Source organism: Musca domestica, unplaced genomic scaffold (assembly GCF_030504385.1).
Source record: "Musca domestica strain aabys unplaced genomic scaffold, Musca_domestica.polishedcontigs.V.1.1 2, whole genome shotgun sequence".
NCBI classification, from domain to species: domain Eukaryota; kingdom Metazoa; phylum Arthropoda; class Insecta; order Diptera; family Muscidae; genus Musca; species Musca domestica.
In genome coordinates this window covers 47,212,134-47,356,312 of record NW_026712249.1, presented here as the reverse complement: position 1 = coordinate 47,356,312, position 144,179 = coordinate 47,212,134, and the positions used below count along the sequence as shown (strand labels likewise).

Below are 144,179 nucleotides of genomic sequence, written 5' to 3'. Positions count from 1 at the left end.
CAAATCTGAACCGATCTCGATTAGCAAAGGTATTTCTGAGCTGCATTTGTTATATTTCCCCAAATATTGTTGTTACAGAGTGCATATTACGGCTGCGGAGGACAAAAATAAAAAAAATCGGATGAACAATATATATGGGAGCTATAGCTATATCTGAACCGATTTCGATAAAATTTGGCATACTTATTTTCAGGCATAATTTGGTTGTATGTGCAAAATTCCATACTATTCGGGCTGATATTACACGTTTGGTGCACAATAAAAGGCAAATCGGACGAAGATATATATGGGAGCTATATCTAATTTTTTACCGATTATCTCCAATTTCAGTAGGGTTTGTCCTTGGGCCAAACAAATGTTGTTTGCAAAATTTCATCTCAATCGGATAATAAATGCGACCTGCATTTTGTTCACAGGAATACATGGACAGACGGACTGACATGCATAAATCAACTCAGAAAGTGATTATATGCAGATCATCAAAAGGAACTATGGGTCTATCTCGTTTCCTTTTGCCTGTTACAAACAAATGCACAAAGACATAATACCCTGACCACCTTGCGGTGTAGGGTATAAAAAATATGGGTCCGTCGAAGATGGACAACCCTAATATGATATAAAATAATAATTTGAAACTCACTAAACTGTGAGTCTAAATTGCATTTGAAGACACTTGTTTCCAAATATGGCTAAAGACATATCATTATTCATTTGTATGAATTTAACACAACTTTCCTAACAAAAATACTTTCTATGTTTGTCAGTTCACTGTTTACGAAAAACTGTTGCAGCGCATTTACATTTTTCGCCAAACTAAGAATGACACGTGTACCTCAATTGCTTGGCAAAGAAAAACAAAAAAAAAACGACATGCATGTCAAACAAAAACTTTTCCTTCAGTTTTAAAAAGTTATTGACATCTCTCGTCGTCGCCTTCTTCTTCTCCTTTGTGCCGTTGGTCGACCCAGCCTCAAAATTAACTTTGTTAATAAAATTTTATAAAATTCATAAATTTTTATGTGTGCGTGTGGCTGTGTAAATTTTTATATACCCAAATGTCATAAAACAGTTTATACATTTAACTATTAAGGCAATTTTAATTTGCCCAATGGAGTTTTTGCGAAAAGTTCCCTTGAGGAGGAACAAAAAATAATAATAATAAATAAATATCTGTCATTTATCGTTATGACAGATAGTAAATTTGTGAATGCGTAATGTGGCTCATTTGAGAAATCACAAAAAATTGTGCATAGATTCATGAATAAGTTTCATTAAATTTTTGAATTCCAATCAGCCTCTAACAATGCTAATAAAGTTATATGATATTCAATGCAGGGGATTTGTAAACATTGAGCCAGTAATGCCAACAAATGCGAATGATTAATATTGATTTTAGCCTTACAAGACATAAATCAAATTGAAGACGATTAATCAATCCATAAAGGCGGCAATATTATTTTTATTTTATTTTGTTGTTTTTTTTTGTCTTGAAATTTAGCAACAATATAGGAATTAGGTTACAATTGTATTTCTAGGAAGATTACGCCGACTGTCGACAGTTGATCATTCATGTTTGTCTGCATGTGCTTTCGTTTCTTAGAATATATATTTACTAGGAATTGTGCATTGACATTCCGATGAAAGGCCTTCTTTCCATTGTGGGCGGTTGATAATTTTCATAAATTTATTGCTTTAGATAGCTCATAATCGCTTCATAATTTTGTCTTTTTTGTAGTAGTTCTTGCTCTCGAAAAACAGTGGAAATTTGAAAAATGATGGTTAAAATATTTTGTCGTTTGTATTTAATGATTATGACCGTCATCGTAATAATATCAGTAGCATAATTTGTATTAGTAAATAATTTAGAGCATAAAAATAGCTATTAATCTTTGGAAAATTAATCATAATGAAATGGAAGATATTTGCTATTGAAGTCGTCACTTTTTATATCCTACACCACATAGTGGGAAGGGTAGTATGTATTTGTGCCTTTGTTTGTAACAGGAAGAAGGAAGCGAGATATTCTCAGACTCAGAAAGTGATTCTTTCTGAATTCAGTCTAAAAGCAATTTCAAAAAATTTAATGAAAATCAGTTCAGATATAGCTATAGCTCACATATGTAATATGCTCTCCATAGCATTGATATTTGATATCGGGCATCAGATACTACTTGAAAATATCTCAGTCTTTCCAGATTTAGCTTCGATATACATCTTCATCGGATTTCCAATTTATTGTGCGCCAAATGGCTAATATCAGCCCAAATGGAGTGAACTCTGGCACATGCGAAGATACTGCTCGAAAATACCACTGCTAATTTTTTTCATGATAGGTTCAAATTTGTATATAGTTTCGATATACATCTTCATGCGATTTTACGGTTATTGCTTACCAAATATATAATATCAGAACAAATTGAATAGATGTTTTCATAATTAAACAAATTTTGCCATTTAGTGAAACTCAGTCCGGTACATCTATTGCTTCAATAAATATTTTTTAATAAAATCCTTATCGTCCTTGTCATAGTTGGTATGATCTACTTAAATTCCCAACATAAAATTGTTTGTTACGCGAGCTCTAATAAATTCAATTGGGGTGTAGGGTATCATACAGTCGGTACCACCCGACTTTTGACATTTCCCTACTGGTACATATATTTGTACATGGTGAGATAAAAAACTGCAACAAATTCAAACGCAATAATTTTTAATTTTTTTAAAATTTAATTGAATGAAAGCAAAAATGTCGGAAGTAGCATCAAATTTTAGAATATGTTTAGATTTGTTCGAATTGGTCAACTTTGACACGAATTATAGCCTTCAAACTGTCAATGAAACCGTCACACGCAGCCCGAACGTTGCTCTGTGGTATTTTGGCCCATTCCCGGCGAAACGCTTGCTTGAGTTGATCGACACTTTGGTATTTTTTACTGCCAACCTTGCTCTCCAAAATACTCCAGACAACAGATTGGTATCCGGAGATTTTGGTGGCCATTGTGTGCTAAAAATAAAGCGATAAACCTCATTTTGTAACTATACTTGGGTGGCGCGTGCTGAGTGCAATGGTGCTGAGTCCTGTTGGAATGTCCAAGGTCTGCGTCAAAATGTTTGCGAGCCCAAGGCTTTAATGCACCCTCCATGCGAGCCCAAGGCTTTAATGCAACCTCCATATTCGGCATTTATGCTGATGCCGCGTCGATTAATACGAGCGGAGAGCGACCATCAGCTGTTGTGGCGGCCCACGACATCACCAAGGCCGGGGCATGAGTTATGGTGGCCAGACGAAGGTGCACATTTTCAAATGACCTCTTCGGCAAGTAAACACGGTCATTTTGTTTGTTTACAAACTGCTGGACCACAATGTTTTCTCATCGGATAAAATCAAATTCGGCACTTCAGCACTTTCGGCCAAGCGAAGCAAATCTTTAGCTCTTTTTAGTCTATTTTCTTTCTATTGCGGTGTAAGTTCTTGCACTTTTTGGAATTTCAATGGCCTCACACCGAGCTCATTTTTTAATATTTGCCGAATGGAATATTGCGATAAGTTCAGTTAACGAGCCATTTTTCGGCCACTGCGACGCGAGTTTCGATCAAGTCGCTTCTTTACTTTTCGAACCATTTCTGCTGATGTTGCTGTTTTCTTCCGTCCACATCCTGGACGTCGCGCTTCGCTACCAATATCACGGTAACGAGCGATGGTACGATACACAAAAGATTTATTCACATTTAAATGCTGGAGTACTTTAACGGTAGCCACTTGTGATTTTCCAGCCATATATAATGAAATCACACTATCACGCTTGAATTCCATCACGAATAACTTTTTTTCTGGAAAATTCTCACCAAGATGCTTTTGTACGCTTGTAAAGAATATAATGAGCTGTCATTGGAATAATTTTAACATCTGTCGGACGAGTGGCTTAGAAATGACAGCAATCTGAAGTTGGTTGCAGTTTTTCCATCTCTCCATCTTCCACTTCTCTCCCTATAGTATGGAGGGTATATTAAGTGCATCTTTCTGTTTGAAACTCATCGACCTAACAAATTATATATATTCTTGATCAGCGTAAAATTTATCCCTGCCCGTCTGTTGTAAAAGCACTAGAGTGCGATTAAAGTTAGGAATAGAAGGAATAAAGATAGGAACAAATAAATATAGGGAAATTTGGCATATATCAGCCTTTTGTTTGCAGGCAGGTCAATTTCGAATGTGGGCTATAACGGTCCACAACATCTTATATCCCCTACATAACAGTACCCTACAATATTCTGAATTTTGCTTATTGTAGCCAAATATTTCAATGAAATTGTCTCGAAATCCACAAAAGGAGTTCCTTCTGAGTACTTTACCCCCTAGATGAGTATTGTCTATATAGGTCGACGATATCGCATTTACCCCATATTACGTTACCTCCCTATATTCGGTATTTTGATGATTTTAGCGGCATTTTTCACCGGATTTGTTTGAAATTTCGTATTTAGATTTCGTAATGGGTCTATGAGAGGGTCTTCGTATAAGTCTCAAACGAAGATAGACATTCTGAGTCGATTTATGCATGTCCGTCTGTCCGTCTCTCCATGTATTTTTGTAAACAAAATACAGTTCGCATGTATTGCCCTATCCGGATGAAATATTGCACAAAACAATTGTTTATCCCAATGACGAACCCTATTAAAATTGGAGATAATCGGTCAAAGTTTATATATAGCTCTCATATATATCTTCCATTTGCCTTTTATTGTGCACCAAACGTGTAATATCAGCTCGAATAGTATGAAATTTTGCACATACAACCAGATTAGTTTGCCAAATTTGATCGAAATCGGTTCAGATATAGCTATAGCTCCCAAATATATTGTTCATCCGATTTGTTATTTTTGTCCTCAGCAGCCGTAATATGCACTCTGTAACAACATTATTTGGGGAAATATATCAAATACAGCTCAAAAATACATTTGCTAAATTTTATCGAGATCGATTCAGATTTGGATATAGCTCCAATATATATCTTCGTCCGATTTACTTTTTAATGTGCACCAAACGTCTAATATTTGTCCAAAAGGGATGGAATTTTGCACATACGAAGCTAGTATGTTAAATGTGATGAAGATCAGTTCAGATATAGCTAAAGCTCCCATATATACTGATCATTGTTCATGAATCTTAATACATCTTTTATGAAGCTAAAAACTTAAGAGGGTTTTACAAATTATATCCTCAAAAAATATTTTGTCTTCTCAGCCAAAGTAAACAAATTTAAGCAAGCCAAGGTATCCGATTTTCTTGAATAACAAAACTATCATATTTTACATAATCCACTTTGTTAACATTGGATTTTCCCTCTGAATTTCTTTCCCTTCGCAAAATTACTAAGGATGTATAAAGCCATGAGTTCGATATTGAAAAACAAAAAACTAACGAACATATTGCATCAATTTGTTTATCCACAAAAACATACTCACACACACACGCACCTACACCAAAACAACTACAAATACCAAAAGACCAACTAAACTTGATGCTAAAATGAAAAGACAAGGAAAATTTCATAACGATTTAACGACAATTGAGTTTGTAGTTTATCGACTTAAAGATGAGTGGTGTCCCTGCCCGCAACACTGACAACGACCGAGCACACACACACGCCCACGGACACACAAGAACTAGCAGATGTGTATGTATGTGTGTATATGTGACGAACACGCACTTGATGTTTTTCACGTTTAACGTGTTGTTATCGATGCACACGATACAAGGATACATCTTAGATTGATGTAATATCCTTGTACAAGTAACCCCAACGCAAATCGACAAATACGAAGAGAAGAAAAACTGAAGGGGAAAATTTGCAAAGAAAGTGTGAAACTAGCTAAAGAGGAAGACATCTATCCGTACACACACACACACACACACAGACACCTAATGGAATATACAGAAATATATTTATTCCAAGCTGTGAAAGAAATCGTTTGAGGAAAAAAATGGAAATGGAAATTCTGTTGATGATGGTCCTTGCTAGTTGTTTGCTGGAAGAATGGTTGATGACAGTAGTAAAATTAAATGGAAACGGAAAGCGATTTGAGCGATATGGAAAACTTGAAGGAAACTATAATTTAGATCTTGTTGCATTATGTTGTTAAGCAAAAGTTTTTTTAACAGGATTTGTAATGTTGATGATAAAACGTTTAAAAAACGCTCAATGAGATGCTGCGCCACAATGGTAATGTAGACACACACTTATAAAGTTTATGTAACATCATCATAAATGAATTCATTTCATAATTGGTTTGGTGTTTCACGCAAAATATGTGCGAAAATCTCTTAAAGAAAGTCTTAAAGTCGGGCGGGGCCGACTTTATGATACCCTACACCACGTTGCTAATTTAGTAGAGCTCCGCATAACAATTAAAAGTTTTTATGGGAGAATGATTATAATTATTATTTAAAGTTCAAAGAATTAAATATGCTGAAGCATTTGTATCTTTTAAATTCGGACTTGTATTGCACATTTGGTGCACAATTAATTTGAAATCGGATAAAAATATATATGGGAGGTATATCCAAATCGGAACCGATCTTGATAAAATTTGCAACGATATTTCTGAGCTGTATTTGATATATTTCCCTGAATATCGTTGTTACGGAGTGCATATTACGGCTGTGGGTAACAAATATAAAAAATCGGATAAACAGTATATATGGGAGCTATAGCTATACCTGAACCGATCTTCACCAAATTTGACATTCTAGCTTCTAGACTCAATTCGGTCGTGAGTGCCAAATTTCATCCTATTTGGACAAATATTAGACGTTCGGTGCACAATATAAGGTAAATCGGACGAAGTTATATATAGGAGCTATATCCAAATCTGAACCGATCTCGATAAAATTTGGCAAATATATTTCTGGGCTGTATTTGATATATTACCCCAAAAATTTTTGTTAAGGGTGCATATTACGACTGCGGAGGACAAAAATAACAAATCGGATGAACAATATATATGGGAGCTATAGCTATATCTGAACCGATTCCGATCAAATTTACATACTTATTTTCATGCCTAATTTGGTTGTATGTGCAAAATTCTATACTATTCGGGCTGATATCACAATTTTGGTGCACAATAAAAGACAAATCGTACGAAGATATTCCAATTTCAATAGGGTTCGTCCTTGGGCCAAATAAATGATTTGTGCAAACTTTCATCTGGATAGGGCAATAAATGCGAACTGTACTTTGTTTACAAAAATACATGGACGGACGGACGGACATACATAAATCGACTCAGAATGTGATTCTACGCAGATCATCAAAAGGAACTATGGGTCTATCTCGTTTCCTTTTGCCTGTTACAAACAAATGCACAAAGACATAATACCCTGACCACCTTGTGCTGTAGGATATAAAAAGTAAGGAAAGGCTATAGCCGTGCTGGGCTGACCATTGTGATACCCTTCAACACCATAATATATCGAAAAGCTTCCTTAAGTTCAAATCCATTTTGGTCAATTTTTATACCCTCCACCATAGTCTGGAGGGTATATTAGGTTTGAAATTCCGTTTGTAACACCTCGAAATATACATGTTAGATCCCACAAAGTATATAAATTTCTGATCAGCATAAAATTCTATGTCGATTTTTCCGTCCGTCTATCCGTCTGTGGAAATCACTTTAGTTTTCGAACGAATTGAAGCAGATTGATAAAATTTTACTCAAATTATGTCTGCAGGACTTTTGGTATTGAAAATGGGCCATGTAGGCCCACGTCTTCGTATATCCCCCATATAACGGTACCTCCCGATATTCATAATTTTGATGATTTTAGCGACATTATTTACCGGAATTGTTTCAAATTTGGTATTTGAAGTTCATAATAGATACCACATTCTAAGACACAAAATAGTCTGTGCAGGTCCACGTCTTCGTAAGCCCCCATGTAACTGTACCCCCAGATATTCGGTATTTTGATGATTTTAGCGACATTATCTACCGGAACTATTTCAAATTTGGTATTTGAATTTCATAATGAATACTACAGCCTATGACAGAAAATTGTCTGTGCAGTACCACGTCTTCGTATAGCCCCCATATAACGATACCCCCGGATATTCGGTATTTTGATGATTTTTGCGACATTATTTACCGGAATTGTTTCAAATTTCGCATTTGAAGTTCGTAATGGATACTACAGCCTATGCAGACATAATACACATTTGAGTAAAATTTTTATCAACTTACCTCATTTCGTTCGGAAGCTAGAGTGATTTCCACAGACGGATAGACGGACGGACATTAGAATTTTATGCTGATAATATATATAGTTTCTAAAAAGTATATTTCGAGGTGTTACAAACGGAATGACAAACTTAATATACCCTCCATACTATGCTGGAGGGTATAAAAATCGCTCAAAATACCCCACTGAAATGTGAATATTTGTTCGTAAAAATTATTATCGCATGCTATTTTTTCATATTTGACATATAATTTTGATTTGTACGTTTTTTAATATTTTTACACCCTACAAAACTATGTGTAGAGGGTATTATATACATGTCGCAATTATCGTCCGACTCTTAAGGAATTTTGCATGGAGGTAGGTTTATGGTCAGAATAGAAGCCTATTGTTTTGAAGATGTATATTTAGGGGTTCAGATTAAGCAAAAAATTAAAATATTCTGATATTGCAGTCACTCTACGGGTCACAATTAAAATAAATCGACACAGAATTTTGCATGAAAAAGCGAAGAAGAAGTTTAGAAGTTGGGGATTGTTTTTATGTGAAATGGTTTTTTATACCAATCTGCAAGACAAAGAGGGTTAAATATAATGTATATGCTCCGGTCAAAAACCAAAGTAGGACTGTATGGCATTATTTAAAAATAATCAACTAAAAGGGGTTGGATCTAAGGAGGTTTTCCCATATATTGCAGTTTGGTATGGTCGGCTCCGCACGACTATAGAATTTTCTTACTTGTTTCAAGTTGTCTTACAATTTTGAATTGTAAATTTTCTAAAAACACTATGTTCTAAGGTCGCAAGTATACAGGTCGCAATTTTCGTCCGATCCTCAAGATCAGAATTAAAGCCTATCGTTATGGAAACGTAAATTAAGGGGTTCAAATGGACCAAAAAAAAAATTAAATAAAATAATTAAAATAAAAATATTTTCGAGATTTTGCAGTCGCTATACAGGTCACAATTGAAAGCAAATCGACACGGAATTTTGTATGGAAGTTAACTCTTCAGGCAAGAAGTCTAGCGTTTTGGATGACCATAGAATTATATTAAGCTGTAAAATGGACCATAACACAGTGCGTAAAGCTAAGGTTAAAATCTGGGCAGGGTTCTATGATATAATTTCAAAAGCGAAATCTTTCAAATTCGATTTTGACATAAGGAGGCTTTCAACATATTTTAGTGTTATAGGGTATCACATGGTCGCCCCCGAACGGCCATAGCCTTTGCTTATTTTTTAATTATATTATGACTTGCCTTAAGATTATTCAAAATTTTGACTTTTTGTGCGGAAGGTGCCGAAGGAGTGAGCCAATATTGTCCATTTCTTATCGGGCATAGATCACATATTTATATAACAACGTGCGAGATTTGGACTATATCGAATATTTCCTTCATTCAATTGAAAAACGTTGAAATGTGATGGTTCACGATATAGTGGACCGATGTATTCCCCTTCGTCTAACACAGATAACAATATTGTGATGTGTTAAATTTAAAGAGAATCGAATACTTTTTTCCAAATCTATGCGAATAATTATTAATCAAAATGTAAGCCTTTTGTTGGTAGGTACCAGAAGGAATGGCTCAATAAATTTTATATTAACATTAGAACTGTGGTTGAGAGATATATTTAGATATACCAATTTTGAATAGAATCGATCTCCCGTTTCGCAAGTTTTGAGAGATATAATTATTTAATATGTTGACCCGTTGTGAGGAGGTACCAGAAGAAGTGGACCACAAAATCACAACAGATCTGGTATAGAAATACAATATAGAGATGGGCAAAATTTAAAAACAATCGAGCATTTACTGCATTAGTTTAAAATATATATGCACAATTTTGACCCTTTGTGAGTAAGGTACTTGATGTGGTGGGCCTGACCTAGCACTGCTAAAAAATTAGGATTTGCAAAGTTTGCACAAAATAACTTTATTCCTGTCCTGTCTTAAATTTTTTTTCCTGTCTTTAAACTATTTTCTGTAAAAATGTTGGTCTTTGGTGTGGGTACCAGAAGGAGTGGACCGATGTTACCCTTCTACGAACTCGATCTAAGTTTGATTATAATATTACGATACACCAAGTTTGGACCAAATCGGATACTCCCTTTGAGAGTTATCGTGTGTTCCAGCTCCAAAGATCAACTCCAAATATTCTAAAACGGAATTGGTCCAAAGATACCCAGTTTCTTAAATCGTTATTTCGATGAGGCACTTTTTGCCCATCCCAAATGAAGAGATAGGAAGCTCAAATTTCGCACAGGTCTGTCTTTTGTCTGCAGCAGGTCGAGTTCGAAGATGGGCTTAATCGGTCCATGATATCGTATAGCCCCATATAATAGATACCCCCGATATTCGTTATTTTGATGATTTCAGCTACATTTTTCAATGGAATTGTCTGAAATTCGACACAAGGAGTTCTATGTGAGTATTTTACCCCATGAAAGAGAATTGTCTATATAGGTCCTATGACACAAATAACATATGCGTGACAACGTTTTCGTATAGCTCCCATATAACGGTTTTCATTTGAGCGGTATTTTAGACGGATTTTTTTTAATTTTTCAAGTTTCTTCCAAATGGTGGTTTTATCCCTCAATATAGATTTGTATTCAATTTCAAGCTCTAAAGTTAGCTTTTCCCCATCTCTCACCCCATGCAAAAATCCGCTTCAATTTGTTTAAAATTGTAACATGTAGAGAAACTGCAAAATCGGGAAAATTTTTCTGTTTCGGTCAATTTCACCCTCTAAATATATTGCCAATGTCTCCAAAAACAATACACTGTAGCGTGATTACTGATTAATATGGGCAGACGGACACTCATAGCTAGATCGAGATACGAGGACCATATGTAACATGTGGGTCTAGGTTCAACATTTCGCTTTGGACATCTAAAAATGCATTGATAACTATTGCTTATATTCCAGATTTTTCTTGAAAAATAGGAGAAACGATTGCATATTTTCGGAGGTTTCGTCGTCGTATCTGTGTAGCATCTAAATACCACCCCAGTTTTTTTTTAAAGGTTTTTGGTCAAAGTTTTATTCAAATCTAATTTCTTATTCTGAAAAACCTCATATGACATCTCCAGTTGTTAAAATTTTAAGTTTTTCCCATGGTGGTGGCTACTCCGAAAAATTTAGTTTGATCGAACTTAACACAGCAGTGTGCCCATTTATTTTATAATGCGATGCAGCTATCCCATCTATCCCTTGTCAATAAACACAGATTGTTGCTTAAGTTATTCCTCTAAAATCCAATGCTGGTTCCTTTACATCTCTAAAGGTATCCCTTATAATCTCAATACAAATACCAAATGCCATAGTTACTGCAGGTCGATTTAATAGTATACGAGGGCGTTAAAGGGGTCGTCCGAATTGCGTTTGTGGCTTTTTCATTAAATTTGTCTTCTGGCCATGTTTGTATACTTAACCTAGTTAGGATTTCTTTTACTAGCCATTTGTTAGAAATTTGAGGCTTTTGGGTGTAAAAAATGAACCCGTCAGTCCCTCCCTTTCCTGCTGGAGGAATCAAGAACAAAATGACAAGAAAGCAAATAATAAAATTTCTAAGAGCGCCATAGAACAGTATGTGTGTGTGTGAATGCAAGCCCAAATGTCCAGACATACGAACGTTTCAACGGTCATAAAGACAGATGGATGGAGGATTGGATGTTTGGTTGGTAGGCCGTCTAGATGGATACCAGTCAGTTTTGTTATGTTATTGTCACAGTTTAGTATGACAACAAAAAATTCATGAATAAACAATTTACTATGTAAACAAGATTGCTAGTTCGAATAAAAAAGTAGAATGGCGGAAGAACTTAGTAAAAAGAGACCTTGTTTTGTTGTGTGTGTGTGTGTGATGTTCCTTCCATTCGCTTTTCCTTTGCTTTTTATTTATTTTTTATGCACGCACATCAGGGAAAGTCTAACTTTCGAGGGTTAAGGTTACTACTTAAGGACACAAAAAGTCCAGAAGAAAATAAATAAATTTAAACAAAGTGCCTAACAACTGAGACCGGGCGAACTTAAATTGATTGTGATGACATAATGGAAATATTGCAAAAGATATCTTTGGGAAGTATTTCACAAAAATATGTCGTCATTATAAGAAATTAGTTTAAATTAGTATTTCGTCGGAGTTATGAAGAAAAATAATTTTCGCACACCAAATATGCTTTAAAATAAGGTCCATATATTTAAACTACAACACAGGCTGGGGTTATTACATACAGATTGCAATTATCGTCAGATCCACACGAAAATTTTCACAAGGGTAGGGTTAAGCTCAGAAAGGCTAGGTCGATTGTGTGCAAAGATGTCCGCGATATATTTAGGGTTTGAAATGGGCCAACAACTAAAAATGTTCCTGATTTTGCAGCCTTTATAAAGGTCACAAAAGGACACGAAATCTAGCATGAAGTTCGAGTCATAGGTGAAAAATATCAACATTTCCACTCTACCGAAACGCTGAAAATAACTTATAGGCAGTATCCAAAATACACAAAAGGCGAACTTCTGGCTTTTTTTATGCTGATTTCTTTGACGGATACAGTCAAATATTGTAGACAAGCAAATCGCATAGATGAGTCTAAATTTAGAGCTACAAAGGGGTCTCTTGCTTTTGGAGATGATCGCAAAATAATTAGGGGTTCAAATGACCCAAAAACCCAAAAAAATCCTGATCACACAATTGAAGCCGATCGACACACCTTAGAAGAGATTTAAGGACAGGTAAGAGTTCTAGAATTTTGGATGACCATTAGATTAGATTTAGCTGTAAAATAGACCACAACAACTAACAGCCCGAAGGAGTGCGTAAATATTGGGCAAATGTTCGTGGTCAAAATTCTAAGGGTAATATCTGGGCAGTGCTCCGTGACATAATTTCAAAAGCGAAATATTCCAAAATGGATTTTGACATAAGGGGGCTTCTGACATATTGTAGTGTTGTAGGGTATCACATGGTCGGTCACGTACGACTATAGCCGTTTATTATCATATTTCACGAGATTTTCCTAGATTTTATCCTTTTCTGAAAAGAAACCAAACCGAATTGATGAGAATTGTGGAAATCAGTTCAGCGGTTTTTATTTTATAATCGAAGAACTAGCATCAATTTCTTTTAAATATAGATTTTAACTATTTTTCCATATATCCGATATCTGGATATCAGAATCACTGCAATAGTCAGAAGTGACCTTTTAATTTATTTTTAATTTCGCCGGAATTAAAATTATCGCGTTTTGGTGCAAATTTTCGTATTTTTTTCACATACAATTGATGGTTTATTTTACGCGCTGGTAGACGCCTGCCCAGTCCTAAACTCTAACTCCATGCAAAATTCCTCGTCGATTGGTTTATAATTGTGGCCTGTAGAGCAACAGCAAAATCAAGAATTTGTATGTTTTTGGTCCATTTCAACAACCTAAATATTTTGCGATCATCTCCTTCTAGGCTTCTATTCTGACTAACCCCAACTCCATTTTCAATTTCGTGAGTATCGGACCATAATTGCGACCTTGATTTTAATGAACATGGACAGACGAACAGACGGACATACATAGCCAGATCGACTCAGGTCGGTGAGATAGGAAGATCCACATATACTTTCCTATGTGTGAAATCAATATTTCACATAGTGTTTTAGGGTATAAAAACAACTAAAACATATATTTCATCTCATAAAATATATACAAATAGGTTGCATTGTGTTAGTAACTGATGTCCTCTAGAATTCGTGAACCAATTTGATTCCTGTTAATTTCGATTGAAGGGTGACTTCAGTGCCAAAGTTTTTATGTACAAACTGTCTGTATATGCGTATTGGTTTTAGTGAACACTGTCTTCATTTCGAAACACGTATTGTGAAAATAATTAACTGAGGGACTAACTGCTTTAACGCCAACGACGAAACGGTTGAGTTTAAGATTTGGAAATTTTGCATGTGAGTCAATCTTGGTGTGAAGCGATAATGTCAGGCTAAGTTTTTTGAAATTCAGGCCATAATTGTACTGAAAGTACTAAAAAGTAATAAAAACTTAGTCCATTTTATTGGGCTAAATTTGAAATGTCACATGGGAACTAACATTGCGAACTCTAAATTCTAAATTTTGAAATAATACCCCTGAGCAATGTGACAAAAACTGTGAAAATACCGACTATAAGGGGGTAGCATCAAATTTTAGAACAAGTTTAGATTTGTTCGAATTGATCACCTTTGGCACGAATTATGGCCTTCAAACAGCCAAAGAAACCGTCACACGCTGCTTGGATGTTGCTCTGCGGTATTTTGGGCCATTCCCGGCGAAGCGCTTGCTTGAGGTGATCGACACTTTGGTATTTTTTAGTGCCAACCTTGCTTTCCAAATACTCTAAACACAATAGTCCGACGGATTGGTATCCGGAGATTTTAGTGGCCATTGTGCGCTGGATATGAAGCGAGGTTATTTATTTTGTAACCATTTATTCTGATGTCGATTAATACGAGCGGAGAGCGACCATCGGCTTTTATGGCGGCCCACACCATCACCACGGCCGGCGCTTGAGTTCTGGTGGCCAAACGAAGAAGCACAATTTCAGCTGACCTCTCTGGCAAGTAAACACGATCACACACGGAGAAAACCATATTCGGCAGTTCACCACTTTCGGCCAAGCGAAGCACTTTATAGCTCTTTTGAGTCTATTTTCTTTCAATGGTTTTACCCCGAGCTCATTTTTTAATACTTCCCGAATGGAATATTGCGATATGTTCAGCTGAAGAGCCATTTTTCCGCCACAGCGACGCGGGTTTCAATAAAGTCGCTTTTTTACATTTTTGAACCATTTCAGCTTATGTTATTTTCTTCCGTTCATTTACTTGACTTCGGGCTACGCTACCAGTATCACGGTAACGAGCGATGGTACGAGACACAAAAGATTTATTCACATTTAAATGCTGGAGTGCTCCAACGGTAGCCACTTGAGGTTTTCCAGCCAAATACAAAGAAATCACACTATTACGCTTGGATTCCATCACAAATAACTTTTTTTTCTGGAAAATTCTCACCAAAATGTTTTTGTACGCTTGTAAACAATATAATGAGCTGTCACTGGAATAATTTGAAAAGCTGTGGCTTAGAAATGACAGCAGTCTGAAGTTTGTTGCAGTTTTTTTTCAAACGGTGACATATATAACAAATATTTAATAGCAAAAATTCTGCAGACATTTTATGCTTCTGAATAAAATGTTATCAACCTACTTAATTTCATTCGGAATCTAGAGTGATTCCCAGAGATCGCCAAATTTGTGGGGCCTAAAATGTATATTTCGTTAAAAACGGAATGAAAATCTTAATATAGCCCCCCCACATTAGGGTGAAGGATATAGAAATCTAAAATAGAAAGTAGCTTCAAATTATTATTGACCACATTACTGTTTTCCTTCTACAAACATCTATGCAAGATATCGGCATGATCCGGAGTATTATTTTTCTATCATTCCTCCCATAGAAGCACGGGTCACACTAAATTTCAATTTTCGCACTAATAATATCATTATTAGCTCCAATACTCTAACATCTTTTAAGGACCACTTTCATCCCAATACTTATCTACAACAGATGTTTTGGTTACAACAGATGATTAATTAATGTTTGATGTCCTCTCCAAGGACTATTTACCACTTAATTAAGTGAAATAATTCGTTAATCCTCTGTTTCTTACCTCTCACACATAGAAATGCTTCCTTTTAGGATTTCCATCAAAGTAATTATGTACATTCACAACACCCGCATATTCCTACCTACCTTAATTTAAACATAATTATTTTTAATTGTTTCGAACATTTTGTGCATAATCATCTGAGCCACATAATCGAAAAACATCATTATTGACAATTCATCATCATTGGTGGCAGCTGAACACGAAAAATCTGACAACATGGAATGTTATTGGACATTTACATATAAACACACACCCACACATAACGAGACATACCTACACAAATGGATAACATCCACAAAAAATTTGAATGTGTCTGCGTGTGTCAAAATATGAATGACTGTTGTGAGAGAGAGAGGGGAGAGAAAGGCTGAGTTTGATCCAACATGACACTAACTTAATTTCCCAGGAGGGTTACGGATGTGGTAGCCAGCCGTAAATGTAGCAGTGGTAGTCGGATGTGGACACTGTTACACTTAAATGTAAAAACATGACGCACACACATACATCCACAATCGTAAATACAACATCGAAAAATACACGACAGTAATGTCCCCATTTCCTCTTCAAATGAACATAGACTATGATGATGTTTTGTGAATATTCGATTTGTGTCGTGTCACCCTTCTCTTCTCACCGAGTGAGGGTGCCTTTTTTGGTTTATGATTTTTGTTATTGGTGTCTAAGCAAATTTCCCCTCACACAAACACACACACACCCAGGCATTTGGTCAAGTATTACATAATAATGGCGAGGACGATATATTCTCCCATCCTACATAATGGTGTGACAGTTAAACGGTACTTTTGTCAACAACAACAAATACAATGTGTCCTAATAGCAGCAACCCAATGGGCTGTCACAGTATGATAAACAAAAAAAACAACTTCAAGATGCTCAATTTATATTAAGAGGCGGATTTAAGAGAGGCCTCTTAATCTAACGCGTTGTGCCTAGACCACGTACGACCAGACTAATGGATGGCTGGATGGATGATGAGTCAATGATTTTAAACTTTTTTTCATTTTAAGTTTAAAATACAAATCGAAGTTTGAGTTTGAATTAAATAAAAGTTAAAGCCAAATCAATGTTGAAAAGACAATGGAAGTTGTATGGAGCCGATTTTATTACAACATAAAAAAGTCATAGACGCTGAGGAATAATGGAAGTTAGATTTTTTACATAAAATATGAAACACGTTTTTACCATATCCAACATCATTCATCATCAAAGACAAAATGAAATATACAGTATCTTTTCCTGATAGCAGAAGTTATACTGCGTGATTTAGCAAGAAGTATGTCACATTTTTGAAAAAAAAAAAAATAAGATTATGATACAGAAATGTACTGGGTGGCTAGTCGTTTTTATAGTTTTAAAATACTTAAATATATTGTTTATAATCGCAACACCAAATTAACTGCATTATATAAAATAGGCCAACATTTTTTAACTTTAACCATGAGGAAATTAAGACTTTGGAAAATACGACTGACTGGAAAATACGAGTTCAAGAACAAAGACATTTTTTTAAAATCTTAAATGGCAATACATATGTCTACATCAGAGGGCTGCAATGAGTATGATCGAGTAGGCTTGATCACACACACTGGAAATACAATCAAACTCAGTCAGTCGGTCAAATGTAACATGTTCATTCGAGTAGCTCAAGCCAAACGAAAAAGTTGTGATCGAACATGTATTGATCGAAGTTTTGTGTTCGCAATCAAACAGCTCACACGAATGATTTGTTTACGAACTAATGTTGAACAATACATACCGAAACGATCATCTCGGATGAGTATGATCGGTTTGATTTTTTTTTTGAAGGGTGAGTGATTTGATTCGATTAAATACGAAAGATCGAATCTGAGCGTAATCATGTATCGTAGTTTTGGTATGGTTATCAATACTAGAAGCAATACCCATTGAAGAAATCGAAACAAATGGTATTTATTAAATAACGATTTTTTATTTCCTTTGGGCTTATAGCATACCAGACTTCAGTGGCTTTTTTCTAAAAAAGAACACATTATTTCTAAAAAAAATAACAAAAAATCAGACTTCAGTCACTTATTTGTAAAAAAGAAACACGTTTTTTCAAAAAAAAGAAAAAAATAATAATAATAACAAAAAATATATTTCAGTTGCTTATTTCTACAAAAGGAACATATATCTTCAGTATTTAGTTGCAATTTTTGTTAAAAGAATTTAAAAACATTAAACTGTCAACAGCTCTCGGCCCAATACTGTTCCTTTTCTCTGTAATATATTTCGTCAAAAGTACCAGCGCAGGCTTATTTGGATGAATAAACAATGACGTTGAGCGAACTCGATTCAAAGATTCAATTCATGTATTCGATCAACTCATGTTGCTGAACACATCAAACCGTCTCGAACGCTCATGTTTGATTGGAAGTGATGTGATTCAAACTGAGCGTTCGATTCGATCCGATCCGAAAACGGTCAATTCATTCAGATCAAACCAAACGACTGCATCAACAAAAATCATGTAAGAAACCGAGTGTGGTTGAATTTTTGCATACTCGTTGCAGCCCTCTAATATCTCAAATCGCCTATGAAGTAACATGGACTTGTTTGAATAGAATTACCAATATCCAATAAGTTCTGTAGGAAAATGTTATAAAAACATTTTAATTGTTCGGTTGTTATATATTCGGTTATATGGGGGTTAAATGGAAACAGTCTACATTTTTGGAAATTTTATATGTGAAGTTGACGTGATAGTCCATATATAACATCTATGTAAAATATAAGCGACTGACTCTCTCACCCATGCCAATCAAGGATGGCTACGGCAAGAAATTTGAAATTTAAGATACGGTTCTGTGCTGGTGTCAAAATAAGCAATCAGGTGACGTTTTACAAATTAGTACACAAAATACCAATAAGCACTATTAGCTATATTTTTTTGGTTTAAAATATTATACTTTTGGGGCAATCTTCAACTTTAGCATATGGATCCTTATTGTCGCCATGCAGAAATTCTATAATTTTAGATTTAGAACTATGAAAATTCCCAAAAAGGTACTATATAATACTAAAAATTCCTTTTGGCCAGAAATGTGTTTAAATTTTTAAAATTAGCACGAAGGTCACCGTTGGTAGATAAGTTGATGATTTTTGAAAATTTTTACTAAAAAGTACAATGTGTTTTATTGCTCTAGCTAGAATTTGATTTTAAAATCTAAATTTTTTGTACTAAGATAGTACCAAAAAAAGTAAAAAGGCGTGGAGTTGAGGTTCTAAATTAAAGAAACAAGATTGAAACTGTTGCTTACATCATTAAAATACCAAATATTTGGAAGTCCAGTTACTTGTGGATAATTTATAATGCTGGGACCATACATATAATCTCCTACCAGACTTAAACTAATTATATTGAAAATGAGGCTGAAATCATCAAAATGCTGAGACTCGAAGTGTCAGACAAGGTGCTACCAATTAACGACTTAACAGGCTAAAAAGTATCGGCCGATTTTGCCGACAGATGTATACCCTCACCCAATATTCTTGCGTTAATTATATTTTGAGTTATGATTATGCAAAGAGTTGACCCATTATGGGGCCAGTTCCGAAGGAGTGGGCCAATAATGTCCATTTCGTATCCGACCTAAGCGGAATTTCATAAATATAAGATATTTAAAGATATAAGATTTAGCCCATATGGACTACACTCCTTCAATTTAGATATGTTATAATATTCGGAAAATATTGAAATGTTGGAAAGGTACCGAATATAGTGCATCGAAGTATTCGATTTTCAAACTTCACTTAATACTCATAAGAAATATGAATGTGCACAATTTGTAAAAAAATCGAACCCTTTAATGAGAATAATTGTTAATCAGAGATTTAAACTTTTGTGGGGGAGGTAACATAAGGACCGATAAATTCCATATTCACATCAGATCTCTGGATGAGAAAAATATTTATATATACCAAGTTTGGCTTGTTTCGCAAGTTATGAGAGATGTAATTATTGAAAATTGTGACCCTTTGGGTTATAAAGGGGTTGGAATGCGTAAAATTAAATTCACATTTAATGAGCGTTTTGTTATTCAACATTTGGACACCTTTGTGGGAGAGGCATCAGAAGGACTGGGCCTATATAACCGGTCTTCATAGCCAATCTTGTTTTAGTAGAAATATTGGGATTATTGAAATTTAAAGATACTCTGGTGCTTGTATGTAAAATATATTTTTCCAAATTTTGATCCTATGTGGGGGAGGTATCAGAGGGAGCAGGCCGATATATCCATTTTACACAACCAATCTTGCCTTATTAGAATTATTGGGATTTCTGAAATATGAAGAGAAATATATGCTTATTTAGTGTTTTATGAGATATATAAGTATTTAAATGTTTAACGCGTTGTGTTGGTAGTACCAGGGGACAAACTTCTCCCATCCTCATACCAGACCTAAAGTTGTTAAAATATTGGTTTTTACGTGATTTCAATACAATTTGACTCTGATTTCACATTTTATCGGTGTAGAGATTATTCAATATTTTGACCCTAAGAAAGGGAGGTGCTAGAAGGAAGGATATATATTGTTTATTTTCATATTAGGATTTGTAAAGCTTGGAAAGAAACTGATGAAGCTTTCTTTTTCTATGAGGTGACAATTTGGACAATTTTGTGGGGAAAGTATCAAAAGCTGTGTACCGATATTGCTTATCTCCGAACTCAATTTAAATTTGATAATAATATTACGGTATGCCAAATTTGGACCAAATCGAATACTCCCTTCGAGTGTTATTGTGCACACCAGCCAGACAGACAGACAGACCTATGGACGGACTGAAACCTCCAGTTAGACCCCAAATATCCTTAAATGGATTTATTACAAAGAGACCTAGAGTCGATTTACAGCCAATTCGATTGTAAAATATGAGTAGGACTTCAACAGTACCCCAAATCGAGTTATGCCATGTAATTATATATCCCATTTTCAATATTGTCCCATTTTTAATACGGACGAGTATGGCCAAATCGACATAGAATCTTCTACCAATCACTTTTGCATTTTAAACCATACACTTTGTATTGAGGACTTACAAACTTATTATATTCTTCATTGTAGTTTGATGCTATAAAAATATATAAAAGAGTAAGAAGTCTAAAATTTAGTCTGGGGTGAAGGTATGATAATCCCAGAGCGAATCAAATCAAATGTTAAATGTTGTTTCAAAATTGGGCATGATGATTTCTTCTTATTTCTTTTTGAAAGTTCGAATTTTCACTGACAATAAGCGGATAATATAAAGTTTGAGAGAAAACAATTTTTTTATGAATTTGTCAGCTTTTTGCTATTTTGGTTATATAGTTAGCAAAAGACATTTTGTCATGAAAATATTTTGCCTTTTGAGAGGTTTCTTATGTTACCCGTGTAATTTTTGGGATATTGAATCCAACAAATTTGGCTATTTTCGGGTCTGGCTAAACCTAAAACCTTTGTACCAGAGTATTTTGTAAAATGATAAATTACATTTTCCGTTGAATGTGAATATAATATGTTTTGCTATTTTATGAATTTTATTATTTCAATTTCGAAAGTTTTTGTAGATTAGTGTTTGGGTAGAAATATATGATTTTTGCTTTATATTGTCTGAAACATGTCCTATTTTATTGTAAAAAATATAGACTTTTATTAAATAGAAGGTATAAATTTATTTCTCATATATTCCCTATTAACCACCAGTTGAAATTAGTTAAGGCCCTAGTCTAGTGTCTCCCGAAATACATTGAGAAACATAATACAATTTTCGCATTACGCCAGACCTGTAAGTTAAGCTTGGTTAGTATTTAATGTCGTTATTCATAAATAGAAACGTCCTACCACAATCTACTCAACTCCCCCAAAACAGAAGAGATTATGTTTCGCTTTCCATATCTATTCCACACCTATTTTTGGCACATATAAGCTCTTTGGGTCATCTGTTTTTTTTTTTTGTGTGTACATATATTTGTCTATATATGAATATGTGTATATATAGTATTATATTTTTGGAAAACAATACTGTGTATTGTAAGGCAAAAAAAAAAAAAAAACAATTCTGCATATATAATTTACTTTGTTTCGTTAAATGTGTTTTATGTTTTGGTACTTAATTAAGAGATATGTATGTACTATTATTGTTTTCTTCCTTTGGTTAACAAAAGCGCTTAATAACTTAATCTGATTACAAGGCACGACATGCGTGTGGGTGTGCGTGTGTACAAACACCCGTTTCTATATAAATATGGGGCATATTTGTTTAGGTTGTAGGCTGAAAATATTATCTAACAAAAGGCTTCAACACTTTTGATGAAAATTAATATTTAATGGCTCGTTGTGGTATAATTTAGGATTACTATTATCACTATCACCGTGTACACCCTTTGGAAATTTTTGGCTAAATTAGCATTGGTGTTAGACATAATAGTTAGACATAGTTAGAAACTTAGGCTACTGTGGAATTTTCATGGGGAAATTTTCTTAAAATAAAAACTTAATATTGAAGTGAATATTTTGTAATATCTTTTCACCTTACAACTCAGGTTGGGGTTATTATATACAGAGTGCAATTATCGTCGGATACTCAAGAACATTTTCACAAGGGTAGAGTTAGGATCAGAAGGGCTAGGTCTATAGTTTTCAAATATGTCCGCAATATATTAAGAGGTTGAAATGGACCAAAAACTAAAAATGTTCCTAATTTTGCTGACGTTATAAAGGTCACAGATAGAAATCAAAGGACACGAAATGTCGCATGAAGTTAGAATTTAGGACAGCGGGTAGTATGGACCGCTACTTTTGTGTGAAAAAATACCAACATTACTTACAGGCGATATCCGAAATACACAAAAGGCAGACTTCTGGCTTTTTTATGCTGATTTCCTTAACAATACAGCCAAATATCGTAGACAAGCAAATCATATAGATGGGTCTAAATTTGGAGATACAGAGGGGCATCTTGCTTTTGAAGATGATCGCAAAATATTTAGGAGTTCAAATGAACCAAAAACAGAAAAAAATTTCCTGATCACATAATTAAAATCAGTCGAATTCTAGCATTTTGGATGACCATTGGATTATATTTAGCTGTAAAATGGACCACAACAACTAAAAGCACGACAGAGTGCATAAAAGCGAAATCTTCTACAATGGATTTGGACATAAGGACGCTCCTAACATATTGTAGTGTTGTAGGGTATCACATGGTCGGCCCCGCACTTCTATAGCCCTTGCTTACTTGTTTTTTTATATTTTGTGAGGAAGGTACCGATGGAGTGGGACACCAAATTCCATATTTACATTACATATGTGGCTTATGGAAATAAAATTATTTTTGACTCTTTGTGGGGGAGGTACCAGAAGGAGTGGTGCGTCTTGACACCAGCGTTTGAGTTGTAAAAATACTGGACTGTGCTAGGGTTGAAAACAATCGGATGCTCATTTCCCGTTTTATGAGATTCATTGTTATTTAAATGTTGAGGTACCAGAAGGAGTTGACCGATCACCTTCCCCATCACCACCTTCACCTTCTTGAGTTCTGAAAAATGTTGGGATGTGTGAAATTTTAAGATATTATAAGATTTATAATTATTCAAAATTTTGACGCCTTGTGTGGGACGTATATGATGACGTGGCCCGATCTTGCCCTCGATATGAGTTTGACAATATTATTACAATGTATCAAGTTTGGGTCCAATCGGATACTCCCTTTGAAGGTTGCCGTGCGCATCAGCCAGACAGAGGGATTGACATCGCTGGATCTACTTCAAATGTCCTGAAACAGATTTGGTCCAAAGAGATCTAGGGTGTAAAATGACTACTTCGATGAGACACGTTTTGGCCGTATCATGTGATATATGCTCTCTCTAGCCATATGACGGAGGGTATATTTATCTGTTTATACTTTGAAACCAACCAATTTTTATATACCTGCATTTATTATACCCTCCACTATTCAGTTCGTCATTCCGTTTGCAACACCTCAAGTTATACATTTTAGACCCCACAAAGTTTAAATATTCTTGATCAGCATAAAATTCTATGTCGATTTAGCGAAGTTCGTCCGTCTGTAGAAATCCCTCTAGCTTCTGAACGAAGTGAAGTTGGTTGATAAAATTTTACTTAAATTTATATTATGACTGCAGGACTTTTGTAATTGAAAATGGTCCATATGGGTCCACGTTTTTTGTATAGTCCCCATATAATGGTACCTTCCTATTTTTGGTATTTTGATGATTTTAGCGAATATATTCACCGGAACTGTTTCAAATTTGGTATTTGAAGTTCATAATGGATACTACAGCTTAAGACAGAAAATTGTCTGTGCAAGTCCACCACTTCGTAAAGCCCCCATATAACGGTACCTCCCGATATTCCATATTTTTATGATTTTAGTGACATTATTCACCTGAATTATTTCAAATTTGAAATTGTTCCAAATTTGGTATTTCAAGCTCGTAATGGGTACTACAGCCTGTGACAAAAAGCAGGTCCACGGCTTCGTAGCTTCCGAATTTTTTTTTTTTGAAAATGTTCAAGTTACTTGGAAATGGTTTAGGATATTCGGCCCGGACGAACATAGCTGCTCTTTTACTTATTATTGTTTTTCTATAAAAATACAGTTTTAAAAGAAAAAAAATATAAATTGCAAATTGTAATCCTCCTTGTTTTCAACTTTTTCTTGTATTAACTCAAGATCTTATCAAAAGTACATAAGTCACCTCCCAATATTAAAAAAACCTCACGTGTAAACGACAGTATCTAGATGACAAATCAAAACAACGTGTAAAAGGTCATTTACAAGAATGAATATTTATACCCACAAACATACATCGATGCATGTTTGTGTATATGTAACTCTATTCTTTGTACAAATTAATATCGCATCAATCTTAGTTCTATTTGTAGCGGCCTTCTTGAAAACCAATTCCCTTGGGATGAATAAAATAAATTGCAATAATTCAGAGTTTGGGTGTATTTCCTCTTCTGTTGTCTCTTAAATGGCAAAATTCAACATTTGTCGGTTAATTTTTTTGTGTGTTGTTGCTATTGTTGTTGTTCAAATTAATAGCATAAACAATGTCTGACAAGAAAATATGGGATTTGTGGCTCAGCGAATTTTCACTTGAAATCCCTTTATTGGGAATTCTCCAAGTGATGGTGGTTGTGGTGGTGGTAAATTGTCAACAGTTACGTTTAATTATGCACGAATTAGTGTCAAGGGATAGGGGCACAAACATTTTTACATTCAACATGAATTTGTGTTGCTTAAATTGAGTCCGACAACACTGATTGGTATAAAAGTGAAAAAAATAACAAGAATATCTATGCAAAAAATCAAAAAAAAAATTAATACCCATTATACAAATACTTAGATACCAAGAACCAATTACTTACTAATCGAAAATCAGTCCCTTGAGGGCAGAAGTTGAAGGTAAATAGTTTCATAACATAATGAAATGTTTATTAAACCAACACATATCCCCTGCCTGGGGAATCTCAATTTTTTATGAGTACCTTAATCTTAATATCATATTTATGTAATGTTTATGTTCATTACATTATTCAAATAATCCAATCAGCTTGTGTTTCCAATAGCCAATAAAGTAATCAATTGAATAAAAATCAAAAATAATAGAAAATTGTCACATTCCGAGTGGAAACAACATTTCGTATCAAAATAAATACACAAATATGTGTTTAGAACGCCATCGAATACAATGCCACACGTGTCATAATAACGAGAATAGTTATTTATTTTCCATATCAAAATTTCGGTACGTGTTAAGGTGATTGTCAATAGCAGACGAGTTTCGATTATGTTCCTAGAACAATATTTGTACAAATTACATGAATATATTTTCAATATATTATTTGAGTTAGGATGATTTATTGTAAAATCGATTCTTCGAATTTGTGTCAACTGCATTGGTCTAGCTATATTACTTTAAATAATTTACTTAAAAATAATAAAAATACATTGTGTATTGGCGGGCCAAACTTATGATACCCTTCGCCGTAAGAAAATGAAGATATTATACAATATGTCCGATTTTAAGTTTTATTTTGTGGGATTTTTCAAATCACTCAAGATATGAACACTTATGGCACATGGACCTGTTTGTGGTACGATGTTGAATATTTACAGAAGTCGAAATTAGTAAACAATAGGGGTTTAAATGAAGGAATTTAAAATTATTTAAATTTGTGTGAACCCTTTCAAATATCTTAAATCGGAAAAATGCAAAACGTGCACAGAGGTCAAAATTTATTGTGCACTGTTGGCGCACCTTTTGAGAATCCGGATACCAAATTACCCGTTTGGGAAATGGGATCCTTTCAAAATGATAAATATGGGGGGGGGGCGTTCAAAGTGTTCTATTACTAAACAAGAACTAATCTTTATGTACAGATTTGACGAGCTTAATTTTTTAATTAAATACTTTGACAAACAAAATAAAAAAGAAACAATTAAGTTCAGCCAAGCGGATATTTTTAACACCATCAAACATTTTGAAAGTAAAATTTTTAAGAAATGTCGATAACTGAAAGGATCAACTATACTTTTTGAAAATTTTTGATTTTTGTATATATTTTCCTTTAACCCCGATTTCAGACCATATATGTTTACGAAATTACCATCAATGTTAAGGTCAGATGTGGCACTTTTATGTACTAGGAATTCTATCGGAATGGAGACTTACAGCATAGAAATGTTCGCACTTGAATGTATATTTTGGAATTTTTGACAAAAATAAAAGGTTGATTTCGCGCGCTAAATACAATCCGATGGTCATCCAAAACGGCAGGTATCTGTCCGGACTTGAGCTCGAAATCCACGCTAAATTTAGCTTTGAGTTGTCTTTAATTGTGACCTATAGAGCGGCTGCAAATCAGGAATTTTTATGCGATTATCTCCCCCATCATAGGGGTTTAATCTGAAAATTTATCATGGACAAACAGACGGACACAAATAGCTAGATTGACTCAGCTCTGCGAGGTAGGGCGATTGATATAAAACGTCTTGGACTTAGCAGTACTACAGGGTGAAATAAAAAACTGCAACAAAGTCAAACGCCATAATTTTTACATTTTTTTAAATGTTATTGAAGCAAAACATGTCGGAAATTCTATCAAATTTTAGAGTAAGTTTAGATTCGTTCGACTTGGCCATCTTTGGCACGAATTATGGCCTTCAAACGGCCAATGAAACCATCACACGATGGCACATTCCCGGTGAAGCGCCTGCTTGGGGTGATCGACACTTTGGTATTTTTTAGCGCAAAGCTTGCTTTCTAAAATACTCTAGATGCAATAGTCCAACGGATGGGTGTCAGGAGATTTTGGTGGCCATTGTGCGCTGGAAATGAGGTTCCCCTCATTTTGTAACCATTCTTGCTGTGTGCGATGGTGCTGAGTCCTGTTGTGTCAAAATGTATGCGTGCCCAAGGCTTTAATACACCCTTCAGAATAGTTTTGCAATTATATTTGGCATTTATTCTGATACCACAGTCGATTAATACGAGCGGAGAGCGTCCATCGGCTGTTATGGCGGCCCAAACCATCATCTAGCCGGCGCTTGAGTTCTGGTGGCCATCCGAAGGTGCACATTTCCATCACGACACATTTTTTTCTGGAAGTTTCTCACGAAAATGCCTTTGTACGCTTGAAAACAGTATAATGAGCAGTCACTAGAGTAATTTTAACAGCTGTAGGACGAGTGGCTTAGAAATGACAGCAGTCTGAAGTTTGTTGCAGTTTTTTCATCTCACCCTGTATGGAGCTATGCGAAAACGTAAATGTAGAACCCTTCGCGAACTTCAAATACGAAATTTGAAACAATTCTGGTGAATAATGCCGCAAAAAGCATCAAAATATCGAATCGAATATATGGACCTGCATACACAATTTTTATACCCTACAACACTACGTGTTGGGGGTATTATAAGTTTGATTGGGCCAAAAATTATGTAACACCTCGAAATATTGGTTTCCCACATAGGAAAGTATATATGGATCTTTCTATCTCGCCGAGCTGAGTCTATCTAGCTATGTATGTCCGTCCGTCTGTCCGTCTGTCCATGTTAATTTGTAATCACTCTATAGGTCGCAATTATGGCACAATCCTCACATAATTGAAAATGGAGGTGGGGTTTGGGCCAGAATAGAACCCTATTGTTTTTGGAGATGATCGCATAATATAGGGGTTGAAATGAACCAAAAACTGAAAATTTTTCTGATTTTGCAGTTGCTCTACAGGTCGCGATTATAGACCAATCGAAGCGGGAGTTAGCACGGCGCTAAGGCTTGGGGCTGGACAAAAGCCTTCCAATTTTGATGGCAATCGATAGTAAATATATCGGTTGCATATAGCGAAATATATACCATGTATATATAGAAAGGAAGGGAATGTTAGCTAGAATGCTTATATCTCAAGAATGGCTGGACCGATTTTGACAAATGTTGTCAATTCAGTATACCCTCTTCTCATAAAAGAATAAAATCTAAAAATTGATATCGATTTTGTGGTATTTTGTGATATTTTTTTATTTTTTCATATTTTTTATCGCATGCGATTTTTTCAATTTGACTTATAATATTGAAATATATATTTTGTAATATTTTTCAACTTACAAGACAGGTTGGGGATATTATATGCAGATTGCAATTTTCTCCAATCCTCACGAAAAGGGTAGTGTTAGGCTCAGAAGGGCTAGGCCCATTGTTTTCAAAGATGTCCGCAATATATTTAGGGGTTGACATGGACCAACAACTAAAAATGTTCCTGATTTTGCAGCCGTTATAAAGGTCATAAATAGAAACCAAAGGACACGAAATCTCGAATGAAGTTAGAGTTTGGGACTGCGGGTAGAATGGACCACCATTTCTCTCTGAAAATTACCAACATTACTTACAGGCGATATCCGAATTACACAAAAGGCAAACTTCTGGCTTTTTTATGCTGATTTCGTTGGCTTTTTTATGCCGATATAGCCAAATATCGTAGATAAGAAAATCATATAGATGAGTCTACATTTGGAGATAAAGATGGGCCTCTTGCTTTTGGAGATGATCGCAAAATATTTAGCGGTTCAAATGAACCAAAAACAGAACAAAAATCCTTATCACACAATTGAAGCCATTCGACACGCCTGAGAAGAGCGTGAATAACAGGGAAGAATTCTAGCCTTTTGGATGACCATTGTATTAAATTTAACTGTAAAATGGAGCACAACGGCGGAGTGCTAAGGGTAATATCTGGGCTGTGCACCGTTACATAATTTCAAAAGCGAAATCTTCCAAAATAGATTTGGACATAAGGGGGCTTCTAACATATTGCATTGTTGTAGGGTATCATATAGTCGGCCCGCACGACTGTAGCCTTTGCTTACTTGTTTGTCATAGATTGTAGAATCCACTGCGATTTAAATACGCAAAATACCCAAACCCCAATAAAGTGTGTTATCATTAAATATGGGTTATAAGAAGAAGTGGACCTACATAGACAATTTTCTGTCATAGGTTGTAGTATCCATAAGGAACTTCAAATGCGAAATTTTAATCAATTCTTGTGAATAATGTGAGTAAAAACATTGGATGAATAGAAACATTGGATGTTCTATACTATTTACATCATGTGGTATCGTCTTGTTGTAACCACATGTCATGCAAAACCAGTTTGGAAAAAATTTAATTGCTGCTTAAAAGGAGCCAGACGCAATTTATATTTTATATTTTTTGTATAAATCATAATTTTAATGGAATATTTTTATTCCTGCAAAATGTCGAGGATTTTGTAAATTACTGTAATTTGCCAAGTTCGTTCGTCACAATATCATTTCATTATCCAACCATAGGTAGTCAGGTTTAACCATTTAGAAGGCGACGGCCTTGTTTAGTTATTGTTTTTGTTTTGTTTTTTTTTTTTTTTTTTTTAATTGAAAAACTCTTTCTCACCTAATAACTTTAAAAATTAAATCAGTCAAACCAAATCGATTTAATCCCATTATTATTTACTATCCTACACATTTGATAGATTATGAAAAAAAAACAACAAATATTTCAATCGGCAAAATAATTTAATTCAATCCCCAATTTTGCACAAATATTTCACTTTTCATACTCAATCTCTGAAAATGACCTTGGCTAAGCTCTTTCTGTCCCTGTGCCATTACAAAAAAAAAGGAGAAGAAGAAAAATATTTCATACCTCTCTCACAGTTCACAAGTAGATGAATAACATTCATTATGTTGGCTTAACTTAAGAAGGTCAACATTACTTTGGTTTTACATTAATTTCCAATTTTCTCGTCTTCTACGATTTTGCGGTTGGAACGTTTTTTCTTCAGTTTTTTTTTACGATGTGACCAAGAACATTATTGCGGTCAACCATCTTGATGTGATTGCAATATTGACATTGAATGATGTTGTTTTTGGATTTTGGTCATTTATATTTATTTAGACGGTTTCGGTTTAAACTACCGAAACAATGGAAGATGGCCAACTTGGAGAGAAGACCCCATTAACGCTTGCTCGGTCACTTGAGAGAAAATACCATAAAAATAATTTCTAATGTCTTTGGTCTAGATTTAAAGGAAATTTAAATGTAGAGGAGGATAGTTTGTTTTTTTTTTTTCAAGCATAGCAAAAACAAAAAATAGTTTGGAAGGATTTGTTGAAATGCCCGAAATATCGGACTTGGAACATAAAAGTAAATTGGTTGCTTAACATTTAATGTTTAGTTGGCATGTTAATGGTCTTAGTTGGGTTTGGGAGTGATCTTAAAATTTTATTTTTAGAAAAAAAAACAAGTAAGCAAAGGCTACAGTGGAGCAGGGCCGACCGTTGAATACACTACAACACTATAATAAACGATACAGGTTATATTCCGCAAGATATTGTGACAAATTATAAAAGTAAACCATCATGTTTCGTTCTCTAATTTTCGAATAATAGCAACTTAAACTAATTTGCTCATTTCCAATTTATTGGTAGATGTTGCACGTAAATGGTCTTCCTAGAACTGGAACCAATATTTCCCAAACACATATAATCTCTCAGAAGTGGCAAAAGATTAACATTTATTATTGGTTTTTGACTGAAACGCATCTATATGAGATACAGACATTTGACTATATTCTTCAACGAAATCAGCGTTAACGACATAGTCAGAAGTGTGTCTTTCCTGTATTTGTGAATTCTCCAAAAAGTCACTGGAATGGACATTTTGGTATTTTGTCTACAAAAGTTGGCAAACTCCTTCACACATTGAATATTTTTGGATGGCCATCCACAACTATTTGGCTTTTGCAATGTCCGGTAACCTCCATTCAAATGCGCGTGAGGATCGGGCGATAATTACGACTTGCTGACAATTTTGCAGTTTTTTTTTTGTCCATTTAAACCCCTAAATATATGATGATTATCTCCAAAAAGAGTAGGCTTCTATTCTGACCCTCATCTTATCCCCATGCAAAATTTCATAAGGATCGGGCCATAAATGCGATCTGTATATGATATCCTGATATCCTAACTACTTAGTTTTGTTAGCTGTAGAAATATTACTAAATGTTTAATTCAAAATGAAAATATGCCAAAAATGTGACAAAATTGAAAAAAATATGAGAAAATGTTACAAAATCAATATTTTCATCTTTAGAGAGATATTTTTATGCGATTTTTTAGACGTTGTTTCTTTCCTGCCAAGAGGCCATTCTGAATTAATTAGAACTGTCGAAATCAGTTCAGCCGTTCTCGACATATAAGAGATTTTTCAAGCATATCTTCTTTGATAGACATATAAATCGCACATATTTTTCTATATATCCGTTTTTTTGGATGTTAACATCAATGTAAAGATCAGGAGTAACCTTGTCATGGCTTTGTGATTTCGCCGCGATTTAAAATATTCACGGTTTAATGAAAAATTTTGAATTTTTTCAACACAAAAGATATGGTCTATTTTACCCGTTAAATATTATCCGATGACCACCCAAATTGGTAGGCTTCTTCCCCGCCCTAAACTCTAGCTACATGCGAAGTTCCGCGTCGATTGATCTATAATTGCGACCTGTATAGCTACTGCAAAATCCGACAGTTTTTCAGTTTTTGGTCCATTTCGACCCCTAAATATTATGCGATCATCTCCAAAAGAAATAGGGTTCTATTCTGACTCCTCAGAATAATTCTAAATTTCATGAAGATTGGGACATAATTGTGACCTGTAGAGTGATTACAAATTAACATGGACAGGCGGACAGACGGACGGACGGACATACATAGCTAGATCGACTCATCTCGGCGAGCTAGGAAGATCCATATATACTTTCCTATATGGGAAATCAATATTTCGAGGTGTTACATAAATTTTGGTCCAATCAAACTTATAATACCCCCAACACATAGTGTTGTAGGGTTTAAAAGTGTAATAATGGATACCTATTAAATACTAAAGAAAACGGCCAATAGTTGCAATATTAAAATAATGAAAATTATTCAAGTGTTTCACAAAATAAATAAAAAAAAAAAAAATTTCTCAAAATATATTGACAATTGTAATGATGGTTAATTTATTATTTGCATTATTGTTATATGCATTTCTTTTTGTTATATAAACTTTACACTTTTGTTTATGAAACATTCCAGATATAAACAATGCAAATATTATTTGACATTTATTGACACTTTCTGTGTCATTTTTATTTGTATTGAAATTCTTTGTCAAATAATTATTTGACACCAAATTTATTTCAAATGTTCAGACAAAAGCAAGAGCACATTAACCTAGAAAAAAATTATCGTTATTTTTTATTTAAAAGAATCAACGATGGGATTTGATTGAACATTATTAAGTGACAAAAGAATTGGATATCAGTAAATTATTTCCATGACACGTATACATATCTGTCATGGTGAATTTATAAAACTAATTACTTAAGAAAAAAAAAATTAAATTCGCGGGTTCAAATTTTCATATCCTCCACCTTAAATTCAATTAAAACAATGTGGTGGTTTCACCTGTTATAAATTTGTGTGAAGAAAAATTTTTTGTATAGTCCATAATGCCAACTATGATCGTTATTGAAGGCGTACTATGGCGTCGGACCAGCTTACATTCAAAATCGGATGGACATTATATATGGGAGCTGTACATTTATCGGAATCGATATCCAGATAATTTGAAGCTGTATATGACTTCTCGTACCAAATAGCGTAAATAGCGTGGGGTTGCCTACAGAAGGAACAAATCCAAGGTGGAGTTTTTGAAAATTTTTTTTCATGGACCATATTTTTTGGTAGTATTACCAGGACCCTTATCAATGTTGTTTGAATAACATCCTAACTGCGAAACTAAGAAATATGACTTATTTTTTTTTTTAAACTACTAAGGAAACAATCGCCTAGTCTTTAAAAAGATTTTTCAAAGTTGTTCCATAATCGTTGACATTTAAGAAAAATTTTAAGGGCTCTTGAAACCCAAAGTGCAAAAACATTTTTTTTCAAAAAAATTTTTTTTTTGGAAAAAATTTTTCAAGAGTCGTGATTTTTACAAGAAACATATTAACGAACCACGAGGGCCATATTCTTGGATTTTTAGGAAGTGTTCCAATTTTGAAGGTCGTTGGATAATATTTAGTGTGTGAAATAGACCATAACATTTGTGTTAAATAAAAGTCAAATTTTCCATTAAACCGCGAATATTTTTAATCAACAACAACAAGACGAACATGTCAATTCGGACCGTTACGTAGATGCCAATAGTAAATATATCGGATATATATAGCGAAATATATACAATGTGTACATACAAAGGGGATGTTAGATATAATGCTTTTGTCAATTCAGAATGAACTCTTGGCATAAAAGTATAAGATCTAAAAAAATCGCATAAAAAGATGTCGATAATGATGTTAATATAGGTTCTGTAGTATTTTGTGACATTTTTTTATATTATATACCCTACACCACAAGGTGGTCAGGGTATTATGTCTTTGTGCATTTGTTTGCAATAGGCAAAAGGAAACGAGATAGATCTATGTTGTTGTTGTTGTAGCAGTTTTACATGTTCCGTTGTTTTTTTTTCAACTGATCCGGTTCTTCGTCAATTTCCAGGTTTAGGAATTCTGCTACCTTTATGGGCTGTAGCCATAGATCCTCTGGACGAAGTTGGGTAGGTTTGGCTGGACAATTAAACAAGTGCAGCGTGTTGTGCGGGCCTGTATCACACGCTGGGCAGGCGTTCCGCACATCCTTATCAATTCGTGCCCAATACGAATTGAGACGGCTGTACCATCCTGAATGCAGTTGGGTTTGCCTAGGCAGACCCGCTTGATAGGCTTCATGATCTAGGGACACTCTATTATATCGCTGGACCTCTCTCTCTAGATCGTGCAGGTCCTTCCTGACACGCCATATGGTGGTTAGGGTGACTCCCACGATAACACCCAAGCAGGTACTGCAACGAAAACATATGACTATGCTGACGTAAGGTTTCCTTATCCGCACCCCAAGTGCTGCCGGCTAGCGCCTTGAGGATCTTGTTCCTACTTTTCATTTTATCGCAAATAGCTGTGGCTTGCGCGGAAGACTTGAGCATGCAATCGAATGTGACCCCAAGGATTTTGGGGTAGTTGATGGTCGGAATTATGTGCCCCTCGACCTGCACATTCAGCTGGGTTCTCATCTCCGCAGTCCATGTGGTAAATAGTGTGGCCGTCGATTTAGTGGCGGATATTTTCATATTCCTCGCATGGAAGAAGGCGGCAAGCTCCGCTAGATAGTTATTCACCCTGACACATATGTTATCAACTACAAGACCCGATCGTACAATTATCCGCAAAGTTACGATCTCGATGCCGTCTGGAGGGCGCAGAATTCCGGAAAGGTAGAGGTTAAACAGTTCCGGAGAAATCACCCCGCCTTGGGGAACTCCCTGTTCCACTCTACGAGGCTTGGACTTCTTATTCCGGAATTCCACGTACGTCTGGCGTCCACACATATAGTTGACTACCCAACGTTTCAAACTTGCCCGTAGGGTAGTGTTCTCAACGTCCTCGAACAGCGTGGCATGGTTGACCGTATCAAAGGCGTTTGATAGGTCGTGAGCCACCACTACTGATATGTGTGGATATGGCGTGCAATGCTGTTGTAGTGCTATGTAGTGGACGAGATAGTTCCTTTTGATGATCTGCATGCAATCACATTCTGGGTCGATTTATGCATGTCCGTCCGTCCGTCCGTCTGTCCATGTATCTTTGTAAACAAAGTACAGTTCGCATTTATTGCCCTATCCAAATGAAATTTTGTTTGGCCCAAGGACGAACCCTATTGAAATTTGAGATAATCGGTAAAAAAAATCGGTCAATATTTAGATATAGCTCCCATATATATCTTCGTCCGATTTGCATTTTATTGTGCACCAAACGTATAATATCAGCCCGAATAGTAAGGAATTTTGCACATACAACTAAATTAGGCCTGAAAAAAAGTATGCCAAAATTGATCGAAATCGGTTCAAATATAGCTATAGATCCCATATATATTGCTCATCCAAATTGTTATTTTTGTCCTCCGCAGCCGAAATATGCACTCAGTAACAACAATATTTGGGGAAATATATCGAATACAGCTCAGAAATACATTTGCTAAATTTTATCGAGATCGGTTCAGATTTGGATATAGATCCCATATATAACTTCGTCCGATTTACCTTTTATTGTGCACCAAACGTCTAATATTTTTCCAAATGGGATGGGATGAAATTGAGTCTAAAATCTAGTATGTCAAATTTGCTGAAGATCGGTTCAGATATAGCTATAGCTCCCATATATATTGTTCATCTGATTTGTTTTATTTGTTACCCACAGCCGTAATATGCACTCCGTAACAACGATATTCAGGGAAATATTTCAAATACTGTTCAGAAATATCTTTGCCAAATTTTATCGAGATCGGTTCCAATTTGGATATAGCTCCCATATGTATTTTTATCCGATTTCTAGTCCGAATTTAAAAGATACAAATGCTTCGGCATATTTAGTCCTTTGAACTTTAAATTATAATTATAATCATAGCGTTTATGATTGAATTCTCCCATAAAAACTTTTAATTGTTATGCGCAGCTCTACTAAATTAGCAAAGTAGTGTAAGGTATCATAAATTCAGCCCCGCCCGACTTTAAGACTTTCTTCACTGGTTTTTTTTTTCAATATTTGGTTCATTTTTCATGACGAAGAAAATAATACACATTGTTGTTCAATATTTTTCATTGTAGTGCATACTGCAATGACTTATCTTTACATCCATTGCCACTAACACTGTTAGCATTTTTATCCTCTTTCAAGATTTTATTTGAATACAACATAGTTCCAATTAGAAATCTTTTCAACAAAGTTCCCCTACTAAATGCTCCCTAATGAAATGAATAATAACATTTGTGGGATTTGGTCTTGTGACCTTAAAAAAATTCATCCCATTGTTTTGAATATTATTATTTCCGTCAATCTGATTACCTAATTAATGATAATTTATTGTCTGGAAACTTTGCCGTTTTCCTTTGTGGAAAGAATGGAATGCATAACTAAAACCTAATGACTGTAATATTTCAATAATAATATTTCCGAGTTAATCTCCCGTTCACACAGCGAATACCCTCGAATAGTTGGCTGTTGGCCTTGTCTTTCTGGTAGGGACAAGATTTGATGATTTGCATGTCAAAAGGGATTTGAAAAAGTTAACCATTTTCAGTGGCCCAGACATACTCACACCAACACACACGAACACACACACTGATGAAAAATGACGAGCGGCAAATGTAGTTGTGGATTAGAGACGTTGTTTACTTTTCCTTTTGAGTTATTGTTGAAGCAATTCTTTTGTTTTTGCCACACAAAGTCGGTAAGAAAAACGAAGAGCTTTTAGACGCATATTTTTTTCTCCTTTATTGCTATTGTTGTTGTTTCATTATTCGTTCGCTTGCTTGCCACTAAAAGTTTCTGCATCCGATTATTGTCGTTGGCACTGCGAGCGGTCGCCGGGTGGTTGATCACTTAACCTTTGTATGCGTAAGGTAATGAATGCTTATCGCTGTATTTCATCTTTTCGCCCCGCTTTTCCATCGTTGTTTTCATCGTCGACGGCGACGACGTCTCTATTTTCCGGCAGCACAAACACGAATTTGCATTTTAATTACAATGTAATAATTGCTGTGAAATGTTGCAAAGAGCCAAAGATTTCTTGGCGGAGATTAATTTTAATTTTGCTTTATGTTACAAAAACAATAACAACAGCAGAAGCAGCAGCAGCAGTCACGACCGAAACCTTGTAAAACTAACACGTCAGGGTAATAATGAGGATGGCCTTTTTTCCACCCTGACATAGAGTGAAATGAAAACCTTACAATTTATCCGGCAATAAAAATAAAAACAACAATAATAATGATGGCGATGCCAAACGATAACCTCAAAAGCAATGTTTTGATATAAATCAGAGATGAAGGAACAACAACAACAAAAAAACCAACAACACTTGAAAAAATAGGAACACAAAAACAAATATGTTAAAATAGAAACTGAAAAGCCAAACAAACAAAAAAATAATCATTGCTATTTTAAATTATGCATTCAAATATGTCATTGTAAGATTGTAGGCAATTTTGTTCCTTTTTTTCCAAGTCCATTTACATACAGCCTCTGTAGAATCCTCCAAAGGAAACATAAAAAAGCATAACGTATGGGGTTTGACCTTTTTGTTTTCATGTTGTGGTCATGAATGCTCTAAGGTCATGATAAATAAATGTCGTACAGTTTATAATGTCCTTATGTGTCGGTTTCGGGTCATATATTAAGTGTGCATAGTCATTTCTATTCATGGCTCAGAGGGCTTTTGTTTCCTTTCTTTGAGTTTTTTTTTTTTTTTTTTTTTTTTTTTTTTTTTTGTAAAACATACAACTATGCCCTAAATTATAAAGTGATCAATGTGTAGTGATTTACTTCGCAAAGACAAATGATTTGGGTACTTCTACCAAAGCGTAAGTAGGTCAATGAAGGAAAATTTAAAGTTGATCTTCCGAAACGAAAAACTACATTATTTAAAATTTGTATTTATTTTAGAGTATTTTTTATTCATCTATAATAAGAGAATTTGTAACAAATGTACTGTATTAATTCTTGCCCTGTAGTCATCAAATTTGTCATATCTCTCAGAAGGGAAAGGTGTTCAGGGGTGATCGGTATTACGTAAGAAAACAACTCAAAACGACAATAAGTTAGGCTGGACGCAACTTTTTCTACCCTTCGCCATTTGAAAACTTAATTTATAGTCAAAACACCTTTCGTGGAAATACTTAGAAGATGGAAATTCCATTTTTGAGAGAATTAAAAACAATGCACTGATCATCCGAAATATGCAATTAAAGCCGATTAGGTTGGGACCGAAGTCTTCATAATGACTTAAATCTAAAGACACTCTTATGTGGAGACCTTACTAAAAATTGACCTATTTTTATTATTTCTGCGAGGAGTTAAACTATATGATAAGAGCTCGATTTTTCTTATCAGAGCTAATTTAATTATACATTGAGGTAATCCCCTTTGAGATACTGAAAATCGGGAGGTATCCTTATATGGGCCCTATACGCTATTCTAAATGTGGACCGACATCATTCATAGTGAATACCAAACATCTTAGGAATATTTCAAATATTCAAGCCAAATTTTATTTAGTATATATCCTGAAAACTTTAACCTTCAGAATGTTATATTGATTACGAATAAAAGTATTTTATGAGGAACAATGTATTGATTCCGCAAAATATTTTTGAAATGTAAGCAAATTTTAAAGTCAAGCGGGCCGACCATGTGATGATTTACTGTAAAGATTCTGCAGATTTGAAATTCTTTTGACTTGAATGAAGGAGTTGCTCCAGATATATATTTTTTTTTTTAATAATTGATCTATTAAAAAATCATTCGAAATATCAAAGTTTTTTTTCTAATTATTTGATTTTTCTAATTTTCAAGATATGCTTTCTTATCCAACATGAAAGTAGATTATTAGGTCCTCCTTTCAAGAAATCCTCATAGATCTAGAACCAATATTTTCCAAAATCATTTACAAACTGTTTGGCCCAATCAAACTTTTAATATTCTCAACAGATAGCGTTGTAGTGTTAAAAATCCACTATTTGAAATTCTCGAAAAAATATTTTCTAAAAAATTCACACTCTAGATCAAGGATGTATTAAAATAATTTTATTTATGAACCTATGATTTTAACCCCTTAGATCACGAAATAGCCCTTGAGATTTTGGCCGAAAAGTTCTTCTTGAAGTATTCAATATTTGTAAGAATATTCTCAATTTTTTTTCTTGAGTTTTCAACGGGAACTTCCCCCCTCCATCCTTTTTATTGGAGGTATTATGAGTTTGATTAAGTCAAAAATTATGTAACACCTCAAAATATTGTTGTTATTATTATTATTATTATTATTATTATTATTATTATTATTATTATTATTATTATTATTATTATTATTATTATTATTATTATTATTATTATTATTATTATTATTATTATTATTATTATTATTATTATTATTATTATTATTATTATTATTATCATTATTATTATTTTTGTTATTATTAATTTTTTTTAAGTGCAAAATTATGATTTTTTTCTGTTTCACCCCTTAAACATCTCACAATATGCTTCTATTCTGACCCAAGCCTAACACCATGTAAAATTCGTGAGAATCGGACCATATATGCGACTTGTAGATTGATTACAATTTAACATCGACAGTCGGATAGACACACATAGCTAGATCGACTTAAAAAACATTTCGGTCTAATACGCAAAATGTTAGATACCTTCTTCACAAAAAAAAGAGTTAACTATTCTCCGCACATTCAGGTATACTAGGTTCGCAAAATTCTGTAAATATACTTTGCAGCTCAAAAAAAAAGGAAATCATTATATATTATTAATATAGAGCTAAAATAGAAGATATCGAGTAAGGTTTAAAAACTCCCTTTAAACTGGGTCTTAAAAAGTCACAATATTCACGCAAAGAATAAATAAATATTGAAAACACGTTTCAGGGCTTAAGTCGTACTACACATGAGCAAATGTGAAATTCTCGAGGAATACATAATTTTAGACGTAGGACGTCAAAGACCAAACTATTTTCAAAAGTCTTTCATGGAGTTTTTTTCTGACTTATTTCGTGGCTTGAAAGTAAAATAAAACTTTTTTTAGACGGAAAGAGTCATATTTTACATTGAACTAAACTGTAAGTCTGAGCAAAAAATATAAAAGGATGAAATGAGTTTATTATTTATTCCCTAATTATTTTTTTGAGTTACCCAGCGAAAGTGATTTTGATTAGCTATGTGGCGTATGAGGTATTACTTAATTTTCTCGAACACTCATACGCACGGGGTATTCTTATCAATAACTATAAGAATAATATTTATGTTTACAAAAATATTGTTTTGGTTTTACGTGGGTTTATGTTTACATTTAGTAACTAATTGATAAAAACAATCATTAATCATTGCAAATAACAATATTTATATAATAGTACAACATATGCAAATCAATTTTCCCAAAAAAAGGTGATGTGCAACTAACAGAATATAAACATTTTAATCAATTTTTTTCCAAAAAAGTCTGTTGCCGCAACTAAGAGCTTTAATGACACAAGCCAATCGTGCTGCAATGGGAAATTTCTATTCAAAAATGATTTTAAGTATCTTCTTCACACCTTTAGGTATAGCCCCCATATAACGGTACCTCCCTAGATTCGGTATTTTAATGATATTAGCTAAATTATTCACCGGATTTTTTCAAGTTTCGTATTTGACAAAATTACCTATGCATTTTCGTATAGACTACAATATAACAGCAACTCCCTTTTTTCAGTATTTTTATGATTTTAAAAGAATTTTTAGCAGCTTTTATTTATATATCCTCCACCATAGTATGGAGGGTATATTAAGTTTGTCATTCAGTTTGTAGCACCTCGAAATATGAATTTTAGACCCCCAAAGTATTTAAAAATTCAATTTAACAACAACCATCCCTGTGTCCTTCTGAGGAAATCACTCTAGCTTCCGAATGAATTGAAGTAGGTTGATGAAAATTAAATGTGTGTTGGGTCGGCAGGATTTTTGGAATTGAAAATGGGCTATATAGGTCCACGTTTAGGTATATCCCCCACCTGTAACTGTACGTCGCTATATTAGCTATATTCATAATTTTAGGTGTAATGTTCACCGGAATTGTTTCAAATTCCGTATATGAAGTTAGTAATGGGTGCTTCAGCCTGTTACAGAAAATTACCCATGCAGGTCCAGGTCTTCGTGTAGGTATTCGTATAACCTCCATATATCGGTACCTCCCTATATTCGACATTTTAACGATTTTGCCAGAATTATTTCAAATTTCGTTAGTGAAGTTCGTATTGGATACTACAGCCTATGACAAAAAATTACTTATGAAGGAACACGTCTTCGTATAGCCAACTATAATGGTTGTAATTTGAGATTAATTTTCCTATGGATTTTTTTGAATTTTCTTAAGTTCCTTTAAAATGGCGGAGGGTATTAAAAATTTGACCCGGCCGAACTTAGCTGATTTCTTACTCGTTTGTAATAGAATCATATTTTTGAGCTATTTAAATCTGAAAGTATCTACGTTAAAGGAATTTAGCAGAACAAGGATTGACTGATTATATTTAAACACAAATATTAAAGAAATAACATATCCAGGTTAATTATTTAGTTTCGTCCTATTTAATTTAAAATATAAATATTGGTTAGTCACATCTTTCCTAAAATTGTTTTACGAATCTAACAGTTTTCCATCGACCTTGATGCCTTTAACTTGGACTCAAAATAACACAAATGAAGCAAGACAAATTTCAAATAAACCTTCAGTGTTGTAACATAGCATTGCTTTTATAGATTGTATTAATCCAATTTGTATCGAACACTTAAGCGCCATTCAAACTATAAATTGGAAATTAAATTATTCAGGACATTTAACACATCATAATACGTGTATTTCTTTGCTGAACAATGTGAATGTTTGTTTTTTTTTTTTTGCCTAATCCTTTACGTAACGTTTTCCGTTTTATTTTTAATGTTTGGGGTCAATACCAAGAAAAACTAAAAATACTATTCAAACATCCGCTCTATACTCCTATGGCAGGCTAACATATTGTGCACAGTTTTCATAAAAAATGGAAGCCAAGAGCCTAAATAATCACAGGGGATACACACACACACACTCCCACACGAACCCATTAAATCTAGGACAAACAGTTTTGAGATTTACGTAATGCAAAAGGGGTGCCATTAATCAATGTGCTGATTTTTAATGGTATCCCATGTAGTAACCTATAACGGGTATTAACGCAGTGAATATCCACAATAAACCCATTCACACATAATCACACCACAGCCTATCGAAATACTCCAGCTGCTGTGGCTCAAGCCACACTGAAACTGAAACTGACACACATGGTATACCCTTCTACGCATCGCATAAGTAGGCAAATGTTTCAGTGTATTTCTTTGAAATATTAGTTCCTGCAAATAATGTGAGGTAGATGTAGGGGTACAGGAGGTGGATTGCAAGGGATTTTCCCTTCCATATTTTTGTTGTTAGTGTATTATGCTGATTTTATGTTTGTTCAACTAAAAGTCAAATATCATTTCCGCTAAGTGTCACAGTCACCAGCAAACCCACATACACACGCACACCAACACACCCACTCACACATGTTTACCCACAGATGCCACTCTAAGGCCATTCACAATGTAAATGATGCGAGTTATGTTTTCCAGCTTCGGTGTTGTATTCTATGTTGTTGTGTTGAATGTTTTCTTTTTACCCATCCTCTGTAATCTGTAATGTAGGGTATATTCGGCTTTTTATTCCGTTTGTAACTCATTGAAGTATTTATTTGAAAGACTTCAAAGCGTAAATATTTGATTAGCCATGTCCGTCAATCGTAATCACTCTAGAGTCCAATGACTTCTAAAATAGATAGAAAGCTAAGATTTCATGCAAACGATGTGTCTGTTCGAAATTTTAGTCTACAAAACTATCATACAGCTCCATTATGCCTTTATACCTTTACAGCCGGTATTTGCATAATTCTATCCACAACGTTGTTTAAAAATAGATATCTGAAGTTCGAAAGGGGTACCAATCCTTTCGTCAGAAGATTGTATGCAAAGTCCTTCCAGTCTTGATGATTTTAGTAATAAGTTTTAACAGAATTTTTTGAAATTTAGTAACAAAAGTTCGGAATGGGTACAAATCTCGTTATCGAAATAAAATCTAAAAGGTTCACGTGCTCCCGTTTTCTGGTATATTGATGATTTGAGTCACATTTGTCAATAGTATTATCTGAAAAAATAGGTTTTAAGTTACTGAAGTGTACTTAACGATCTAGTCGAATGTGGTCTATATGGGTCCATATTTTCGTGTGGTCACCTTAAGTAGAATGGAGAATGTTTAATTTTGGTAGAATGTTTAAATTTGGTTTCAGAAATTGATAGTACTTCTGTTATTGGAGGATATATTAAATGCAATTTTATTTAAATTTGATTTCAGAAGTTTATCATACCTCCCGTTATTGGAGTTTTTCAAAATTTAAACAAAATTTTTATGAAATTTTCGGAAATTTGTGGGTTTCAAGCGATTTATAAAGGTCAAGTTTACCTATATATCCAATATACCTCTAAATATTTCGGTTTTTATACCCTCACCCCATTGAAAGTACAGGATTATGAGTCCGTTTGTAACTCATCGTAATATTCATTTAAAACAAGAGTAAAATACTAAGACGAAGCATGACCGCATTTTGTATTATCTCCAGCTTTTGAAGGGATCGACCAAGTTGACAAAATTTTGGATCATGATTCATTAAGTCTGCAACTTTCATGGGACTTAAAATGATATACAGGATGAGATAAAAAAAACTGCAACAAAGCCAAACACCTTAATATTAACATTTTTTAATTTTATTGAATGAAAGCAAAAAATGTCGGAAAAAGCATAAAATTTTAGAATTAGTTTAGACTTGTTCGAATTGGTCACCTTTGCCACGAATTATGGCTTCAAACGGTCGATGAAACTAACACACGCTGCCCGAATGTTGCTCTGCGGAATTTTGGTCCATTCCCTGCGAAGCTCTTGCGTGAGGTGATCGACACTTTGGTATTTTTTAGTGCAAACCTTGCTTTCTAAACTACTCCAAACACAGTAGTCCAACGGATTGGTATCTGGAGATTTTAATGGCCATTGTAACCATTCCATTTGTAACCATTCTTGGGTGGCACGTGCTGAGTGCGACGCTACCAGTATCACGGTAACGAGCCATGGTACGAGACACAAGGCATTTAAATGATGGATGGCCACTGCAATGCAACGATGGCCACTTGTGGTTTTCCAGCCAACTATAAAGAAATCATACTATCACGCTTGAATTCCATCACAAATTACTTTTTTTTTTTTGGAAATTTCTAACCAAAATGCTTTTGTACGCTTGTAGACAATATAATGAGCTGTCACTGGTATAATTTTAACAGCCGTGGGACGAGTGGCTTAGAAATGACAGCAGTCTGAAATGGGTTGCAGTTTTTTCATCCCACCCTGTATATGTAAAAAATTTGGAATGTGAAAATGTTGTAGAAATTCAGACATGGATTTCCCGCTTAAGGGAGTTACTAATAAATAAAATATTGAGCACTGGTGGGATTGTACAGGATTGAGTGGAACTGTTGGGCCAATTTAAATTCTGACCTCTCTATGACTTGTGTAAATATTACAATGCGGCAAGTTTGAAATACATCGGTTATTCCCTGTCGGTTAAGATGATGTTTGTATTCATTTCGCAATATTTTAAACTTTTGTGAGAGAGGTACCAGTAGGATTTGCGAGCTCGATCTAATTTGGGGAAAATATTGCTTTGTATGAAGTTTGAATCATAACAAGTGCACATCCCCTGAACAGGATATGACTAGTTCGACTCTAAATCTCCGATAACAGTTTTTGTCAAAAGGCACCTGTGCTCTACAATGAGTCTGTAGGAGAAAGAAAACTCAAAATTTTGTAGATCCTCATAATCGTCATTCATGATTATAGGTATTATAAGATATACTCCCAAATAGTAGTTTCAAGAGCATCGCCTCATTTATCACCAACATTTTTTACAATTTCGTATTTCAACTTCACAATAGTATTTGGTATCTTGAGGATTTTAAGGATATTTTCTATATCCCTTTTATATTTTCATTATAGATTATTTGGTAATAAAACAAGTAGAAAAGCTGTAAGTTCGGCCGGGCTGAACTTTGAAAACCCTCCATTTGGTACAAATTTGGCAATTTTCAAAACAATAAAATCCCTTAAAAATTCTGTTAAAATCTTAAAAATACCGAATGTAGTCGTAAATTAGGGTCTATACGACGACGTGGATCTGCATAGGCAACTTTTGTCACAAGCTATTACAATATTCAAATGCGAAACTTGAAAAATAACTTTGTATAATGTACCTAAAATCATCAGAATACAGAATATAGGGAGGTACCATGGAGGTTATAAAACGTGGACCTGCATAGACAATTTTCCTGCAGAGACTGTAGTATCCATTACGAACTTCAAATATTAAAATCATCGAATATCGGGTCGGTACCGTTATATGGGGACTATACGAAGACGTGGACTTACATGGCCCATTTTCAATACCAAAAGTCCTGCAGACATAATACACATTTGAGCAAATTTTTATCAACTTACTTCATTTCGTTCGGAAGCTAGAATGATTTCCACAGACTGACAGGCAGACGGACATTGCTAAATCGACATAGAATTTTATGCTGATCAAGAATATATATACTTTGTGGGGTCTAAAATGTATATTCCGAGGTGTTACAAACGGAGTGACCATATTATGGTGAAGGGTATACAATTGTTCTATAGCAATTCGGACATATTTATACCCTAATAGTGATAGTGAAGGGCTTAGAAAGTTCGACCCGAGCCAACTTTATTCCTTTTTCATTTGCTTTTGTTTTTGTTGGCATTGTCATTTACAATGTAGCTACCATTATAGGCTTCCATGGCTACAAGTTTTGCGGCATAGCTCAACTCTTGCGGCGTACACAACAATTGAGTGGTGGTCCAGGATGAAGAATGTATTCGGAAAACATTAAAAAAGTATATCATAAATTTTCCCGTTGCGATGACATCATACCAAAAATAAATTAGATTTTTCTTTTGCCTTCAACAAACATGTACAGCGATACATACATCCACACGTACATACATACAACATTGTGTGTTTATGTGTTTCGTGATGTATGATGTTGACTGCAATGCTGTTAGGCATGTGGTTTAATCACGTATTACATTTTTTCTCTAATTTTTGGGGGAAAATATTACATTTTTACGCTTCTTCATGGAATTTAATTTTATGTGGCAATATTTCCTTTTATTATAACATATTTAGATATATATTCTAAGTAACCTTTCTCAAAAGTTGATCCTTTAAATTCTTCGTTGTAAGGATATCAGGAAATTTTTAATTAAAGCAATTTGATTGAACTGCCAAAGCATTTTTCTGATGGAATCTTCTTCTCTTAACTTACGAGGCAAACGCCTTTCCATGAATTTTATCTATGAAACATACTTACGGAAGTAATTTGTTTTTAAAACAAATAGATTTACCTGGTAATCAATGTCACTAAAAATAGGCCCATACCTTGAGCGGCTAATTAAATGACAAACAACACGAAAGCCATATTGGCAAAGCAATTAAAATGTCCTTAGAGAGGGTCTCCATTTAATGACACTTGTTGACCGGAAACAATAATAAACATGGGAAGGGCAAATGAAATTAAATACGCTCAGATGGATGACATGTTAAGCTATTTATATTGAATAGCTTGAAAATGTTGAAAAAGAAAAGTCCAGTTCCTTGAAGCCTAAAGGTTTCTCAAGAAATTTCCGAAAATTAAATGATGGGTTGTTATTTTATTAATTTACGAGGTCAATAAAATTTTTTAATTAACAGAAATAATAATGAATGTACTTAATGAGTGCAATGGTAAAGTAAAAGATGAAGAGATCTTCAACGGATTGAAGGTATTTCTTCATAGTAATTACGACAGCAGAGAACGTGTAAGTGTTCCAGGAAGTTTTCTTACATTACCAAACAGAACAAGTAAAAAAATATTTTAGATGGGCAGACAGATATCAGGTTTAACAACCGATATTATGAGAAAATTAGAAATTTTTAGATATTGAAATTTTTTCCGGATGCAACCATTTCCGCAATTTGGCATTATTTTATAGCTAATAATCCAAAATACTTAAAGAGTTACAATACCTTGTAAAAACCTGAAAACACCGAATAATGGACTTTGTTGATTTAACGATGGCCTTCCGTCTGAGAAAATCACTCTAGCTTCCGAACGAATTGAAGTAGGTTGATAAAATTTTACGCAGGACTTTTTTGATGTTGAAAATGGGCTATATAGGTCCACGTTTAGTGGTAGTCGCTAATATACCTACCAGTATTCGGTGTTTTGAGGATTTTAGCTACATTGTTCACCGAAACCGTTTCAAATTTTGTAATTATAGTTCGTAAGGGGCACTACACTCGGAAAATTGACAATGCAGGTCCACGTCTTTGTCTGTATAGCCCCCGTATAACTCTACCTCCCTATATCCGGTATTTTGATGATTTTAGTGACATTATTCACCCGAATTGTTTCAAATTTCGTATTTGAAGTTGTTAATAAGTATTACAGCCTATGACAGGTTCACGTCTTCGTATAGACCCCAATATAACGATAACTCCTTACATTTGTTATTTTTAAGATTTTTACAGAATTTTTACCGAATTTTATTTTCTATTTTAATTTATTTATTTATTTATTTTTTATTATTTTTTTTCTTTTTTTTGAAAATTTCCGAATTCTTTGCAATTGGTGGAGGATGTTTAAAATTCAGGGGACCGTTTTTATACCCTACAACACTATGTGTTGGGGTATTATAAGTTTGATTGGGCCAAAAATTATGTAACACCACGAAATATTGATTTCCCACATAGGAAAGTATATATGGATCTTCCTAGCTCGCCGAGCTGAGTCGATCTAGCTATGTATGTCCGTCCGTCTGTCCGTCTGTCCGTCTGTCCATGTTAATTTGTAATCACTCTACAGGTCGCAATTATGGTCCGATCCTCACGAAATTTAAAATGTAGGTGGGGTTAAGGTCAGAATATAACCCTATTTCTTTTGGAGATGATAGCATAATATTTCGGGGTTGAAATGGACCAAAAACTGAAAATTTTCCTGATTTTGCAGTTGCTCTATAGGTCGCAATTATAGACCAATCAAAGCGGAAGTTAACATGGGGCTAGAGCTTAGGGCTGAGCCGAAGTCTTCCAATTTTGATGGTCATCGGGTAATATTTAGTGGGTGAAATAGGCCACAACTTTTGTGTTAAATAAAAGTCAAATTTTCCATTGAACCGCGAATATTTTTAATCCAGACGAAATCACAAATAGACGAACGGGTCAATTCTGACCGTTACGTCGATGCCGATAGTAAATATATCGGATATATATAGCGAAATATATACAATGTGTATATACAAAGGAAGGGGATGTTAGCTAGAATGCTTATATCTCACGAATGGCCGGACCGATTTTGGCAAATTTTGCCAATTCAGAATGCCCTCTTGACATAAAAGCATAAAATCTAAAAAAATCGCATAAAAAATACCAGTTGTGATGTTAATATAGATTTTGTAGTATTTTGTGACATTTTTTTATTTTTCATATTTTTTATCGCATGCAATTTTTTCAATTTGACTTATAATATTGGAGTGTATATTTTGTAATATTTTTTCAGCTTACAACACTGGTTGGGGTTATTATATACAGATTGCAATTATCGTCCAATCCTTATGAAAATTTTCATGAGTGCAGGGTTAGGCTCAAAAGGGCTAGGCCTATTGGTTTTAAGGATGACCGCAATATATTTGGGGGTTGAAATGGACCAACAACTAGAAATGTTCCTGATTTTGCAGCCGTTATAAAGGTCACAAATTGAAACCAAAGGGGATGAAATCTCCCATGAAGTTAGAGTTTAGGACAGCGGGTTGAATGGACCATTACTTTTACGTGACATTATTTCAAAAGCGATATCTTCTGTAATTTGGATTTGGACATAAGGGGGCTTCTAGCATATTGAAGTGTTGTAGGGTATCACATAGTCGGCCCCGCACGACTATAGCCTTTGCTTACTTGTTTAACTTAATTTATTATTTATTTTTTGTTTAAACTTCAGCTGCATTCTTCAATCGATCTCACTAGCATATGTATTTGTAAAGTGGGGCTGGTTTGAACTGTTACTATTGATCGATCAAGCTAAATTGGAGCCCATACGAAGACGTTTACTTGCACAGGCCACCTTTGCCACAACATTAAAATACGAAATTTGAAATAATTCCGGTGAATATTGTACTTGAAATCATCAAAATACCAAATCTCTTACAGGGGATAAAGTACTGATAAAGAACTCCTTATGTAGAAGTTCAGATAATTCCATTAAAAAATGTGACTAAAATCATTAAAATACCCAATATTGGGAGCTATCGTAATATGGGGTCTATACGATATCGCGAATCTATATAGACAATACTCTCCCGGGGGGTTAAGTACTTAAAATGAACCCCAGTTGTGGATTTTTAGACAATTTCATTGGGCACAATCATCAAAATACTGAATATTTGGGGGGGGGGGGGCATAACCCATCTTCGAACTAAGTGCCAACCTTGCTTTCGAAAATTCTCCAGACACAATAGTCCTACGGATTGGTAAACGGAGATTTTGTTGTCCATTGTGCTCTGGAAATGAAGCGAGGAACCTCATTTTGTATCCATTCTTGGGTGGCGCGTGCTGAGTGGTATGGTGCTGAGTCCTGTTGCAATTTCCAAGGTCTGTTTGCGTGCCCTCCAGAATATATTGGCGATAATATTCGGCATTTATTCTGATGCCACGGTCGATTAATACGAAGGGGGAGCGACCATCAACTGTTATGGCGGTCCACACCATCACCATAGCCGGCGCTTGAGGTCTAGTGGCCAACCGGAGGTGCACATTTTCAGCTGACCTCTTTGGCATGTAAACACGATAATTTAGTTTGTTTACAAACTGCTGGACAACAAATGTTTTCTCATCGAAGAAAACCAAATTCCATAGTTCACCACTTTCGACCAAGCGAAGCAACTCGTTACCTCTTTTTACTCTTTTTTCTTTCTGTTGCGGTGTAAGTTCTGGCACATTTTTGGAATTTCATGGCTTTACCCCGAGCTCATTTTTCAATATTTGCAGAATGGGATATTGCGATATATTCAACTCACGAGCCGTTTTTTGTGCACTGCGACGCGGCTTTCGATCAAGTAGCTTCTTTACTTTTCGAACCATTTCGGCTGATATTGCTGTTTTCTTCCGTGCACTTCTTTGACGTCGGGCTACGCTACCAGTATCACGGTAACGAGCGATGGTACGTGACACAAAAGATTTATTCACATTCAAATGTTGGAGTGCTCTAACGATAACCACATGTTGTTTTCCAGCCAAATATCAGAAAAAATAATCACACTATCACGCTTGAATTTCATCACGAATAACTTTTTTTCTGGAAAATTCTCACAAAAATGCTTTTGTACGCTTGTAAACAATATAATGAGCTGTCACTGGAATAATTTTTACAGCTGTCGGACGAATGGCTTAGAAATGACAGCAGTTTGAATTTGGTTGAAGGTTCTTCATCTCACCCTCTCTTTTGTCATACATATAACCCATATAATGGCTATCAGCACCACTATTATGGTCAGAAGTGAGCTGTTAATGTATTTATGTTTTGGCCGGCATTACAAACAACCGCGGTTTAGTGAAAATTTTCGTATTTTTTGGAATAAAAGTTATGCTTTATTTTACCCGTTAAATATTGTCTGATGACCTTACAGGGCTACTGCTCTCTAAACTCTAACTTCATGCAAAATTTCGTGTTGATTGGTTTATAATTGTAGCCTGTAGAGATCAAACTTATAATACCCCCAACATATAGCGTTGTGTTGGGTATAAAAAACATAAAATTCAGAATAAAAGTTAAAAAAATGGTTCAGGTCCACCCGTTTAGTCTAATATCGGCATACTCTTTCCAACATCTCGGTCGGTATCTCACGAAAAAATGCTTTACATTGTCTTCCAATGAGTTAAGTGAACTCGTCTATAAAGATATGCGCTTTTACATTGTTCCACAAAAAATCACATGGTCTAGGCGCCCGAACGTAAAATAATATTTCCATTGTTATGCTCGCTGAGTGGATGGCACCGTCTTGTTTAAACCATATTCCATTCAAGCATTTTGGCCAAAAATTATTCACCTTTACGATTTGCGTTACGATTCGTAGCATCTTTGAAGAAGTACGGTGAAATGATACCACCAACTCACACCCACCAACCCCACCAAACTGTGACTTTCTCTGGATGCATTGCTCCTGGCTGACCTTCACTCCAAAATCGACAATTCTCCTTATTTATGTACCCTTTGAGCTAAACAAAATTTTCAAATTTCTTGAGAGATTTTCGATGATTTCGGTATTTTTCGTAACTTGGCATAATGGTATAGGGTATCATATTTTTTGCCCCGTTTGACTTTTGACCTCTTTGATTTTCTTTAAAAAAATATCCAGTAATGGAACTTTCAGAGCTGGATTGTGACATGATAACAACTATATTCAAACCATTGACCGTTATTGAATGTTATTACCGAACTAATAGGAATTTAATTCTATAATTCCTTCAATAAGACTAACAGGTTCTGCACCATAAAACTCACAAATGACACGATCTCACATAACATAATCTTATCTCTGCTTAATTCCAAAAAAAGTTCTACTTAAAATATTCTGTACTACAGCAAAAATTAACTTTTTCACAAAATCCTTTATCAACATTACCCGTTTGTTTCTTTGCAGGTTGTTTAATTATGTGAAAAAAACTCTGCATTAACGTCACGGAAAATATCATCATTTGTGTCCTCGGCATTTAGGCGAGAGAGAAAAACGTTGCGAAAAACGTAGTTAGAGACTGGAACAGGTGATTTATAAAATGTTAACTAAGCAACGGTGCCGCGTTGCTGCCAGCAAACAGAGTGTATTGCAAGCGATTTTTACACTAACAAACTCATCGAGACTTTTGGCTACGATTTATAATCTCAGCAGCAGCGACGTCAGTACCAGCACCAATTGCAGTAACTATTTTTGTTCCTTTAACACCACCTCAGCCACCACCCATCATCAACACGGATGTCACTGCCGGCAAAAAAATTCCCAAGTCTTTACTACTGCCAAAGGCCATCGTTGCGAAACTAGCAAGAACAACAACAATCACTGCCACTACCACCAACAACAACAACAACAGCGATATATAACAACAGAAATCAAATGCAACGAACATAGGAGCATGAAAGAAATTCTATACCATCGTGGCTGTGACTGTGAAAAGCAAATAAAATAGTGACAGAAACACACAGAGACTACGAAGAAGAAGAAGAAAAAAAGCAAGTGAAAAAAAATTGCAAAAACTAAAGTGTAAGCCAGCAGAAAGTTGATGGGAAGAAACTGAACGGAACGGAACCGAACAGAACAACAGATGCAACAAAAGTAAACAACATTTCAAAGTGGTTAATTAAAAGTTAAGTCTTTGGCACTTTTTTTTGTTGCTGCTGTTGTCTTCTTTCAACTAAATTTATTAAGAACTAAAACAAGAAAAAAAAGAAAGACAAAAAGAAAAAACACACAACTCAACAATAAGTGAATGAAAAACTAAGAAACACGACAGACAGACAAGCATCGACAGCACATGAACATGCAACGGGGTTCTTTCGTTTCCGTTGGCGATTTAACTGTTTCCGCTTGATAACGACATTTCGAGACACACATGGGACTTGTTGTTGTTCATTTTTTTCTCTGTTCCTGCTGATGAAGAAGTTTGCGTTTTATTAACACCTTTACCTGATTGTATTTAATTTTTCATGAGTTTTATTGTGTTGCAGTCCGGTAATTTCTTCCATATCCGGACTCAAGTGAAATTGTAAAAAAAAAGAGAGAAAAAAAAAACAAAACAAATTGTAACAAAAGAAAAGGTTAGACCTTAAACTATGTTAACACAACTCTATACAACTGAAGAGGATCCGGCCTTGTGTTCGATAATCTGGGGTGGTAATTTCACCGTAACGCCTGTTGTACACGAGAATGACAGTCAGGCCATCACAGCCGCCTCAACATCTCACAATATCATTTCTTCGGGCGCCTCAGAGACTCTTGTGGACAATCGTGTTTCTGCCGCTGCTGCTGCAACTGCGGCGGGAAGTTTTATAAATGGTGCTACGGCCGTTGGCAATATTGTGACAAATAATGCTGGTTCCATAAGTGTGGGTGATAATTTACGCGATGATCTTTATATAACAAATGAGGTGAGTTTGAAAGAAATAAAAATGAAAATTGTTCCTCATTATAGACGAGCCTCAAGAAATCCTATTTATAGAAGAGCAAAAGGGGAATATAGATAGTTCGGGTAGGTAAAACACGAAGAAAATTAATTTTGACACCCTACACCAGCTTTTGTTGGGGGTAACTCAAGTTTGATTGGGGCAAACATTGTTTTAACACCTCCAAATATTGGTCTTCCTATTTCGCCGAGCTGAGTCGATCTAGCTATGTATGTCGCATATTGCAGTGAGAATATAAGTCTATTCGAGATGTTTGCAAATTTTGTATGGGTTGAAAACAGACAAATTTTCGGGCTTTGTGGTTGCTCTGCAGGTCACAATAATCGATATGGAATTTTTCATAGGGGTAAAGGGCTGGGCAGAAGCCTACCATTTTGAATGGTCATAGAAGGATATTGTTTTTAATGTGTTCGCAAAATATTTAGGATGAAATGGGCCCAAAATGAAAATTCTCCTGATTTTGCAGTCGATTTACAGGTCACACTTAGAGGTGAATTGACATGGAATTTCACATGGGACAGGGTAAAATCCTAGCATTTTGAATCCTAGCATTTGTGTTCAGCGGGTAAAATTGATGTGGTTACCGTTGGAATTGCAATATTCAAAAATCGCAAAATCTGAGAGAATTGCAATTATTGAATTTCGAAAAAAAAAATAAAGTTGTGCTGAATTGTATTCGGTTTGTGCTTATTTGTGCCGTTAAAGTTTTTTCTCTTACCGAATTAAAATGAACAATAATTTCAAAAGAATGCGATTTTCCAATTTCGAGAAAATAACAGTTGTGCTTGTTTTATTTATGTTTTCTCAATATCTTAAACCATTTTCATGATATTGCAATTGCGAAAAAATCAGTATTTTTTAGAAAAACCGCTGCAATTTTTTTTAGATGCAGTGAATTGTTTTGAGTTGGGCTCACTTAGTACGAATTTCTACCTTTACTCGTAACTCGCTAAAAAATTAAAAAAAAACTGTATAACATTTGTAAAATGTGGAATTTTTGTAATCTGCAAGTTGTGCAGAATTGTGCTCACCTGGCACAATTTTTTCACCATACATTGGAAATTTGTACATCTACTCGTTACTCGTTAAAATTAATATCGCATATTTAAAAACAAGATATGAAAAAACTAAAAGTTGTGCTGATTTGTGCTAGCATTTTTCGATATTCAAAAATTGCAATTCTGAAATGCTATCGAAATTATGGTTTTTTTCGAATTTGCTAAGAAATATAAAAAACAAATTAAAGGCACAAATTTATTTTTTTTTCGGAATTCGAAAATTGCAATTGTCTAAATTTTTTTTTTTTTTTTGAAAAAATCTTTTTCCGTTTGTCTCAGAATTTTTTTCGAATATCGGCACAATTGAGCATAAATATGACACAATTCAGCACACCTTTCCCTTTTTTCGAAATTAAAAAATTGCAATTCCAACGGACACCACATGTAAAAGGGAACACAACTTTTGTTTGAAAAAATACCAGCATTACCAAAATCACACATACATGAAAGACGCACCTCTGACCTTTATGTAGATGCTGATTTGTTGACGAATATAGCCAAATATCAGAGATATATAGTATAGGGGAAACTAAGTTTTTAATTAAGATTCTGCAATATTTTGTTGCATTATTTCAAAAACCAAATAAGTTTTGGATCTAATAACCCGACCAATATAGTGTTGTAGGGTATCTCTTGGTCGCTCTAGCATGATCTTATTTCTTATTTGTTTTGATTTATATACGAGTCCAAATTAAGCCTACATTTAGGGGAGCTCAAAGGCAGGGTGCTGCAGCTGAAAGGGAGTCTATATCTATGCACCAGCTTAGAGTGAGTCTTTATCTCTAGACGAGCTGTTAGGAGTATATTCCATATGCTAAGTAAACCCAATATTTTGACTGAGAATATTGGATTACTTCAAGATTCATTGGTCCAAATAATGGGCCATATCAGTCCAGTTCTTGCTATAATCGCCATATTGGGTAAGATAAAACAACTGCAACAAAGTCAAACACCAAAAGTTTTACATTTTCAAATTTTACATCTTCAAACATTCATCCAATTTTAGAATAAATTTAGATTTGTTTGAACTGGAGTGAGGAACCTCATTTGTAACCATTCTTGGGTGGCGCGTCCTGAGTTCGAAGGCGAAGTTCTGTGCGAATGTCCAAGGTCTGTGGCCAAAAATTTGCGTGCCCAAGATTTTAATACACCTTCCAGAATATTTTTGCGATAATATTCGGCATTTGTTTTGATGCCATGGTCGATTAATACGAGCGGAGAGCGACCATCGGCGGTTATGTCGGCCCAAACCATCACCATGGCCGGCGCTTGAGTTCTGGTGGCCAACCGAAGGTGCACATTTTCAGCTGACACGATCATTTTGTTTACAAACTGCTGGACAACGAATGTTTTCTCATCGAAGAAAACCAAATTCGGCAGTTCACCAATTTCGGCCAAGCGAACAATTCTTTAGCTCTTTTGAGTCTATTTCCTTTCTGTTGCGGTATAAGTTCTTGCACTTTTTGGAATTGCAATGGCTTTACCCCGACCTCATTTTTCCAATATTTGCCGAAAGGAATATTGCGATATGTTCAGCTCACAAACCATTTTTCGGCCACTGCGACGGGGGTTTCGACCAAGTCGCTTCTTTAATTTTTGAACCATTTCTGCTGATGTTGCTATTTTCTTGACGTCGGGCTACGCTACCAGTATCACAGTTACGAGCGATGGTACGAGACACAAAAGATTTATTCACATTTAAATGCTGGGGTGCTCTAACGATAGCCACTTGTGGTTTTCCAGCCAAATAAAAAGAAATCGCGCTTGGATTCCATAACGAATAACTGGAACATTCCACCAGAATGCTTTTATACGCCTGTATACGATATAATGAGCTGCCACGGGAATAATTTTAACAACTGTCGGACGAGTGGCTTAGAAATGACAGCAGTCTGAAGTTGGTTGCAGTTTTTTCATCTCATCCTGTGTGTATAGTTTGTAAGTTTTAAAATGTATATTTCGAGATGTTACAAACGGAATGGCAAACATATGGCAGGTAAAATTCTGAATATACATAAAATTGAGCATTTCGTTCTACACCACGGGGTCGCTGGTGTTCACACTTGAAATATTGAAAATAAATAGTTCCAGAGCTCCTCGAAATATGTATGATTCTAGTACTTCTACAAGACACGGGAAAACTTTTTAGGTAGAGCATCTTATAAAACGACTTATTAAAATCAGTAAGGAAAGGGCCGACAAAACATGCGATTTTCAAGCAAAATTGCTTAAAACATAAAATAGAATTTTCAATTTTGGAGGGAGCTCGGGCCCTATTAAAAGGTCGTTAAATTTACCTATATCTCATTTAGTAAAAAACGGGTTATGAAACAATTGAAAATGACACCGCCGATTTGTCGAGTCATTGAGTTCACACAATACCATTCTCTTCAAATATTAAAGGCTTAAAAGCTCATATTACCCCTTTTTTATACAATCTGATATATACAATTATTTTAAACGTTATTAAAAATTGGAATATACTACCATAAAAATATTTTTCATAAAAATTACACATTAAAATTCTCTATAAATTTTTATGCTGTTATAAAAAACAACAATCCCTTCGTTACGAAACTTTCCCTTTCAGCATTCACGTGTCATTTGTTTTACACAATATTGTCTAATCCTTCTGTTTGCTACTTTGAGCTTACTTTTAATCCTTGTTATGTTGTTCTCCTTGTTATGCTAGAGCTCTTTTCATTGTTACACTTTCGTATACATATATGACTTAATATAAGGATTACCTAATATTAACGACTTATTTACTCATTAAAAGTTCAACCTTAAAGAAGAATAGACTTTTCGCCACTTAATTAATATTTATGTCGGCTCTTACGACTAAGGTATTTGAAAATTATCTTCAAATTATTTATGGTATTAATAATTTTTTATGTTTCGGTTATTGGCAAATTTTGTGTTAAGCGTGTAAATCCGTTTTTCTTTATTAACAACGAAAGTTATTACAAGTTTGGAATAAGTTATTCTTAAATTATGGAGGATATAAATTAATGTTGCAGAGAATTTGTGTGTGTGTGTGCAAAGGTTTATAGGACGCGGCTGTTTTTTGTATGGTGACAAATCGTTCTTTTATGAATTTATGGGTATTGTACGAGAAAGACTATGTATAATTCAGAACGTTGACAGGGAAATATCTGTGCTTTATTATTTCACATAGCAAATAAGATTTTATTCCTATTATAATCGAGAAATTTATACCAGAAATAAAGTTTTCCCTTAGGAGATGGTTCTTTATCCCTCACACCTTTGTGTGTAACATGAAGAAGGTTATTTTTGAGAATCCTCATAGAATCACTTTGTGAGTCGATTTATGAATATTCGTCCGTCCGTCCATCTGCCTTTTCATATATTTTGTTGAAAAATATGAAGGTCAAAATTTTAGTGCGATTGAGATAAAATTTTACGGCGTGCGGTTTCATAAGCATTTTGTGCCAAGTTCGTAATATAAGTCCGAATTAGATAAACTTTAAAGTACAGGGCCTAAACATATGCGCCAATTTTGGTGAATATCGATCTAAGTTTAGATATAGCTCCCATATATATCTCCGACTGATTTGAATTTAATTGTACAGCATATGTGTAAAATTCGTCCAAATAGGATACATTTCGGCACATCCAACCGATTTCAGGAAAAAGCATGTACTAGAAATTGATTGAAAATCGGATAATTGGGAACTAAAGCCTCCCATATATATGCTTCATCAGATATAATGTTTAAGTTCCTCGCTTTCGTAATAGGCACTCTATAAAAATTATATTTGGTACAAGATATCAGATATAACTCAGAAATACCTCTGCCAAGCAAGAAGCAAATACACATTTTATACACTCAGCCATATGGCTACAGAGGGTTTATATCATTTGATACGGCCAAAACGTGTCTCATCTCTCAAAGGGATAATCCGATTTGATCCAAACTTGCCATTTAGTAATATTGTTATCAAACCTTGATCAAGCTCGAAAATTGCGAAATATTAGTCCACTCCTTCCACTACCTCCCTGCAAAAGGTCAAAGTTTCCATAGAAAAAAATCAAATCATGGAACCAGAAGGGAGAATTCAATGTTCAAATATTGTAAATCTTAATATTTGTATCAGTGCTAGGTTGGGTGTGAAAATTGACGATATCGGTCTCCACCTACCCCACAAAGGGTCAAAAATTTTCTCAACATTTCTATCAGCACAAGCTCGGATGTGAAGACGAGGTACCTCTTTCACAATGGTCAACAATTTTTGAAGAATTGTATCTGTCATAAAATGCTAAATAAGCAACTGATTTATTCTAAGCTTCACACATTCCAATATTTATAGAAAACGAGATCTGATGTGAAGATGTTAGATATCGGTTCACTTCTGATATCTCCCCCACAACGGGTCGAAATTTCGAATAACCATAAAGCTCATGAAAAACGAAATTATCACTCGATTATTTGATGCATACTTATAGTTATATCAAAACAATATCTAGTGTGAATAAGAAATATATCGGACCACTCCTTGTGGTACCTTCACTACAAAGGTCCAAAATCATCAGAAATGCTATAAATTTTACGATTGGTCCCTAATGTCTCAATTACAGCCAAAAAATTGGAGAATGTCTGTCTACATACAGGGTGAGATGAAAAAACTGCAACCAAATTCAGACTGCTGTCATTTCTAAGCCACTTATCCGACAGCTGTTAAAATTATTCCAGGGACAGCTTCTTACATTGTTTACAAGAGTACAAAAGCATTTTGGTGAGAATTTTCCAGAAAAAAGTTATTCGTGATGGTATTCAAGCGTGATAGATTGCTTTCTTTATATTTGGCTGGAATAAATCTTTTGTTTCTCGTTTCCGTGTTTCTCACTCGTTACCGTGATACTGGTAGCGTAGCCCGAAGTCAAGGAAGTGGACTTAAAAAAACAGCAACATCAGCAGAAAGGTTCGAAAAGTAAAGAAGCGACTTGATCGAAACCCGCGTCGTAAGCTGAACATATCACAACATTTCATTCGGCAAATATTGAAAAATGAGCTCGGGGTAAAGCCATTGATATTCCAAAAAGTGCACGAACTTACACAGAAAGAAAATATACTGAAAATAGCTAAAGAGTTGCTTCGCTTGGCCGAAAGTTGTGAACTGCCGAATTTGGTTTTCTCCTATGAGAAAACATTCGTTGTCCACCAGTTTATAAACAAACAAATTGATCGTGTTTACTTGCCAAAGAGGTCAGCTGAAAATGGTTGGACTCAAGCGCCAGAACTCAAGCGCCGGTCATGGTGATTGTGTGAGCCGCCATAACAGCCGATGGTCGCTCTCCGCTCGTATTAATCGACCGTGGCATCAGCATAAATGTCGAATATTATCGCGAAAATAATATGGAGGGTGTATTAAAACCTTGGGCACGCAAATATTTTGGCCGCAGACCTAGAACATTCCAACAGGTCTCAGCACCATCGCACTCAGCTCGCGCCACCCAAGAATGGTTACAAAATGAGGTTCCTGGCTTATTTTCAGCGCACAATTGTTTCTGGAGTATTTTGGAAAGCCAGCTTGGCACTTAAAAATACCAAGGCGTCGATCACCTCAAGGAAGCGCTTCGCCAGGAGTGGACCAAAATACCGCAGAGCAACATTCGGGCCATAAATCGTGTCAAAGGTGACCAATTCAAACAAATCTAAACTCATTCTAAAATGTGGTGCTATTTCCGACATTTTTTGCTTTCATTCAAAAAAAAAAAATGAAAATAAAATGTAAAAATTATGGCGTTTGACTTCGTTGCAGTTTTTTTATCTCATCCTGTATGCATGTACAAAGTGGTGCAAAAGCCAATATATTAAATGCTGATATCCAATTAATCCCACTGAAAATAAGTAAAGGAGAAGAAGTAGTTGATATAGGCCTGACCATTCACGTCGCTATAGTTATATCAGACTTACATCATATGCGGACTTGAAAATATTGGCCCTTTCTTTTGGTAGCATCCCAATGAGGGGTAGAAATTTTGAATAATCAAGTTCATATGTATTTTATTATCAGACGTAAGCTGGGGGTATATATCTGTCGACACAACCGACTGGTACATTTTAACTTGTCTTTCTCGAAATCACAGCAAGCACTTTACCGCAATTTTTTGGCACGAGAAGTGCAATTGACATTTGGAAATACCTCCTAACTTCTTAGTTCCCTGAATTTTCAAATTATAGCTGATCTAAAGCCATAATACTGATTCAAAAGTGGCCCATAGTTGATCTATTTCACAAAAATTACAAATATAAACATTTATTTGATACAGGTAGCTCTATTAACTTTTCGTAGTGGTGTAGGGTATCTTATAGTAGGCTTTTGCCCGATTTTTTCATCTTTTTTACCCGTTACAACTACCTCTGTAATACAAAATAAATACTGTGTGGAAAGACCCATATCAAGTTTTATGCACACATATGAACACACACATCTATCATAATAAAAATAAAATATTTTTCCTAAGAATTCACACAACCGGACGGTTGGTTGTCTGACATATGTTTTTACGTTTACGGCTCATTTCATGTATAACACATTGTTTTTGTAACATTTACACAAATTTTACATGAAATTCGGTGACAGCAGACAAACAAACGAACAAACCAACACACACACACACAAACAAGTGATAACAATACATGAACATATTTCCTTTAATCACTACATTTTCATTGCAAATTTGTCTTCCTTCCTTTTGTTCTCTCCTTCTCTTTTTCTTTTTTGTTATTTGTTATTTTTCCACTTGTGCTTAATATTTGATTCCATATCAATACGTAATACATATTTAATGTTGACATTTGAATTTTCCTGTTGTTGTCATGTACTTCCTGATATTTTTCTTCTTCTTCTTCTCTTCTTCTTCCAGGATCCGCGCACCGAGGCATTGCGGGAATATTCGTACGGTATAATCTTGCCCATCATCTGTGCGCTGGGTATCATTGGCAATGTCCTCAATCTCATCGTATTGACGAGGCGGAATATGCGTGGAACGGCTTACATTTATATGAGAGGTTAGTATGTTGCGGATACAAATTGGCCGTAAATGAATCTTTATAGTATGTGTATTTATGTATGTATGTATTTGTGTATACACGATCAGATGTAATTGTAATTTTTTTCTTGTGCTTTATTACCTTTCACTATGATATATGAGGGGGTATATTCAGTATGTTATTTCCTTTGTAACTGTATGAAATATTGTATGAAAGAATTTTTATAAAAGAAGTGAGTGGGAATTCCATTCAATGAATTTCTTAATAGCCATGCATCCAAATTGAAATGGTGTGTTGAGAACGAAAAGTAAAAAAGTGCTACATTATATTTCATGATATTATGGAAACGCGTAATTCTATTATTTATACTTGGACCAATGGCTTGTACCTAGGTTTGAGATATAAAATGCAAAGGATACTTAGAGAAAATTATTGAAGTTAATACACCCAGAGAAAAAATGACAACATCCGTGTATGAAATGACCACATCCGTGTATGATAGTGTATCAACCACGTTTGGTGTCAAAATGAGCACGCTGTTGTCATTTTGACACCGAGATTTTGGCAACGATTTCAACAACAGATGTGCATGAAATGAGCACATACGTGGTCATTTCGAGCACGCCCCGTTGTCAGATTGTCAACGCTTCGTTGTCAGATCGTCAACGCTTCGTTGTCAGATTGTCAACGCTCCGTTGTCGGATTGTCAACGCCCGTTGTCAGATTGAAATCAATGGTGGTCATTTTTTGATATCCGTTCCTTTTCCATTTTATACCCTTAGTAGAAGAAACGACATTTTTTGAAAAGTATTTTATTGAACGAAACCAATTACATAAATTCAATATAAATACATATTTGATTTAACAAAACAATTCGAATTACATATATTCAATGTATAGAAACAAATTAAATTAACTTAAATCTGAAATAAACTTTTCCATTATTCATAGGATATAAGTGAAATGGGTAAGTAATAAAATCTAAAATTGGTATTAAAAAAATTGTATCCTCATTCAGAGAACCAACTTCATACGATTGTAAATGGTAATCAAAGTTTTTAACTTTTACTTGGTTACATAAAATGTAAACATTTTCATTTTCAATTATTAAATGTTTAATTTTGAAAAGTTCAATTGCGGCATTATTTGTTGCTAAATAATAGTTTTTTTTATACCTAGTTCCCTTAAAAAAAATGTCATCAGACACTTTGCAATTTTGGTAATTTAAAACTGGCTTACTTTTTTTGTAACAATATTCCTCTTTTGCCAAATCTTCGATGGTATGCGTATTAATGATAACATTTGGTTCTAAGTTATCTTCGTGTTTTAATAAAAAATTGGAAAATTTCAATCCAGACTTAATAGATAATGAACGACAGGGATTTACTCTTGATGTAGTATTTCCTAAATAGGCTTTTGCTTCCTTGTGTTTAGCTTCGAATCTCATGCTCCAGAGATATTTAAGGGGACCACATTTTCGGATAGCTGTGGGATAGTGGACAAGAAAGTGGTGTTTCGGTTTTAACGAACCGTATAATGTTATATAAAGTGAATGGTGATCTCTAATTAATTCTTCCAATTTTATTAAATCGTCTTCTATATAACTTGGTCTTAAAAGTAAATCGATTATTTGTAATAATATTATAAAAACTTTCCAGTGATCGTTGGAGAAAGGAATTAAATCGCCTACCATTAAAGGTAAAAAATTAGTAAAACACATAGTTTCACTAGCTGTCATTTTTAAGTTATAGTTTTTCAATCTACATAAATCTAGTGGTCCAGATTTATTTCCCACTTCAATTTCTCCAAATTGGAATAAAGATTTTCTGCTGTTAATACAATCTAACGTAACAATATTTTCTTGAATCAGCCCGAGAATTACATTAGACATATCGTAGACACATATGCCCTCGAAAATGTCATGCATAATATCAAAACAAAAATTTTCAGTGACGTTAAAATTTGGTAAAGATTCGAAGATACACTTGTTTTTAATACCTGTTTCTTGAAAATTATTTTCCAATACATTTGAGTTGTAATTCTCTTGGTTTCTTAAACTATCTAAATGCTGAATTGCGTCGAATTGCATTTGGGACTTTTTTCTTCTACATACCCGGCAAAATCTTTTAGAGTTAAATGATTGCACGTAGCCTAAAATACTATTAACTGCTAAATTATCTCCAATAATTACACCTAAAATAAAATGCACCTTCTGAACACTTTGTTGAACACAAATTTCAACCCCTTCTTCTAGAATTTTTAACTCTTCTACAAGATTGTGAAATGAAACTTCATTTCCACGTTCTTTTAAATCCTTTGATGGTATAAACGCAGCAGTTAATATATAATCAAGTTTTGACAACAAGTGCTGTGGCATTGAAGGAAAGCTAATATAACAACCACATATGGAAAATGTATGGGTTCCAAGAGGATTATTAATTTGAAAATCATCCATGTAAAGGACATAGGGAATAACTAAATTGTACTGATATTTTAATAATTTAGTTTTATATAACTCACCGTTTGTAAAATTTTGTAAAACAGGTGAATTTAGGAATTTTTTGGAGTTTTCTAATGTCAAATCTAAGAGATTTGGAATTTTAAAAAGGGCACTTATCATGAATTTCAGTGGCATTATATAAATATTGGATAACTTTGGACCTAAACTGGGATTTCCGCTGATAACAATTTCCGAGACTTGATTGCTAATTACATAAACCTTTGGATCATCATAAAAGTTTAGTTCTTTTAAAATTTTTAAAAGTCTATATTCCGTTCTAGTTTCTTCGAAAGGATTTTTACAAAAGTTTAGTAAGTACCTTAAGTCTTCATAATTTGGATGATCAGTTATATATTTTTCAATTGTACATGAAATGGATGAAAGCAGAATTGAAACAGAATGTTGTATTTCTATAACATGATTTCTAGGCATATAGCTTTGACCATGTAATTGTAAAGACAGATATAAGGTTTTCTTTTTCAAAACATTTAAATCCTTTTCTATTGTATTGTTGTTAATAACAGTTTCACTGTTTGTATAATCATTTTCTTTTGATGATGACATTTCAACTGGCACATTAATGGCTTTAACCATTGGTGGAGCTTTTGTGTGATTCTTGTGAAGTTTTTCTAAATGAATTCTGAATGACGTAAATTTTGTAAATGTTTGCTTACAGTTGTCCTGAACGCATTGTACTTTTAAAAATTTAGTGGACATTAAATGGTCTGTTTTCAAATGAGCTATTAAAAGATTTGCCTTATCAAAATGCTTACGGCAACGAAAGCAAATATACATTTTGAATTGTACTTTAATTATTGTTGCAGAAATTAATAAGTGAAGTCAAATTAACTGATTTTATATCATATACAGTATTAATTTCATAAAAATATTTTTGGATAAAAATCCATGGAATTTGGCAGGCATTTGGATATTTTAAAGAAAGTGCATGAAAAATTTTAAAACATGTATCTAAACATTCGAGGAACGATTGAAATTTTAACAAATTGTGGTTAAAAAAACATAAAAACCTTTTATATTGAAATCGGACAAACCCTCCACAATTATAAATGGCTGTATAGTTAATCCAGCATTGTAATACTTTTCAGTGACTGTATCAATTTGCCTTTTATAATCGTTAATTGTCGGTAGTCGCAGTACGAAACTTTCCTGCGAATCAGCTATTGTTACTTTTTTTCGTAATTTACCGTTTCCACATTTAAACCTAGCAGGTGATGGTAAAACTGAATTCAACAGTATTGCGTATATATAATCTTGAGCATCTGCAACCGAAATATAAAATAAATATTACTTTTAATGTTTATGATAAATCAGGAATTAAAATTTACCTATGCTGCTTGCCGTCAAAACATTTGCGAAGAGTTGTTTGCAATGTTCGTTATGAATATTTTTCCCATAATAATTGTAAATTTTTTTCTTAAATTGGTCCCATTTAGAAAGTAGAAGATTGCCTTTCTGTGGATACATAATATCGAAATCAATGTTGACCTAAAACGAAACATTAGTATCCATATACAAATAAATAGCTCATGGCTACTTACCAATTCTGAAGCTCTTGCATCGGACAACTTCGTCCATTCAAGGAGAAATGTATGGCTACTTAAATTTTTTATATCTCTTTGCCGTATGTTAAAGGATCTTTTCCATTTTTCGCAGATCGATCCCCAATCATTACATTCTCTTAGTAAGGAAGCTTTCAATGAATTTTCAACTGATTCATCAATTTCGGGAACATCTTTGTTACAAAAATTAGGAGATGTGTGAGTTGCTGCTTTGCTTGTGCTAGGCTCGGAAATCAAAAGCTTTATTCTTTTGGACTTCTTGTTTCTATACTTGGCATAAAGTTTTCCGCTTGCGTTGTTCTTTCCTTTTCTTGAAATGTAATAATAATCCTAAAAATAAAGACATATTATAAGTTAAGAAACTACATAATCAGATACGTTGTTTATATTGTTAATCTTACCCTCATTTCGTTTTCAAGAGGAAAAACGGAACAAATTTCATCCAATATGCGCATATAGTCTTGAGTGTAAAGAGTAACATTGTTGGTTAAAATATCTTCAATAATTATATTAATTATATCATCTCTTTGCTCGTCACTTAATTTCTTATTAACGCTACTACATTCAAGCGCTAGTTTCCCCTTCGAGGTATGTGTTAACAATTCCGTTAGATCCTATATTAAATAAAAAAACTACATTAACTATGCTTACACAAATATTACTCTTACCTTACCTCTGACAAAATTCCTTTGGCTTTTGAGCAGTTCGAACCTGTAGTGTCGGGAGTACCAGGAGTACTTGCAGGTGTCTCGTTGCGTTTCCACCATTCACCTATTTTAGATGGAACTGACATAGTTTCGTCATCAATCCCGAGCTATTGTTATGACAATATTAATACTGAGTTCAACTCTGTAAAACAAATAATACGTACCTTTCGTTTTTTCCAAGCAAAGAGCTTTTCTCTGAATTCAACACGCAGTCCCAATGGTGGCACTGCTTCCTTTAAATCTTCTTTTTTCAAGTACTGCAAGCTGCGAAATGTTACATGTGATGCTAAAAGAACAAAAAAGAAAATTCTTTGTTAATTACACTGATTAACTGAAAAATTCATTTTTATTTACTTACCTTTTAATTGTTCAAAAAGCGACTCCATATTTATTCCTTTTAAGAACTCCCTTAACATATAATCGTCCTCATTGTTTTCCGCATCTTGACTGCTGCAATGGTTTGTATCGCGAACCACAACAATATTGCCATCGATTTCTAACAACTCACCAATGATATTTTGAGGATCTTGCGAATTATTATTCATTTTCAATAAATTTTTTGCACAATGCGTCCTTTCTCTTTCAATAACACGGAAAAAATGGTAAATATGCAGCCGATTGCACACGAGTAAAAAAAATGACAACGGTGGTGCATGATTCATACACGGTAGTTGCTAAAATGGCAACGATCGTGTACGATTCATGCACGTCGGTGTACAAAGTAACAACGGTGGTGCATCATTATGCAGGTGGTGGTGCATAATTCATACACGACCGGTGTCATATTGACAACGACCGTGTGTGAATCATGCACCACCGTTGTCATTTTTTACTCGTGTGTAATCGGCTGCAATTACCAATATTACAAATGGACAAATTAAGCACGGCTGTTGTTGGTACCGAAAGTTGACCACGTCTCGGTGTCAATTTGAGCACGTTCGTGCACAATTCACCAACAGCCGTTGTTGAAAAATATAACAACGGGTCGTTGCGAAAATGACAACATACGTGCTTGATTTCGCAACGGGATTTTTCCCTCAGTGTACACTATACACCTGAAGAGAATGTCAAGTTACCTGGCTGAACTCCGACCACATAGAAAATTTGGAAAACTTTCAAGCGCGTAGCCGGACATATGCCAGAGGAGAAAATCTTTAAATCAAGAATTCTGAACTAATACTTCAGGGATATTAACATATATGACACGATTTTGGAAAGGCCAGAATAATTCTCAAAAAAGAAATTCCCAAAATCAGTGTAAAAAATTCAAAAGATATTGGCATAGTCACCAAACCCAAATTATCCCGATATTACCAAAGGACATTAAATTTAATAAGGGTATCCTATTTTCCTACTTATATGGGCAAAATTACAAGAAAATCGAATATTTATATCCAATTTTATACGAAATCATAAATTAAATATTCATCTCAGGTCTGTGGTTGAGAGAAATATTTAGATATATCAAGCTGTAAAGAATCGCTGACTTGTTTCGTAAGTTATGTCAAATAAAAGTATTGCCAATTGTGACCGTTTGTGGTTGTGGGCCCAGAAGGGGGTTCGCAAATATATATCATCTTTATAACAAATCTTGCGTTGGAAAAAATGTTTGTCTGTGTGAAATTTGAAGAGAGTTGGATGCATATTTCACGTAGGTACCAGAAGGAATTGTCCAATCTCCACCATCTTAATAATAGATCTTGTGTTGATGGAAATATTGAGATGTACCAAGTCTTAATGGCATCGGATTTAAATTTCTCTTTGTAGGTGAGGTACCAGAAGTGGACCGATGTATCAAATCCTTACAGTGAAATATGAAGAGAACCGTATTCTTATTTCGGATTTTATAATCGCTTTGGCTATTCAAAACTTTGACCTTTTGTGGGGGAGGTATCAGAAGGAATGGTGCGATCTCTACCATCTTTCTAAAACATTTTGTGTTGATGGAAATATTCGGATATGCCAAGTCTAAATGGAATTGGATATTAATTTCGCGTTGTATGAATTTCATCAATATTCTAAATGTTGACCCTTTGTGGATGAGGTACCAGAGGTAGTGGACCGATATATACCATATTCATACCCGACCTTGGTTTAGTACAAATATATTGATATTTGTAATATGAAGACTTTCGGAATCTTAACGAGCAATGGCACGAGACACAAAAGATTTATTCATATTTAAATGCTGGAGTGCTCTAACGATAGCCACTTAAGGTTTTCCAGACAAACATAAAGAAATCACACTATCACGCTTGAATTCCATCAGGAATAACATGTTTTTCTGGAAAATTCTCACAATATAATGAGCTGTCACTAGAATAATTGTAACAGCTGTCGGACGAGTGGCTTAGAACTGACAGCAGTCTGAAGTTGGTTTCAGTTTTTTCATCTCACCCTGAAAATGTTGGCTCAATCAAACTTATAATACCTCCCAACATATAGTGCTGTAGCCTATAAAAATTTGGCAACCTAAACTTCTAATCCTATCCTAATGACAGCAGTCTGAAGTTGGTTTCAGTTTTTTCATCTCACCCTGAAAATGTTGGCTCAACCAAACTTATAATACCCCCCAACACATAGTGCTGTAGGCTACAAAAATTTGGCAACCTAAACTTCTAATCCTGCCCTAACTTAAAAATATTCTGAGAATAAAATCTGAAAAAAATAAAAACTAATGTTAAATTTTATCTTCAAATTGTATTACTCGTGTCTGAAAAATAATCTATTCCAACTCTTTTTTGAAGTGTGCCTAACATTCGTTGTTGTTAATATTAGAATTTTTTTATACTACACTGCGAGAAACTTATGAAGATTATATAGCCCAATATTCTTTTTTTTTTCAATAAAATGCTTAATTGACTTCATGCGGCTGCCTCGTGTCCAGGCTTATACTTTTAATTTTTACAAATAATATTATTCTGCAGCAAAACTTTATAAGTACGGTCTAAATGAGTGTTAAACAACACATTGCAGAATTTTCCATGGAAGGAAAATTCCCAACCCAATTCTAATCTCCGTGTATTCATAAACATTCCGGCTCGATGCTTGGCTAAACTTTTGGTCTGTGAACAAAATCATAAATTACATCATGAAAGCTGGTATTTATGGAAGGATTTGTCAAACGTAAATAAACAAAAATTCACTAAACGTTGCTGTCGTTGATGCTCTGTTGTTGTTGTTGTTGGCATTTACGAGAATGTGTACGAGTGTGGTTTACACCGAGTTCTTAGTAAAATACATTTTAATAGCACATTTTATTTCCCATCGGAATGAGGAGGGATCTGTTCAAAGACTTAACGTGGCCCAAAATTGAGATTTTTATAATATTATTGCGTAATGAAAAAGAGATTGAAACATTGATTCGAAGAATTACACTTTGGTGATGGCACACATACACACACGAGCAAGAATATTCAACGTTTGCAAGTAAAATATTTATTAAATATACCAAAGAGAATTAAGCTACTTCAATAAGTACAGGATAATAAAAATATGATTAAGGCGGCATAAATTTTTGTTATTGTACACAATAAGCAGATGTACTTTTTCGGATAATGTTTCTCAATAGATAAAATGTAGTTAGGGTTTTGGTTATAGGCAAAATGTATTGGATGGTTTTTTATGAGGGCAATAACCAAGGAAAATATTGATTATGGAATATTTCGACATGAACTAAATGTAAAAGTACATCGAATAAAAGAAAAAGTAAAAATGTTCCTTTGAAAATATTTCAATATATTATACAATTAAAATGGCTACTTTATATATGCTATAGAACAATTAGAGTGCTTCGCTGTAAGTACTTCTCGTTGTAGGTCCACGTCTTTGGTTTTGTAAAACTAATTTCGAATCAAAACCAGACAAAAAATAAGGAAATGACAAAAGTCGGACCATGATATTTTCAATTAGGATTTCACGAATTAAACTTTGATCTGAATCGAACCAAACAAACTTTGATGGAGGCGTTGTTTCTGATATGTGTAACTCTCTTGTAACATTCATAATTACGTTGAGAAGGTTTTAATATAAAATTGGACGAAACGTATGACCCACATTTACCGTCATCTGAGATATTTGCTTAGGGTCTAAGCAAATAAATCTACCCTTTGTGGCCTGATATTGCACACTTGGTACACTATTAACTTGAAATCGGACGAAGATATATATCTGGACTTTCCAAATCTGAAATAGGATTCGTCTTTGGGACAAACATATGCGACATGGGCAGACAGACGGATCAGACGAGAGAAGGCCCAAAATATGGGTTCATGCAGGGTGAGATGAAAAAACTGCAACCAATTTCAGATTACTGTCATTTCTAAGCCACTTGTCTGACAGCTGTTAAAATTATTCCACAGACAGCTCATTATATTTTTTACAAGCGTACAAAGGTGAGAATTTTTCCAGAAAAAAGGTTATTCGTGATGGAATTCAAGCGTGATAGTGTGATTTCTTTATATTTGGCTGGAAAACCACAAGTGGCTATCGTTAGAGCACTCCAGCATTTAAATGTGAATAAATCTTTTGTGTCTCGTACCATTGCTCGTTACTGTGATACTGGTAGCGTAGCCCCACGTCAAGGAAGTAGACGGAAGAAAACAGCAGAACAGCAATATCAGCAGAAATGGTTCGAGAAGAAGCGACTTGATCGAAACCCCCCGTCGCAGTGGCCGAAAAATGGCTCGTGAACTGAACATATCGCAATATTCCATTCGCATATATTGAAAAATGAGCTCGGGATAAAGCCATTAAAATTCCAAACAAGTAAAAAAGCTGTAAGTTCGGGCGGGCCGAACTTTGAATACCCTCCACCATTTGAAACGAATTTGTCAATTTTCCAAAGAATAAAATCTATTAAAAATGCTGTTAAAATCTTAAAAATACTGAATGTAGCAATTATATTAGGGCCTATACGACGACGTGGACCTGCATCATCAAAATACCAAATATAGGGAGGTACTATTATACGGGGCTATACGAAGACGTCTGTGCATGACTTCACATACCAAATTTGAAGCAATTCTGGTGAATAATGTGGATAAAATCATCAAAATACCGAATATCGAGAGGTACGGTTATATGGGGCGATACGAAGACGTGGACATGCACAGACGCTTTTCTGTCTTAGGCTGTAGTACACATTTCGAATTGGACCTACATGGCCCATTTACGAACTTAACCTATCTACTAAATAAACATGTGTGCAAAATTTTAGCCTTCTATCTCAATTTGTTCGAAAGATAGCGTGATTACAACAGACCGACGGACAGACAGACGGACATTGCTAAATCGACTTAGAATTGTACGCTGATCAAGAATATATATACTTTGTTGGGTATGACATGAGTATTTCGAGGAGTTACAAACGGAATGACAAAGTTAATATACCCTCCATAGTATGGTGGTGGGTATAAAGGTGCAAAAACTTACACCGCAACAGAAAGAAAATAAACTTAAAAGAGCTTAAGAGTTGGTTCGCTTGTCCGAAAGTGATGAAGTGCAGAATTCGGTTTTCCCCGTTGAGAAAATATTCGTTGGCCAGCAGTTTGTAAACAAACAAAAATTATCATGTTTACTTGCCAAAGAGGTCAGCTGAAAATGTGCACCTTCGGTTGGCCACCAGAACTCAAGCGCCGGCCATGGTGATGGTGTGAGCCGCCATAACAGCCAATGGTCGTTCTCCGCATCAGAATAAATGCCGAATGTTATCGAGAAAATATTCTGGAGGGTGTATTGAAGCAAACATTATTGCCGCAGACCTTGGACATTCCAACATGACTCAGCACCATGGCACTCAGCACGCCACCAAATAATGGTTACAAAATTAGGTTCCTCGCTTCATTTTCAGCGCACAATGACCACCAAAATCTCCGGTTACCAATCCGTTGGACTAATGTGTCTGGAGTATTTTGAAAACAAGTTTGGACTAAAAAATACCAAAGTGTTGATCGCCTCAAGCAAGCGCTTCGCTGAGAATGGGCCAAAATACCGCAGAGCAACATTCGGGTAGCGTGTGACGGTGTCATTGGCCGTTTGAAGGTCATAATTCGTGCCAAGGGTGACCAATTCGAACAAATCTAAACTTATTCTAAAATTTGATATTGTTTTCGACATTTTTGCTTTCATTCAATAAAATTTAAAAGAAAAATGTAAAAATTATTCGTTTTGCCTTTTTTACAGTTTATTTTTATCTCACCCTGTATACGATATTTTCTGGAAAATATTGAAATGTACGTGATGTCTCAGAAATGTTGTGTCGAATTTTTCCATATCCATACTGCATTAATACTGGTAAGATTATTGGGATATGCAAATTTAAAAAAATTTTAATTTATTTCAAATTTTATGCGAATAATTGTTAATCAAAATATTAACCCTTTGTGGAGGTACCAGAAGGAGTATTCCGATATAATCCAATTTCACTTCAGACCTTTTTTTTTGGCTTGGAAACTTTTTTCCAGGCCAAAAAAAAGGATGGTATACCAATTTGGCCAATTTGGATGGTATACTAATAATATTTCGCGGGTGAAAGAGACCATAACTTTTATGTAAAAAATACGAAATTTTCCAGTCGACCGCGTAGTTATTTAATTCCAGCGAAATCATAAATACACGAAAAGGCCATTTCCGACCGTTACGTTCATACTGATATCCATTATAACTTATTAGTCATGAACGCTTATAACTCATGAACAATTCTTTCCGTTTGTAACACCTCGAAACATACATTTTAGACATCACAAAAAATATATATGCTTCATCAGCATAAAATTCTATGTCGATTTAGCGATGTCCGTTCGTCTGTAAAAACACTCTAGCTTCCGAGCGAAATGAAGTAGGTTGATAAAATTTTACTCTGCAGGACTTTTAGTATAGAGATTGGGCCATGTAGATCCACGTCTTTGTATAGCCCCCATATAACTTCCCGATATTCAATAATTTGGTGACTTTAGTGACATTATTCACTGGAATTGTTTCAAATTTGGTATTTGAAGTTCGAAATGAATATGTCAAATAATGTAGGCTGTATCGTGATTTCATCGGACATACAGACAGAGGAACAGAGGGACATCGTTAAATCGGCTCACAATTTTATGCTGATTCGAAATATATATATATACTTTATGGGGTCTATGACGAATATTTAGGGATGTTACAAACGGAATGACAAAATTAATATACCCTCCTTTTTAAGGTGGAGGGTATAATAAGTTATGAAAGATACACGTACCACATGTCCACAAGCAAAAAACTTTAAAATTTGAAAATCGATGCTATTACACATCAAAAGTTAAATTTACAGACCCAGATTTTGATCTCCATATTGTTGCACAATGAACCTCCAATGTCCACGAGTTGGGTGTCAAATTAAAACTCTGGCACGTAAATTATTTTTACTTTCCCCGAAACAATGCCAAACATAAAGAATGTGTTTGATGTTTACCCATGTTTTCTGCTTAGCCATTAACATAATTGCGAACCCTACAAAAAAGGACACATTTCCCACATACTTGTACGTATAATGCGGATAACATCCTTGTCAATTGAAACATTGAATTGCGCAAGCCATTCCATACGTTGTATGTTATGCATATGGCTAAATTAAAGTAAATGATATTGATGATGACAATTACGTGCTTCATGTGGCTGATGGCTGACGATAAATATTTCGGAGCTGGTGGTAGTGGTGGGTTGTTGACTGTTCTTTAATTTACAGTAGCAATGCTAATGATCTTGGCAACAACTGAATGGATGCCAAAGCCACCATAAAATGCCTCGCCTATTGAAACATTAACACAAGCACACACGGACACGCACACATTTTAACAATTATCTCCATAAACCACAACAAACAAAAGTCAAAATAATGAAAACAGCTACCGTAGAACAACAAACCTCAACCTCAACACCTCAAGTGTGTTAGGGTGTAACGGAAATTTGTTACTTTGAACATCTATTTAAACGGAAAATAAAACGAAAAAACGGCTTTAATACCTAATTTAAAATTCTCGAAATTAAATTATCACCTCGTTTTCAACATTTAGAATTTCGGTGCTTTTTATTTATGTTTGTGTATAATGTATTATTATAATATTTATTTTTTTTCCTTACAATAATACCACTTAACACCTAAAACTCAACTCAACCCTATACGGAAAGGAGTCACGTGTGCCGCCTTCATTTATAAATATTATAATTCTTAGGTGTTGATAATGCTTAGCATTATTCTTCTACACACATACACGTGCACATGTATGTACACACATTGTCACCCGGAGTGTTTGAGAAAATAAACACATTGAGTCTGTGTACAAGATGTTGCTCTTGCTACGTTAGGTAGATGAGATTTGAAGATATTTTCGGAATTTTATAAATTAATTTGATATTCCGCAATGTTGAATATATTGTGGGTGACAAATTCTTGTGATGAATGCTCAAGAAATGATTCATCATTTTTGTCGTGTCGCTTCCATACATCTTCTTCTCTTTAGGATGTTATAAATTATGGAGTTATACTTTACAGAATACAAGGATATTTTACTAAATTTTAATAAATGTTACTTTGGAAAAAATTGTTGGAAGATCTATATGATGTCTTAAATCAGTAAATTTAAAAATTTGTAAATAAAGATTTATTATACTCTACAACACTACGTGTACAAAAAATATTTGTCCCCGACGTAGAAAAGTATATATGGATCTTCCTATCTTACCGAGCTGAGTCGATCTAGATATGTATAAACCATCGTCCGTCCGCCTGTCCGTCTTTCCATGATAGTTTGTAATCACGCACTTACGACCCGATTCTCTTGAAATTGAAAATTGAGGTGGGAATAGGGTTACAATAGAAGCCTACAATAGATGATCGCAATATATTTAGGGGTTGAATTGAACAAAAAACAGAAAATTTCCTGCTCTAAGCAGGCAATATTTAGCGGGCAAAAAAGACCATAAGTTTTACGTAAAAAATAAGAAAATTTCCAGTAATCCGCGAATATTTGTAATCCTAAATAAGTAAATGTCACTTCTGACCGTAACATTGATGCTGATAATCAAGATGTCGCTTATAAAATATATGCAATCTCATATACAGGGTGAGATAAAAAAACTGCAACAAAGTCAAACACCATAATTTTTACATTTTTTAAAATTTTATTGAATGAAAGCGAAAAATGTCGGAAATAGCATCAACTTTTAGAATAAGTTTAGATTGGTTCGAATTGGTCACCTTTACCACGAATTATGACCTTCAAACGGCCAATGAAACCGTCACACACTGCCCAAATGTTACTCTGCGGTATTTTGGTCCAATCCCGGCGAAGCGCTTGCTTGAGGTGATCGACACTTCGGTATTTTTTAGTGCCAAACTTACTTTCCAAAATATTCCAGACACAATAGTACAACGAATTGGAGGCCATTGTGCGCTGGAAATGAAACGAGGAACCTCATTTTGTAACCATTCTTGGGTGGAGAGTGCTGAGTGCGATGTTGCTGAGTCCTGTTTGAATGTCCAAGGACTGCGGCCAAAATGTTTGCGTTTTCCAAGGCTTTAATACACCCTCCAGTATATTTTCGCGATAATATTCGGCATTATTCTGATGCCACGATCGATTAATACGAGCGGAGAGCGACCAACCGCTGTTATGGCGGCCCACACCATCACCATCACCATGGCCGGCGCTTGAGTTCTGGTGAGTTCTTATTGCCAAGCGAAAGAACTTTTTAGCTCTTTTAAGTCCTTCTTTCTGTTGTGGTGTAAGTTCTAGCACTTTTTGGAATTTCAATGGCTTTAACCCGAGCTCATTTTTCAGTTTATGCCGAAAGAAATATTGCGATATATTCAGCTTACGAGCCATTTTTCAGCCACTGCGACACGGGTTTCGATCAAGTCGCTTCTTTACTTTTCGAACAATTTCTGCTGATGTTGCTGATTGCTTCCGTCCACTTCCTTTACGTCGGGCTACGCTACCAGTATCACGGTAACGAGCGATGGTAGGAGACACAAAAGATTTAGTCACATTTAAATGCTGGAGTGCTCTAACGATAGCCACTTGTGGTTTTCCAGCCAAATATCAGAAAGAAATCACACTATCATGCTTTAGTTCCATCACGAAGAACTTTTTTTCTGGAAAATTCTCACCAAAATGCTTTTGTACGCTTGTAAACAATATAATGAGCTGTCACTGGAATAATTTTAACAGCTGTCGGACGAGTGGTTTAGAGTTTTTTTTTTTTTGCTATAGGTGACTACTAAATAGGGGTGTGCGATTCTTATAGATTTTATTCTTTATGCCAAAATGCCATTCTGAATTGGTTAGAATTTTCGAATTCGAAATATATTGCATATATTTTAATGTAAGCTTTTCGTGTGTTTGCGATTTCGTTGGAATTAGAAATATTCGCGGTTTAATGAAATTTTAAATCTGCCAAAACCGCTGTATAGCCCCATGTACAAAAACGAGGTCATATGTAGCCCATCTTCAATACCCTGCTGTTTCGCTGTTAGCGTAATAATTCTAAGAATTTGAAAGTTCAGAAAATTATAGCGAATACAATTCTTGCATGGTTTCCAAGGAATTGTATCGGATAACTAAACTAATACGCCATTCTGCGAACGTTTTAAATTATTTTGGACGTAACTAAATTACTTTTGCCACAGTCTAATTATTTCCAAAACATTTTAAAACGTTCGAAGAATGATGAAATTGGGAATATTGAATAACGGCGCAAGCCACTTGTTTACATTTTAAAAAAAAAAATCGAAATTGCTTTTTATTATAATGTAAAAACAAGTAAGCAAAGGCTACAGTCGAGCGGGGCCGACCGTTGAATACCCTACAACACTATAATAAGCGATACAGTTTATATAGGCGAGATACTCGAAAGAATTCAACAAGATATTGTGACAAATAATAAAAGAAAACCACCAGGTTTCGTTCTCTAATTTTCGAATAATAGCAACATAAACTAATTTGCTCATTTCCAATTTATTGGTAGATGTTGCACTTAAATGGTCTTCCTAGACTGGAACCAATATTTCCCAAAGACCTATAATTTCTTAGAAGTGGCAAAAGATTAACATTTATTATCGGTTTTTGACTGCAACGCATCTATATGAGATACAGACATTTGACTATATTCGTTAACGAAATAGTCAGAAGTGCGTCTTTCCTGTATTTGTGAATTCTCGAAAAAGTCTCTCGAATGGACATTTTCGTATTTGGTCTACAAAAGTTGGCAAACTATTTCACACATTGAATATTTTTGGATGGCGATCCAAAACTGCTTGGCTTTTGCAATGTCCGGTAACCCCCTTTCAAATGTGCGTGAGGATCGGGCGATAATTACGACCTGCCGACAATTTTGCAGTTTTTTGGTCCATTTCAACCCCTAAATATATGGCGATCATCTCCAAAAAGAGTAGGGTTCTATTCTGACCCTCATCTTATCCCCATGCAAAATTTTGTAAGGATCGGGCCATAAATGCGATCTGTATATGATATCCTGATATCCTAAATACTGTGTTTTGTTAGCTGTGGAAATATTACCAAATGTTTAATTCAAAATGAAAATATGCCAAAAATATTACAAAATTGAAAAAATATGAGAAAATTTTACAAAATCAATATTTTCATCTTTAGAGAGATATTTTTATGCGATTTTTTTAGACGTTTTTTCCTTCCTGCCAAGAGGCCATTCTGAATTAATGAGAACTGTCGAAATCAGTTCAGCCGTTCTCGACATATAAGAGATCTTTCAAGCATATCTTCTTTGATAAACATATATATCGCACATATTTTGCGATATATCCGATTTGTTGGATGTTAACATCAATGTAAAGGTCAGAAGTAACCTTGTCATGGCTTTGTGATTTCGCCGGGATTTAAAATATTCGCGGTTTAATGAAAAATTTTGAATTTTTTTAAAACAAAATATATGGTCTATTTTACCCGCTAAATATTATCCGATGACCACCCAAATTGGTAGGCTCCTTCCCCGTCCTAAACTCTAGCTACGTGCGAAATTCCGCGTCGATTGGTCTATAATTGCGACCTGTATAGCTACTGCAAAATCCGACATTTTTTCAGTATTTGGTCCATTTCAACCCCTAAACATTTGGCGATCATCTCAAAAAGAAATAGGGTTCTATTCTGGCCCGACCCCGACCTCCATTCCAAATTTCGTAAAGATCGGGCCATAATTGCGACCTGTAGAGTGATTACAAATTAACATGGACAGACGGACAGACGGACGGACGGACATACATAGCTAGATCGACTCAGCTCGGCGAGCTAGGATGATCCATATATACTTTCCTATGTGGGAAACCAATATTTCGTGGTGTTACATAATTTTTGGCCCAATCAAACTTATAATACCCCCAACACATAGTGTTGTAGGGTATAAAAATAGACAATTCGAAATAGGGTTTTTATTTTCTTAAATAAATTAAAACCAGACAAACATTATCTTTATGCTATTTTAATAATTTTATAAATTCACTTAGTGTTTGTGTCTGACGCCCGACAACTTCTATTTGATGATATTTGCCATCAAAATGAAAAATGTTTTTGTGTGTGTGTGAATGGCGTATGGAAATATATACCTTCGACCAGAGAAAAGGACAGAACGTTTTTTCTGTTCTTTTCTTTTTGTTTATTGAAAGGCAATCGTTTTTATCATCCGAAATATTGATAATGACTTTGTTGATTTTCATTATGACTTTGGGCAACCCATCACTTACAGGATGTAAGAATCATGGCACTCAAGCAAATATTTGCATACTTAACTGGCACACCCTCACACAGACACCGACACACACACATTCACATATAAGGTATATCGTATGACTAACTGTGCGGCATGAAAATTTTGTTTTTCTTTTATTTATTTTTTTTTTTAGGATTTTTCAACAATAAATATTCCGTAAGTATTTTGCATATCCACACCCAGTATTGGCTTAAACTGCCAAAATCTGTTGTGTTCGTTTTTATTTTTTTTTTGAGTAGAAACGAGAAAACTTTGTCTTTATGGCTTCATTTAAAATTGATGAGATGAAGCAAATTTTATAAATTATCATATTATTCTTGCTGAAGCAAGAAATTTGTTATTGGCCATATGATATGAGAGTATATTACTTTATACGTATATCGATGCTCACATGGTGGTGTATATACGAGAATGCCATTAATTTTAGGTTGATTTTTTGTCGTTGTTGCATTATTAGCAGTCATGTGAATCCTTTCGATAGAAAGGATTTTAATTGTTCTAATTTTTTGAATGTCACCTATATTTTTCCCATCGTATACTATTTCATGTTTAAAAGTGAAAGATGATACGTTAACGCAGCAGCAGAAGAAGGAAAAGCAAAAATGGTAGCATACGAAAAAATTGTCGCAATAAATTAGTGTAACGCAGCTCTGAAACAGCATTTTTCATTTTAATGTGCGCATTTCGCTGTCACAGGGAGAACGAACGGGTTGTCATTGCCGGAAGGAACAGTGTTTTAGAATATGAAAAAAACTAAACAAAAGCTACAATGGGGCGACCGTGTAAATCAACAATAATAAAAGGAAAGAATCACTCAAAAAAATGGAAAACTAATTGGAATACATAATGTGGCGTTTCTACTGCACTTGATTCGCTCTCTATTCGTCGTTTGACCTTTAACTATGAAAAAACTACCTAATTTTTCACACAAAATTTCCTGAGCGAACACTCATATTTGTACATTGTTCAAATCAAATCACTTTCAGAACAACAAAAAAATGTCCCATCCCTAACAAGAGAGAGCATTTATTGAGAAAATAAATTATGATATTTAAAAATTAAAAATAGAAAAATTTAATGAAATTTTAAAAATTGTTGGGAAGACTGAAAATTAGAATGAAATCTACAATGTTGAATGGCGTATGTACATTCAAACGAAAGTACATTTTGTTTTCTCTCTCATTCAAGGTACGCATTTTGTCGACGAGTTGAAATTTCCATAGAAAACTGGAAAGGAAAGAGGTAATATTTTCAAAAAGTTTGAATCGGCAGAAAAATAATTTGACAAGCAGAATTTAAAAATAGAAAAATACAAAAATATTTTCAAAATGTCAACATTTACACAAAAAGTAGAAAACTTGAATGAAAATTGTAAAACTAATGATATAATAAATCTTTGGGTGAAAAACAATAATTTCTTCTATTCATATTAGTCAGAATTTCATGTATTTTCGTATAAATTCCCATTAAAATCAATAATTTTTTTTGTTTGAAAAAAGGAATTATTTTACTATGAATTACGAATCGCGCCATATGAACGGGTTAATACGTGTACCTAATTCTGAGAGCGAACATCGTGGTTGAAAGTGTAGCATAAAAAATCATTCTAAATAATAATTTTCGATTAGTAGATTTTATAAGTAATTAGTTCATTTCCAATTCTAAGGCATGGTCGTCGAATGATCGACATATATCTGGAACCAATACGGGGTGAAATAAAAAACTGCAACAAAGTCAAACGCCATAATTTTTAAATTTTATTGAATGAAAGCAAAAAAATGTCGGAAATAGCATCAAATTTTAGAATAAGTTTAGATTTGTTCGAATTGGTCACCTTTGGCACGTATTATGGCCTTCAAACGGCCAATGAAGCAGTCACACGCTGCCCGAATGTTGCTCTGCGGTATTTTGGCCTATTCCCGGCGAAGCGCTTGATTGAGGTGATCGACACTTTGGTATTTTTTAGTGCCAACTTTGCTTTCCAAAATAATCTAGACACTATAGTCCAACGGATTGGTATCCAGAGATTTTGGTGGCCATTGTGCGCTGGAAATGAAGCGAGGAACCTCATTTTGTAACCATTCTTGGGTGGCGCGTGCTGAGTGCGATGGTGCTGAGTCCTGTTGGAATGTCCAGCGGCCAAAATGTTTGCTTGCCCAAGACTTTAATACACCCTCCAGAATATTTTCGCCATAATATTCGGCATTTTTTCTGATTAATACGAGCGGAGAGCGACCATCGGCTGTTATAGCGGTCACAGCATCACCTTGGCCGGCGCTTGAGGTAAAAACTAAAGTTATATGGAATCGTAGCATGACAAAATACTGTACAAAGTACATAATTATTTATAAATATTAACAAGTAAAGAAGCAGATTCCAGTATTCGAGAGGTATGCATCGCTTCTGTTATTCCTCATCCAACTTCGAGCATCAAAAATATCCAATCCAAATTTCAAGCAATTCTGTAAAATACCGAATATTGGGAGGATAAAGGCTATAGAAAAATTTTGAGTTATATAAGCAGAAGAACCCATTACCGAATCCAAGTACTGAATTCAGGAAAACGTGGTGCTATATGGACAGTGCTCTGTCACAGGATGTAAGATCCAATATTAACTCTAAATATCGAAATTTAAGCAATTTCCCTAGTCACTGAACCTACATTCCTCAAAATACCGAACATGGGAAGGTACAAATTTATGGAAGTTTTAGGAAAATATTGACCTATACAGGCAATGTTCTGCCACAGGAGGTAGAACATATTATGAACTATAAATATCGAGTTTTAAACTATTGCGTTGAAAAGTGGGACTAAAATCGTCAACATTTTAAATAAAGAGAGACAATATTATGCCACAGGTGGTAGATCCCAATATAAACTCTAAATACCAAATTATTCCGTTTGAAAAAATGGCAACAATTTCGAATATAATAATAATATATTAATCTGCGAACTTCGAACTACCGTTTGGCCTCTACCGTGATTACAACAGACGGACGGACAGACATGGCTTAATCCATCCGATCCACGTTCCCAAACAATGATTCACTTCCAAGTTCTATTACCAAATTTTATTCTTAAAAAGTAATCACCCATGTCACTATAAACCACAGTGCACCGTCGGTCTTTTGAGTGCAATTGCTAAAATCGCAATATAAAACTTAAAAAAAATCTCATCGTTTTTTCTTCACCCACACGAAAACTTAAACATTTGTATTGGTCGCTTCTGGCTCACATTTCATTTGACACACCAAAGTGCGGCAATATTCGCCAGCTAAGGATGTGGATGATGGTCATGTTTGTCGCTGGAAAGCAATCACAAAGCTATTCCTTTGCTTATGCTCTCCCATCAAAATAATGATATCTTTTGCTGGCGTTTTTTGTTTGTAGTTGCCCGAGCAGCAGTAGTAGTAGTTATATCAGATGGTGATTCCTTCATCCTTCGTTGACCATTCCGTTGTTATTGCGAACAAATCCTTTTCACAAGCTACAATTTTAATAGCTCAACGTTGAATTTCAATCGCTACCGGAATGAAAAGATTAATGTTGTTTTTATTGTTGGTTTGCGGTTGCTTTCACAGTTTTTTTGTGTGTGTATTCTGTTGCTCTTCGCTTGATTCTGCTTCGTTTTGCGTACATTGCCATCCTAGGGATGAGATGGTTGGTATATTCAGTTGAGGGCAACTTGAGATATATAAATACCCGGTTTTTTGATAATTTTCTCCGAAAGACATACCCACCTCCTTTGTTCCTCCGTACATCCAATGAACAGTTGGCGTAGTTGTCGAATAGCCTTCGGCAGGATAAATGTTGTGAAATGCCCATTATTAAATGTGTACTTCTTCTTTTCGCATGCAGATAATAAACATTGTCTTTTTTGCAGTTGAGTCTTTTAACGGATTGCGTTCGTTCAATTATTCACTTACACAATTTCGTCCAGATGAAAAGCTTTTTGTTGGAGATTCCTTTTTCCTCATTTTTGTTGACTGAAATCGTCCTAGGGGATTTTTTTTGTTTTTTTTTTTTTTTTGAATGCCAAATAATAAGAACGGAAACATTGCAATAAATAATGTGTTTACTGTTTGGATTTTTAAGAGGCATTAATTCAACCATTAATTGTCGGAAAATTAATTTCACTTGAAAGGAGAGTATGTTAATTTATCAGGGCTCACATGCAGGAATTTAATCACAGCTGGGGAATAATTTTTTGTAATATGCGAAAGATTTAAATAATTTTGCGAAAAAAACTATAGTAACTATTATTTTCCATTTCATAAGATTAATGTCACAAAGAATTATTGCCTTCTCAGTTTGAAACTGGCGTAGGAAATATGGGGTTATACCAAATAGTGGACCTATATTTCAACATTTCAGCTGGTATTGCAAGAATAAATGTTTCAATTTTGTCATCATATTCGTTAACAGAAGCGGACTCGTCTGTATAAACAAGGACTTGACAAATCAAACAACCAAGCCCCCCCATCCCCCAAACCCAAAAAAAAAAGATGTTAAATCGCATGATATTGGCGGCCAATTGGCCGGTCTCGAATGCGAAATAAAATGTTCACCGAACTTGCCTCTCAATAAGTCCCCTGTTACGGGTGCTGCGTGGCATGTGGCACCAACTTATTGAAACCATATATCATGCAAGTCAAGCTCTTGCATTTTGGGTTAAAAAAGTTGGATATTATCTCACGATAGCCCATTCACAGTCACGTTACAATTCCCAGCATTGTTGAAAAATTACGGTTCAATGATGCGGCCAGCCCATAAAACGCATCAAACTGGGATTTTTTTCTTCATGCATTGGGAACTGAACATAATTTTTCTCTAAAAAAAAAAAAAAAAAAAAAAAAAAACAGGAAAGAAAGTCTTAAAGTCGGGCGGGGTCAACTATATGATACCCGTGGTGTAGGGTTGTAGGTAGGCATATTTAGTAGAGCTTTAGATAACAAATAAACGTTTTTATGGGGAATTTATGAGAATTTGATCATACCAACTATGATTATTGTTATAATTTAAAGTCTAAAGAAACTAATATATGAGAGGAATATTCTTCTCTGAATCGATTCTACTAAATTTGACGAGGCATTTGTGCCTTTTCACAATAAACTTCAAATCGGATAAAGATATATATGGGATCTATATCCAAATCTGGACCGATCCCGATAAAATTTGCCAAAAGTATTTCTGATATGTATATGATATATTTCCCCGAATATCGTCACTACCGAGTGCATATTACGGCTGTGCAGGACAAATTCAACAAATTCAATTCAAATTGACTCAGAATGTGATTCTATGCAGATCATCAAAAGGAACTATGGGTCTATCTCGTTTTCTTGTGTCTGTTTCAAACAAAATGTACAAAGACATAATGCCCTGACCACCTTGTGGTATATGGTATAAATAGTGGATCTTCCGTCAGCTTTCGATGAGCCCAATTCACAATAAATTATACATTATAGTATGTCGTTTGGCTTCAATTTTGTACCAGTTGGTTTTTTCAATTTCAATTAATTTCAATGATTTTGTTCGTTGTTCCGGATGCTTATTTCGCAAAAACTTTAAACCTTTGTGGGGGAGGCAACCGAAGGAATGGTCCGATCTCAAACATCTTTATAACAGATATTGTGTCGATAGAACTATTGAGATTTACCAAGTCTGAATGAAATCCGATTGTTATTTCGCAATTTATGGGTTTCATGGGTATTTCAAATTTTTAAGCATTTTGTGGGAGGTAGCTCAAAGCGTGGACCGATATATATATATATACATCTTCCATCAGACCTGGGGTTAATAAAAAATCGTGATGTTTGTAATTTGAATACAATCGTACCTTGATATCACGTTTTATTATAATAATTCAAAATGTTGATCCATTTTACCACCTGACCTTGCAATGATGCCAATATTAGGATTTGCGAAGTTAGAGCAAAGTCAGATTATCCTTTCTCTTTCTGTGCAGTAAAATATTTTTTTTAGTTTCGAGCTTTTGCTAGGAAGGTACCTAAAGTTTGGACCAGATCGAATACTTCGAGAGTTATTGTGCGCATCAGTCAGATAGACGGACGAACGGACATCGCTATATCGACTCTAAATATCCTGAAACGGATTTAATCCAAAGAGACCTAGTATATAAAACCGTCATTTCGATCAAGCACATGACTGAGGTTATAAAAAAATTAAAACTCGGATATGTTCAACCGAGCCCATCTTTTGCATCCTCCAAATTTGAATCTTTCAGTTGAAAAATGTGATTAGGACCTTCGAAATTATGGGGTCACACATATATGAGGCCTAAATTGAGACATTTTTGCGAAGATGTCGTCTGTTCATCTAGATTGAAAATTACCAAATTACAGCTGGTTCGTCTATAATATATGAATAGGACCTTAAAAATATCCAAGCACGGCCAGTGCCGCTATTAAGGCAGAAACCTTCAAAGTATCGAAAATCATGAGGTACTACTGTAGATGAGCTATTATTGATGAATCGGGAGTTGCAGTTATAATTGCCAAATGTCAATATCCATAAAAACAAGTAGTGATAAAATTAGAAAGAGGAAGTTTAATATTCACATTTTTTAAAAAAAAAATCTTATATTTTAGGAAATTGATAGCTTCAGCAATATTATTGACAACAATAAAATAATTAGTTTGGTCGAATAAATTCTGAAGCTAGGATCAGAACAAGTCAAAATATTCCACAACATAATTTTGTCATAAAATTCTACAGAATCTTACCTAAACAGCAAGTTAAGCTATAGGTTATATATGGGAGAGATAAAAAACTGCAACAAAGTCAAACGCCATAGTTTTTACATTTTTTTTTAATTTATTGAATGAAAGCAAAAAGTTTCGGAAATAGCATCAAATTTGTTCGAATTGGCCAACTTTGGCACGAATTATGGTATTCAAACGGTCGCTGAAACCGTCACACGCTGCGCGACGCTGCTCTGCGGTATTTTTGGTCATTTTGGTCATTCTCGACTTGTGCGCTGGAAATGAAGCGAAGTGGAACCTCATTTTGCGAAGCGAAGTGGAACCTCCTTGAACATTGCAACAGGACTCAGCACCATCGCACTCAGTACGCGCCACCCAAGTGTGGTTGGGTGGCGCGTACTGAGTGCGATGGTGCTGAGTCCTGTTGCAATGTTCAAGGTCTGCAGCCAAGATGTTTGCGTCCCCAAGTCTTTAATACACACTTCAGAATATTTTCGCTATAATAATCGGCATTTCTGATGCCACTGTCGATTAATACGAGCGGAGAGCGACCATCGGCTGTTATGGCGGCCACACTATCACCATGGCCGGCGCTTGAGTTCTGGTGGTCAACCGAAGGTACATATTTTCAGCCGACCTCTTTGGCAAGTAAACACGATAATTTTGTTTGTTTACAAACTGCTGGACAACTAATGTTTTCTCATCGCAGAAAAGCCAAATTCTTTCGAGTGTAATTTCTTTCTGTTGCGGTGTAAGTTCTTGCACTTTTTGGAATTTCATTGGTTTTACCCCGAGCTCATTTTTTAACATTTGCCGAATGGAATATTGCGATATGTTCAGCTCACGAGCCATTTTTCGGCTACTGCACCGCGGGTTTCGATCAAGTCACTTCTTTACTTATCGAACCATTTCTGCTGATGTTGCTGTTTTCTTCCGTCCACTTCCATGACGTCGGGCTACGCTACCAGTATCACGGTAACGAGCGATGGTACGAGACACAAAATATTTATTCACATTTAAATGTTGGAGTACTCTAACGATAGCCACTTGTGGTTTTCCAGCCAAATGTAAAGAAATCACGCTATAACGCTTAAATTCCAGCACGAATAACTTTTTGCTTTCACTAAATAATAAAATTCTGTTGTATATTAAAAATTCTACACAATTTGGGTGATATTACATATTTGATGAGCAATAACCGTAAAATCGGATGAAGATGAACCGATTTCGATATCAATTATCATTAGTGACAATTGGGACCCTAACACCAAATCGGATGAAACATATATATGGGAGCTATAGCTATATATAAACCGTTTTTTCTAGATTTGATGTACTTGCTTCTAGACTTTATTGGTCGGATTTACCAAAATTCAGGACTTGTGGACAGATATTGGCCATTTGGTGCACAATTAACCCGAAATCGGTTGAAGATAAAAAATCCAATAAAATCCGTTAAAACTTCTGTGAAAATCTTAATACCGAAAGTAGCTATTATATTAGGGTCTATACGACGACATGAACCTGCGTAGGCAACATTTGTCATAAGCCATTATAATATTCAAATGCGAAACTTAAAAAAAATCGGTTATAATATCGATAAAATCAAAATACCGAATATCGGGAGGTACCGATATATGGGGGCTATAGTATCCATTACGAAATTCAAATATCAAATTAGAAACAATTCTGGTAAAAAAATGTCCCTAAAATAATTAAAATGCCAAATATCGGGAGGTACCGTTATATAGGGGCTATACGAAGACCTGCACATATAATTTTGCGTCTTAGGCTGTAGCATCCATTACGAACTTCAAATACCAAATTTGAAACTATTCCATTGAAAAATGTCACTGAAATCATCAAAATACCGAATATCGGGAGGTACAATTATATGGGGGCTTTTCCAAAACGTGGACCTACATTTCAATACCAAAAGTCCTGCAGACATAACAAATATTTGAGCAAAATTTTATCAATCTACTTTAATTCATTCGAAAGCTCGAGTGATTTTCACAGATGGATAGACGGACGGACGGTCATCGCTAAATCGACATAGAATTTTATGCTGATTAAAAATATATATACTTTGTGAGGTCTAAAATGTGTATTTCGTGGTGTTACAAACGGAATGACAAACTTAATATACCCTCCATACTATGGTAAAGGGTATAAAAAAATAATGTTTGGAAAATTTCATATCAATCGGATAATAAATGCGACCTGCATTTTGTTCACAAAAATACATGGACAGACGGACTAATGGACTACATGCATAAATCGACTCAGGAAGGGATTCTATGAAGATTCTCAAAAGTAACTATAGGTCTATCTCGTTTCCTTCTCTATGTTACAAACAAATGCTTAAAGACATAATATCCTTACCAGTACTTGGTGTAGGGTATAAACATTCGCTTTCAAGTGGGGTTTTAGATAATTTAAATTACTAAAAATCTGAAATTAGCTGATTTTTGTAATTTTCCATAAAAAGTAATACTCTCATTTTCACAGACTAATAATAATATACAAATATATTATTAAACTTTGTTTGTACGAGTCATAAATAAGTTAGAATTAAATTTTGAATATATTTTCTTTTGTTTTCCAATTTTTCATATGGTTTCCATTCCGACCGTAGGTGCTGTGACCGACCGGCCACCTACCCACACAGCATTCACATCAAAATTTGTTGTTGAATTTAATAAATACACTTTTTTTATCCAATAACGTAATAAAATAATCAAACAATAAGTATAAACATAAACCAAATTCCATGAAAATTCATCAGAAGTTATGACAATATCGTGAATACTAGGCAACGCTGTGATAGACTTGGTATTTTTCCAAACGAACTGAAATCTTAATAAATGCGTTTTAATAAAGTTGTTGATATAAACGAATTTGTTTATCCAAAAGAAGTTTAAAAATAAATGTCGTTACATCAAACTTTGTCGATGGTTATGTTATCGTTTTGGTTTTCAACATTCTATTAAAAGTTGGAGTGGTTTCTTTGGTTAACAAGATGAACTCATATTTATTTTATACACATGAATTTTGTAGCTTGACAACGCTAAAAAATAAATAATATTTGTGGATTTGCTATCCTTAATCGAATTTTCAGATATATTGTTATTTCCTTAGATGGAGTAGTTATTATGTATTTAGATTTATTGAAATTCAAAAGTTATTTGAAATAGAATTCTAAAAAAAAAATGAATGAATCCATAAATAACACTTGTGATCGAAATACAAAGAATGGTGAGAACTAACATATTTTCATACAAGAAGAGGAAACAAATACAATAATACAACTCAGAAACTTTTTATGGGCAATAAAAAACAGTAAATAGATAAAATATGATTGTTTTGTAAGCATTTTTGTAGTTTCTAACCTCATATCACTGTAGACATTCTTGGTAAATTTAAACTGTCAATAGTTATTAAACAAAATCGCATTAAAATATGCTGAGGAAATATTCCAAAGACTAATGTTATGAGGAAAATTTAACTCAAAGTTTACATCTCCAATTGCTTGGATAAGACTGAAAAAAGGAAATTGACATTATCAGGAGCAATATATGCACTATAACTGAATAATTTCAGAAACGTGTCTGATGAAGTACAAATATTAAATAGAGTTAAAAAATACTTAACTTTTTAGGTGGTTCCATAATGTTTAATGGCTTCAATTGATGTCTCAGAAATCAAATTAAATTTTGGGAGCTGTTTCAATATTCAGAAAGAACATACCAGAAACTCTTGCAAATCATGCGTGGCTTAAAAAGTTCAAAAAAAAAAAAAAAAAACAAGTACAAAAGCTGTAAGTTCGGCCGGGCTGAACTTTGAATACCCTCCACCATTCGGAACGAATTTGGCAAATTTTCAAAAAAATAAAATCCGTTATAAATGCTGTTAAAATCTTAAAAATACCAAATGTAGCCGTCATATTAGAGTCTAAACGACGATGTGGACCTGCATAGGCAACTTTTGTCATAAGCTATTACAATATTCAAGTGCGAAACTTGAAAAAAATCGGTGAATAATGTCGCCAAAAATATCAATATAGGGAGGTACTATTATATGGGGGCTATACCAAATCGTGGACCTGCACAGACAATTTTCCGTCTAAAGTGATAGTATTCATTACTCACTTCTAATACCAAATTTGAAACAATTCCGGTGAATAATGTCGCTAATATCATCAAAGTACCGAATATCGGGAGGTACCGTTATATGGGGGCTATACCATAACATAGCCCATTTTCAATACCAAAAGTCCTGCAGACATAGTATTTGAGTAACCCCCATGCTATGGGGGTTTATTAGGAATGCACCCGAACGAATTTTTATAAAATATTTTTACCCTGCAACACCATATGTTGGGGGTGTTATAAGTTTGATTGGGCCAAAAATTATGTAACACCTCGAAATATTGGTTTTCCACATAGGAAAGTATATATGGATCTTCCTATCTCGCCGAACTGAGTCGATCTAGCTATGTATGTCCGTCCGTCTGTCCATGTTAATTTGTATCACTCTGCAGGTATCAATTTTGGGCCGATTCTCACGAAGTTGAAAATGGAGGTAGGGTTATGGCCAAAATAAACCCTTGCGAAATATTTAGGGATTAAAATGGGCCAAAACCTGAAAAATTTTCACAAGCCTTTCAATATTGGTTGTCATCGGGTAATATTTAGTGGGTGAAATAGACCATAACATTTGTGTTAAATAAAAGTCAAATGTTCCATTAAACCGCGAATATTTTGAATCCCGATGAAATCACAAATAGACGAAAATGTCAATTCTGACCGTTACGTAGATGCCGATAATAAATATATCGGATATGGAAATGGATCAACAACAAAAAAATTTCCTGATTTTGCAGCCGTTATAAATATCTCAAATATAAAATAATAATAAATATCGAAATCTCCCATGAAGTTAGAGTTTTGGACAGTGAGTAGAATGGACCACTACTTTTGTGTTAAGAGAATACCAACATTTCCTTTCTACCGAAACACTGAAAATAACTTACAGCCGATATCCATAATACGGCCAACTTTTGCCTTTTTTTTGCTGATTTCGTTGACGAATATAGTCAAATATCGTAGACAAACAAATCATATAGATGAGTCTTAATATGGAGGTACGGAGGGGCTTCTTGCATTTGGAGATAATCACAAAATCTTATGGGTTCAAATGAACCAAAAACAGAAAATTTTTCCTGATGACATAATTGAAACCAATCGACACGATATTTTGCATGAGAAGAGAATTAAGAACAGGGAAGAATTCTAGCATTTTTGATGACCATTGAATTATATTTAGCTGTAAAATAGACCACTACAACTAACAGCACGATGGAGTGGGTAAATATAGGGGTAATATCTGGGCAGTGCTCTATGTCATAATTTCAAAAGCGAAATCTTCTAAAATGGATTTGGACATAAGGGGACTTCTACCAAATTGTAGTGTTGTAGGGTATTACATGATCGCCCCGCACGACAATAGCCTTTGCTTACTTGTTTCTTTTGCTTATAAGTCAAGATCTGCTGAACTAATTTTCGCAATTCCCAGCAATTCGGAATGGTCTCTTGCCAGAAAAGGATGAAATGTAAAAAAAGGCTTAAACTTTCGTCATATTTTTTATCGCATGATATTTTGTCAATTTGACTTACAATTTTGGATTGTACATTTTCTAAACTTTTTCTACACCCCGCAACAGGTCACAATTATCGTCCGATCCTCACAAATTTTTTCATAGGAGTAGGGTTAGGGTCAGAATTAAAGCCTTTTGTTTTTGAAGATGTACTTTTAGATGGAACGAAAAAAAAAACGGTAAAATTTCTTAATTTTGCTGTTGCTATGCAGATAGCAATTGAAAAAAAAAACACTCGACACGGAATTTTTCATGAGAAGAGAGTTAAAGACAGGGAAGAGGTGTAGCGTAAAATTCTGTCTGTCTGTCTGTCTTTCTATTGTAATCACGAAAAAGTGAAAATGGAAGATAGGAAGTTAAAATGTTTTAAAGGCAGTCTTTTGTCTGCAGGCAGTTCAAGCTCGAAGATGGACCATGTCTGTCAGCGAAATCGTACAGATTCATATATATATTCGATATTCGGTATTTTGATTTTTAATGGAATTTTTTGAAATTCTACACAAGGAGTTCTTTGTGAGTACTTTACCCTGTGAATATGAGTTGTCTATATAGGTCCACGATATCATATATAATTTGTCAATGGAATTTTCTGAAAATCCACAGCAGGAGTTCCTTCTTAGTACTTTACCCCCTGGAAGAGAATTGTCTATATATGTGCATGATATGATATATCTCCATATAAAGGTACCTCCCGACATTCGGTACTTTTTTGCAGGTAAAGCTTTTCATCTAAGTGGTATTTTTCGACGGATTTTTTCAACATTTTCAAGATCCTTCAAAATGGTGCAGGTTTATTTTCATTTTCCCGTAATTCATATTATTCCCTTCATGTCTGTTAATCGATACCAAAATGCTCTTTGCAAATTATATCCCTAAGCGCTTGAAAGTACGATGTTCTCTGTCACAAAAGACATCATGCCAGAGTGATACAAGTATTCAATATATACAAATTTTAATATCCAAAATTTCTATTTTTGTATAAATTTCTAAAAACTTTCCATTTTTAAATGGTAACCATTGATTGCCACAATGGATCACTACGCCCACCACCATTTCTCTTAGTTATACATTTAATTGGTTATTTTAACATATTTCTAGGCAAACAACCAAAAAAGAACAAACTTACCCAACAACTCCTATGAACTGTTTAAATAAATCATCAACTTTAGGCATTCAACCATAATCACTGGCTTTAAGTACTGTTTTAATGGCACCTTTTAAATCATAGAATTCCAGCAGCAGCAACAACATCAACAATGAAATGTCAACAGCAACACAGGCTTATATCTTGCGGCAGAAGCAACAAATACCTAGCGTACGCAATAATATTAAGCCACTCCATTGAACTTCTGGTTGGTAATAGCATAGAACATTACGAAATATATATATATAACACACAAAATTAGATGTCATTATGCCAAACATTGAGGAAGTGGAAATTGTCAGAAGAGCCGAAAAAAAAAACAACCAGGATACAAGGTTCATCAGCATTGGTACATTCGAATACCAGCAAATGAAATCAACATATTTTTCAGTATTGTTTGTTTGTTTGCTTGTAATATGCAAAATAATTCTCTTTCCTTCCTGTTATGCTATTTGAATAGCAGTGTATTTTATTGTTTTGATAGTGTTAGACATTTGGAGTACTGGCCTATATTGCCTTTGAAATTAATGAAAATAATTAATTAGTTCAGTAGAACAAAAGTGATTCCAACTATTTAGTTGTAAACTCCAAGCTTTCCCGGCGAAAATATTTAAATTTGTTATGAATATTTGTATAACTCGAATTATATGTAATGAGAAAAGACCCAGTTTTTCTAACCAACAATATGACCTTATTATTTTCAGAATAAACAAGTAAGCAAAGGCTATAGCCGTGCGGACACCTTTGGCTAAATATATTGCGGAAAACAATAGTCATAGCCCTTCTGAGCCTAACCCTACCCTTATGGCAGTTTTCGTGAGGATCGGACTATAATTGCAATCTGTATATAATAATTTCAACCTGTGTTGGAAGATGACAAAATGTTACAAAAAATACACTTCAATGTTAAGTCAAATTGAAAAAATAGCACGCTATAAAAAAATGTCACAAAATACTACAAACTCATATTAATATCAATATTGGTGTCTTTTTATGCGATTTTTTTAGATTTTATTCTTTTATGCCAATTGGGCAGTCTGAATTGACAAAATTTGTCAAAATCGGTCCAGCCATTCTTGAAATATAAGCATTCTAGATAAAATCTCCTTCCTTTGTATATATACATTGTATATATTTCGCTATTTATATCCGATATGTTTAATATCGGCATCGAAGTAACGGCCAGGATTGACCTGTTCGTCTATTTGTAATTTCGCCGGGATTAAAAATATTCGCGATTTAATGGAAAATTTGACTTTTATTTAACACAAATGTTATGGTCTATTTCACCCACTAAATATTATCCCATGACCATCAAAATTGGAAGGCTTCTGCACCAAATTGGAAGGCTAGCCCCGTGCTAACTTCCGCGTCGATTGGTCTATAATTGCGACCTGTAGAGCAACTGCAAATCAGAAATTTTTTTTTTTTTTTTTTTTTTGTTTTTGGTCCATTTCAACCCCTAAATATAATGCGATCATCTCCAAAAGAAGTAGGGTTCTATTCTGACCCTAACCCCACCTACATTTCAATTTCGTGAGAATCGGGCCATAATTGCGACCTGTAGAGTGATTACAATTTAACATGGACAGACGGATGGACATAAATAGTTAGGTCGACTCAGCTCGGCGAGATAGGAAGATCCATATATACTTTCCTATGTGGGAAACCAATATTTCGAGGTGTTACATAATTTTTGGCCCAATCAAACTTATAATACCCCCAACACATAGTGTTGTAGGGTATAGGACATTCTAGAAATTTTCTAGATTTTTCTCACTTTTAAATTCTTAAAAAAATATTTATATTATGGAGAAATCCTTAAAAATTAAAAAAAAGGTTCCAGGATAATTTGAAAAAAACTTCCTAGAATTCCAACTTGAATTTTTTTTTTGAAAATTATTTTAATACTTTCGAGAGAAATACGTAAAACTTAAAAAAAAGTTTTTGGTCCAGATTACCCTCCACCATTTAGAAATATTTTAGAAATTTTCAAAAAAAAAAAAAAAATAAATAAATAAATAAATAAAAACTGTTAGTAATTCTGTTAAAATCTTAAAAATATCGAATATAGACATTTTATTGGTATCTATACGAAGACATGGACTTGCATGTTATAAGCCATTACAACATTCAAATACGAAACTTGAAAAAACGGTGAATACTTTAGCTTAGATCATCAAAATACCGAATATAGGGAGGTACCGTTATATCGATGCTATACGAATACCTGGGCCTGTATAGACAATTTTCTGTCACAAGCTGAAGTACCTATTAGGAAGTAAAAATACGAAATTGCAAACAATTTCGGAGAATATTGTACCTAAAATCGTCAAAACCTAAATAGACAATTTTCTGCATTAGACTGCAGTACCCATTAAGAATTATAAATACGAAATTTAAAACAACAACAACTATGTCTCTACTACGTCAACGGATACCGCTTTATGTTGTCTATACGATATCGTGCACCTATATAGACTTTTCCTCAAGTATGGATGTATAAAGAATTACATAGACATTTTAGTTAAACTCATCAAAATACCGAATATGAGGAGGTACCGTTATATGGGGATATACGATATCGTGGACCTATATAATCTTCCCGGTGGTAAAATACTCAGAAGAAAGGAGTATAATATTTTGGAATTGCCCTATTTACAACAATTCTGACGAATTTTCCCTTACCCTTACCCTTATTTTTCACTTTTGGTTTGCTGGGTTGCTCCTATCTCGATTGTTATTGAAAACTTATACCAAAAAAACATTCCATTATAAACAAAAACATATACGGCATTCAAAAACACTCCCATTTATGAAAATAGAAATACAATTTACGAAATATTTTCGCTTCAGGTGCCGCAAAAATATAAACAGCCATTGTTATTTTGTTATCGAACCAGCCAATCAAGTGTCTTGCGAACTAAAGCCTTATACATTATATTCAATTCACTGGAATTGTGAAACGTTTAGCAGAAATTCTATAGAATTTAATATTAAATAGTGAAAGGGAAATGGCAAAAAAGAGTATATTCTGCGAATAAAATATTACAATTATTTTCCATACATAACCATTATGTGATTTTCACCACAACATGCTGAGAATTTAAAATGCGTGTTTTAAATACAAGAACAAACAGATTTTAATATCGACATTTCATAATGCACACCTAAATAATATTAAAAAAAATCAAATGAAGAAATACAAAACTTTTTCACAGGTTACAAATATTTTTTTGGAAAATATTTTGTTTTTGTCTTGAGACATACGGAGACTATTAAGTCTCACGGCCCCATCAAGTTTTCCTATCTTATATTTATAAATCTTATCATTTTATGTTACGGCTGAACCGGTTTTCCTGAAATTTTTACAGAACATTCAGAAATTACTTTGGTACATATAGGATACACATTTTAATGAAATTCGAAAGGACGTTGTACTTTCCACATGTCTCATTTTTAGAAACGCGGTCGATCGTTTAAATTGTGGTATGGTCCTTAAACTAGATAGGGATTAAATTAGATAGGGATTACAGTTTTTAAATCAAAGAACAGTTATAAATCTACGGATACATTATTATTATTTGTTAATGATATCTGGGAAAATGGATTAACTGAAGTAGCTCACAATTTAAAATCCAGGTAGTTAGTCTATAATTTATAAACTGACTGAAAATTGCCTTTCAATACCGTCTTGGATATTCCATGTCGGGGTTATGTTGTGCATTACTCAATGGTTCACATTGACATTTCAAAACAAATTTAGATTTGAAATGGTAACCTTTGGTGCGAATTATGACCTTCAAACGACCAATGAAACTGTCACGCACTGCACGAATGTTGTTCTGATTTGGCCCATTCCCGGCGAAGCGCTTTCTTGAGGTGATCGACACTTTGGTATTTTAAGTGTAAACCTTACTTTCCAAAATACTCCAGACACAATAGTCCAACGGATTGGTATCCGGAGATTTTGGTGGCCATTGTGCGCTGAAAATGAAGCGAGGAATCTCATTATTCTATTATCTATTATATTCGGCATTTCGGCTGTTATGGCGGCCCACACCATCACCATGGCCGGCGTTTGAGTTCTGGTGGCCAACCGAGGGTGCTAATTTTCAGCTGACCTCTTTGGACAACGAATGTTTTCTCATCGGAAAAAACCAAATTCGGCAGTTCACCACTTTCGGCCAAGCGAAGCAACTTTTTAGCTCTTTTGAGTCAATTTTCTTTCTGTTGTGGTGTAAGTTCTTCCACTTTTTAGATTTTCCATGTCTTTGCCCTGAGCTCATTTTTCAATATTTGCCGAATGGAATATTGCGATATGTTCAGCTCAGGAGCCATTTTTCGGCCACTGCGACGCGGGTTTCGATGAAGTCGCTTCTTTCCTTTCGAACCATTTCTGCTGATGTTGCTGTTTTCTTCCGTCCACTTCCTTGACGTCAGGTTACGATAGCAGTATCACGGTAACGAGCGATGGTACGAGATACACAAGATTTATTCATATTTAAATGCTGGAGTGCTCTAACCATAGCCACTTGTAGTTTTTCAGCCAAATATAAAGAACTCACACTATCACGCTTGAACTCCATAACGAATAACTTTTTTTCTGGGAAATTCTCACCAAAGTGCTTTTGTACGCTTGTAAACAATATAATGAGCAGTCACTGGAATAATTTTAACAGCTGTCGGATGAGTGGCTTAAAAATGACAGCAGTCTGAAGTTGGTTGCAGTTTTTTGATTCGTAATATGCATTCGACAACAATGATATTTGCTACCAGATATCAGATACAGCCCAGAAATACCTCTGTCAGGTTTTATGGAGATCGAATACGATTTGGATATAGCTCGCACATATATCTTCAACCGATTTCGGGTTAATTGTGCACCAAATGGCCAATATAAATCCAAATGACCTGAATTTTGGCACATCCAACCGAATTCAGTCTAGAAGCAAGTACATCAAATTTGGTGAAAATCGGTTCAGATATAGCCATAGCTCCAATATATATGTTTCATCCGATTAGGTTTTTAAGTCCCTCACATTCGTAATTTGCATTCGACAACAATGATATTTGCTACCAGATATCTTATGGAGCCCATTGCCAAATTTTATCGAGATCGGCTTAGGTTTGGATATAGCTCCCATATATATCCTTAATCCGATATCTGCTTTATTGTGCAAATAATGGAGTTAATTTCGGGACGTACGTTTCCATTTTGAGCTATCTGCCTTCGATATATATTTTTTTAATATAATCCTTCTCCAAGGGATATCAAGCACTCTATAGCAAACTATAACTGTTCTAAAGCCAAATGTTATTTGGTGGTATGATCTACTTGAAATAAATTCTTTTTTTACGGTAGCTTCATTAAATATGCATTGTGGTGTAGGGTATCATATTGTCGGCCCAACCCGACTTTGAAAAGATGAAATACAAAATTATTCCCCAGTTCTTTTCAAACTTTGCTCATTGCAATGCTTGTACTAGCATTAAATCCAAGTTAAATTTCGGATATGTAGATTCAATCTTTAAGGAACGTCCTCCAAAAAGGTGTAATATGCTAAGGGATATATCTGCCGGAAAATACGCTGAAACTTCATTCCTTATTTTGTGTAGGCGTACTTCTATTTGTCAAATGTCGGTCCAATTTCAAAATAATTCATATTTTTGAAAAACCCTGTACGTTTCATACTCATTCCATATTTGGAGTATTCGCCATCAATTTTATTACCTATAATCAATTTTAATTTGATACTCTCAAATGTGTAATATTTTATAAAAGAAACTCTCATCTGATTTACTCTTCTTCATTATCCGAGACAAACATATATTATTTTGTCCCAAAAGTATTAAACATATATCCCAAAAAGTTTTTTTTTATTAACAAAGACACAAACCTACCTCAATACCGAACTGTATTACAGTTTATAATATACTACTTTGTTTTCTTTCTTTTCAGCCTATTCCACAGCCGCATTGCTAGCCATTGTCTTTGCTATTCCCTTTGGCATACGAATGTTGGTGCACAAGGACAGAGGGCAATGGGAAGAATTTGGGCCGGCCTTTTATACAGCTCATTTGGAATTGTTCCTAGGCAATGGGTGTTTGGGTAATGTTACAGAAATTTTTATAACAATTTTGATATTAACAAAGTCAATCCAAGACAACAACTAACCATAGCAATGAAACTGTGCTTAGCTTAGACATAATCCCATAAGGCATTTGTACTTAATAACAAATAGAGGGAAATGGGAAGAGTATACCATCAAACTCTTCCCAAAATTGAAATAAAAAATAAAAGAATTGAATTCTGTAAATGAAAAAAATTAAAGCAATCGAAAACAATGCCCCCATTTGCTTGTTGGTTGTTGACTTGGAAAATAATTTTATTATTTTCATTCCATTGCAGGTGTGGGAGTTATGATGCTCTTGGTTTTGACAATAGAACGTTACGTTTCAGTGTGCCATCCCAGTTTTACAAGACCAGTAATGGGACCTCCCGGGTAAATATCAAACAAATTTGATACCATCAATCTCAAAATCTAACCTAATTTCCCCCCTTAGAGTTATAGTATTCCTAACCACTCTGATTACCTTTATCATATATCTTCCGAGTGTTTTCCGTGGGGAACTTATCAAGTGTGTGCTGCAGACCGATGGTCGTTATGTATACTTTCGAAGAGATAATAATGCCTTTATGACAACAATTTTTTATAATGTAAGAATTTGCATTCTGGATGGATATTTATCATAATAAGTTTCATTGTTTCTTAGGTCTACAAGGTAATGTTGGAAGTGATATTTAAGCTAATACCCACTGTCCTCATCGCCGGCCTAAATTTACGCATTATGATGGTTTATCGTCAGACTTGTGAGAAACGACGTAAGATGACGTCGTCACGTGCCTCATACATAAAAGATGCTGAAGAGAAACGTTTGTTTTTATTGCTGGGTGAGTTAGTAGATGTGGTGAGAGGCGGGAATTTAGTTACACATCTGCTATTTTTTTTAATATTTCAGGAAGCACGTCTATTTTGTTTTTGGTTTGTGTATCACCCATGGCCATTTTACATATGACAATTGCATCAGATGTTCTGCCGAGTTTTTCATTTCAGGTAAGTCGTAATCGTACGGGAAATTTCGAGGTTATATTTTACCTTTATAAAAAGGAGGAATTTCCAGGAAAATACTGGAAAATAAAAGTGCATGTGGATGATATATTTTTATATATTTCAACCATATGGCTACAGAGAATATTTATCATATGATACGGCCAAAACGTGCCTAATCGAAATAATCGTAACGTATTTTTGGACTAAATCCGTTTCAAGACATTTAGATTAGATCCATCCGTATGTCTCTCTGCCTGGTTGGTGCGCACGATAACTTTTGAAGAGAGTATCTGATTTCGACCAAACTTAGTGCATCACAATATTATTATCAAACTTAGATTGAATTCGCAGATGGGTAATATCTATCCACACCTTCTTCAAGAAAGGTCAACATTATATAGAACATTAGAAAACCATCCAACTTTGTGAAAACCTTGAAAATTCTAATATTTTTTTTTTTTATTTTTTATCAGTCCACTCTATCTTCCATACGAAGGGTCATATTTTTCTAATAATTATAACTCCTATAAAATATTAAATAAGAGCCCAATTGTCCTCAAATTTCTACTAACACAAGATCTGATAAGAAGACCACTCCCTCTGGTACCTACCCACAACAAGTCAAAATTTGGAATAACCATGAAGCTCATACAATAATCATCCCATCACTTTCAAGCACGGCAAATCCCAATATTTCTACGACAACAATATTTGGTGAGAAAATGGGATATATGTAGTCCTTCTCTTTCTGGTACGTCTTAAAAAAAGAGTCACAATTTTCAATATTTATATCTCTCATAACTTGCGTTACAAGTCGGAGATTCTTTTCAAACTTGACATATCTAAATATTTCTCTAAGGCAGAGGTCTGATGTGAAATTGGAATATATCGGCATTCTCCTTCTCGTACCTCCCCCACAAAGGGTTAATATTTTGATTAACAATTATTAGCATAAAATTTGAAATAAATGTTCGATTTTTTAAATTTGCACATCCCAATAATGCAGTATGGATATGGAATAATTCGACACAACATTTCTGAGACATCACGTACATTTCAATATTTTCCAAAAAATATCGTATACAGGGTGTGATAAAAATAAACTGCAAAAAAGTCAAAATAATAATTTTTACATTTTTCTTTTAAATTTTATTGAATGAAAGCAAAAAATGTCGAAAACAAAATCAAATTTTAGAATAAGTTTAGATTTGTTCGAATTGGTCACCTTTGGCACGAATTAGGGTGCGATGGTGCTGAGTCCTCCTGGAATGTCCAAGGTCTGCGGCGAAAATATTTGCGTACCCAAGGCTGTAGTAAACAAAGAATATTTTCGCGATAACATTCGGCATTTATTCTGATGCCACGATCGATTAATACGAGCGGAAAACGACCATCTGCTGTTATGGCGGCCCACATCATCAGCATGGCCGGCGCTTGAGTTCTGGTGACCAACCGAAGGTGCACATTTTCAGCTGACCTCTTTGGCAAGTAAACACGATCATTTTGTTGTTTCACATTCGGCCAAGCGAAGCAACTCTTTAGCTCTTTTGAGTCTATTTTCTTTCTGCTGCGGTGTAAGTTCTTGCACTTTTTGGAATTTCAGTGGCTTTACGCCGAACTCATTTTTCAATATTTGCCGAATGGAATATTGCGATATGTTAAGCTCACGAGCCATTTGTCGGCTACTACGACACGGGTTTCGGTGAAGTCGCCTCTTTACTTTTCGAACCATTTCTGCTGATGTTACTGTTTTCTTCCCTTCCGTCCACTTCCTTAACGTCGGACTACGCTACCAGTATCACATTTATTATTCACATTTAAATGCTGGACGGCCCTAACGATAGCCACATGTGGCTTTCAAGCCTAATATAAAGAAATCACAATATCACGCTGAGGGTATACATCGGTTGGCAAAACCGATTGATACTTTCCTACTTCTTTTCATTTGAGATTGTTCTATTCTTCCATGCATTTTTATATCCTATAAGGGGAAAATGTCATTTCTTACCTATATTAAATAACTCTCTTTCGGGATGAGTTATTGAAGACATCATCAGAAATGTTCAATGCCATTTCAGTGGCTAGGCAAGTCCCAATTTTGGAAAACTCCATTTTTCCGTTCATCATTGGAAATAATGTGAAAGAAGTCGAATTATTGTTCGACTATGTGAACCTATGCCAATGTTTGACTTTTCCTAACCCAGATTTGTCTTTGTACAAAAAGATGCTAAATTTTTATTGCAACGAATCTTTACATTTTCATTTCGAGGATTTACTTACCCTTACTACTTACACTTGCTTATTTTCTACGTCCCTATTGAATATGAATGTTTATTACCAACTACTAACACACATGTACATACGATTTGTATGCTGCGCCATGACTGTAACACGTTTTCATTTCCGTTGTCCTAACATGTTTTTTTTTTTCTCTACTTACCGGAATGACGGAAAATAACAAAACTCAGCTTTTTCTATTTCCAATCGTTTTCAATTAAAACAAAAACCATTTTACCATACCTCCATAGAGTTGTTCTATTTATAGATGCATGTGTTTTATTTCTTTACTTCTTTATGTACCCTTAACAGGTGTTCCGAGCATTGGCCAATCTAATGGAGTTAACCAATTATTCGATCACATTCTATATATATTGTCTATTCAGTGAGGACTTTCGCAATACATTGATAAGGACCATAAAATGGCCGTGGATAAGAACACAACTGTGTCATCAAGTCGATGAGGTGGGTAGAGAGAGAGGGAGAGTCCTGTGGCAAAAGTATCTTAGATGCCTAACATTTGTTATTGTTTTTGTTTTGTGTAATTGAAACAGGTATCTGCCAAGCAAACGCCTCTAAATAACTTCGATAAATTAACTTTGCGAAATCATCACATAACCACAACATCGGGAGTGTGTACGGGAATCGGTCGTTCCAGTAGCATTTGATGCAAAGTTCCCATTATACTATGATAGCTTGTAAGATTTAATTAATTTAATTTGTTTTTTCTTTCTTAATGGTAAGTTCCAAAAATGTAATGCAAAAAATACTTTAAATTACTGAAGAAAATGTGTACACTTTAAGGGTTGGTAAGAGTTTAGTGCGTGGACAAATAGCTTGGGTATCGAATTTTGTATAGTATTGAAAATTGATAGGAGACAGGATTTTTAAGCAATCAATTGCTCCTATTTATGGCTACTTTGTAATTTCCGTGAGTTTCAAGAAATTTGACAAGTTCTAATTTTTTTTCACTTCCAAAAATAATTTCACCTCCAAAAATGTAATGAGCCTTTGCATTATCAAGAAGTTGTAAAATAATGCATTATGCCTTTAAAAGTTACAAGGCAAAGTTGCTGTTTTTACCCATTATCAAGAAGTAAGTAGTCGAGACACATTGTGTTCAGGTCTACAAACCCAACTTGGAGAAAAAACAAGTCAAAAAGCAGCTAAGTCCGGCCTGGCCGAAATTTTAAAACCCTCAACTATTTTGAAAAATCTTGGAAAATTAAAAAAAAACGAGGAAAATACCACTTAAATGAAAATAGTTATATGGGGGCTATACGAAGACGTGGACCTACAGGGTGAGATAAAAAACTGCAACAAAACCAAACACCATAATTTTTACATGTTTTTTTTAAATTTTATTGAATGGAAGCAAAAAATGTCGGAAATAGCATCAATTTTTAGAATAAGTTTACATTTGTCGACTTGGTCATCTGTGGCACGAATTATGGTATTCAAACGGCCAAAACGGTCACACGCTGCCCGAATGTGGTATTTTGGCCCATTCCCGGCGAAGCACTTGCTTGAGGTGATGAACCCTTTGGTATTTTTGAGTGCCAAACTTGCTTTCCAAAATACTCCAGACACCAAAGTCCAACGGATTGGTACCCGGAGATTTTGGTGGTCATTATGCTCTGGAAATGAAGCGAGAATCCTCATTTTGTAACCATTCTTGGGTGGCGTGCTGAGTGCGATGGTGCTGAATTATGTTGGAATATCCAAGGTCTGCGGCCAAAATGTTTGCTTGCCCAAGGCTTTAATACATTCTCCAGAATATTTTCGCGATAATATTCGGCATTTATTCTGATGCCACGGTCGGTTAATATGGGCGAAGAACCACCATTGGCTGTTAAGGCGGCCCACATAATAACCATTGCCGGCGCTTGACTTTTGGTGGCCAACCGAAGTTGCACATTTTCAGCTGACCTCTTTGGCAAGTAAACACGGTCATTTTGCTTGCTTACAAACTGCTGGACAACGAATGTTTTCTCATCGAGAAAACCAAATCCGGAAGTTTACCACTTTCGGCCAAGTGAAGCAACTCTTTAGCTCTTTTGAGTTTATTTTCTTTCTTTTGGGGTATATGTTCTTGCACGTTTTGGAATTTCAATGGCTTCACCCCGAGCTCATTTTTCAATAGGTGCTGAATGGAATATACCGATGTGTTCAGCTCACGAGCCATTTTTCGGCCACTGCGACGCGGATTAGTGATCAAGTCGCTACTTTACTTTTCGAACCATTTCTGTTGATGTTGCTGTTTTCTTCCGTCCAGTTCCTTGTCGTCGAGTTACGCTACCCGTTTCACGGTAACGAGCGATGGTACGAGACCCAAAAGATTTATTCACATTTAAATATTGGAGTGCTCTGACGATAGCCACTTGTGGTTTTCCAGTCAAATGTAGGGAAATCATACTATCACGCTTGAATTGCATCACGAATAACTTTTTTGCTGAAAAAATCTCATCAAAATGCTTTTGTACGCTTGTATACAATATAATGAGCTGTCACTGGAATAATTTTAATAGTTGACGGACGAATGGCTTAGAAATGACAGCAGTCTTAAGTTGGTGGCAGTTTTTTCACCTCATCCTGTACATAGACGCGGACTAAATTACTCAGAAGGAGCGCCTTGAAAAATGTGGCTACAAGCATAAAAATACCGAACAAATTACCTCTCATATTACATTCAGTTTTTAAAATACCGAGTACCTTCTCAAAAATTCAAAAAAGAAAATGTCTTATTTCATAACCAAGTAACTACTTACCATGCTACAGAGTGTGTATATCCGGCTACAAAATTCTTGCGTGTTCATAACACCAGTGATATTATGGCCGAAAATTGACTAGGAAACCCATTATTTGTTATGGGGGATTTTCAGAATTAAATTATTTGAATTACCTCGATCTCACGAAAATTTGTCCAACATAAAAAGATTACTAACCCCACTATACATACACCCCTAAAAAACAAAACTTACAAACATACATATGTAAAAAAGTATAAAATGAAAAAAACAAACTAAATTCTGTGTTCATTGTTGATAAAAAATAAGAAAATATGTAATACCATTAGTATATATACATATATATTTATTTACAATAATAATTACAAAATACTTAATACAAACCAAATCTAAATATTTTTGAAAATGAAATATATTGGGAATTTACATCAAGAGAAGAAATATATTTTAATAGAAATCCAAACAGCCAAACAACCTGCAAAGAAAAAAAAAACAATTAAGAAAAATAACTGTTAATGTATTAATTTGCTCATAAAAACTAAAACCACAGAGAAAATACTTACAAACCAACATATACTTCTATATATATACATTCAATATTTAATTATAGTTTAATAATGTTGTGTGTATGCATTGTAACAAATTGCATATGGATGGAAGTAATGCAGTCAATAGATGCCTGAAAATAAAAGTTTCATATAATGGAAACAAATAATATACAAAAAAATTGTATTTAAAATTAAATAAGAGGAATATATAAGAGAAAATATGATATAATAAAAAATAAATATGATAAATGTATAAATCTTTAGGTGGTATAACAAATTAGAAGAAAATGCCATATTTTGGCAATAGGACAGTTTTTAATTTCCATGATGCAGAAATACGTTACTTGTCAAATTTTATACATGTGCAATTAAAAAAAAGGGAAAGTCGAATAAAAATTCAATAGAATATGAACATCCACCCTTTGCCGAACATCCACCCTTTGGAAGAAACTTTAAAATTCTCCAAAAACAAAAAAAAAGTTAAAAACTTTAAGTTCGGCCGGGCCTAACTTTTAATACCCTAAAGAAGACATTTTTATATGGGGGCCATACCAAAACGGGAACCTCTATAGACAATTTCATAATTCAAGGATTGCAATCTAGAACATTTTCTAAAATATATATAAATATATAAAGTAAATGTGACTGGGATTATCAAGATACCGAATATCGGTGAGTATCGTTATGTACGTGGACCTAAATATTCAATGTTCTGACACCGGAGCTAGAATCCATTATCAACTTCAAATACCAATTTTTAGACAAATCCGTGGAAAAATGTGGCAAAAATCATCAAAATAATTCCGCTTAAATTCATCAAAATACCGAATGTTGGGGATACCATTATATGTGGGCTTTACGACGATCTGCATACGCAGTTTTTTGCTATAGGCTGAAGTACTAATTACTAGTTTAAAATACGAAATTTTAAAAAATTCCGGTCTACATAATGTTGCTAGAATCACTAAAACACGAAATATTGGGAGGTACCGTTAAATGACTGATATATGAAACATGGACCGACAAGGCCCATTTACGAACTTAATGGGCTCGGCTACAATTTTGAACACATATGTATTTTATGTGTGCAAAATTGTAGCGTTCTATCCCAAGTCGTTCGAAAGATAAATGTGATACAACAGACAAACAGATCGACTTAGAATTTTACGCTGATCCAGGATATGTGTACTTTGTAGGGTCTAACATGAGAACTTCAAGAAGTTAAAAACGGAATTACCAATGACAATATACCCTCCATAGTAAGGTGTAGGGAATATAAATAGAAGTCATGTATATCGGCGTTGCGCATAGGAACCTTAATGGAGGGGACAAATAACCTAATTTTTCAAAATTTGTTGACATTTTTGGATTTCTTTCTTGAAGCGCTTGCTTGAGGTGATCGACACTTTGGTATTTTTTAGTGCCAACCTTGCTTTCCAAAATACTCCAGACACAATAGTCCAACGGATTGGTATCCGGAGATTTTTGTGGCCATTGTGTGCTGGATATGAAGCGAGGAACCTCATTTTGTAACCATTCATGGGTGGCGCTGAGTGCGATGCTGCTGTGTCCTGTTGGAATGTCCAAGGTCTGCACCAAAATTTTTGCCTGCCCAAGGCTTTGATACAATCTCCAGAATATTCTCGCGAAAATATTCGGCATTTATTCTGATGCCACGGTCGATTATTACGAGCGGAGAGCGACCATCTGCTGTTATGGCGGCCCACACCATCAGCATGGCCGGCGCTTGAGTTCTGGTGGCCAACCGAAGGTGCACATTTTCAGCTGACCTTTTTGTTTGTAAATCGTTGGACAACGAATGTTTTCTCATCGGAGAAAACCAAATTCGGCAGTTCACCACTTTCGGCCAAGCGAAGCAACTCTTTAGCGCTTTTGAGTCTATTTTCTTTCTGTTGCGGTGTAAGTTCTTGCACTGTATGGAATTTCAATAGCTTTACCCCGAGGTCATTTTTCAATATTTGCCGAATTGAATATTGCGATATGTTCAACTCGCGGGTTGCGATCAAGTAGCTTTTTTTGCTTGACGTCGGGCTACGCCACCAGTATCACGGTAACGAGCGATGGTAGGAGACACAAAAGATTTATTCACATTTAAATGCTGGAGTGAAATCACACTATCACGCCTGAATTCCATCATGAATAACTTTTTTTCCGGAAAATTCTCACCAAAATGCTTTTGTACGCTTGTAAACAATATAATGAGCTGTTACGAATAATTTTAACAGCTGTCGGACACGTAGAAATGACAGCAGTCTGAAGTTGGTTGCAGTTTTTCATCTCGGGTAATATTTAACGAGTTAAATGATAGGGTTCATTTAAAAAATCAAAATTTTCCATTTAACCGCGAATATTTTTAATAAAAATAAAAATCGTTCATTCGAGTCCGAAGGGCTTCCAATCTACTGAAACGCCACCGTTAAGTACTGTATTGTATATCATGGTCGTCCAGGCTGTAGCCTTTGTTTACTTGTTTAGTACTATTTTAAACTCTTTTTTGTACGATACAAGGTGTAAGTATATTTAAATTGACTGAAATTTCTCACGATCTCCTGGCACCGATCCAAAAAAATTTTTAATCTTCAACTCCTTCAGTTTATTAAATCACCAAAGGTTTATACCTATAAATTATAATAATCATAAGTGTAATAATAATAATTTTATGTTAATTATATACATACATCTATGTGTTTGTAATATTGTGTATAGTTTTAAGAAAAAAAAAAACAAAAATGCATTTTCGTCAGACGAATAAACCTAAATAAAATGTAGCTTTAAGTGTTAATCTTTTATTTTAAAAACAATAATAAAAATCTCAAAATTTTTTCTTAATTTATTTTATCCAAAAACAACTCAATATACTTCGAATATATATGTATAATTGTTTTATGAAACGTTAACTGCCAAATCGAAATAACAAAACTATCCTACAAATTAATTTTACTTATACTTCTACTATAAAAAAACTTTCCATTTTCAACTAACTCAAATTATTCTCTTATAAAACATTTCTACTCTATTTGGGTTTCATTAAAAAAAAAAAAAAACTACATTAAAATATATCCTCATCTTAAAATAACCACTATAATTTCAATTATTTTTATTTTCATAAGACAAAAATATATACAAAAATATAATATAGATTCAAGTGTTAAATTTGTTTTTAGAATCCAAAATTAAAATTCAAATTTTTTTTGTAATTTATATTACCTCAAAACAACTCAATGTACTTTGAATAACTTTTTAATATAATTTTCTGAAACATTAACTGCCAAATCAAATATCTATAAACTTTCTTACAAACTAATTTTACTTGTACTTCTACTAAAAAAACTTTCAACTTTAAAATAACTCAAATTATAAATTCTCTTAAGAAATATGTTTTGAAAATTAAATATTTATAAATGTTTATTTTACTTCATCAACATTTCTCAGTTATTTACAAAAAATTAAAATCTGTCATAAAACATTTCTATTGTATATGGGTTTCATTAAAAAGCGACATTAAAATATATCCTCACCTTTAAATAATAATTATAATTTCTATTGTTTTATTTTATTTAAATAAACATTTTCGCAATAATTTCATTCAGTCCTATGTGAAAAAGTGGTAAGTACAGTACATTGGCCGAATTGTTAAGTACAATATAGTAGTTTTTTGGTCCATCGCCAGTGAGGGGAAGAGATGAAATTTATTTTTTTATAATATTAATAAATAAAAAAATAAGTAAAAAAGCTATAAGTTCGGGCGGGCTGAACTTTGAGTACCCTCCACCATTTCGAATGAATTTTCAAAAAAAAAAAATCTGTTAAAAATTCTGTTAAAATCTGAAAGATAACAAATATAACCGTCATATTAGGGTCTAAACGATGACGCGGACCTGAATAGGCAACTTTTGTTATAAGTCACTATAATATTCAAATGTGGAATTTGAAAAAAAAAAAAAATAGGCGAATAATGTAGCTTAAATCATTAATATCGGGAGGTACTATTATATGGGGGCTATACCAAAATGTGGACCTGCACAGACAATTTCCTGTCTAAAGTGGTAGTATCCATTACTCACTTCTAATACCAAACTACATGGCTAATTTTCAATACCAAAAGTCCTGCAGGCATAATATACATTTGAGTAAAATTTTATCAATCTACTTCATTTCGTTCGGAAGCTAGAGTGGTTTCCACGGACGGATATCGCTAAATCGACATAGAATTTTATGCTGATCACGAATATATATACTTTGTGGGGTCTAAAATGTATATTTCGAGGTGTTACAAACGGAATGAGAAACTTAATATACCCTCCATACTAAGGTGGAGAATATAAAAAACACAATACCAGTAAGACCGTTGGGTTATGCAGTTAAACTTTTTAAAAACCTATAAGTCGGTGGAGCCTTTATAGGGGGGCCATACCCAAACGGGAACTTATATAGACAATTTTAGAATACAATGATTGTTATCTATTGCGAGTCTTAAATACAAAATGTGACCAGAATTATAAAAATACCTAATGTCGGTGGGTACTATTATATGTGCGCTATAGGAAAACGTGGGCCTAGATATTCCATGATCTGCCACTAGCTAGCGGAGCTAGAACCCATTACGAACTACAAATACCAATTTCTACAGTGGAAAAATGTGGCAAAAATCGTTAAAATACCGAATATCGGGAGGTAACAAGTTATATAGCGGTTAAACATGGACAATACAATGTTTAGCCACCAGAGCTAAAATCCATTGCGAACTACAAAGGCCAATTTTTCGACAAACCCGTAAAAAAATTGACTAAAACTATAAAAATATCGGGAGATTATATATACCGTTATATGGGGGCTATACGAAAACGTGGATCGTTATATATCAATTTCAATACAATATATTCTAGTAGGCTGTATCGTGATTTCAACAGACAGATAGACGGGTATCCTTAAATCGTACTTCCCCGTAAAAATCGTAGCCTCAGTTAAATTGTTGTATAGTTATACGCTACAACACTATGTGTTGGGGTAATATAAGTTTGATTGGGCCAAAAATTATGTAACACCTCGAAATATTGGTTTCCCACATAGGAAAGTATATATGGATCTTCCTATCTCGCCGAGCTGAGTCGATCTAGCTATGTACGTTCGTCCGTCCATGTTAATTTGTAATCACTCTACAGGTCGCAATTATGACCTGATCTTCACTTATAGTATTGACTTATAATGTTGAAGTGTATATTTTGTAATATTTTTTCACATTACAACACAGGTTGGGGATAATATATAAAGATTGCAATTATCATCCGATACTCACGAATATTTTCACAAGGCTAGGGTTAGGCTTAGAAGGGCTATGCCTATTGTTTTCAAAGATGTCCGCAATATATTTAGGGGTTGAAATGGAACAACTACTAAAAAAGTTCCTGATTTTGCACCAGGTCACAAATAAAATCCAAAGGACACAAAATCTCGCATGAAGTTAGAGTTTAGGACAGCGAGAATGGACAACTACTTTTGTGTGAAAAAATACCAACATTACTTACAGATGATATGCGAAATTAGGCAAACTTCTGTTCAAAAGGTGAACTTCTGTTTTTTATTCTGATTTAGTTGACGAATATAGCGAAATATCGTAGACAAGCAAATCATATAGATGTGTCTAAATGTGGAGATACAGAGGGGTCTTTTGCATTTGGAGATGATCGCAAAATACTTAGGGGTTCAAATCAACCAAAAACAGAAAAAATTTTCTGATCACAAAGTTGAAACCAATCGACACGGAATTTTGTATGAGAAGAGAGTTAAGGACAGGGAAGAAGTCTAGCATTTTGGATGACCATTTGATTATATTTAGCTGTAAAATGGACAACAACAACTAACAGCACCACGTAGTTCGTAAATATTGGGCAATTGTCCCTGTTCAAAATGCTAAGGGCAAAAATCTGGGCAGTGCTCCGTCACATAATTTCAAAAGCAAAATCTTCCAAAATGGATTTGGACATAAAGGGGCATCTAACATATGGTAGAGTTGTAGGGTATCACACGTTCGCCCCGCAGACTACAGCCTTTGTTAACTTGTTTTGGTATATTTTTAGACGATTTTTTTTAGATTTTACTCTTTTTAGCCAAGAGGTTATTCTGGATAATTCTCAAAACCAGTCCAACCGTTCTTGAGTTATAAGCCCAATAACTAATATCAACTTCTCATATATACATAGATGGTAACTATTTTGCTAAATATCCAATATCATGACAATCAGCATACAAGCGACGGTCAGAAGTTACCTTGACGTGAATTTGTTATTTTTCCAGGGCTAATAATGTTCGAGGTGTATGAGAAATTTTTTTACAAACAATTTGAGGTCCATTTCTCTTATTGAGCAATACACGATGACCATTCAAATTGGTAGGGTTCCGTCCTGTCTTATACTCTTACTCCATGCAAAATTCCGCGTCGATCATTGTATAATTGTGACCTGTAATTGCAAAATGAACATTTTTTTATTTTTGTTCTATTTCAATATTTTTCGACCATCTCCAAAAAGAATTGTCTTCTTTTATGACCCCTAACCCCAACTCCGTGCAAAACTTGTAATAACCCAAATACATAGTGTTGTAGGGCTCAAAAATATTAACGACAATTTTCATTAAAAAAATTTAAAATACCTCAAAAACGAAAAACTTCGATATCTTCGACTCTGATTCTAGAAAAGTTTAATTAAACATTTAATATTTATTTACTAATTAAACATTTCTACTTTTCATTAATTAAAAATCTCACAATTTTATATTATTGTCCACGTGACAAACCAACCAATTTATTTTATTTCATATTTCAAATTCTTGTCGTTGCATTGAAGAGAAAAAAAAAACTAAAATCAACAATTCCATTTCCACGTCCCCAGCGTTTTTCATTTAGTTTTGCAATAAATGAAATTGCAAAAAAAAACAACAATTTACATAAATACACTATATTTTATTCATAACATAATTTGTCGCATTGTTATCACACAATTTTATGAAATAACAATTTTATTTTTAACTCACTTGTTTCCCACTGAAAAACAAGTTATTAATATAAAAACCAATTTACTTTATGCAAACAAATACATAACCGAATTGTAGAACATGATGCCATGCATATTAACAAACTGTTGAAAAAATGTACCTATAGAAAAAACAATAATCTATTGAAATATTTAAATGGAAAACAAATCGCAACTAACCAGATATAACAATAGTTTTAAATATTTAACTTGATTATGATGTAAAGCAAAAAAAAAAAAAAAGAACACACAAAAAAATGCAATCGACAAAAAACCCAACTACTATTATTAAATTAAGTGCAAATGTGTATTAAAACAACCACAACCGAAAAAAGCGTAAATATTTCTAAAATATTGAAACACACACAATCGTTCATAGCGGACGTGATTGGGAGAAAAATCACAATGGCATATTGGTTTGTTATTAGTAAAATATGTTTATTTTTGATAATTGAGCGTTCAAAGAGAAGGAAGGGCGCGTCCAAGAGAAGGAAGGTGCATAGAATTTGCTAGTACGAGTATTAATGCAAAGAAAATTAGATGTTTTTTTACTTGTTTTCTTCTTCTAATAAAATGTTAAATTCTACTTCAGTATAGGTGCAATAAAAATTGATGTGTTTTACTATGACTATATTGCAGGCTATTAGAATGAGAATTACATAGAAACAACCAAGAACATCTTCAGACTATCGAATATCAGATTGGGTTGTAAACTGCAGGATTCTTATGAGCTAAAATCTTTTTTCTAACTCTTCAATGGCACTCTTATATGTCGTTGATCATCCAAACGATTTAAAAGCTTTTACAAGCATTCGACGCGGTTTGGTTAAAATTGAAACTACATGTCGCACAAGTCAAGCTCTTGCATTTTGGAGAAAAATTTGGATATTAATTCACGGTACTGCTCAACGTTCACTGCTACGTTACGATTTGCAGTATCTTTGAAAAGGAATGGTTCAACGGTGCCACCAGCATATAAACTGCGAAAACTGTGACTTTTTCTGGATGCATATCTACTACGTAATAAAAGCAAATCTTCGACTTCATTGCTCCTCCTTCCGAATAACCATCAAATATTTGTAACTAATATTTTCAAAAAAAAAAAAAAAAAAATAATAATAATAAATAAATCTCTAAAAATGCATTGGTTTTTGTCCAATAAAGTGTCCCTACCACCTCAAATACCTTCCTTTAGGAAACAACAGAAATTTCACCTTCCAAAAAATTCTTCCCTGCATTTTGGGGTACTTTATTCATTCTTGAAATAATGTCACATAGTCCGGCAAAAGTTTTACATTGGTTTTTGTCATTTGGTTTTTGTATTGTCAAATTAATATTTGAAAATTTAGATTCCCCTATAAGATTCTCTATATCACCGATATTCGTCAACGAAATCAACATCATCGTATTTGCGATTTCGTTAATTTTGGTATTTCTTCACACAAAATTATGGTCAATTTCACCAGCTAAATATTATCCGAAATATGAAAATCCAAAATGATAGGGATAAACGCTGTCCTAAACTCTACTATTTTGATCCAACCCTATTCCCATGCTAAATTTTTGGAAAAACGGATCATAATTACACATAATCAATATTGTTTGTCAAGTGGAAAAAATCTCTTGCGATAAAAATATGAAAAAATTAAAAAAAAAAAACAAAAAAAAACATAGTAAATACATTTTTTTATAGGCATTTTTAATCGACTTTCTAAGATTTTATCATTTTCGCGCAAGAAAATATTTCGAATTGGTGAGAATTGTCAAAAATAGGCCAGGAGTTCCCGAGGTATAAATTGTATAACTACTAGTCCCTTCTGTAATATATGAGATTCTGTTTTCCTATACAGGGTGAGATAAAAAACTGCAACAAAGTAAAAACGCCATAATTTTTGTTTTTATTTAAATTTTATTAAAAAAAAAAAAAAACAAAAATGTGGGAAATAGCATCAAGTCAACTTTGGCACGAATTATGACCTTCAAAGGCGAATGAAACCGTCACACGACGCCCGAAGGTTTTTCTGCGGTATTTTGGCCCATTCTTGATTGGGGTGATAGACACTTTGGTATTTTTTAGTAGTAAACAGTAGTCCAACAGATTGGCTCTTGATTGAGGTGATAGACACTTTGGTATTTTTTAGTAGTAAACAGTAGTCCAACAGATTGGTATCCGGAGATTTTGGTGGCCATTGTGCACTGGAAATGAAGCGAGGAACCTCATTTTGTAACCATTCTTTGGTGACGAGTGCCCTCCAGAATAATTTCGAGATAATATCCGGCATTTATTCTGATGCCACGGTTGATTAATACGAACGGAGAGCGACCATGGGTTGTTATTGCGCCCCACACCATCACTATGGCCGGCGCTTGGGTTCTGGTGGCCAACCGAAGGTGCACATTTTCAGTTGACCTCTTAGGAAGTAAACACGATCATTTTGTCTGTTTACAAACTACTGGACAACAAATATTTTCTCATCTGAGAAAACCACATTAAAGACATAAAACTATAAAGACTGGGCAAAATGCATATGGGCCTTAATTTTTCTATTAGGTAGTAGATGTCAGGCGACATAACAGAAATGCATTGGAAATTTTAGAATAATATGTTATTCCGATATCACCGAAAAATGGCGGAAATACACGGAAAAACTATCTCAAAAATCTATTCCAGAGCATTTTTTCATGTACATTGAATCGATAAAAATCCACAACAAACCTTTAAAAGCATCAGCTCTGTTAAATTATAATGTCACGATACCAACGTCATCTATTGAAGAAAAATGACAATGCAATATCCCATCTTATTATATTATATGTCTTTGACCACATCCGGCAGTTTACCACTTTCGGCCAAGCGAAGCAACTCTTTGGTTCTTTTGGGTCTATTTTCTTTTTCCACTTTTTGGAATTTCAATGGCTTTATCCCGAGCTCATTTTTCAATATTTGCTGTTGTCTTCCGTCCACTTCCTTGACGTCGTGCTACTCCACCAGACACAAAAGATTTATTCACATTTAAATGCTGGAGGGCTCTAATAATAGCCACTTGTGATTTTACAGTCAAATATAAAGAAATCACACTATCACGCTTGAATTCCATCACTAATATTTTTTTTTGGAAATATTTTTTTCTGTAAACAATATAATGAGCTGTCACTGGAATTATTTTAACAGCTGTCGGACGAGTGGCTTAGGAATGACAGCAGTCTGAAGTTGGTTGCAGTTTTTTCATCTCACCCTGTACCTTACATACTATATATGGTGAAGGGTATAAAAATATTCACTGTTTAATTCCGAATTAGTGAGAATTGTCAAAATAAATCCAGTCTAAGTTAAGTCTTGAGTTATAAGCGGAATAATTATAATTTATTTGATATATATCCGATATCTTGGCCATCAGCATCACCGTAACGGACAGAAGTGGAATTTTAATGTATTCCTGATTTCGCTGGAATTATAAAGTATTCGCGGTTTAGTGAAAATTTCCGTATCTTTTTCATAAAAGCTATATTCTATTTTAATCTCTAAATATAGTCCGATGGCCAACAAAATGGTAGTCTTCTGTCCAGCCTTAACTTAAACCCAATGCTACATTCCTCGTCGATTGGCCTATAATTACGACCCATTAACAAACTACACAATCTGGAAATGTTTCTATTTTTGGTCCATTTCAACCCCTAAATATTTTGCGATTATTCCGAAAATAGGCTTCTTTTCTGATCCTAACTCCACCTCCATTTTCAATTACAAATTAACATGGACAGACATATATAGCTAGATCGTCTCAGCTCGGCGAGATAGGAAGATCCATATATACATTTCTATGTGGGAAACCAATATTTTGAGGTTTTACAGAATGTTCGGCCCAATCAAACTTATAAAACACATAGTGTTGTACGTATAATTATGGATTCGTTATTTTTACTTACTTACTTTATTTTTAAACTGACAATAACAAAACCCTATGCCATTGCCAAAACTATATTTCAGAATGTCGAAACACTGTGCCAGAAAAATGAAACAAGTGCTTTAAGCCTGCAATAAGCAGCATAAAGTCGAAGGAAAATAGAGTCACATTGAAACAAAAAATATATATTATTATTAAAACCATATTTTAATTTTACTATAGAAAATTAAGAAATTAAAAAAATTAATATTACATCTGAATAAAAAAATCCCAAATATCTCTATTTAAAGAAAAATCAACTAATTGAAAAAAATACAAACCAGAAATCCTAATATGAAAATAAACAAAAACGAATTATTTCAGCACGAAAAACCAAGCAACCAAAAAATAAAACAAACCACCCATCCTCATCGGCGGCAACGCACCAGGTCCAGGTCGATGAATATTTACATTGTAATGATTTTTACCACATGGGCATTTAATGTTTGCGTATTTATTGTAGTTTATCTTTAGATTTTGAATTTGCTTTGTTTTGTTCTGTTGTGTACAGAATGTAAGAATACACACACATTCTCTTCTGGAGCCTTTTGATCTATAATATTTGTACATGTCTTTCCCCTTGTCAAGTATTTCGTTTGTGCTCCTCTCGATTTCTACTACATCTTATTCTTCATACTTGGCCCCAGATATAAATAATGCTGTCAGCATAGGGCTGATGTAAAACAGAGGGCATTTGAGTATTATGAAGACCTGCTAAATGAATAACAAAAAAAAAAAAAAAAAAAAAAATAAAGTTAGCTAAAAATAAAAAATGAATAAAATTACTAAAAATAGAAAGAACATACATACAAACAAAAAACATATTATGATGACGAAACCGAAGCAAGGATGGAAAAACCCAAACAATTTATTATTGTTTCATGAAATAAAAATAACAAAACACACATATTATATATAAAAATAGTTTTAAGTAAAATCCAAAAAGTCATTTATTGAAATATATATATTTTTTCGAAATAAAAATAAAATATTACAAAATATGTATTTAAAAATATATATATGAGTTTTTCTTTGGTATTTTGTGGTTGGGCTTTCTTTTGTAATACAAAGTCTTAATTGTAAACAATATTGGTTTTTATTTTAAATATTTATAAAAACACATACAAATATTTGCTTAATATTATTGGAAGATTTCGTTAGAATACATTTCGTTCAAATTCATAAGAATTTAGTTTTTGTTTTTCAAATCTTATAAATAATATATTTATTTTTTATTTTATTGAGTATACATTTTTGAGTAATTTATACACAGATAATCTTATGTCTAGTTTTTGGAAATTCTTTTAGTGTAATTAGACCATATTTGAGATCATCTCAAAATTGTCTTTTCTTAAAGCTTTTTATTTTAGATTTTTTTGTTTGTTAAACAAGTAAATATTGCAAATTTTTTATTTCGGGCCAGAAAAATAAAGATTTATTCCCTCTTAATAAATGAAATTTGAAGATTTCTGAAAGTTGTATAAAATTAAAATATTGATTTGAGAAAATTAGAGAGACTTTGATAGTGCAGTGTTAAATTTTATGGCGGTGAATTTCGATTGAATTTAAATTTGGGGGTGTATTTTTGCTTTCGTGTTACATAATTTGATTAAAAATTTAATTTTGGCTAGTTTACACATCATGCCAGAGTAATATGTTAAGTAACTTCTCCATATTTATCTTTAGCATTTTATTGCACACTTTTAGGAGATCCGAAACGTACTAACATATGGGAGGTACTTCTCACTCCTAATCGATTTCTATTGAATTTGACGGAGGTATTTGTGTTATAATCCACAACTCCAAAAAAAAAAAAAAATCGGCTATAATTCCTTAGAAAGTGGGGGACATAATTCCCATAATAATATGGATTATGCCAAAACGATTGCGGAGATAAGCCTTATTTTGGTGAAGGCATGTTTAACCTGATTACGGCAATGTCATTTTGTCGTGTGGTAAATACCTGGTTATTCGACCTAAAAAATGTACTGATATCTCTTGTAGTTCCGATGATATTGATTTTAAAATCTAATTTTAAGGTTTATATATCAGAAAAATTATAGATCGCGTCTTGGACATACCCCAAAATCTCAAGTCCCATCATATGACATATTTCCACAAGCTGTCATCAAATGATACCCATCTTAACAGGGTATTTACCGGACGAAAAAATCACCATACCGTAATCAAGTTAAAAATTATTTCATGTTATAAAAATGACAGGACAATCTGAGCATAGGCTTGTTTTCTTCGGGTACAGCCCCTACAGCAGACGGTTATACTCTCCTCTCTTTATGAGTGTTATGACCAAAAAATAGGACATAATCTGCACTGCAGATTTGACGCAGGTATTTGCATGTCTCGATATAGGAAACACTTAAATCAAAAACTTATTGTTGATCAGATTTCCACCAAAATCCATCCTATTTGAGTTGGTTTTACACCTGTGGTGCAAAACAAATGTGAAAGTGAAAATATATGGGTGCTGTACCCAAATTTGAAGCGATCTCTATGAAATTAGTGGAGGTATTTCTGAGCTGGAACCAAATTGTTTCGTGGTGTATGGAAAATCATATATGATCGACTATAACGCGAAATTGAGGGACTTTAAGACCAAATTCGACACACTTTCTTCCAGGCTGAGTTCAATTATATGAGCTATTTAATTCAGACTTATATTATTCCGATGAAGATATATATGGGAGCTATATCCAAATCTGAACTGATCTTGGTAAAATTTGGTCAAGATATTTCTGAGCTTTATTTGATATATTTTTAGGAATATGGATCTTATTTCAAATCGGAGCGAATATAAATGGACGCTATAGCAATATCTTAAGCGATTTTCACAAATTTGTAATATTTACCTCTAGGCTCAGATTGGTCATCCTGTTTGGGGTAATATTACATATCTGGTCAAAATAAAAGACAAATCGGACGAAGAAATATGTATGGGAGTTATCTACATTTGACAGTTTATCTCCGATCTCAATAGGGTTCGTCCTTGGGCCAAACAAAATATTTGTTATAAATGTCATCTCGATCGGGCAATAAATGTGACCTGTACTTTGTTTACAAAAATACATGAACAGTCGGATGGTCAGACGGACGGGGGTGCATACTCAGATTGTGATTCTAGGCAGAAAGGAACTATGGGTCCATCCCGCTTCCTTCTCAGTGTAACAAACAAATGCACAAAGACATAATACCCTGACCCAAGTGTGGTATGGGGAATAAATATACAGTACATTTTAGGAATTTTAGGATAGGCGATTTGGTCATAAGTCAAGTCTTTACTTGGTTCGGCCCGGCCAAAATTGTTTTTAATTTAATGTGGCATAACACCTCGATCCGCTTCAAAAGTTTTATTTGCTTTGGAAAACTTATTGTCTTTAAAAAAACAGTATTGTATATAAATTAAATTTCAGAAGTCAGAATCTAACCTTTTTTTTGAGTTACCGAAAAAAATCGATAAAATTAAAATGCTTTCAATTTCAACAATTAACAAAAATGTTTGGCAAACAACAGTGCTGTCAACTTTAATGAAGACATTTTATCCATAATTTTGTGTTTTAATTTTACCGATGTTTGTCGGTAACACAAAAATGAGTTAGAGAATCCCATCTCGAAATGTGCACATCGAAAGAAATTTGATTTACAAAAATGAGAAAAAAAATTGGTATTCTGAAAAAGTTCAATTAAAATTCTGTGGAAAATAATTTTGATAAATATTTTCAAACTTTCATATTCAAAAATTGAAAGAACCTAATTTTTTCTCAATTTACCAACTTTAAATCTTATTCTTCTAACCTTTCAATGTATATATTAATTACCATTGCCGCTGTTGATGTAAAAAGAAACAAGTTTCTGTTTTCGCTCAAGAGAATTTTGTGTAGAAAGAGAAAGTAGGAAAAAAATAGCAGAGCATCACCACAAATAAAACAGTGATTTGTGAAAATAATTGGAATTAAATAATGAAGAGAAAAAAAAAACACATACCGCTCTAAGTAATAGTATGCTTCAGAAAGGTATTAAATAATGCAGGGGAAAAAAATCCCATTTCTCTAAAATAATAGAAATGAGAATTAGTATTGCATATAACATTGCATATTATTGGTTTCTGAAACTTCATTTAAATTAGTTTAAGGAAGGCATAGCCTTCCAAGAAGTTGTGTGTTTTCATATAATAAACAGGGCTTAATTATTCCCTGAGGTTAATGCTAGTACAATTCGACAATTGAACATAGCTAACATGTTTTCAAAGAGTATTTAAAATCCCATACCAGCGTATTGCTCTATCTGTGTTAAATATTAAATGGAATAATCAATAAATGTTTATTTTTTACAAAAATAATCGTTCAAATTCGCCAACGTAGCCAGAAATGGATATTGAAACCATTCAGTTGGCTAAAAACTGAACATTTGGTGCTGTTGTGACATCAACCAACGGAAAAAGTCATTACCAATCCGAATACCAAAACATTATTAAAAGAAGCGCCTATCAACTAGAAATTCTTTAAAAACTAATAATTCGAAAGGAGAATTTGATTTGGCAGCGGCAGCAACCGGCGATACAGCTGCGGCACTTTTTAGTTTTTGCCTAAGTGCTGCAGCAGCAGCGGCTGCCGCTTGGGCGCCGGCAATTATTTTCCCAGAGTACCTTCTTTTCAATTTAAGTAAACTATTTCCAAAGCCCCAATATAGCCGTTCATTTTTATATATGACATTGCAAAGATTCAGTTCTGGATTTAAAATAGGTTGGTAGTAATTGGAAATTTTGGGTTGAAAATGAACGGAAATTTGCCATACAAAAAAATCGTGAATCGTCCGATTTTGGGTGGTTTGAGAACCCAGCCACAAATTCCAGAAGAATGCGCTAAATGTTTAGAGTCATCTTCCATGGATCAGTATCTTGACATCGTTTTCCGTTAATTAGCCAAGCTGCTAATGTGTCATCCTCTTAACAGCATGGCATGCAGGGTGTATTAAGTTCGTCATTAAGTTTGTAACTCATCAAAATAATAATTTTAGATCAGCGTAAAATTTTAAGACGTTTTAGCCCGGTCCATCCGTCTCTTGTTATCGCGCTAGAGTCAAAACGAATAAAGATAGAAAGATAAAATGTTGTACCGATCAGCCCCCTTTTTTCAGGTCAAGTTCGAAGATGGGCTACGATATCATATAGCCCCCATATACTGGTAACTCCTGATGTTCGGTATTTTGATGATTGTAGCCAAATTTTTCAATGAAATTGTCTGAAAATGTACACAAGGAGTTCCTTCGTAGTACCTTACCCCCTAAAGAGAATTGTTTGTATAGGTCCACGATAACATACAGCGGTACCCCCCTATATTCTGAATTTTGATAATTTTAGAAACATTAATCGCCGGAGTTGTTTCAAACATGGTATTTAGAGTTCGTAATGGGTACTACAGTCCATAACAGAAAGTTGTCTACACAGTTCCAGGTCTTCGTATATGCCCATATATCGTTACCTCACTATATTCGGTATTTTCACAATTTTAGGTACAATATTCACCGAAATTGTTTGAAATTTCTGTTACACAAAATTGTCTATGCAGGTCTTCGTGTAGCCCCCATATATACCTTCCTATACGCTGTATTTTGATAATTTAGCTACGTTGTTCACTGCATTTTTTTCAAGTTTAGTATTTGAATACTGCAATGACCTATGATAAAAGTTGCCTACGCAGGCCCACGTCTTCGCATAGGCCCCAATATAACGTCTATATTCGGAAATATTGAGATTTTAAAAAAAAATTTAACGTTTTTTTTTTTTTTTTTGAATTGGGTATTCAGTGTTTGGTCCGACCGAACCTACTGTTTTTTTTTTTTTTTTTTTACTTTCAGATTTTTTTTTGATATCGAAATCGAAAATCGATCGCTTGTGAATTTCTCCCAAAGGCAAAATTCCACTTCACAATTGCAACAATCGATTTTTTGATTAACCTAAAGTCAACATGCATATCCCTAATTTAGACTCCTAAATAAATGAGGACGCAGCAATCACATTTGTAAATATACTCCATTTCCCAAATGAGCTGACCACAATTTGGGCCTACATAAAGTCGATTTAGATTTTTGGCCTTACAATCGCGATTTTCATATCAAAGTGGTGAATAACCGCTTTCGTCGTTGTGTCATCTCGCCTGATAATTCGACTACTTTCGATCTATTTTTGAGATTGCCTTTAAAAAAATTATCTTTTAAATTCAAAATTACATTGGTAGGAACGTTATTGGTTTTTAATTATTATTTTTTCAGTTTTAAAGATAGGTATGCTTTTGGGACTTCCTAAAAAAAATTCTACTCATATTTTGCACCCCTTCCTTCCCTCTTTTATGTCACAACAATTTTTCTCTTTCCAAAAATTTTAGAATGGTTAAGTTTCACTTTATACTAATATTAAATTTCAAAACGATTCTTTAATCAAAGATGTATTTTATTTAAAGTAATAAACCTTTACAAAAAAGGTCTTTTCCTATTGAAAATGATTTTTTAAAAAGAAGTCATAACGATAGGAAAGTTTATAGTGATTTAATTTATTTTGTTTTTCATACTCAGATGGTTATCTTTCAAACAACTCATAATAAAATTCTTTAGTCTAAGTACGTGAAGATACATTAAATTACTGAGATATTTTATTAAAAATTAAACATTACGAGAATGCAATTCTCTGCATTTAATAAAATTCACTAAAAGATCTTTCGACACCAACAATAGAATTCAACTCGGTATTTTCTAAAATACTTTCCTTCCCTCGTTTATGTCACAATAATTGTCCTTTTTCCAAATATTTAAGAGTGGTAAAGTTTCACTTTACTTTAATATTTCATTATTAAACAATTCTTTAGTCACAGATGTATTTTATTTTAAATTAAAAACCTTTAAATAAAAGGTCTTTTCCTATCGAAAATGGTTTTCGAAGGAGTCATAACGATAGGAAAGTTTATAGCGATTTATTTTGTTTGTTTTTCATACTCAGATGGTTATCTTCCAAACAACTTATATAACGATTCTTTAGTCTAAGTATGTACAAAATGGTCCTTAAAAAGAGATCCAAATCAATACTTTTTTTTTTTAAATATTCCTACTCATATAAAATACATCCCTTCCTTCCCTCCTTTATGTCTCAACAATTGTTCTTTTTTCAAATATTTAAGAATGGTTAAGTTTCACTTTACTTTAATATTTCATTTTCTTACGATTCTTTAATCAAATATGTATTTTATTTTAAATTATAAACCTTAAATACAAGGTCTTTTCCTATCGCAAATAATTTTACAAGAAGAAGTCTTTACGATAGGAAAGGTTATGGCGGTCTAAAAGATTTGTTTTTCAGACTCAGATGGTTACCTTACAAGCAACTTATAACACGATTCTTTAGTCTAAGTATATACAGATACATTACTAAGATTTTTTATTAAAAATTAAACGTTTTAAGGACGAGTTTCTCTGCATTTAATAACATTCACTCAAAGGTCTTCTGCCACCACTAATGGTCCTCAACAAAAGAATCCAACTCAGTATTTTCGGTACTTTCTAAAATATTTCTACTCGTATTAAATGCATCCCTTCCTTCCCTCCTTTATGTCATAATAATTGTTTTTTTTTTTTTTTTTTCAAATATTTAAGAATGGTAAAGTTTCACTTTACTTTAATATTTCATTATTAAACGATTCTTTAATCGAAGATGTATTTTATTTTAAATTATAAATCTTTAAATAAAAGGTCTTTTCCTATCGCAAATGATTTTCTTAGAAGAAGTCTTTGCGATAGGAAAGGTTATGTCGGTCTAAAAGATTTGTTTTTCAGACTCAGATGGTTACATTACAAACAACTTATAACACGATTCTTTAGTTTAAGTATGTACAGATACATTACTAAGATTTTTTATTAAAAACTAAACGTTTTAGGGACGAGTTTCTCTGCATTTAATAACATTCACTCAAAGGTCGTCTGCCACCACTAATGGTCCTCAACGAAAGAATCCAACTTAGTATTTTCGGTACTTTCTAAAATATTTCTACTCATATTAAATGTATACCTTCCTTCCCTCCTTTATGTCTCAACAATTGTTCTTTTTTCAAATATTTAAGAATGGTTAAGTTTCACTTTACTTTAATATTTCATTATTAAACGATTCTTTAATCGAAGACGTATTTTTTTTTCAATTAAAAACCTTTAAATAAAAAATCTTTTCCTATCGCAAATGAATTTAAAAAAAGAAATCTTTACGATAGGAAAGGTTAAGGCGGTTTAAAATATTTGTTTTTCAGACTCAGATGGTTACCTTACAAATAACTTATAACACGATTCTTTAGTGTAAGTATGTACAGATACATTACTAAGATTTTTTATTAAAAATTAAACGTTTTAGGGACGAGTTTCTCTGCATTTAATAACATTCACTCAAAGGTCTTCTGCCAACACTAATGATCCTCAACAAAAGAATCCAACTCAATTTTCGGTACTTTCTAAAATATATCTACTCGTATTAAATGCATCCCTTCCTTCCCTCGTTTATGTCAGAATAGTTGTTCTTTTTCTAAATATTTAAGAATGGTAAAGTTTCACTTTACTTTAATATTTCGGTTTTAAACGATTCTTTAATCGAAGATGTATTTTATTTTAAATTAAAAACCTTTAAATAAAAGGTCTTTTCCTATCGAAAATGATTTTCTATGAAGAATTCATAGCGATAGGAAAGTTTATAGTGATTTAATTTCTTTGTTTTTCATACTCAGATGGTTATCTTACAAACAACTCATAACACGATTCTTTAGTCTAAGTATGTATCAGTTTATGTCATAAAGCAAACATTTCAAAAGAGCATTTTTATGAATTTAACCTTTACAAAGTTTTATTCCCCAAAATAGTTCTTAGCTGAAAGGAAAGTTGTTACATTTTTTTTAAATTTGATTATTATAAATATTTTTTCATCTTTAGTACTAGAGTAGAGAACTGCAATAATTGAAGAATGGTTAAGTTTCACTTTACTTAAATATCTAAGTTTCAAACGATTCTTTATTCAAAGATGTATTTGTAAAACATTGAAAACCTTTTTTCAAAAAAGGTCTTTTCCACATCGAAACTGGAGTCGATGGGAAAGTTTATAATTTTGTAAAAGTTTGTTTTTCAGTCTCAGATGGTTATGCTTACAAAACCCGTAATGAGATTCTTTAGTCTAAGTATGTAAAGATAAATTTTAATTGGAAAGATGCAAATGTAGTAATCTACCATATTAAATAATTTATTTGGACTCATTCGACATTCTTTTATAAAGTTATCAGTCAAGGGTCCAAAATATTAATTTTCTCTTACATTGTGTGTTAGATGATGCAGGGACCTTAGAAACACATTAAATCTTTAGACTTCGCTGTAGACCTGTAGCGTAGACCTACAGACATTTAATATTTTTTGCAGGGTAGGTTGTTCCACATCGATATAATGGGACCTTCCGATTAAAAATATTTTAAAATTTTCAAATGTATTTCAAAACCAAATAATTTGGATTTTGATAATTAATATTCACACACAATATGTGTGCACCATTTGGTGTGATTTCCATATATCTCCTTTCCCACTGTTTTAAACCTAATTTGCATTTTTGGATTCTCGATTCGTAGAGGCCATATATCTGAACCAATTGACTTCTAAATTGGCATACTTTATTCTATGATCCAAAAGTTCCCTATTTGGATAAAATTAGCATGGTTAGTGAATCATTTACATCAAATTGGAGGAAAGTATAATTCGATCGCATATGCCAAAATCAATTTAATATGGTCATGTATTGGGATTCGGTCGAAGATTTAAATGAAAGCTATATCCAAATCAACCATGATTACCACCAATTTTAATTAAGTTCTCCCTCATACCAAGTTGAGCTATGGAATTCTATGCAGATCTCGTATTCTAACGGTTGTACGTTTTCTGGAAATAAATTTATTTGTGAAATTGTAGTCCCTCATGATCCGCTGATCCAAATTTTTAATCAAATTCAAATAATTTTTGGGAAGAAACCATAAAGGTCAATATTCCCCTACCTCCATCCCAAAATGCAAAGTCCTTGAAAAATCATGAGTCTTGCAAAAATGCATTTGATGTCTTCGATCTGGTCCAAATTTGCACCTCATTTTTTGGAATATTTTTTCTAAATCCTCCTTATTAAGGACCTTTCTCTGTCAAAATTTTTGGAGACTTCAAGCATGAGTTTTTTTTAGAATTTCCTGGCAAGAAATTGTTGGTGATACAAAAGAGTTTCCTAAACATTCTTACCAGTAATTTTACTTTTTATGAATATTTTTCAAATCCATAAAGGGCGAAGGATTGTGGATTTCTAAAATCGTTTTAAAGGACTACCGGGCTATATATATCGCGGTTTTTTAATTGTAATTGAAGAGTAGTTTTTTATTGGCCCTTTCAAGGCAAACACATTGGATTTATGTATTACTGATAAAAATGGATTTTTTCAAATTATTCTAGATGGTTTTTTAAGAATATTCTTTGCGGGAACAAATATATAACATTGGGAAAAATTATTTCAAATGAAATGAAAAAAATGAGTTCTTTGTTTTTCATTTTTTTTTTTGATATTTCGTCTAAATAAATAAATAAAAACAACAAATACCTTGAGCCCAATTGTATTTAATTTACATTTGAAATAATTTTTCCGAAATTTAATATTTGGCCCCTTTTGAAATAATTTTAATAAAGGGCGAATTAATAACAAAAAATCATAAAATTTTGGAATAATTTATTTAGGTGCATTAGAACTTTTTTTGAAAAAAATCTTATGTTTCCCTGATAATTTTTTTTTTTTTTTTGCAAAAAATGTCTTTGTAATATTTCAAGGATATTTTTAATCCTCGATAAAAATGTTTTTTTTTTACAAAGATTTTCCCGGAATAGTTCATGTCCTGTTTTAATGTATTCTCTTTGGGAATTTCTGGACAAAATTTTTGAAGCCATATATTCCAAAATTTTGATTTTTTCTTTCGAACATATTGATCAAAAACTTATCGAATTGTTTTTAACGCCTTCCTGAAAAAATCGCGAATTCTTTTATACCTTATACCTTATAATTTCGGTGACATGGGGTTTATATGCACATATAAGTGTTTAAACTATCATAGGCTAAAGGTATGTTTCTTTCAATAATTCCAAACTAGTTTTTTCCCAATCACGAATTTTTCATCACCCATTTAATTCTACAATTTTCAACACAACATCACTCAAAGTCCTTCATGACACTACTCGTTTTTGTTCAAATTTCATTTATCTAAGAAGTCAAACCTTTGTTTTTAACGGCCACTATTTACATAGCACTTATTTATGGAAATTTTCTTAAGTTCTAACCCCCATTTTTATGTCACCCCCAACTTTAATATCTATATTTATCATACTTTTTGTTTTCTACCAAGGTCGCCATACCTGTTGTGCTGCGGCAGAGCCATTAAGAGATTGAGGTTCATAACCTTTTTCACGTAAACGTTTACGTTCAAAAATTTGATGGCGTATTTTTAGTAAAATGTCACGTTTACCATTGTGCTGAGGTTGTTGGAGATAATGTTGTTCCTCAACAGAATCTTGGTCCATCGGTTGCTGCTGGTGGTGATACTGTTGGCTGTGTTGTTGATGATAGGCAGTTGTCGTTGTTACTGCTGCTGAGATATTCATGGCATTTATATCTGGTGAGAGGCGGGATGATAGAATGTTGTTTGTTGCATTTAATATTGCTATGTGTTGTTGTTGCTGCTGCAGGCGTTGTTGTTCTGTTATCCTTGTATGACTCAGTAAAGGTATGGCTTGATTTTGATAGCTGTGTTTTCTCCTCACTGCCATAAACTCATCCTCACATTGATTATCATAAAATTGTTCTTGTTCCATATCACTGCTGCTCTGACTGCCTTCATTGTCATTGCTGTCATCGTTGGTGTTGTCCATCGATTGGAATTGGAAACTTTTCAGTGTTTTTGTTAATTTCTTGGGACTCTGTTGTTGTTTGTGTAGATTTTTCTAAATCAAAATACAGAAAAAAAGAAAGAGAGAAAACAAAACAAATAAGGCCAAAGAATTAGCATGTGCTTGTTGACATTTTCATTTGGTGGCATTTGCCAATAATAGCTTAGAGAAACTGTCCCAGTAAAGTATGTCAGATATTTTTAAGGTGTTTCTTTTTATAAATGTAAAATTATTTAAGTAACATGTATATATTTAAGAGAAATAAAATAAGGTCTTTACTTTTGGTCCAAAAAAGGATGTTTGAATGTATTTCAATTTGCATTGTTCAGGAAATTAGTTGAACACAAATTAATACAGTTTCTTAGTGAACTGCTCAGTACATGTTATTATAATATACTAACTAAGAATAGATTTGGATGCTATGAGCTACTCTCAATTTTTTATACTCTACAGTGAAATAAGGACTGTTCCGGGCTAACACATGGTCACATAAATTTCGTGTCTATCGAGGTTTTTTTTTTTTTGCAAATATTTGTCGGGAAAATTTTAAGATCATCTTATACTGTATTAAATGAAATCGGAGGGTTTGAAGTGAATGAAGGGGTTTCAGTCAAAGTTATTTTAGCCTGTGACTAGGAGTCGGAGCCTCATATATTTATTGGAGCCGGAGCCCTTTTTAAGAAAATATATTTTTTTTAAATATATTCTGGTCTTTTACAAAAAAGGCATCTTCTTTTCGGAACCATCATGAGAAAAACTCAGGGACGCCCACAGGGTGGATACTTTTTTGCAATTTTTTTTTTGTTTTTTTGGTTTATTATACTCGGAAATTTTATCTAGCGGACACCCCCTTCCTCCCAAAATTGTTTAAAAATACACAGGATTTCCCAAGAAAAACCTCTAAATCCTTCAAAAATTCTGACTCTCAAAAATATATAATAATTAATGGATTCCAATAAAAATATATACTTGTTAAAATTTCTGACATTGTGATTTTGTATAGGACCTCTCCCTCCTCTTCATAATTTGATTGATATTTATAGGAAGATTTTCTGATTTTTTATTGGAGGAGAGTATTTCCAGTCTTATTTTTTTCTTTGAGAGGAAAACAAATTACTCTCTGAATGACTACAACTTTCACAGAGAAACGCCACTTCTAACAGAAGTACACCTGATCTATTTAAAGGAAAATCACTTGGGCTTCTTAAAAAATGCTTGTGAATGGAGATATACTTTTCCTCTAAAGGAAGATTTACTGATCTTCTAAGGAAAAGTATTTTTACACCATCCACCGTAGTATGGAGGGTTTATTAAGTTTGTCATTCCATTTGTAATTCCTCCAAATACTCATGTCAGACCCAACAAAGAATATATATGTATTCTTGATCAGCGTACAAATATTTTTCCCGTAGGCAGGTTAAGCTCGTAAATGGGTCATGTAGGTCCAAGATTTCATATCGCCACCATATAACCGTACCTCCCGATATTCGTTATTTTGATGATTTTAGTGACATTATTCACCGGAATTGTTTCAATTTTGGTATTTAAAGTTCGAAATGGATACTACATCCTAAGACAGAAAATTGTATGTGCAGGTCTACGTCTTCGTACAGCCCCCATATAACGGTACCTCCCTATAGTCGATATTTTGATGATTCATTATTTACTGAAATTGTTTCAAATTTGATATTTGAAGTTCATAATGAATACCACAGCCTATGACAAAAAATTGTTCGAGATGTAGTATTTTTAGGTCGTAATGGATGGAAAGTTCGTATAGCTCCAGTATAACGGTTAAAAGATACAAAGATATTCTCTTTTCAGACCGGATGGCCCACCTTTAAGAGAGTACGTGGTCTACCGTAAAGAAGGACTTCTCACGGAAGTTAACCCGGTCTTCTATGGGTATAACTGTTTGTCTCATAACCAAAAAATTTTTTAACTTTCACACAAAGATAGCCTGAAAGGCCAGATCACCTATATTGCTCTACGAGAGGTCATACATACGTGTCTTTTCAATACCAACCTTCTTGTCTACTAAAAAACTCCTCCTGGTCTTCTTAAGGAAGACTTACCGATTTTTACAGTAATGGTCTTAAGAAATAAGAAATACCATCTGTCCTTCTGAAGGATGGATTTATGAAAGGAAGACCCTCTTGTCCGCTGAAAGAATAAGTGTTGGTCTGCTAAGAGAAATCCTTTATGTTCGATTTTTTTTTTTTTTTTTGGGAAAAACTATTAATCTCATAGTCAACGTTTGAACATGACTCAGAGGAGAAAATCTGAAAACCCGCTTGAAGGCCGGCTACTTACAAAAGTTATAAAGTTTAGTAAAACTATGGATCGCGTAGCTGGTGTTAGACATATTCCATAGGAAAATATCAACTTCGTCATTTTTATCGCTAATATCTTCGGAGCTATTAGAGTCTGCTTCTTTGTGTCTTTTATTATGTCTCTGTTTTTCTGGAGATTATGGCTAATTTTTTTGACATAAACGGTCTTAATCTCCATAACCGTAATATTGGGATTTTTCATCTCACAATCAATTTTCAAGTTAGGCCTACTTCTTATGATAGATCCCATCTATGTGCTACTGTTTAGATATCCTCCTAAACTATGATTACTAATTTTTTAGTTTAAGCTAAAATTAAAAAAAAAATGCTGCAATCGATCGGAACTAAAGATTGATTTTATTTTAAATTAGTTTCAATAAGGTTTGAGCTACAGTAGCTATTGGAATACTACCATATACAGACATCATTTTCAAAATTTTGGTCACATTAATTTTAATTTTCTTTTATTTTAAATTTAAACTTTCAGTGCCTCTTGAAAGCTTGTTTAACTTAAATTTCGATTTAAAGGCTAAGACACCCATAAAAAAATTCAAAACAGTTGAATTTTTTTCTTTAATTTTTTTAATAGTCCAAAAAAGTTATGTATTTGTCTGCAACAGTCCGTTATTTACCTCTATACTCTCCCTGTAACGTGTTTTCTATTTTTCTTACTCTCTCACTCTCCCATTTCTCTGAGCAAACTTACATTTCTCTTGGATTTTTCAGCTAAAAATTTACACAATTGCAAAATGTGTTCGGCCGTGAAACGTTTTTCTGTCTCCATTTCGATTTTGCGCATTGTGTCGGTGCTGTTGCTGCAGATGACACCCCCACTGGCAGTTATGACGACATCATTGTCATTTTCGGTGACATCACAATCGCTGTTATGGCCGGTATTCATCATTGTGGTTTCTGGTGTTGCTGTCGTTGTTGTTGTTAATAAATAACACTTATCACTTTTCTTTTTGGTCGATGGTTTTCCATGTATATCTGTGTTCAGACTTTTATGTTTCATTAATTTGTACATAATACCCATTTAATACGAAAAATGTATAATTTTTTCTTATAATATAATTTTGTTAACACTTGATTGTTGGGTTTTTTGTTATACCCTTTTGATAATAAATTAAATTTTTCTTGTTGTTATGTCTTGGGTATTGGTTTTTCTTTGTTTTTTTTTTCAAAAAATATTTTCCGTATCAAAAATAAAATCACAATATATAATATCACAAACACATGTCGCTACTGGGAACAGCTATTTAAGAATAAAATAAAATTTTCAAAATTTCTATGATGTTCACTCCTTGAAAACGTTTCTTGTAATGATCTTGCCGGGGTCCCTGCCTTCTCTACTTATACTCAAAATTACATGTGGTGTGCGATGTATATTTGAATGTTTTTTTGCTTTCTGAAAATAACACAAAATTTTCCCGCTCAAAAATAATTTTCCTTTCCTTTGTTGTTGTTATTCTTGCCTGAACGGCCGACCTCTAGTGAGAGTGAATGATTCTAAGGCAAGTGAGAGTGCGGGGAAATTGTGTGCCTATGGCCGTGTTATGAGCCAACGAATAGCGTATAACACAGTGTCAGGTCAGTGAAATATTATTGTAGAAATTAATTTCAGGGACTGTAAATGAACAATGTGTGCTGAGATATGGAGATTGTTTTGAAGATGAGTATTTTAAATGTACGAAGAGAACTGAATGCTCCTAAATTTTTAATTGAGTGAAAGGATAGAGATGGAATCCTGAAACATGGTATAGATATCACTGTTTTTGTCTGTAGTTGAGAGAAAGACGAGGTCTATAATTGTTCGAAAAGTAGTAAGTGGTACGAAATTGGGTATTGGGTGAGAGAAGAGGGCCGGAGACCCGAAATTTAAAAATTAGATCAGTTTTTTTATCTGAAATTTAGATATGAAGGTGGTTTTTCATTTTTATTTTTAAGAGCACTGAAATTTCAAATCAAACATTGAACAAGTTAAGAAGTATTAGTCGGTTCTGCCGACAGACGTATATCCTCAGCCAATCTTCAATTATTTAAATATATTTTGACTTCTGTTATGATTATTCAAACACTTGACCCTCTATGGAGTGGGTTCTGAAGGAATGGACCAATATTGTCCATATCCAGGTTTGGTCTATATTGGTCCCAGGTTTGGTCTATAATGGCAATTCCCTCATAAAATCCATATTCATCCCAAGTTTCTGGTTGAGAGAAATATGTAGGTATAGCAAATTGTGTTTTGCATGTTTTGACAGGTAATAGTACTGTAAATGGTAACCACCCTTTGTGGGTCAGATCTAAAAGATCATGCGTTGATGGAAGTATTGAGATGTGCCAAATCTTATTTCGGATTTTATAAACGTTTTGGGGGGAGATACCAGAAGAAATGGTCCGATCTCTACCGCATTTATAACGGATCCTGCGTTGACAGAAATATTCAGATGCGCCAAGTCTAAATGAAATCGGATATTTATTTCGCGTTTTATGAGCTTGATAAATATTCAAAATTTGGACCTTTTGTGAGGGAGGTACCGAAAGGAGTGGACCGATATATTCCATATTAACATCAAACTTTGTGTTTATGAAATGATTGGGATGTGTGAAATTTTAAGACAATCGGACTCTTACATCACAATTTATAAGAGTTTTATTTATTTAAAATGTTGACCCTTTGTGGGGAAGGTACTTGCTAGAGTGGACCAATATTGCCTATTTTCGCACCTAACCTAGCACTGACGCAAATATTGGAATAAGCAAAGTTATAGCAAAATCGGATTATAGTTTCCCTTTCTGTGCAGAAAATATATTTTTTGCAAACGTCGACCTTTTGTAAGGGAGTTACCAGCAGGAGTGGACCGATATATTCCCGATTAACACCAAACCTTGGGTTAATGAAATGATTGGGATGTGTGGCATTTGAAGATAATCGGGTTCTTACTTCACATTTTATAAGAGTTGTAATTATTCAACATTTTGGCCCTTTGTGGGGGAGGTACGTGGTACTGTCCCCGATATTGTCCATTTTCGCACCTGACGTAGCACTAACGCAAATATTCGGATTTTCAAAGTTGGAGCAAAATTGGACCGTTCCGTGTAGAAAATATATATATATTTTGAAAAATTCGACCTTTTGTGGGGGAGGTACCAGAAAGAGTGGACCGATATTGCCCATCTCCGAACTCGTTCTAAGTTTAACAGAAATATTACGATGTACCAAGTTTGGATCAAATCTGATACTCCCTTCGAGAGTTATCGTGCGTACCAGCCAGCCAGACAAACGGCGGACGGACATCGCTAGATCGACTCCAAATGCCCTGAAACGGATTTGTTCTAAAAAGACCTGGGGTCTAAAACCGTTATTTCGACTAGACACTTTTGACCTTATTAAATGATATATACCCTCTCTAGCCATATGGCTAAGGGTATAAAAAGGCCCCAAAGTTAAGTCGGGCCGATCCTTTAATACTCTCTACTATTTGGAAGAATCTGGAATAACTTTTAAAAGAATGTGGTAGGAACATACCACAATTGTTACATAGGGGCTATACGAAGACGAGAACCTGCATACGCAATTTTCATAGGCTGTACTACTCATTAGGACCTCGAAATACGAAATTAAAAACAATTCCGCTAATACCATCAAATTACCGAAAAAGAGAGGTGCTTTTTATATACCCTAAAATCGACTTAGAAGTTTACGCTGATCAAGAACATATATACTTTGTTGGGTCCGACATGAGTGCCTCTTACCCTCCATAGTAAGGTAAGGGTATACAAGTAATAAATAAATAAAGTAAAATAAGGAGTTCAGATTTTTTTTTTTTTGAGAACTTCAAGTCTGTGAATCTCAAATTTCAAAATTTTGGTTTTCGTAACAATATTTTTTAGGATCTAGGAATTAAACACGTATTTCTTATTTGTAGTGGATTTTGTAAAAACAGTTTTGAAGGACCTCAATTCCAAAATGGTTTTGTAAGAACATTTTTAAGGGCTACATGTTCAATATTGTTGATTTTTAAGGACTTCAAGCTTCAAAACCGTGGATATTCTAAAAACATATTTAGAAACTTCTAATTCAAATCTGTGGACACTTTTCTGCTACGGGGGTTATTACCTATTGCCAGTTCTAGCTATCAAATTTTAAATAATTCTGAAGAAATATGTGACTGAAATCATAAAAACGAGAAATTATAAAGCAGCAGGTTCGACCGGGTCGAACTTTGAATACCCTTCACCATTTGGAACGATTTTTTTTACGATATCGCATGGGCAATTTTCTGTCACATGCTTTAGTATCCATTTCGAATTTCTGTCACAGGCTGTAGTGTCCATTTCGGAATGTAACTACGAAATTTGAAAAAATTCCAGATATAAATGTAGCTAAAATTATCAAATCCCGAATATATGTGGGTACCGTCATATGGGGGCTATGCAAAGACGTGGCCTTGCACAGACAATTTTCCATCAAGGGCTGTAGTACCCATTACGAACTATAATAACAAAATTTGAAAAGATTCCGGTAAACAATGTCGCTAAAATCATCAAAATACCGAATATAGGGAGGTACAGTAATACGGGGGCTATAACTAAACGTGGATCTATATAGCCCATTTTCAATACGAAAAGTCCTGCAAGCCAAATACACATATGAATAAAATTTTTTTAGCCCATTCAATTCGTTCGGACGGATAACCATCGTTAAATTGAATTTTATGCTGATCAAGATTATTTAAACATTGTGGCATCTAAAAAGTATATTTCGAGATGTTACAAACGGAATGACAAACTTAATATGCCATATGGTGAAGGGTATAAAAACAGAATATGATACCGGTGCTACAAATACCCCATTTTAAATAAATTCAATAGAAAATGTGGCCTAATTCAACGGCCAACACCGTGCACCATACCGTAGCGCCGAATTACTTTTCCCTTTCAAAACTAAAATACTAAACATTTATCTTGGCATACCAAACACTGCGCTCGCTGCACTGCACTGCTCGTCTTCCTTTACTCAGCCACACCAACCCAACATGTGTTGTTGTAGCCTCGGTTTTCTCCAACGATTTATTTTTGGTTGCAATAACTAAAAGATTTTGCTGTCATTGTTGTTGTTCTTTAGTTTTTAGTTATTGGCCTGAGTGGCATCCATACACACACACAGTGAAGGCACCAACATTAGCGTCAAGAGCAACAGCAGCAACATCCTCGCTGCAGCAATCGACATGAAGATCGTTGGGAAACAACAATGCAACAAACAAACACATGTTTGTTTCTGTTATCGCCGCGTCTAAAAATAAATGAAATGAGCCAACCCATCATTTAAATTAATATAAACGCATTTTGTTGTTTTTATATAGATTTGGTGGTGAGATGATTGTCTCTTTTTCGACATTTTCGGGGATCCATATGTCTATTGATGCGGTACAATTATGAATATGAATCTTAACCCTCCCTTCGTCCAGAAAAAAGAAAAGAACTGAAACATTTATTTATTATTTAAACAGGTCTTCCGGAGATGAAGCAGATGGTATTTTTGAATCGGTTAAGGAGAAAGGGTGGTGTTATTAAAATTAATATTGGAAAAGAATTTATTTGAATGGATAAGCTAGGAGAATATTTAATCTATATATATAAATGTAAGTTGTGTTAGTTACTACGCTTATAACTCAAGATCCGCTGATCCGATTTTAACGATTCATACAAATTCGGAATTGTCTCTTTTCCGAAAAGGATAATATTCAAAAAATCGCGTAAAAATGTGATATATTAACATTTTCATTTTGACTTTTGAAATGTACAATAGTAATGTTTTATTTTGCATGATTTTTTCCATTTTGACTTACTTTTTTCTAATGTACATTTGTAGTGTTTTTTTATATTTTTTTTAATTCGAATATTAATACCAATTTATTTAATTGACTTGATTTCTTGAGAACTGAAATTGATGGCGGGTTGCATGGAAGTCAGTCAAATGATATCGAAATAACTTAACGCGGTTAGACCAATGTTAAAAGATAATTACTTTTTCAAAATCGCTAAAAAACACGATAAAAGAGATCTCATGGCAAAAATTCTCAAATCGGGAAAAATCGAAAAAAAAAATTCAATGGAAATTGACTAGATATGGAAATAATCCATCCAATGAGAACTTAAAATGCAAAATTCATTGGGACTGCAACCAGTGAAATACCGAATATGAAGAGCACTGTTATATAACTATAAAATAGTGGAGCAAATTGAAAATTTGGAAAGAAAAGGATACATTTCCTCGGAAAATTCTTCCGAAACCTTAAAAGTAACCTTAACTCCCATGAAACGTTATACGGTGACTATGCGCTATCATCAGTAGTCAGTTTGGTTGGTACATAACAATCCCAAAAAGGGGGGATCAAACGTTTTTAGGGTCCATTTTATATAGTTTAACCAAACACAAAGGGCCTCAAATATTTTGCTCTATACTTCGCAAAAGTTACCATAGAGTTTTAAATTTTTCCTAGGGGTTTCATGAATAATCAGTTGTTCAAAATATATATCAGATGTATATCAAATGTTGGTAATTTGAGATTTTAAGAAGAACAACACATTTTTTCAAATAATTATAAGAATAGGACCATGCTTTGGTATAACCCTTATATGTGAACCTATTTCTTTCATATTACAATAATCCGCCCAATGAGAACTCAAAATGCAATTCATTGGAGCAAAATGGTGCAAAATGGTAGAGCGAATTGGACATTTAGGAAAAAAAAAAAAACTTTCAAGATATCTTAAATCGCTTTTGCAGGTCACGATATATGACCCCCGGATAAGGGTACACTCCTTTTTCAAGTATAGTTTACATTTTAACCATATTTTACTCATACGCATTTTAGCAAAAGTTGGTAATTTGAGAAGAAACCATCCTCGCAAAAAATGATCACGTTTTGGTATAACCATTATATAATTTAAGCTATATTCGGGGTTTTCGACATTTTTCTTTCATTTTTCAGGCCTTTATTTGACATCTTTGTTTCTACGGGTGTAAAAAACCTCTTCTCATAATATTTTGACTTTTGGAGTAGAGTCCATCTTGGTCTTGATCACATTCATCAATTGATTTTTGCTAAAAAATTGTATTTAGGCTACTCTGGGATAGAGAATCGTCTTACAGATAATTGTCCACATAGGCATTTTATTAAGTATAGTTCCCACATTAGTGTACCCGCAAATCCACATTCCTAACCAATGTTTGGTCAGAAAAAAAAAAAAAAATTGGTATACTATTGAATTTTTAACTCTCAAGAGAATATTGGCTGGGAACGTAGAAGTGGGATGTACGTCTACATGCTTTGAACTCCGAAATATCAAATTGTGGCAGAAACATGAAAAAATCACGAATATTATTTTTTGGATCGTTATTGAATTATACTATGAAGAAAAATATGGACTTTATGGGTTTTTCAACACACAATTTAAATGACAAAAATAAATTAATTCCTATCTTAAGGTAATGGGTGTAAAAGACCAATTATCTTTGACTATTTTGAAATCATTCAGATCAGTGTTCTATAATGCCTTAAAAAATATGCATTAAAAATCCTTGATGTTTTCATTAGAGTAAAATAGAAGTTTTTCTTATAGGAATGTGAGCCATTAATAAAAAGATTTTAGGAAAGTAAATAAAATATACAATTTGACCATATTGAAATGTTTCAACTTTTCAAGAAAGTATTGCTATATAAGGGCCGAGGCTTCGGAATTGAGCCATACTTAAATTCGACTCCAGCCCAAATTGTTTGAATCCTACACCCACAATATATACTAAAAAAATTTTCCTGAAAATGGATGCCACAAAAATCTTAGTTAATCTAAAAGGTGTTTGTAAAAAAATGTCTTATTCAGTTGTTCGAAAAATCAGTAGTGGAACAAATTCTACTGAAAATGATAATGATAATGATAACTTTTTTAGGCATGAAATTAATTAATTCCATGAGAGTCAAATTGGAAGAAATCTTTTTAGTAATAGCTTTGGTGCCCATTTACAGGTTTCAGCCTACATTATTTGAAATCCGATATGTGTTCCCGACGACATTTATATTTGCTACAAAACATTTGGTATATCCTCTAAATAGCTCTACCAATTTTTAAACCTTTCACCATGCATGGTGTGTAAGGTATATTAAGATCGCCATTCTGTTTGTAACTTTTCGAAGTAATAATTTTAGACCTAATAAAGTTTATATATTCTTGATCAACGTAAAATTCTAAGATGTTTTAGTCCTGTCCTTCTGTCCGCCTGTTGTAATCATGCTAGAGTCACAACGACTTAGAATGGGAAAGCAACATTTGGCACAGAAACAAAAAAAATTGTCTGCAGATAGTTCGTAGTTCGAAAATGGGCTATATCGGTCCACGATATCATATTTCCCCCATATAACGGTACCCCCGATATTCGGTATTTTGATGATTTTAGCCATATTTTTCAATGGAATTGTCTGAAAGTTCACAGAAGAGTTCCCTCTGATTACTTTACTGGAGGAGAATTATCTCTATATATAGGTCTACAATATCGTATATAAGTTTGTTAATCCGTTTGTAACACTTCGAAATATACATTTTAGACCCCACAAAGAACATATATTCTTGATCAGCATAAAACGGCTTAGGACAGAAAATGGGTCATGTAGGTCCACGTCTTCGCATAGCCCCCATATAACGGTACCTCCCGATATTCGGTATTTTGATGATTTTAGCAGCAATATTCATCGGAGTTGTTCGAAATGAATACTACAGCCTAAGACAGAAAATTGACTATGCAGGTTCACGTCTTCTTGTAGCCCCCATAAAACGTATCCCCGATATTCGGTACTTTGTTGAATTTAACGACATTATTCACCGGAATTGTTTAAAATTTGGTATTTGGTGTTCGTAATAGATGCTACAGCTTATTGCATGAGATTGTCTGTGCAGTTCCACGTCTTCGTATAGCCTCAAATAACGGTATCTCCGGAATTGTTTCAAATTTGGTATTTGAAGTTCGTAATGGATACTTCAGTCTGAGGCAGAAAATTGTCTGTGCAGGTTCACGTCTTCGTATAGCCCCCATATAACGGCACCTCTTGATATTCGGTATTTTGATGATTTTTGCTATATTATTCACCGATTTTTTTAAGTTTCGCATTTGAATTGTAACGACTTATGGCAAAAGTTACCTATGCAGGTCCATGTCGTCGTATAGACCTTAATATAATATATACATTCGGTATTTTTAAGATTTTAGTAGAACGGAACGGACTTTATTGTTTTTGAGAATTGCCAAATTCGTTGCAAATGGTGCGGGGTATTCAAATTTCGGAGCGGCCGAACTTACAGCTTTTTTACTTGTATAAATAAAAATTGAGAATTTCTTAAAGTTCTTCCATGTTAAAATTAAGAAGGTTAAGTCATTTTAAATAAGCATACCCATCTTTGCATTTCCTGTAATTTAACTTGTCAAATTTCACTACATAAAATGTATGTTCCAATGTGTTTCGACAATGAGATATTGTTCATTGAATAATTTTAAAGTAAATGTAAATTGTACAAAAAAAATGTTCTACCGTGAGTTCTTCCAAGACAAAACTTTTTTTAAAGAAAAATCATTTTCTGATCGAAAATCCAGAGTTTTTAGAATTTATCGTGGATTTTTGAAAGGACTTCCAGTTAAAGATTTTTATTTAATATTCAGGCCAATAATGGTTGCTTTATTTCAATCAAATATTACACGAAATTGTATATTTGTGGAGAGTATTTAAAATTTTGGCAGATGCGTTTTTATAAAGGACTTTCTAGTAAGTCATGGATTTTTTCAGTAATTTTCTTCCATATATTTTATGAAAAAAAGTGTAGATCATGCAAGGTAATTTTTTTATATAGTCACATTTTCAAAACCTTTTTTAGAACAATAGTAAGAACTGCCAGGAAGTTGTAAATAATTTTTAGACTATACATACTTTATCTTTGGCCACATATTTTATTAGTCTTAAGTTATATAAGTCTGTGCGAAAACCGTCTGCTACATTCTATTTAGTTTTGTATTCATTTTGCCTTTTTCTTTCTTCATTATTTAATCTCAATAATTTTTAAATTTAAAAATGTGGAGAAATACCCTCATCCAAGTGTTATAATGAGTTTAACACCGCCATGTATCTCTTTCACCACTTCATTAAATTAACTCAAATTTCTTAGGTAAATATGTTCGAATGAACCGCAAAAAAGTTAATTCTTATTTTTCAGCCCCCTTTCAAACTTTTTTTTCTTACTTTTACTTGAATGAAAAGTCGTTGAAACCCCTTAATAAAATAACAAACAAAACAACTTAAGAAACAGGCTTTGGTGTGGTTAGTGAGGTAGCACAAAGTATTTTCCTTGATGTTCCAATAATTACGTAATATACATAGTTAATGGGAAAAAAGTTGTGGCCTATCCCTTTTTTTAACCTTTTCTAATTAGGGTTTGCCTAATCTGAAAGTAAGAATGTTTTACATAGAATTTCAAAATAATCTTAAAACAATTGTTTACAGTAAAAAAGTAACTATGAATCGAAGTTTTAGGGGGTGAAACTTTTCTTTGGGGATGAGAGTATTAAAGTAACCCCCATTCTACTAAAAGCTCATCTTGCCATGTTGTAAACAAAAAAAGGTATTTTAGCTTGGAAGCCGACTTTTTAAGCACTATCTTCTTAAGCTCTATCTGAAACAAAAGAAGGCATATTTTGGGAGTATTTTTGAGGAACTATATGTAGACATAATTGGAATATTCTTGAAGGACTTTTTATTTAAAGAAATTTTTAAACTATATTGGAGAATTATATGTGGAACTTGCAAGCTTATTTTCGAAGGACAATCTAGTCCATTAACGTGTTCATTAAATTCAAATTTTGCAGGACTTTTCGAACATTATTATTAGTAATTACCAAAATTTTAAGATACCATTCGAGCCACAGACCATATTTTTTTGATGGTCAAGATATGTAGGAATATTTAATGCCATTAATTAAATTTTAGGCGTGGACATTTTTACAAATTAAATTAAGAAATATAAGAGGAATGGTTTTTTGAAATATTTTCAAAGTTGAAATTTAAAGTCATAGTTTTTAGTGTTTTTATGAATATTTTGGAAGAACTCTCTGATCTGATTGTGATTTTTTTAATTTAAGCCATAGTCTCGGATATTTAAAAAAATATTTTTGGAGGATTTCCCGAACTTTTGTCGTATCTTATATCCTACAACACTATGTGTTAAGGGTATTCTAAATTTGATTAGGACAAAATGATTGTAATACCTCGAAAGCATTTGTCCTATACCTACGATGTTATATAGGGATGTTCCTATCTCGCCGAGTTGAGTCGATCTAGCTATGTGTGTCCGTCCATCTGTCTGTTCGTCAGGCCATGTTTATTGTAATAATCGCTATAACGGCCCGATCTTAACGAAATTTAGCATGGAGTCGGAATTAGAGGTTAAAGAGCCAAAAACAGAATAATGTAATGATTTTGTAGGTTATCTGCAGGTCACAATTCTGCATGGGTAATAGTAAGATAGGGCATAATGTTTAGAGGGTGAAATAGACCATACCCGTTGTGTAAAAAATACTGAAATTTCCATTGAACATAGAGTATTTTCCGCCAAGAAAAATCAAAAATACTCGGAAAGGTCACACCTGACCGTTAAATTGGTGAATTTTAAAATTTTGCAAAGCATTTTTGAATATTTTTGAAGTATTGCTTGGACTTTTATGAAACATTTTTGTAAGATTGCCTGAGCCATAGTCCTGGGCGTTTATAAACATTTTGAAAGCCTTTTGAGTGTCATAGTAGTAGTCGTGAATTTTTCAAAAATATTTGCGAACGATTTTTATACCCTGCAACATTATGTGTTGGGGGTATTACAATTTTTTTAGGCTAAAAATTATGAAACACCTCGAAATATTGGTCCCCTACATAGGAAACTATATATGGATCTTACTATATCGCCGAGCTGAGTCGATCTAGCTATGTATATATGTTCGTCCGTCAGTATGTCCATGTTTATTTGTTATCACGCTGAAGGTCGCAATTATGGCTCGATCCTCGCGAAATTTAAAATGGATCTAAAATGGACCAAAAACTGAAAATTTTACTTATTTTGCTGTTGCTCTACAGGAATCTACCTATTTGGAGGTCATCGGACAACATTTAGCGGGTGAAATAAACCATAACTTTTATGTCTAAAATTACGAAAATTTCCACTAAACCACGAATATTTTTTATCCCGGGGAAATCACAAATTAGAAATTGGAATAAGAATTTGCCGAGCAATAGTCAACGTTTTTAAGAAATATTTTTAAATGTTCTTTTGAATCAATGTTGTGGATTTTTTAGACACACTTTTAAAATTTTTTGGAGATTTTTGAAAGTTTTTTTATACTCTCCACCATACTATGTATATTAACTTTGTCATTCAGTTTGTAACTCCTCGAAATACTCACGTCAACCCAACAAAGTATTCTTGATCAGCGGAAAATTCTAAGACGATTTAGCAATGTCCGTCTGTCCTTCTGTCTGTTATAATCACGCTATCTTTCGAACGAATTGAGATAGAAGGCTAAATTTTTGCACTCATGTTTATTTTTCCAGTAGGCAGGTTAAGTTCGTAAATAGGCTATGTAGGTACACGTTTTCATATAGCCCCCATATAACGGTACCTCCCGATAGTCGGTACTTTTTGATTTTAGCGACATTACTCACCGGAATTGTTTCAAATTTGTTATTTGAAGTTCGAAATGGATACTACAACCTAAGACAGAAAATTATCTGTGCATGTCCAGGTCTTCGTATAGCCCCCATATAACGGTACCTTCCGATATTCGGTATTTTGATGATTTTAGCGACATTATTCACCGGAATTGTTTCAAATTTGTTATTTGAAGTTTGTAATGGGAACTACAGTCTGTGACAGAAAATTGTATATGCAGGTCCAGGTCTTCGTATAGGCCCCATATATCAGTACCTCCCTATATTCGGTATTTTGACGAGTTTAAATACAAAACCCACCGAAATTGTTTGAGATGTCGTATTTGAAGTTCGAAATGGATGCTTCAGCCTGTGACACAAAATTGTCTATGCTGGTCCAGGTCTTCGCACAGTTCCGATATAACGGTAACTCCCTATATTTGATATTTTGATGATTTTAGCTACGTTATTCACCGTTTATTTCAAATTTCGAATTTGAATATGGCTTATGACAAACAATGCCTATGTAGGTCCACGTCGTATAGACCCCAATATAACGGCTATATTCGATATTTTTAAAATTTTAAGGATGTTATTTTTTTAAAATTTTCAAATTCGTTCCAAATGGTGGAGGGTTTTCAAATTTCGGCCAGGCCGAACTTACTGAAAATCTTTCAAAAACATAGTTTTGGCT

General features: G+C 34.0%; 2 protein-coding genes and 1 long non-coding RNA gene across 3 annotated transcripts; 1 reads left to right on the top strand and 2 right to left on the bottom strand.

Annotated features, from left to right (window-relative positions):
- Positions 1–53,199: 53,199 nt before the first annotated feature.
- LOC101895664 (probable G-protein coupled receptor B0563.6) lies at positions 53,200–102,952 on the top strand. Its single transcript, XM_020036851.2, has 9 exons — positions 53,200–53,542; positions 61,528–61,672; positions 98,707–98,856; positions 99,157–99,250; positions 99,312–99,465; positions 99,522–99,699; positions 99,768–99,862; positions 102,449–102,601; positions 102,691–102,952. The coding sequence occupies exons 1-9, from the start codon at positions 53,228–53,230 to the stop codon at positions 102,802–102,804; spliced, it is 1,398 nt and encodes a 465-aa protein (XP_019892410.1). The 5' UTR covers positions 53,200–53,227; the 3' UTR covers positions 102,805–102,952.
- LOC131802091 (uncharacterized) lies at positions 64,730–67,208 on the bottom strand. The gene is made up of 5 exons (XR_009342035.1): positions 66,606–67,208; positions 66,408–66,548; positions 66,136–66,348; positions 65,501–66,064; positions 64,730–65,434 (listed from the first exon to the last, which is right to left on the bottom strand). It is a non-coding gene; the product is annotated as an uncharacterized LOC131802091 (long non-coding RNA).
- A 2,268-nt stretch (positions 102,953–105,220) lies between the features above and the next one.
- Positions 105,221–131,788, bottom strand: LOC105261825 (uncharacterized). Its single transcript, XM_011294346.3, has 3 exons — positions 131,452–131,788; positions 127,882–128,466; positions 105,221–105,562 (listed from the first exon to the last, which is right to left on the bottom strand). Exons 1-3 carry the CDS (start codon positions 131,779–131,781, stop codon positions 105,488–105,490), a joined length of 990 nt encoding a protein of 329 aa, XP_011292648.2. The 5' UTR covers positions 131,782–131,788; the 3' UTR covers positions 105,221–105,487.
- Between the last annotated feature and the right edge of the window lie 12,391 nt (positions 131,789–144,179).

Coding starts and splice junctions, on each gene's coding strand:
- LOC101895664 (XM_020036851.2), top strand. CDS start 53,228: ATGTTAACACAACTCTATACAACTGAAGAGGATCCGGCCTTGTGTTCG. Junction 53,543..61,527: donor ATCTTTATATAACAAATGAG/GTGAGTTTGAAA, acceptor TTCTTCTTCCAG/GATCCGCGCACCGAGGCATT. Junction 98,857..99,156: donor CCTAGGCAATGGGTGTTTGG/GTAATGTTACAG, acceptor ATTCCATTGCAG/GTGTGGGAGTTATGATGCTC.
- LOC105261825 (XM_011294346.3), bottom strand. CDS start 131,781: ATGGGTATTATGTACAAATTAATGAAACATAAAAGTCTGAACACAGAT. Junction 128,467..131,451: donor CTGAAAAATCCAAGAGAAAT/GTAAGTTTGCTC, acceptor ATTTTGATTTAG/AAAAATCTACACAAACAACA. Junction 105,563..127,881: donor GCTCTGCCGCAGCACAACAG/GTATGGCGACCT, acceptor TTTTATTTTCAG/GCATCTATTGACTGCATTAC.